General features: G+C 40.9%; 4 protein-coding genes across 8 annotated transcripts; 1 reads left to right on the top strand and 3 right to left on the bottom strand.

The window, feature by feature from the left end:
* Positions 1–7,372: 7,372 nt before the first annotated feature.
* LOC139630215 (cell division control protein 42 homolog) lies at positions 7,373–22,000 on the bottom strand. The gene is made up of 6 exons (XM_071493419.1): positions 21,857–22,000; positions 15,981–16,121; positions 15,534–15,606; positions 15,062–15,171; positions 13,052–13,249; positions 7,373–9,212 (listed from the first exon to the last, which is right to left on the bottom strand). Exons 2-6 carry the CDS (start codon positions 16,083–16,085, stop codon positions 9,123–9,125), a joined length of 576 nt encoding a protein of 191 aa, XP_071349520.1. The 5' UTR covers positions 16,086–16,121; positions 21,857–22,000; the 3' UTR covers positions 7,373–9,122.
* A 614-nt stretch (positions 22,001–22,614) lies between these two features.
* On the bottom strand, positions 22,615–27,799 carry snrpe (small nuclear ribonucleoprotein polypeptide E). Its single transcript, XM_071493421.1, has 5 exons — positions 27,616–27,799; positions 26,532–26,558; positions 26,367–26,429; positions 23,862–23,940; positions 22,615–22,842 (listed from the first exon to the last, which is right to left on the bottom strand). The coding sequence occupies exons 1-5, from the start codon at positions 27,667–27,669 to the stop codon at positions 22,787–22,789; spliced, it is 279 nt and encodes a 92-aa protein (XP_071349522.1). The 5' UTR covers positions 27,670–27,799; the 3' UTR covers positions 22,615–22,786.
* A 38,334-nt stretch (positions 27,800–66,133) lies between these two features.
* sox13 (SRY-box transcription factor 13) lies at positions 66,134–110,278 on the top strand. Of its 5 annotated transcripts, none has more exons than XM_071493252.1 (14): positions 66,134–66,447; positions 90,842–91,058; positions 91,227–91,329; positions 93,831–93,917; positions 94,554–94,726; positions 95,974–96,042; positions 96,181–96,295; positions 99,916–99,992; positions 100,628–100,793; positions 102,088–102,218; positions 104,754–104,859; positions 105,260–105,430; positions 107,975–108,191; positions 109,764–110,278. In XM_071493252.1, the coding sequence occupies exons 2-14, from the start codon at positions 90,843–90,845 to the stop codon at positions 110,047–110,049; spliced, it is 1,917 nt and encodes a 638-aa protein (XP_071349353.1). In that variant the 5' UTR covers positions 66,134–66,447; position 90,842; the 3' UTR covers positions 110,050–110,278. The 5 variants fall into 5 exon arrangements, with proteins under 5 accessions (XP_071349353.1, XP_071349354.1, XP_071349352.1 ...); XM_071493253.1 differs by having other exon boundaries at positions 66,172–66,447; positions 96,184–96,295; XM_071493251.1 differs by lacking the exon at positions 66,134–66,447 and adding an exon at positions 71,076–71,221 and having other exon boundaries at positions 96,184–96,295.
* Positions 110,279–120,368: 10,090 nt separating this feature from the next.
* Positions 120,369–137,213, bottom strand: etnk2 (ethanolamine kinase 2). Its single transcript, XM_071493254.1, has 9 exons — positions 136,795–137,213; positions 130,778–130,915; positions 130,544–130,665; positions 129,863–130,003; positions 125,975–126,117; positions 123,908–123,991; positions 123,651–123,811; positions 123,472–123,545; positions 120,369–121,587 (listed from the first exon to the last, which is right to left on the bottom strand). Exons 1-9 carry the CDS (start codon positions 136,939–136,941, stop codon positions 121,515–121,517), a joined length of 1,083 nt encoding a protein of 360 aa, XP_071349355.1. The 5' UTR covers positions 136,942–137,213; the 3' UTR covers positions 120,369–121,514.
* Positions 137,214–137,845: the final 632 nt, after the last annotated feature.

Raw genomic sequence — 137,845 nt, 5'->3', positions numbered from 1 at the left:
TGTGTTCAAACTTACCTCATTGAAATTCACGAGGGGACTAAAAGCAGGGGAACAGGCCAGCAGAGGAGGTAGAGACAGCTGATCAGTGAATGAATTTGAAATCACTGTGAAAGAAGGAGCGACACAAACACACAGAGGCGGCGGAAAACAGGAGGTCGACATTCCTCCACTCCACACTGATAAACCCCTGTGGGCTGTGACAGACAGACCGACACACACAGAAACAAAGAGCTGTGGCCTGGAACTTCCCTCACTCGCACCTCTTCCTCAGGTCACATCTCCCCCCAGCAGGGACGCAAGGTGCAAGGAAGGCGATTTTCACCATCATGCACCAGAGCATCATATAAAATAATATATATTTTATATATATAATATAACAGCAAACAACGATGAAGATATGTTCATCCCTGAAAGAACTGAAGGGACATAAGGGAGCAAGGTTCAACAGATCTCACATCCTCCTCAGGCTCAACCTGATATTATAGGACTAATATCAATGACTGCTGCTGTATAAAAGTGCATCAGAGGTATTGCAAGTGTGCCAACAAATTATTTGCAAAGTGGTACAATTTTGGTAAAAAAAAAAAGATGTAATTACATTTTTAAAAAATCAAAATATAATATTTTTAAATGTTTTAAAATTAATTAGATAAAATTAATCTTTAAAAACATTTTTTTTTAAAAAAGGATGGAGAACTACTTGCATTTTTTTTCTCATATTAAGCCAATCACTGCGTTGAGCCACTGATAGGAACTTTTATGTTGTTGCCACAAGACCACATTGTATACTTGTGTGTCTGATTGTGTGCTAAAAGAGTAAATCCATGGCAAAAGCATGAGTATGAAAATGGATGCTGGTTAGCAACAGGAAAATTTAAAGGATAGAGAGTCAAGAGACAGATGGTGAACTGACAAATGATATTTCTGCTCAATCTTGAATGATCTTTGTTTGTTACCAGTAAAAGAAAAAGTTCTCTGAGAAGGTATTATTTGGCCTCCAGGGTCAGATGTGGGCAGCCAACATTTCTGAGATCTTCAAGTGGGTCATGAGTTGGAAAAGGTTGGGAACCTCTGGCATAGAGGTATATTTTTCCTGAAGGAGCCAAGATGTGTTTGGGATGGAAAGAAAGAAGAGAAGAAGAAGTGATAGAGTGTTTTCATGATTCTTTCGTGCTTCAGATGCCACACAGCTAACGTTTTTATTTCATTAATAAATATGAATAATTATTATAGAGCTGCTGTTGGTGCTGTTATTCCTGTGTCGGCGGGCAGTTTGTGTACACAACCATCACATCAGCTGGCCAATCATTAGACAGAATCCGATCCACAGAGGACACACCCCTTACACATTTACTGAGACTCATTAAGACTCCAGGCTTGACTTGAACTTGTATCAAAAGAGCTAAAACAGCTCTGAGTGAAACAATGCACAGATAGACACGTTTTTTAAGACACTCCGAGTGAAACTGATCCAGGTGTGTTGTTCACATCTGCCCATACAAACTGAGTGAAAAACACTCATCTCACAGCATGGACAGATCAGATAAGGACGGATGAGAGAGAGAAGGAGGAACATTCAGGAGCTGTGAAAGTGACAACACACAACCCCTCACACACACACGCACACACACACGCACACTCACAGACGGTGGATCAGGCTGTTGATGGGGGCTTCAGCTGCCACAGCTTCATCTCTGGATGCTGGTATGAAAGATCACTGTGAGCTTACCTCTCCACACACACACACACACACACACACACACACACACACACACACACACACACACACACACATTCTCTATTGGTGCTTAGAGCCATGTGTCTGTCAATTGGGAGATTTCATCTGAACTGCAAAGAACTTTCCCTTCACACCTGGACACTGCACTCGCACACACCTGTGTGTTTGTGTATTTAGGTGTGTGTGTGTATATGTGGGTGAAAAGGGTTGGAGTGTGTGTGTTACATGTATCTATCGGCCAACAGCAACCTGCCATGTCAAAATAATCATTGCAGTGACCACTGGTACCATCAGACTACACACACACACACACAAAATACACAACCACCTCAGGTTATCTTGGGATACACACACTCACACACTCACACACACACACACACACACACACACACACGTACAGCTGTTTTAGAAAATGGAAAATCACATCATGATGTTTGGACCTGCTACTTTATAACAGTAGCAACACAATGCAACCACAATTAGGTAAAAATTTAAAGGTCCCATATTTTACAACTTTACCACTGTTTTATGTGAAGTTTCGATTTTGATAAAGAACAAAAAAAACATCTCCATCATATAGTCTTACACGGCTGTTAGTGCCAGTCTCCGAGCCTCTCTTCTGATTGGCTGACTGTTCTCTGAGTGATCCACGGCCAGGCCAACCACAGGTAACAGACTGTAGCCTCCTAATGTAGCTTGGTGAAACTCATGGGTAAATGGAAATGGCGTCAGTCAGTGCTGAAATGAGCCAAACAGACAAAGTCGGATTAAAATGTTTCAGCGTTTAAAAAAAAAAAAAAAAAAAAACTTAACCAACGGTGTCTATTATTACTTTCCTTGGGAAAGCTGTGCAGTGATAAACTGGCTTCATGATGTCCAATGACTGTGCAGTGTTTCCTCAACATCTGTCTGTTTTGTAGCTGCTAGCTCAGCGACAGAACCACAGCTTGGAGTTGTTAAGTTCCTGTTCCTGCTGCTACTCAGTTGTTAAATGGCAGATAGTCTTGTATTGTTGTCTGTAGATGGCTTTTTGCACAAACGGTTTATTTGACCTTTGCACTTTGTGTGTCTTTGTATATATGTTTTTTGAAAAGCCTGTCTGCAAATCAATTTCCCTTTATGGAACAATAATGAACTTAATAAGGTTAAAACAACATAAAAGTGGGTCTGTTTGGGCCATACTGGGGGCATAGCTTAAGGCAGTGACTGTATAGTTGTGATATCACAAAATTACAGAATAATTAAAAAAAAAACATGGACATCTACATTTATACAATATGGGACCTTTAAGAATTGAGACAATAAATGCACCGGATGCAAAACAACATCAGTTAAACATGAAAAAATAAATATAGTATTAGGCAAGTTTTCATGTGACACCCCTTGGAGTCTAACTGGCCATCAATGGTGCCACTCCATCAGATTGCTTTGTTTTCTTTAATCGAGGAAGAACATGCTGCCCAGTGAGAAAAGCCTCTGATTAAAGAGCTCGCAAAACTGAATCTAGTAAAGTTTTTATTTCTGTTCCATGCCAAAATCTGTCCCTCCCATATTATGAGGAATTATGAAGCATTAATCGTGGAGGAACCCTCCGGGCTTTCTCCAACTAACAAATTTGTGTATTTTGCATGTGAACAGCCACCTCAGTCTCATCCATGTTTAAAAAAAATTTATTTCTATTTTATCCTACTGGAGCTGATTTTCAGACCTGATCACAATCAGTATTGTGCCTCATCGTGTCAGTGGTTATTGAAGACTGAGTGATAATTTTAAAGGCAGCCAGGATTCAACTGGCTCACAAAACAAACTGAACCAATTCAATAACACTGGAGATGATAGTTTGCGCAACTCTGTGCTACATGGACGATGATGATCTCAGCCTCAGCTGCCTGACCGAATTATTCATCGAGCCAAAAACCCTTCACTGTTTGTCAGGTCATTAAGTGCACATTCAATAACAACTAACTCTAATAAACATACAAATAAATGTGATTTATTTACATCTGTCAATCTTCATTTATGTTGTGTATTGATTGATTTCTGACACAATCCATTCACCTGTCAGTCACCAATCATTTTCACTCATGAAACAATGTCACCCATTCATATACTGTCAATATACAGTACTGTGCAGAAGCTTTAGATTCTTTTCTATCACATTACACATCTGAGAGGTGTTTTTCAGTATGACAACAGCCCCAAACATGAAGAAATATATTCAGCCACAAGAAGAACAGGGAGTCCTGCAACAGACATTATTACACAGATAATATGGGGAATACAAATCTTAATTTTCAACATTTTACAAAGACTAAATCTGCTGGAGTGCAGGTTTATATAATGTTTTTGTCATTGCTGGATTCTTATACATTTCAGTTTTTCATTTTGAAAGATCATTTCATTTAAGTCAAAGTTATCCTTCTCTTCCCCAATGATTTACAATATGGCCTAGTTAAAAGTAAAGATGGCCCCTGACCCTTTTCTCTTTCCCTGGCCCCTCCTCCTACCTGCTGGAGAGCATTTAGACCAGGCAGAGCAGGCCAGACCTGCACCTCCACACCACAGCCAACATCTACATGAAAACCACATTGTGTTCCATGTGTTGGCAGGAGCTTTGGACACTGGAACAGCAGAGACTGTCAAAGGTTCAATACCGGCACGGCTAAGCAGGCTGTGTCCCAGCTTCAGCCAGCGATGATTTACTCTCATGCACACGCACATACACACAGCAGGCATGCCCTCACACTGTATATAGCTGAGATGTCTGAACACTGATTTACTGCTGAGCTCTGGTAAACTGCTAAAATCCTCAGCGTGCTTTTCATCACAAGTCAGTATCTGTGCAGATAATCATAAAATCATCTCATAAAAATGGGTGCAGCACACATACAAGCAGCTCCCCGCCAGCATTGTGTGTATGTCTGTGTATGTGTGTGTGTGTGTGTGTGTGTGTGTTTGCAGGTTTCTCAAGTGTCCTGGTGTGTTGCCTGGTCATTACATCCCCACCTCTGCCTGCTCGATCCACCCAGAGGAGACGCTCGACGCGCGGTGATTGGACGACCCCGGAGGACAAAACATTTAGACTCATTTGTCAAACATGATGAAGACCAATGGAGGCCAGGTGGTGTCTCTCTGCATGTGTGTGTGTTCTGCGTGTGTGTGTGTGGATGTAGTGGGCTAAGGAGCATCTGGGTGCGTGTGAGTGTGTACACCAATATTTCAGCAGAGAGGAATGCCCTTGGTTCAGCCTGTGTGATAATTAATGGCTGTCAGCGTGTCTTTAGCAGAAGAAGGCGCTGACAGACAGCACTCCAGAAAAGCGGGGAATGTGTGAACGCCTCACAGGGGTGGATGAGGGTGGAGGAGGGAGTTGGGGGTGGGTGGGCGGCTGGGAGGGTGTGGGGGGTGGGGTGGGGGGGGGGGCAGCCGTCTGCAGCAGATGATCCAGGTCACCAAACCTGGGATATCACCCTCATTTGCTGCTGTTTGAGGAATTCCTGGACATCTGTGCAGGTTGTGTGAAAGTGATACTGATCTCTCAACACCAACATTACAGCAGCAACACACTGCTCTGTATGTTCCTCTGCATGCATGCGTGTGTGTGTGTGTGTGTGAATGACAGTGGATAAGTGCAGCTTGAATGACTAATCTTGTAAAAACGAAATAATCTTATTTTAAACTAATGGAAGAACCTATTCTCAGTGCTGTGTATTAGTTGTACCTCTACTATTAAAATCTCCCTTTCAATTGTACAAGACAAAAAGATGGAAAATGTCTTTGATTAGCTCACAATCACATTACATATAGAGATTAAACATATCTGATTAAAAATAAAAGATGAATATGGCAAAGTTTTTCATCAGTTTTTCATTTTACATCATCTGTAAAATGTGTCCAATACTAATCAGGTTTGGACCTTGATGATGGCATTCCAGTGAATTAATGTTGCACTTGAAGCTTGCAATGTTGGCCAAAATCAGCAGCCTAAATTTGTCACTAACATGTTATTGCTTCCGTCAATCAGAAACAATGTAATCCAACTGAATTTGTTGGCTTGCTGATAACTGAACATCTGATGTCCGAAACACCACAAAAGGTGTACCACCAGGCTCTTTACTAGCACCTGTTCTATTTTCTATTTTTATAAACAATATGCATAACCAACCAGTGTAGATTCATTTGCACATGGACGATGTTGTCACCTATTGTTTCCAATTGTCCAAATCAACCTGTTACTGACCCACAAACTCATTTTCACCCACTCCGTTTATCAGTTCAATAATTAAAATTAACCCTGAATGCACAGAAAACTAAATGTGCCCATTCTGTGCAGACGGTAGATAACATTAGTCTTCAAAAACATGGTCAGAATATGTCTGAATGAGAAATTAACCCTTCATATTTTACACTAATAATTATGTAAAGAAACTTAAACTTAAGTTTTTTTTCTGTTTTAAGAAAAGCTTTCTCTGCAGCCAGAAAAAAAATGGATTATGGCGGCATCACGTAAACTGATGCATCCGTTAATCTGATGTTTAATGCTGGTTTACAAACTCATCACTGTAATTTATGCATGAACTCAATGGACCTCACTTAAGTTATGGAGGAAGATTCAAATGTACCTTTTCATTTTTTAAGGCCATTCTTTGTGAATCCTATTCCAGCCTACTGTGAAATGTTTTCGCCTATTTCAAAATGCAACAAGTTCATCCTCACGGATAACAGGTTAAGCTTCATGAATGTTTGATCCCACGGTTCCCTCGAAATCCCATCATCGTCAGAGACTCCTCTGCCACTGAGGACATTACACAACTGTTTTCACAGGCTGGGTAGATCAGATGTTTAAAATTACTGGACTTTTACTGTTAATGAAGCCATTGATTACCTCCCAGGAGTTGTCTGGACCAGGACCGCAGTCTTCAAATGTGGCTTAACTACTTCAGGGTAACATGTTGTAATCAGGGTAGATTCATTCTGTTTATTCTCAGCTGGTTTATTTGGTTCTTTGAACACAGTTTGAGGATTGATTTGTTAATGAAGTTAAAATGAAGTTATCTTGAATAACAATGGGCTCTTATTTTGAAATCAAGGCAAAATAAGTATTGAATTAAAACCAGGAGCAGCACTTACATGATTTTTCACGTTATGCATCTTTGTGTGATATTTATGTTGTTATACCATCAGTTTCATTATATTTTCATGTATCTGCTTCATTGTGACCCAGAGGTGGACCAACAGCTGTGATGGTTAGGTGAGCAGCACCTCCTACAGGCTGCACATGACATGACAACATCCAGCTGTGATGCCCCATCATTTGGACATGTAATGGGATTCATGCCACTTACATTACTAATAGAAAGAATATATATGTACACATGGCATGTTAGCTGCTTTGAATTATAGATCCATTTATATAAACATTTTACATTTGATTTTGTTACACGCTCTGAGAGAGAATAACCTTCTCTGTTAGAGGAAAAAAATGACTTGTTCTTAGACAACACTGACATATCACAAGAAAGCCAACACACAGACAGAACTTTCCAGTCATGAAAACAATTGTTTGGAGATGAGTGGGTTATTCAACAGTTCATCAGTCACAATAAAAATAAAAAGAATGGCAAGGGAAAAGTGTTAAAGGCAATTAAGGTATAAGTTTAATATTTTTGAAAAGAATGCATATACAAAGAACAAAGACTTTAAACAAAGCATTTGGTTCTGCACCAAAACAACAACAGGTTATAATAATTATACTGACTTGGGCTGGACGTCAACCCAACTCTAAGCCACCAGTAAAGAAAAACAAGAACCAACCAATCACAAATAATCTTTACCAAACAGTCTCTCTGCCACTGGAGGTTTTTATTCAACTAAACCAATCAGAGGTTTTCTTGGTATAAACTGGCAGGTAAGAGTTCAGATGAGTTCCGACCCCTAAATGTAAAAGGAGTGAAAGTAACCTTTTTTATATATTTATATATATAAAATAAAAAAAACAGCACAAACAGAAATAATGAAGAAAAAAAAAAAGATTTTGGTAAAAACACCTGGAGCCTACATCAACATTGTGTGCCAGCTTACATTATAATTACATCTGTTAAACCTATCATTTAGAACAGAGACCAAGGTTCAGCTACATGCAGCACCGCACGGTTTGAACGGGTACAGACCGGACAGCCCCTCATACCTCAGACATACAGCCTGGATACAACTCACTTCAGGAAGGCACCAAATTCTGACCTGGCACAGAAATCTGGTGGAAAGTCATGTTCACTGATCAGTTGTTTAAATACGGAACTCCAGCCACAAAACTTTAGTTTTCCGTGGATGTCTCTGCTGTACCCGTCCCAAGTGTGAGGTGGTGACAATGTCAGAACAGTATCCTGCTTTACTCTCCCTTGGTCCCTGGCAACGCATGAAGAATACACCACTTGTTCTGCTAACACTGTTTAAGTTCCCTGCATCTAAAAGGCCAATTCCTGTGGTCGACTAGCAGACCCATTACTACTGGATGCCTTTAGCTCTTCAAGTGATTACCACACTCCAAAAGGACTGCGACTCTGCACTGTCAAAGTCTGCACTAAGAGGACTGGATAGTAGATGGCAATATTTACCAGTTCAATTTCTTCAAAGAGAGCTGCGTGGACTTTTAGCCTTATTGCCCTGAATGACTGAGTCCTGTCAGACCTACAGTTTCCTTAGTGGTTGAGAGTGCATCTATCTGGAACATGGAATAAATATCTCAGACTTGTCATATGTTTGAGGAGAAAAGGGGTTGTTGGCAAACAAAACTACTCTGTTAGCATTTCCTCTGGTAGTGCTGACAAAGAACATAGGGATCGGACGATGAGTGTGCTCATCAAGGGGGGGCGGGGCCAGCAGCATGAGCAGCCACCAATCAGGTGGCTGGGAGGGGCTGGGGCAGGGCTTATATCCATGAAACCTTTACAGTGGCTGAGGACAACTAAATGGCTGGGCTTCTAGAGGATGATTAGACCACAGCACTGACTGAATTGAAATCAATCTATCAAAAGCTCGACAGAATGAATTCTACTTGTGTGTAAGCTTGGTATCTGGATCAACGTCTGCCCGGAGCCCACAGCGCCCTGTTGGCCAGTTTAGGTTCATCTTCTGTCCCAAACTCAGACTTGGGGGTGAAGCTTCTTATTATTGCAGAGAATTATCTGAAACTTGGTCGGCTGTTTTCCTTCTAGTCTTCACTGTGGAAGACAATGCTGTCAACCAGCCTTAGCAGAGCAAGGGAAAGGGGTGTGAGGGCAGGGGGGGCATGTGTATGTGTGTGTGTGTGTGTGTGTGTGTGTATGTATTTAAATGTGTTGATGTGTTAAGTATGTATGTGTGCTTTGAAAAAGGGAGGAGCCTCTCATAGCAGCACACATTTGCGTTTCTTCTTGGGCTCTGGGGGCTCCAATGCAGCCAATATCGCCTCATCAAACACATTCTTTAGGCCTTTCTGTGAACACAAACACACAAACACACGGGCTCAATGAGGGGGCATCACAAACACACAGGTCAAATAAAAAAGGTCGCAGGGAAGGACAATATCAGCTTCAACAGAACTAAAACAAAAACTGTGGAAACAGAAGCAGCATGTGAGGGCTGTCAGGGACAAAATCATTCAACAAATATATAATTATTTCCAGATTAAAACAGATCTGCAACAAACAACTCAAGAGAATATTTTGTTTTCCTTTAAATGTGATTGTTTCAGTTAGTTGTGTGAGACAGGTTGGGGATAAAGTGTCAACAAATAAATCACATGCGTGTTTAAGTGCAGGTGAAATCAAAGGCAAGACAAACAAGAAAGTGGAGGAAAAACACAGCACAACCCCTGATGCTACAGCACAAAACAAAAAAGGGAAGACCAGTTTTATCCCACACATTGTATGCTTTTTTTTTTTTTCTTGACTTCAGATTTTAACTGCTGACTAACTCGCTGCAAGTGGGCATCCAGATTCAACACAGAAAGGACACATTTTAAAATAACAGTAATCACTAGGCTCAGCTCGAGAGGTGAACGTTGTTTGCCTCTGAGCGGAGCTGCTTACGCCATGAGGTCGGTCATGTGAAGTAACCAGAGCTGCTCTGATACAGAGCTGCTCTATGCAGTAAACCAGTAAGCCCCTCAGCGTTGCTTAACTCAGTCAACTAACCCCGCTAAATTCTTCTCTGACAAAGCACTGGAAAAAGAAGGGAGCCAGAGAGAGGAGAGCAAGTTCATTTGTCCTTTATTAATTCATTTAACAGGTCATTTCACACAATTATAGCTGTTTTATTATCTGGACTTCCAAGATAGAAGGATAAGCACCACAGTTAATGGCACCTTAGTGTCATATATAGAGAAGGTTGAGCCGAAACAAAGAAAGCATTTTTCTGAATACTACGACATAAAGAAACATCAGGTGTTGTTTAGCAATAAACTGAATCAATAAGACTGTATCATGATTCTACTAATCAGGAAAACCTTTATCTCATGGTTATGTAGACAAAATGGCCAAACATTCCCTATATATGACATTAGTATTTAGAAGTCTTTCATTCACAGAGTGTTCAGACCCCTTCTCTCAGACCCCTTTTTTCGCTTTTTGTTATGTTGCAGCCTCGTGCTCAAATCATTTCAATGTTGTTTTTTTTTTTGGACTGATTGCTCTGGACCAGGTTTTCATTAAGGACAGTAAAAGTGCTGCAGTGATGGTTGTCCTTCTGGAAGTTTCTCTCATCTCCACACAGGATCACAGAGACCACTGTGCTCCTGGGAACCTTCAATGCAGCAGAATTATTTTTTTCTTCCCCAGATCTGTGCCTCGACACAATACTGTCTCTGAACTCTACAAACAGCTCCTTCTTCCTCATGTCTTGGTTTTTGCTTTGATATGTATTGTCAGCTGTGAGACCTTATGTAGACAAGATGTGTGCCTTTCTACATCATGTCCAATCAGCTGCATTTTCTACAGATGGCCTCCAATCAAGGTGCAGAAACATCTGAGAGACAATCTCTCTGAGCTAAATTTCAAGTGTCACAGAATAGTGAGATTTCAGTTTGTCCTTTTTAATACATTTGAAAAAAAAAATCCACTGTTTTGACTTTGTTATTGTGGGATATTGAGTGTAGATTGAATGCAATTGAAACGATTTTAGCGTGAAGGCTACAACATGTTGAGAAAGGGGAAGGGTCTGAACACCTTTGAATGCGCTGTATATGTCAGACTCTAAGTTCTGTTTAATCAGACATCAACATTAGTACAAAAAATACATGAGCATTTGAAATGGAAGCTCTGTTTTAGTGCTGAGATCAACTCAGTGTGGAGCCATGTAAAGCCACCGCCCTCGCTGTAGTCCAGACCACCACCACCCCAACACCCCCTCCACATAAACCACTACTACAGGACAGAGGGGAAAAACTAACTGAAACAATGGCTACATCCCAAATTACATCCTACATCCTCTGGAAGATCCTGCTCTACTGTTGGCCTCATTAATGAGCACTGGGCCAAAGTAGGAAAACTAAAAATGTTATAGTGGTGACGTACAAACCCTATGATGTAAAACTGAGTGGACACAAACCACTCCAGAAATAAGATATGAAGTACATCACCACACCAAACAAAACAAATGTCAGCTGTTACAGGTTAGAAAAGGCAACAAGTCATTGAAGTGCAGTAAGGCCTTGAGTTAATCAGGCCAGAACACTGAGATTAGTTGAAGTGCACTCTCACTATAGAGTTAGACCGGTATCAGAGTGATGGCCTGGTTGGTTAGATGGCTGAGATTGAGAGTGGTCTAGATTTAAAAAGCAGCACATGTTAAGAGATAGAGAGGGGGGAGGAGAGGAAAGGAAAGGAAAGAGCTGGGGTAGAGGAATGAAAAATGCAGAGAATAATGGCAATCTGAGGAGGAAGAGGTGAGATGAGTGGCACAGAGAGTTTAAAATATACAGCATTTCCTCTTTCTTTGCGTCTCAGGTGGCTCTAGGGCAGCTAGGATAGCTTCGTCAAATACATTCTTCAGCCCTCGCTATAACAACAGGAGAAGGAAGAGAACAACAGCACAGTTAGCACAGCGAACACAGAAAGATGTAGATGGGAGAGGAGGATAAGAGGAACATGACAGGACAAGGAGAAAAGTGTGTGAAAGACAGAAGAAAATTTCTAAGAGTTACAGGACAACTGTGTGAAGATGATGCATGGTACAAAGATGAGGAGTGAAGTACAACAGTGTTGAGATGAACTCTACTGCAAAGAGAGAGAGCAGGCATTCGACAGTGGGCTAAAAGTGCTGAGATCCCTGACAGGAAACAGGAAATGACATCAGCAGCTATGCAACAGTAATGCCAAGAAGAGAGGGGGAGGAGGGAGGAAGGAAGGAGCAGAGCGGGGACCTGAGGGCTACACCTCAGCTCCATCAACACTATTGTTCTTTGTCTGAGTGAGGACTCACTCATATGTTCTCCTCTGAGTCATGTTCTATGAGTTTCTAACATCATTTCATCAATGCCAACACAAGTACTGAAGCAGATCAACTCATAACATCACTGACTGATTTACTACTCAGACAATCCAACACAAGTCCTGAGTCCTACAATAATAAATCCAATACTGAGAACAAAAAACCTGGATTAAAGTCATTTGTTCTGTTTTCTGTTTGTCCCATTTAAACTGTCCCAGTAAGAGCATATCATTTACTGGGTGTAATCTCACACTGACCATGACAATTCTATGCTATTAAATTAAATTAAAATAAATATCAAATTAAAAATATGAAAGTGAAATAGTGAAATGGAAATTAACTCAGGCATGCTGCTGAAGAGGACAGAAGTAGGTTTGCCTGTACGAACATGGCTCCTTTCCCAAAGAAATCAAAGTTATCACCTGAAGTTAACTTCACCAATAGCAGAATTTTCACGTCACAAGACATTTTTACCACCCAAAGGAAAATTGCAGTCATGAAGTTTTTGCTGTTTGAAGAGCAGTGTAGGCTCTCTTCACCAGCACTAATACAACTAAACGCAGACATCTTGCTGTAACCAGGATACACTATGACCTACAGCAGGGTTTTAAGCCATAAGAAAACATCTGATGATTTATAATTAGCAAGACCACTGAGTTCATGAGGCCACTCAAACCAAAGCAGCATGCAGAACAAAACTCAACCACAGCGTGCTCAGGCCAGGGGGACGTATGGACATGTTCCTCTTTCCTCCACCTTCTTTGTTCTTGCCATTATGGTGTGAACAGTGTGTATGTATGTTTGTGTGATTGAGACTTTAAATTGTGTATATATGCTGTGCATTACCTGTGTGAGGGCTGAGCACTCCACATATTTCACAGCCTTGAGGTCTCTCGCCAGCTTCTCAGCTGTCTCCGGAGTGATAGGCTTCTGCTTGTTCTTGGCCAGCTTCTCTATAGTTGAGGGGTCATCCCGCAAGTCAATCTGCGTCCCAACTAGGAGGAAGGGGGTCTTTGGACAGTGATGGGTGATCTCTGGAACCCACTGGATACACAAAACCAGGTTTTTGCAACAATCAACACACCCTGTCACATGCATTTAACATTTAACAGGAATGATTAGGACAGACACCCAAAGTTCTGCCCCTTTTCTACAAAGGTGTCCTCTGCCAGGTTTATGTCCATATTTCATGCTGAATGTGCATCTAGTACTGTGATGGACAGAAAAAGTAGAAATGATTATTTGTTAGCACTGAACATATCTCAATGTTCTGATCACATCCAGAGCCATACAGTGGCTGCAGGAAGTGTTCAGACCCCTTCACTTTTTGCCATTTTTGTCCATCAATCTAAACTGGGATTTCCCTTTATTTGACTGCATTCATCTTTCCTTCAAATTGTAAACAGTCTCCCTGTCCCTGCTCCTGAAAACACCTTCACAGCCTGATGAAGGTGTTGGGGATGGTGTTATCCAGGTGCCTGTGCCTGGCGTTCACCAAACAAAGTGTTTGGAGTTCTGGCCAAACGGTTCAAATTATATCTCAACAGACCAGAGAATCTTCAATGTCAAGTTCTTTAAATGCCACTTAACAAACTCCAAGCAGGCTGTCATATGCCTTTTACCCGAAGTGGCTTCTGTCTAGCTACTCTAAGATACAGGCCTGATTATTGGAGAGCTGCTGAGATGGTCATCCATTCAGCGGGTTCTCACAAGCCTTGTGAAGCTCTGGTAGAGCACCCATGGGGTTCTTGGTCACCTCCCTGGCCGAGGCCCTTCCTGCCCAGTTACTCAGTTTGGCTGGACCAACACTGGGGTCCCAGTGGTTCTAAACTGGGAACACTTAAAATTTTGGAAATGGTTTCATTCCCTTGCCTATGTCTATGCCTCGTGACAATTTTATCATGGAGGTCTACACAGAGTTCTTTGGACTTCACAGCTTGGTTTTTGTCCTTGATGTGCAGTGTGAATTATGTCCTTTATTATATATTCAGTTTTTGATTTTTAATAAATTTGCTATAATGTCTAAAAACCTATTTTCCCTTTGTCGTTTTGGGTTACAGGGTGCAGACTTATGGGCAAACAGGGAAATTCTTTTCCATTTAAAATTACATCTATCACACAAGAATGTAAAAAGTGATGTCTGAATGCTGGAACAGCTGTAACTGTTGAATGCTAACAAAATTATTGATTCACCTTACTTAGTGACAGATTTTGTAGTACAGTAGAGGGAACCCATTTATATTGGAACCCATTTATATTGGAATTTGGACTTGTTTACAGGAGCAATAATGATACTCTCTAATAGAAAAATCATTGGCAATCAAAAACAAGTACAACAGAGCTACTTGCAGCTAACTCAGACGTGGTTTGAGACTTTAGTTGTCAGCCAGTATTGGTCGTTCGTTTGCTCATGCTATCATGTAAACAGCTGTGGCAGAGACACATGGGATCTACTGATCCAACATTTCTGGGAAGTATGGCATGACAAAGTATTATAATTCTTTCTACAAAACTCTCTTTGTACTGCATATTCTTTTGAAAGTTTACAAAGTCACCCTTAAGTTTGATGAAAACATCTGTGATGTTACATTTAATTAAAAATATAATTAGATATACAAATACTGATTGGCCATGGACCAACTCCGACAAGCACTAATAAAAGCTGACAATGACAAATCAAATTCACATCACAATGTCAAACTGTGATTAATATGTTGAAATATTGTTAAGGGAGGGTTTAATAATTAGTGATAATAATGGATATTCACAAAAACAAAATAACAACAAAGCATTCATTATTCACAGTGTAGGAAAAAAGACAAGGGACAAGAAAAAAAAAAGAGGAACGACACTTGCCTTTTCTTTAACGTTTTCAAAGGAGGAGGGGGACACAACGGAGAAACAGACCAGGAAGACATCTGTCTGAGGATAACTCAGAGGTCGTAACCTGTCGTAGTCTTCCTGACCTGGAGAAACCACATGTAAACATGTTTCAATTGCACAGTCTGGCCATCAAGTTACTAGCCCTCACACATTGGACGAAGTGGGATATCTCTGTCACCAGAAAGAGGGAGAGCACCAAAAGCAAACGGAAGACTTCAATCTAAAATAAAACTGCCATTAACATACTCCACATGCACAAAGGTTAGTCTGTGGGTAGAATGTAAAGGACCACAACTCATAATTTTTCACATAATTTCCATTTTACTTCATAGTACAAAACATTTAGTATATAATGACAAGGGCTTAATGGGCAGTAGTTACATACACTGGATTCCCTGGATTAACAGATGTAAACACTTGTAAGCTGGGAAAAGGAAAGACATACCTGCTGTATCAAACAAGCCCAGAGTGTAGGGCTCGCCTCCAATCATTACAGTTACAGCATAGTTATCAAACACCTACAACACACAGACCAAAACACATGGTTAGTTATTAGAAATTAGTGATATACATTTTATTACCAGAATTTGACTTTTTTTTTTGTAAAATACTAGTTATCAATACTTAGTTGGGCCCTACATGAATATACTACAAGTGTTTTCCACACCGTGGCATCCCCAGTAAATTGTGCAGAAAGCTGGGACACAGGGAGTAGAATGATAGAAACACCAAGAAATCGACTAATTCTAACTTCATCCAAATTACAAATGTACCTACAAAGGTGGAATATCATCTGTCATCTGTGAGAGCGAGTAGTGACTAAAAGATGGATGATTTTTACATTTACATAAGTTGCAGTCATAACATCAACAACAGCTGTTCACACACTTACCGTAGGTACATATTCAGAGGGAAACTTGTTTGTGGTGTAAGAGATGAGCAGGCAGGTTTTACCCACGGCACCATCCCCAACTACAACACACTTGATGGTCTGCATAGCTGTGTTTTACAGTCTTCACTACTCATTCAAGATCTGGAACCAAAAAACAAAGAGAGGAAACTTCATTGGTTAATGGCACTGTAAAGTCACAGAGACACTTGCTGTAAGCAAAGGTTAAAACTACTGGCTACAGAGAACACACTGAAACAAGACAGAATCATAGTGCACATTTGAGGTTTTTTTTAATGTAAACATGAAACCAAAACTCCACAAATGTAACTAAATCAAATATGTAACAAATAAGTATTTCGCTGGCTGAGTTGCGTCTCCCTCAGGTCAATTTTTACTGTATTGTTTTGTCTGGACATTTTCTTTGAGCAGGACGCACAGAAGGAGGAAAAAGCATGGGGTAGTTAGTGACCAATCTACTGGGGGAGGCTTTGAGAAGCTCAACACCAGATGGCTCTTTCATTACTTGTCAATGACAAACTGTTGGTAAAAGCACTTTAACATAACTGTAAAATTGAATTACTCTGACCCACGGCCTGTGTAAAAATCTCATTATCTAGTTGACACTGGAACATTTATGGGGCGATAACCCCATCGAGTCAGCAAATAATAACTGGACCTCCCCAATAAACCATTGAGTCAAAGGACATGTCCAGATGTCCAGATGAGATTTTCTAATTTAAGGTATTAAGGGATAATACAGATCCACAGCTGGAGACTCATTTAGGCAATAGATGACAAAGTATCAATGTACTTCACTCAAAAGCACTGCACACTTCGTGGATGTGTGCACAGCATTTGGGTGGAGGAAACAAGCAAAGGAAAAAAACAACAGACTGGGGTTGTCTCCTTTCCACAAAATTCCTAAGATACTGACTGGAAATCAAATCAACAGTTGTGTCTGATTCAGTAACAACAGCATCCCAACATGTTAACATGTTAAGGACTGTCCTGCGACAATAAAGTTCAATGCTTTGGGAGGGAGCAAATGTTTTAAGAGCTCACAAAACTGAACAAAGTTTGCACAGCAGCAGAAAATCTGGCTGCCAGAATAAGGATAAAAGTGCCTACAACAACTACAACGGTGCCTCCCAGCAGACATTTTGACTCTTCATAGTAGCAAAAACACAGGTGTTAGTATTAACATTAATGATGGCTCTGTTCTGTTTAAGTGTCCTGGTAAGCCATGACAGTGTGACAGTGGCAGTAGGCACAATGCCACAACCCTGATACTGAAGCTTCTACATGGAATTCAGCTAGAGCTGAAAGGTATAGTCTACTAATAAATAAAAATCAACATCTATTTTAATCACCAATTTCTGTAATTTTTCTTGAAAAGATGCAAAACATTATATAGGTTTTACTTAGCAGATGAGAGGATCTGCTGCTTTTCCTTATCATGTATCACAGTAATTTGGGGCTGTAGACTCAACCCAAGCATGCCACCTTGGGTTGTGTGGAAATCTTGATTTTAAAATATTTTATTTTAATATATTTTACAGATCAAACAATTCATGATGAAAACGAGATTAATTAATAATTGCTGGTTGCAGCCATAAATTCAGCAATCATTACATTTATTATTTACACCTATGGTGTCTACTGTGTCAAAATATCACTGATGCAAAAGGCCTATAAAGATCATAGAGGTTCACGTTGAACCTGTCTGTAATAATAGTGCATCTTGATGCAGTGTGCATTTTGAGACAACACACTATATGTTGTATGTGGACCACAGTATTCCCCTGTTTCTCCTCCCACAAGTTACAGTATGTCAGCGCTAAGCCACTGCAGAGCTCTGCAGCACTGTGTGGGGGTGGGGGTGTCATTGAGAGAGTCAGGAGGGACAAAAATGCAGGCACCAAATGTTACAGCATGAACATGGTTTAACAAAGGAACATAACACAGATGAATGTCTTGCAGAAACACAAGGAATGCACTGATTTCTTTAACATATTACTTCCTTTGCAAAGTAGGCTGCTATGACATTAGATGGGCCTCTATATAATATTTTGTTGAATGTTTGGTGCTGCTAACCACAAAACAAACTTTTTTATATTAACTACAAGAAGAGTTTTCCTGCCCAAGAAGTTAGAAAAAAGTGATTAAAAAGTAGGTGTGATTCTGCGAATGACCAGCCAATACATTACACTCATGGAAGCAGCCCAGGCTGAGGCACAGACTAAACAGCTTTTACGCCTTTACCTCCAAAGCAGTTCCAGAGCGGGTTCAGAGCCAGTGCTTAATCTTAAACCAGTTCTCTGTGTTTTGACAGCCAAAGAACCGGCTCTTGTCCAAGACTGGATCGAGAGTGGTGCCAACACTTGGCTGGTCTAGAACCAAGAACCACTTATGTCAGAGGCTGGGGGCAAGATTATAGTGGCCAACAAGAGCAACTACAACTTTGTGACCAACATTTAAAAAAAAAAAACAGAGCCAGTGTAGCATGTAGTCTGCCTAATCCAAAGAAGAAGAAAAACCAGAGCTTCATTTTGGACGCAAAATCAAAGCAGAATAGCCTACTTGTAAAGAACAGATGTAGTCCGCCATTGTTGTTGTTGTACTGAACGCGAGCATTTCTAGCTGTATACAAGACCTATCTGACAAATGTCGAAGTTCTGTAGCCCATGGCTCTTAGAAGTTTCTAGAAGAAGCAGCAAATTGACCAAACTCAGAACTGGCACTAGCCCAGAACCAGCACTACGTTAATGTTGGTGCAGAGGGGATATTAAAGACTTCAGAAAGTTGACCCAGGCTAAAGACAAAACTGTGCAGCTAATGAGAAAAATACATATGTAAAAACATTAGGGCATTAGAGCATGCAGATGGATATATCTGTATTTGTCAAGTCAGTATCATTTAAAAACAGGGATAACTGGCCACATTCAGACAGTCTCTCCTGAAAGACATTCACAATGTTGCACTCAATTGCACACATGAAAACACAAATAGTTGTAAAAATAAAAACAGATATTTGATCCACAGCTCCTTTCCTCCAGCCATGCAACTTGCAAATCATTGTAGGATCAATGATTTTGAAAAGTTACAGAAATGGTACGTTAACTGGAAACATCCAACAAGCTGGACTGTACATTCCTGCTGCTGTAGAAGTGACTTCTATTGGTTTGTTGTGGAGCCTGAACGGAGATGAACCTGACAGTAAATTTCTTTCTCACAGGTGAAGCTTAGCAATGACAAGGACAGCATCCTGAGAGCAGGTGGCATGCAGGGTGGTTGAAAACTGTGTTGGCTGGATGGCAATTTGATAAATGGGGTTCTACAAAGGGAATTTCAGTTTGTTTCCCAAGACTGCGAAGAACACGACCATGACTTGCCAGAATGCTAGATTTTTAGGGTGAACTGCATAAAAATAAGACCTAAAGCCTGAACTCTGTACTACTGACTTTGTGTTTGCAGGTCGGTTAGGTGTTGTTTCCCTATACTTCACTGCATAATCTTAACTATGGTGACTCTGCTACCTGGACAGCTTAATAGTCCAATATTCCAAATGTGGAGCAACGTATATGTGTTGTACACATGCTTTTAATTACGTGTCATTTTGATCTCTAAAGTTCAGACAGGCGAATGCATGAGAGCTACAACCTTCTAGACACAACACCAGTGAAAGCTGTGCCTTGTGCAACAACTAAACCAACTATTAGACACGGGCTGCCATTGACTGGAAAAAACCTTTTACCACTTTGTGCAGTGAAAAACTGTTAGGCCCTGTTCAGACCTGGTTTTAAATGTGTCTCAGGTAAGCTGATCACATCAGTGGACAGCTCTAAGCATGTTAGTTCACACCTGGCATTAGAATCCATCTCCACATGTGCCTCTAGTGACCACGTCCCTGGATCTCACTTTCCCACTTATTATGCAAATAAATATGTATGTATTGTTGTTTTTAGCCAGTCCGACTATGACAGACGGGTCCATTGTCAATGTGTTTGTAAGAGAGCGGGAGAGAAGGGGAAGACGGCCATGAAGCGGTTGAGTAAATCCATTCACCACACACAGCTCTACAATGAAATAAGGTTTAAGCTATACAAAACAGTAAAATATTTTCTATTCATTATTAAGCTGTGGTGGGACTAATTAGACTGTGGCAGAGGACATCAGTTGAGCAGGTGTTTCATCACTGAGGCCCTGCGCATATCTGTGTACACCCTGCTGAAAAATTTTGGCCACATTTGGTTCAGACTACCTCCAAATATGGTCTGCGTGATCCAACCTGAAATTCATCCTTAATGCATCTTGTGTGCATTCACACCTGAACTTAGAGCTGTCCACTTGTGATCAGATCACCCGAGACGGATGTTAATGCCAGGTCTGACCATGGTTAGTTTTCCTGCATGTTGATTACTATAACTTCCATTTAAAAGTGTATGAACCAGAGTACATATTTTTCAAGAGAAAATCTTCTTTTAATGGGAGTAACTCTAAAAGATTTTACAAACTCTACATTCACACTTAAGTAAGCCGATGGCTGTGGACAACAGAGGGTGGCTACAGCTGCAATAATACCGCCAGACTTAATCCATGTATTTGTGTTTGTCGGCCAGCAAGCATTCTGAGAACAGGCCATCTTAAAGACTAGTAGTGAAAGCAGCTAAGATTCAGTTAGATGGGGCAGTTTCCCCATGACAAAGCTCCTAATTTGACATGAACTCTGTATGTTAAAATTTTGAAAGACAAAATAAACTCCAATAATAATAACTCCATCAAATGTGAGCAGTGTGAATTTCTGTAATAATGCAAATTCTTCTGTCAACCACAGAATCAAACATCACTGCATCATCAGTCTGCTGTGTTGCTACTGGCATTACATCGGATTTAACAACATTTTCTCAATGATTGGTCAAAGCTGCCTTCCAAGTTCATCTGAAATAAATACTAAGGGATGGTATCAAGGCTTGACAAGGAAAATCCTTGAACATCTGTCCATTAAAAACATGACACATGCAGAACTCAAGAGAGAACTCACAAGCATTAAGCATTTCCCGTGGGACATCAATCCAAAATATATTGAGAATTTACCAAAATTTGACTATGCTACATTAACGTACTCACAATTTACGACCATGAGTGATGTGAGAAACTGTTACCTGTTAGTCTGTGCGTTTGGTCATCATTAAATACATAACAAAAAAATTGTAACATCTCATCGTAGAGATGGCTACCAGTAAAAGCTAACGTTAGCTTGAATTGGATAGCTTTAGCTGCTGAATTTCGGCCACATCCCCGGCCTCAACCTGGCCTAATTTCCTGCCGGTTGTTTAAACTCTCGACAAACTTACTAGTTGTCCCTCTTTGTAACAAGCCAGCATTGTGAACCTACACTTTATCATTCAAATGTTACCTCGTACAAATATTTCCGTAACGCTGCTGAGATTAAAATAAAATATTAACCTAGCGTTTGTTACGCCTTTTTTATTCAGCTCGTTAAGCAGCTAACCACTAGCTAGCAACTACCTGCATCTTTTGCTGTTTACTGGCTTTGGTTAAAGGCAAAAAGATGAATAAATTCTCACTAAACCCACCAACAAATTCGACGTGACATATGGTTGCTCCATGGCACAACGAGGTTTATTTACTGAACAGTCCAACGTTACAGGTACTTAGTGCTGTCCTCCCCAATTGGCTTGCTAGCTAACTAGCTGAGCTAACCTTAGCGGATGCCGTTGCTGAATGACATATCTAAACTGACAATTACAACCAATGTACCACAGATGTACAACATAGATGATGTTGAAAACATTCACACTAAAAAGCAACCACAATTACATCCAAGTAAAATAAAAATAAAAATTTTCTCTTACCGTATCCTCTATTTGTGTCTTTACGCCGGGCGTTGGCAGCTCCGCGCTAGGGGCTTCCCAGTCAACAGAACAGGGACACGTTGCGTTGCGTACTGAAGCACTACGTAATTACGTCAATCGATTGTGTGATTATGTCCATATCTAAAGTATTTCTGCACGTTTCCCCCCCATCTTCTATGTAGCAAACACACTATTTTTCCTTGTGGTGAGCATAGACTGTATATAAAAAGGTGGTGAATGAATGGACAAGTGGATAATTTGAACATTGTAAATACGATATTTCATGCATGTTCCATCCACTTTGTAAAGAAATTTCACTCAAGGAATTTGTCCCTGTGTACATCCAGTCAGTATAAATGGATGTTAGGCTTTGTAAATGTAATATACATCTCAAGGTTTCCTATACAGAGCATTTACGATCTGAACATGCACCTGAAACCTGCTCCACACATTGTAGCATTTGACTAAACCTTCTTTCATGCAGTGATCAACTTTTTATCTGCATTGTACTAAATATAACATTATAGCAAAAAGGTCCAAAATCAAAACGCAAACATGTTCTTTAATTCTCTTTCAAGTAAATGTATGCATGTCCTGTTACAGTGTATTTAGATAGGAGTCTGACCTACATAAGTGCACTGCAATACCACTGTCTGCCAGTAGATGGCAGTGTAGTCCCATGACCTAAATACTCATGAATCAACTGAGATCTGGAGAGCACTCATTTACACTGGAATAAGTTAAAGTATGAACAACAGTTGTAAGAAAAACAAACTTTATTCTCAAAATGGATCCATGCGGTAGAAAGAAACAATTACAATATTCATGTCGTATTAACGCAAACATACTCAACACCTTTTGCAAAAACAAAACAAGACGGGAAAATATTTCTTTCTAGGAAAGGTATGATTCGTAGGCATCTCCATTGTCCTAGTTGGACACACTCTGCAGCAAGGTAATGTTGTCTCCTTTCAACATGATCCTCCCTGGGAGACAGAGATAGAGGAACAAAGAGTGAGAAAACCAAGTGGAGGTGGATCAGAAGAGGAAGATGATGGATGGAAAGAGATACAGAGTGTCAGATCACTCCCGGACAAAGCAGTAAGCATCCACCAAGTTGGCTAAAGATGAAAGGAAATCTAGTGTCACAGTATAGGAAGAATCAGTAGCATGTTTTGTCTCTCCACCAGCCGTTCCCCTCACAGCTCAGGTGTGTTCATTAGGTAGCGTACATGCCAAAAAAAACAAAAAAGGCTTTCTTAAAGAAATATAGCAGTCTCCAAACATTCACTAGGGTAGTTAATATAATATGTCCTGGGTTGTTTAAAGAAATGTTGGGAGGCAGGGTATTAACTGTGTTGGTATGAACTTCCTGATATTAAATTTATCTACAGTGGTTTTAATAAATCCAGTCACTTAAAGTACTTTCGTTTTGATAACTTTGAGAATAACCACAGAAAAAAACTCAGTATTGAAAGTGACCCACTTTAAGTGTCAGTCCTTTGTGTCCTTGCCTTTGTTCATTTTAAAAAGACACACAAATCATTTGTGGAAAAAGAAAAAATATTCAATGTGTAACTTAACCATTTATATTATTTATTTGTCAGTCACAACATCATGGCCTTTATTGGGCAAGTCTTACCACCCAAGCCTGATGTAAAACAAATATCGATGCAAATTGCTATTGAGGTTATTTTGCAAGACATTCTGAATGGTAAATACCTCATTTACAAGACATTTTGACTTGTCACAGAAGGAAAGACAAAAGGTGAAACTCATCTTGTTCCATTAAGTGTCTCAGTAAGCCCAAACAGTGTTAACAGTGGTTAACAGCATGCACGTTACCAGGACCCTTGAACTAGATGGAATGCACTCATTCATGTTATTAATTACACCTGTGCCTTTCCTGCTATGACAGGCCATGGTGTCTGCTGTGCAGTAACAGAACTGAGGTCAGTAATCAAAGCCACAAAAACAGGTATGAAACAGTAGGTCGGACTCTTACCGAGTGGCTTTCTGTTTTTAGTCTTCATGTGGACCTCCTCAGCATCGTCTAGGACCAGGTTCATGTACTCATCAAAACCCTGAGACAAGAGAGGGAACAGTGAGTCAAAAGTAGGTTCAATGGCCCACGCAAAGGAACATTTTCTCCCCCCCATCCCCCCATCCCCTATTTCTCTGTGAGACCTGCTCTTACAGCACAAACTTGGGAATTCCCAGTGTCAGCCTGATTAAAGCCACCTGTTCATGAGAAGGTGCGACTTAGTGAATTTGATTATCAGCACAATTAATGCCCTAAAACTGCTATATAAGGACACCTACTATGCTCCGTTTTTGGGCAAGTTTCATTTATAAACATCAGCAGATGATCAAATATATCAGTATAGTAAGTCATATTGGTGACTTGAAGCAACATTAATAGCACAGCTGCCAACAACATGGTATCAGAGCAACCAAGTACTGCTTCATTCAGACCCCTTCACCTTTTTCACATTAACAATCATAAATTGTTAACCCCCCCCCCCTTTTTTGGGTTCATCTGGTTTTATGATTTTCTGCCATTCTTCTCTGCACATCAGGTTGGGTGGAGACCATCAGTGGACAGACATTTTCAGGTCTCTGAGATGTTTGATTGGGTCCCAGTCAGGGCTCTGGCTGGGCCACATAAGTACATTCACCGAGCTGTCCGTAAGTCAGTCCTGTGTCTTGGCAATGCTTAGGGTCATTGTCCTGTTGGAAGGTGAACTTTGCCCAGTCTGAGGTTCTGAGGAAAAACGTGTGTTCACACCGTCTGCGTGTCTGCTGTGTGACTGCTATGGCTATTGCTGGTATGATGTCAAAATGACATCAATGCGAGCATCACTCATGAAAAACAGGCTTTCACTGAGGAAAGGCCTCGTCTGGCCGCTCTGCCGTAAAGCCCAGATCAGTGGAGTGCTGCAGTGATGGTTGTCCTTCTGGAAGTTTCTTCCATCTCCACAGAGGATCTCTGGAGCTCAGCCAGAGTGACCATCAGATCTTTAGTGCCCTCTGTTACCAAGGTCCCCTCCTCCCATTGCTCAGTTTTGCTAGGCAGCCATCTCTAGAGTCCTTGTTGTTCCAAACTTCTTCTTCTTTAGAAATTATGGAGGCCACTGGGCTCTTGCTCTTTTTTGTAGCCTTCACTAGATCTATGCATCGACACAATCCTGTCTCTGAGCTTGGCACTTCCTTTTTTCTCATGTCTTGGTTTTACTCTGTTATGCAGTCAGCTGTGAGAGCATATATAGAGAGGTGTGAGCCTTTCTAAATCATGTCCAATCAGCTGGATTTACCACAAGTGGACTCCAATCAAGGTGTAGAAACAAAGATGATCAAGAGAAACAGAAGGAACCTGAGTTACATTTCAAGTGCCACAGAAAATGTCTGAATATTTATGTCAATGTGACATTTCAGTTTTTCCTTTTTAAAAATTTTAAAAATGTGTAAACTAAAGGGGTCTGTATACTTTCCAAATGCAGAGTACGTACCCACACAATGAAATACATGACATTCACTGGGCTGTGTTGATTTCAGTGCCCATAACGTAAAGCTGGTCCCATTTCCTGTGCTCATCTTTTCCATTGCGTTTGACATTATACTACATTCATTTGAGTGCATTCGGTCTCCACAGGAACACTGACACTTCATTAAATAAGCGATTTAGTTGGCTTCAACACTGGGGCAACTCATTGGTCTTTGTTTATATTTGTGCATCTAAAAATAGTTTTTTTATGATCACAAGCATAAAAGAGCCATTTAATCACCTTGCAGTATTTTTTATTCACCTTTAGGGGTACAGCTCAAGTGGTTTTACTTCATTAGCAGTACTTTAGCATCTCAGTGTGAACAGATGAAAGACTGCTTCTCATTTACCAAATGTAAATATGCATGGTCAGATCTTCCATTTACATGTAGACATGGTCTCAGATCTCCTTCAGACCATTCAGCCTACTTTAAGGATGTGGGGATGCACATGCAGTTCCCTTCATACTACAATTGAGGTTCTGCATCATGCATGTCCATTTGCTGACCTATTCTCCATTCCAGTTTGTGGCAGTAATGTACAACAAATGTGTCTGACAAAAAATACCAACAACCAATAAGTACGAGAAGAAAACAAGGCGGCGGCAAAAAGAGTAAATATATAATGTACGACCACTTAATGGATCTCCTCGCACAACCTCTCTCCAAAACAAGAATCTATTTTGTTATCCTGAGCGTGCACAGTTGGTGTACACAGGTGTACACAGTCACAAAGTTTTGGGCTGCACATGGGTCCATGTGGATATGGGCAGATGACATCAGTTACTTCACATGGGCCAAAGCAAACTTCATGGACACAGAAGACATGAATTTGCCTTCACTTATTCACTGATTATCCTACTTTCTCCATTACTCATATGTTGATGAAATGAGTGTGAGAAATCAAATAATTCAATCAATTTTTACTCTGGCTCAATAAAATTAAACAGAAAAAAAATTTACTTACAATAATGCAGCCCTCTATCCGCATGTTGACCTGTTCATACAACCAGACCTGGATCCGTGAGCGCTGCGAATGAGAAGATCAAGCCATGAGAATTTCATTTTATTCCAGCAACAAATAAAACAAAATGAGAACAGACTACAGAATGAGATAGAATTGAATACTTACATTTTGCAGATACCTGAAAATTAGGTTCTGTTGCATGGCGTTAAGGAAATTCACAAGCACACTCACAAGCAAGCAAGCAAGCAAGCAAGCAAACACACAGATAGAAGCCACATGTGTTGACCGTGACATATTACTGCACATCACTGGTTACTGATATTAAAGCATCGCAGACTTTTCCATGTTGGAATTGAACTTGTTGGATCACAATAAGCTGCACAGCAGATAAATGTAAAAATCTACTTAGGTCACCCAGGTAACGCCTCCACTTAAATTCAAACTCATTATTCAGGCAGTAGTATAATTAACTCACTTATGTTTAGGCTGTCTTACGTTCTATGAAATCACAGACAGGCAAATGAAGCATGCTGCAGGACAGCTAACCAAATATACATATTTTCAGATGTGTTTTAGATCTTTTGTAATTAGAAGTGCCAGCAGCAGTAATTTTATAGTATGCATTTATCTGCAATTTATTGTCTTAATAAAGCTGTTTGTTCTGTTAAGTATCAGAAAATAGTTAAAAACGTCATCTGCAAATGGCCTGAACTTTGGAGACAGTCCGTCACCCAAAGACGTTGAATTTATAATAAAATAAAACAAGGCAAAGCGCCATATTCTCATTCGTATTTGAGAATCTAGGAATTGTTTACTTGTTCAATGATTACTCATTTTGTGTTGTTAGCTAAACACCTAACACATGAGCTATAACTACTTATTGCTATATTCTGGAGTCGTAGAAACAGAATTTCGGGTCCTTTACGTGTAAAGGACGCCACAATATAAAACACCAGGACACCTCTACGGCGTCCGGCGTGTTCATGTAACTGGTCTCAGCGGGGCTACTTGAAAGCATTACAATCATCCAAAACTGTTGACAAAAGTATTTAAAATCAATACGTAATCTCCTGCTTGAAATAAGTCTTAGCTGCACTCCACGGCTCTGTTAAAAGTGTGCCCCTGTTCACCAGTGGAAAATGAATGATCAGCTAGCTAACGAGAAAAAGCTAGCTGCTAAGCTTAGCTGCTAAGTTCTTCTAGCAACCAATTCAACCGCGCCCGTCGTTCACTGCAATACAAAGGATACAATGGGCTGCACCATAACCTTCTGGACCTTCTGTCCTTGTCCTCTGTACGCCATCCCTCCAACAAAATACCAGCGGTAGGTATAAGAAGAAAAAAATTGCACCTTTTGAACAGAGTGTGCTTCAACGAAACGCTCACGTTGAGACTTTGCTTCAATGGCGGGTTTCCTTCCGCGCACAGCGCCAGTGAGAGGAAGCGTCTGACGGTATGAAGCAGCGCCGCTGCAGGTGGGAGGTCTTTACTGCAGCTGCATGTTAACCCGCAAACTGTAATTGTACAGGCGCATACATTTCATATGACAAGCTAGTGTTGTTTATTAATAGCGATGATGTGAAGGTGATGAAGGAAACTCCGCTGACACCGTCTTGCTTGTATATAAAGAGGTTTATTACAGAGAAGTCCAGCATCAAATCAAGCACCATGGACTGAGAGAGGAGTCGAAGCCAATGTGAATCTCCTCTGAATAACTGCTCTAACTACCCGCTTATATAGGTTGGTTTTTGTCATGAAGCTGAGACAAGATATGTGGTCCATAAATGGACCTCATTTCCTAAGACAAAGAAGCACTCATCTCCCATGTCCTTTTGACCTAGGGCCCCTAATTGAATGTACCAGACCCAGGAAGTCACATGGCATATGGAACTTAGGACACTACACTAGTAAAAAAAAAAAAAAAAAAACGTTTAATGATAGTAAAAAAATAATAATACGAATAAAACTTTTTGCAAATCAGAGTAATTATACTACAACACCCAACCACAAAAACAGAATTCCTTTTAGGAGTCGTTTTGCATGACCTACTAATGCTGTCATGGTGCACTGTCTGTAAATGCCATGGGTGCAGCGTAGAAAGTTTCCAGACCGAATCCAGATCTACTACAGATCTGCCTGCAGGTTTTCACTGACGTTCAGGTCAGGGGACCGTGAGGGTCGTTCCAAAAGCTTCAGCTTGTGTTTCTTGACGCAGTTCATAGTGGATTCTGAGGTCTACTTTGGATCATTGTCCTGTTGTATAAAGCCACTCTCACTTTCTTGACTGACTGCAGAATTTACTGATATTTAGTGAAATCCATTCTTCCCTCTATCTGTCCAATATTTCCTGTGTCCCTGCCTGGCACAACCAAAGCAGAATGTTTCCACCTCCCTGATTAACAGCTGGTAAGGTCTTCTTTTCATCAAATGCTGCTCCCTTTGTCCTTCAAACACACTTTTGAGAGCTCAGATTTAACTTCATCTGCCCACAGCACTTGTTTCCAAAACCACTCTGGCTTATCCAGTTATTGATTTGCAGATTTCAGATAGATGCAGACTTTTGGGATGAGATTACAAATTCGGTTTCCTTCTGATGACTCTAGACCCTGTTTGTGCAGCAATGTTGCACACTGGAACGGAGCACCACCATTCCTGTGTCAGCTAAAACTTTCCACAAGTCCTTTGCTTTAAGGCCTAATAAGTTCTGACTGATTACAAGTAGAAGGAGCCCCAAAGTTTTCTGCATGTCACAATTAATGTTTAATGTGTTTCTGTTTTTTAAGTACATGAAATAAAAAGTAACAGTGCATTAACATATGAATAAAAGCTTGTTTGTAATGTTTCTTTCTTGAGGGTTGTATTTACTAATTTTCAAAAATCAACACAATCTACAATCTACACTATGGGTGCCCAAACTTCAATATACAGTATATTTTATTCAGCTTTTATTGTATTGAAAACTGACTTCAGCTGGACTTCAACATTAAGAAATTTCACAATTAGGTATTCAGGTGCTTTTAAGATTCCTATTCTTTTGGCCCTTTCTTGCTTCCATACTGCTCCAGGGATGTTGTTGATTTGCTGACCTTGATCTCTGACCCCTGTTTATACTGTGATAAAAGGAACACCTTTAACATTGCTACCATTATGGAGTGAGTTATAATTGAATAGCAAATTGACTTTTGATTGAATAAGCATAAACATTGTGCCGGGTTGAAGGCTGTGGTCGTGATGTCTTCACTGAAAGTGAATATAAAGACACATTCAGCAAGTGATGCTGGTTACTCCTACACACTTAGATTTTACTTAGTGATGTAATATTCTGCAAAATTGTGAGATTCATGTTTTAAAGTGTGTTTTATTGATGTGAAATCCTTATATCCCCACCAGCAATTGCTGTGTAAAATTAAGACCAATCTAATATATTTACAATACAAATGGCAATTGAATAGGACAAAATTGGTCGACATGGACACAAAAAGACACAGGAGCAAGAAACACTGTCACATGTATAAATCAGACAAATCATAGAGAATCAGCACCACATTGTCAAGTGCAAACAATGAATGCATGAATCCTGATGAATGCAGTTAAAAGAAACAGAGGCTGTTACATCCTATTAAATGTGCAAATAAAACTGCAAAAATGTTTTAAACTACTCTATTCTGAATTACACACATTGCTTCAGCTAACATATAATTATCATTACCAGTGCTATTTTGTACAATCACATAGTGTGAGCTCACCTCTGACTCTGTCTTGTCGTCATTTAGGATCTCTGGAGCGCTCAATGTTTTCAATTCATTACAAATGTGATGAATACATTTTAACATCACATTCTATTATAAGTTCGAAAATGGGGGAAAAATGAAGAATTTTTACTTTTATCTTTCACATAAGAACAAAGTGTCATATTTAGCTGTTGATAAATACAGGTCCAAGCCAGTTTCCATATTAGCCTCTAGAGTGTGCTGTGCCATATCAAATGTTTCAACAAACACTGGAGCAGGATTTTTGACAGAACGTCTGAACTGTTTGCTAAAGTTAACATCAGTTTCTTTGAACCATGGGAAAATTAATGGAAATCAGCTTTCACTCTTGATCCGGCCTTTGTCACCACTTGAATATTGGCTTATCATTTTCACATTAAGCCTCCAGAAATATAGAAAAAAAGCCTTCAGGTCTGTTGCCAGATGCATCATGACAATCAGCCTGTATCGGACCATAACTGGCCAAGGTATTCCCTCTGATATTTATAGATGGTATTATATAAAGCAGGATTGGCAATTTCTCTGTTGTGTACAATATACCTGTAACATGATGAGCTGAGTCAGGGAGGCCAGCCTTGAGTGTGCAGTTAACAATAGTATTAATAACACACAACACAGGCCTGTCCCCCTGCTCAGAGGAGAAAGTGTGACGGAAATTAGCAGCCGCGGACAGACAAGAGTCCGCGAGTGGGGGGAAAGAAAAGACGCAAGGAGCCTCGGTGGCGCAGGCTGGGGTGTCGCCTTTCAGGGCAGGGACCCCTCAGCCACATCTTAAAAGGCAGGGCTGCTGCGGCTTGTGGTGGCGTGCGTCGCTCATCGGGCATCGCTGTCAAGTGCCACATGCTTGTCTTTGTGCTATGAGAGCAGGAATGGGCTGCTGACTCTCAATGCCACACGCCTGCTCGCATTCTCAAGGAAGAATGGGAGAAGGGAGACTCTGCAGACACTGGTGCTGCAGCTGGCCACCACACTGTAAAGGGCCTGGAGTCAAAATAACAATGAGGAAGCTAGTTTTAACATGCACAGAGTGTGGTGCCTCAAACTGCTGTCATGGCCTTATTCACAGCCAAGGTCATGTGGGCATCTTCTGATATCTCTGTGGACTGTGTTTATAAAAGATAATTTGGAAAGATGAAAATATGAATACAGCAAAAAATAAATTAATAATACAGAGTAAGTATCGTAAGAGCTCCAGACTAATACCAAGAGTTAAAATGAAATCTTTCCCCATACTACATGATACTGTCCCTCCTTAACACCACAAACAACACTGTAAGACTCCACTGGAATATTCTATAAATAGGAAAGTCACACACACACACACACAGCCAAACAGGATACTCTGCCACCACTTGCCGTGTGTGTTTTCTATGATTTCTTAAGCCTGTCTTTCCTACCTTCTCTTTCCTCGTCTGACCCGGCCAAAGGAATTGCCCTGGTTAGATCAACCTCCTCTCTACATCACTTCCTGTTCCTGTTGGTGGTGATTGTTCTGAGGGGAAGGGAAGGCAGACGGGATAGGGAAAGAGGAGGAGGGAGGTCGGGGGTGGTGGTGGTGGTGGGGGGTTGTTGGTGGTTCTTTGTTCCCCTGTCTGCCTCACCTGCCTGGCCCCCACCTGACAGGCTTGACCCCTGCAGGCCTGGTAGAGCCAGCCAGACAACCCGCTGACTGCCTGTTTCCTGCCTCGCTGACTGACAGGATATTCATAGCGTGCTTGGGACACAGTCAGAGGTAGACTGCTAGTCCCAGCTCATATCGGCTTTTACTATAAATCTCCCACAGTTTAATTACTTATTATGTAACTAATTATTAGATACAAGAAAAAAATTCTGCTCTTATTTATCCATAAAATTTAAATGTTTTGCTGCATTGTAGGAACTTTTGAGAGCACTATGTAGTGCATAACAATTGACAGTAAATATTGCCATAGTGTCTATAGCTTGTACACTGCTTTCTGCTTTAAATCCCACAGTGTATTGCTTCAAATTTGATTCATGTTATTTAGAGCTATGCAAGTCACAGGCCAGTAATGGTGTTCTTCAACTCATCAGGATATGCCACTGTGACAGGAGCTATTTCTAAGTTTTGCTATTGCAACATAGCCAATGTTAACATTTACAGCTCTTTACTTACCAGTCTAGAGAAAACATCAAACGACATTCATTCACTCAACAAGAGCTGTCTCCAGTGGTGGAAAGCAGCCCTCTTGTTTTGCTTCTTTTTCTATCATTTTTCTATTTCCTCTGGCGTCAGCACACTAACCAGCTAGATCTGGCCCAGTCGGACTGTCTCATCACTTTCCGATACCGAGGCACTGTGGCGTGCAGTCTGCCCTGAGGAAGTAGCACTACTCAGAGGACATATTACAACCTCTTATATTGTAAACACAATGATGGCTGAAGCTCTTGACAGGACTGGTAAGTAAACAGCTGTTAATGTTAACAGTGGCTATGTAGCAATAGCAAAACTTACACATAGCTAAGATAAGATAAGATAAGATGTACCTGTAGTGGAAATTCAGTTTGACACATAGCAAAAGGGAGTGAAGTTAACAACTAAGAAAAAAAAATCCATTAACACCTATAAATAGGAATTAAGCGAAAATAAAGAAAAAAGAAGATAAAATAGGAATAATACACCTGTATGTATATCCATGTGTAATGTTCACATGTATATACTGTATGTCCAGACCAAAGAGCTGTGGTCCTGGCTGCAGTCCCTGATGCTCGTACTGGGTAGTAGAGATTGTCAGACTTGTCCTCATACAGTATCTGTTTGTTCTTTTTCTCAGCATCAGTGCACATCAACCCCTCAAAGAAGACACTGTTCTGTTAACATTCACACAACCAGATCAACACATCTAATCTTCTTTGGTGTGTCTCTCTGCTATGGGGCCGATATATCCAAAATCTATTTTCTGCTCACTCTGAAGTAAAGTGAGTTTTTGTCGACAATGGTGAATGAGTGAAGAGTGATTTGCAGAACAGCCTTGCTTTCAGTCAGGGCACCCAATGATGATGTCTGTATACATGTGGGATTATAAACAAATGGAAATTGTCTCACTTTAAACATGATGGATATTGACACAAAATATCTATAAAAACGTCCATATCCACATGTCACTTGAGAGCCACAGCTCCCATTTTGACTCCAGATTTGCTGATATGTATAAACTGCCAGCATCAGTGACTTTGAGTCACAGCCAGTGGTTTGGTGAGTATTGTGATGGCAAGTTGTTATAACCTGTTGGTGAACCCCCTACCTATTCATACACCCATTCATGCTCAGTGCGACACACAGGTCAGTGTTTCTGCTGCTGTTCTCTCCAGCCGATGCTATCACTCACGGAGGTGATAGCATCTTTATCAAACCAGCGTAATTACTGACATGTTTATTCCCTTTATTCAAACGAGACAATCAGTTTGCTTCTGTGCAGGGTGGAGGGACATTATTGCTCTAACCTGTGATGTAGGACACAAACCAATTATAGGAGCATGTCTAATCATGTTTTTATTTTCTGACATCTAACTTTACCAAATATGGAGTTCACTAATATGAATTACTGAATAATTATCTCACTGTACTACTTCAACTTACTGCCTTTTTTGAGTCAGTAGAGGCTGCGAAACCAGGTTATGGTTTGTGGTGTTGTATCTCAAAGCATACACCCATATTTGCGTATTAATAACTCTGTTTATTCTCATAACACATCCATTTGTTCTCATTTGATAACCCTGACATCACAATGTGGAGGATGTCAACAGGATGTTTTAATTTGATATGATTCTTTACAAATCGCTGAAACCTAGTGGGAAAAACAGAAAAACACACTATAAATGAATCAAGCTGAAAAGTAATGCTGCTATTTTTCTCGATATAAGGTGGCTTTACTTGTCAGGAACTGACGTGAATAGAGAGGTGAAGTCCTTTGTGGCAGCAGGTGCAAAAACCTTGACAGCTGCTGAAAATATGACAAAGTTCTCTATGTAAATAAAAGAAATATAAACTCCTTATCATTCAAATATATCTGAACAGTGTGCTCTTCTCCATATCAGCAGAAGTTCACTGTAATGTTCACTGTAACTTTGGAAATGCAAATGTTCATTACTGCGGTTGCTGTGGGGAATACACGCAAATTTACATCCATGTCCTGGGTGGTTGAGTTATCAGACCTGTTTGTTTTGGGTGGCGATTGTGCATGTTAGTAGTTTAGACGTGCCTAGACATGTTCGACCTCCGGCCTCTGTTGCTTGAATGGGTAAAGCCAAAATCAGTGACAATCAATAAATGACATCTAGAGGGGGATTACCAGACTGGTCACATCAGTCACACCAAGCCTCAGTACAGCAGAAAGAGGAAAAAAAACACTTTCCAACTTGTTCACACTTTCTCTATTAAACAATTCATTCAATAGCCACTGCCTCAGACTTGCTCATGTGGTTCTTATCTTGTTTTAACAGCACCGTCGAGATGCACAATACATTTATTTTCCCTCCAATTAACACGGTGAATAATACGCAGGTCCGATAAGGGCTTTTTGTTCCAAACAGTGTTTGTGAAACCGAGGAAATGTGGAGGCATTTTTCATTGTGAGGTTGTTTGGCTGTAACACTGGGGATCTGATGAACATGTCGGCCAAAGCTGCTCCAGAAGTGGCAGGGGTCAGTGAGCAGAGGCACTGAGGGGGGAAGAGAGGAGGAGGAAGCTTCAGCAATCTCTCAGACATTGGTCATCTCACTGCTCCCAGATATTAATCAACCATTATTCCACAACACTATTTTAACACCCTCTTGAGTGTTAGCGTGTTGTTCAAAGCAAGAAAGCAGGAGCCGTACCCTTTATTTAATAATCTGTTAAATGTTCCGTTAACACGACTGAATACACCCCTGTGCAATATCAAATGAATGTAACCCTTAATTTCCAGTTAAGGCTGAATGCACGAGGAAGGTAAGAAACACAGCTTTCTCGGTTTTCATAAGGAACTGCCTGAAGTAGGAAACCAGATTGTGAGACTTCATGAAGATGGGAGAGGGCAGAGCATTGGTGAAAGCTGAAACACAGCTGCAGTGAAGAGGTACAGGTAGAGTCATACGACCAATCACAGAAGCTGCAGTGGCCATCCTTTAAAAATGACTCCACGCAAAATTCACTGTTTATGCAGCCTCTTAGTGAAAAACAGACAGGAAAGTGCTTCCGACACGGCAGGATAATCTGAGTGTTTCAAAGTAGCGTTTCAGTGATCAGACAGTGTGAAGGACATTGCATGAGGTCAACCTCTACACACGGTGTCAAAGGAGAAAATCATTACTCACATAACAGCAGAAACTGCAAGATGAAACTTTGCTGTGAAAAGAAGCCTGTTGAATGTTGGCAGCACATTCCTTGGTCAGATGAAACCAAGAGGAATTTGTTTGGATGAGCATGTCTGGTATGGACCTGGTCAGGACTACCACAATGAGCGCACAGTGCCGATCATGAAACATGGAGGTGGGAATGTGCTGATATGGGCCTGCATGAGTGCAAAAGGTGTCGGAGAGATGACATTTATAGATGACGCTATGAATGCGAGTGTGTGTGTGTGTGTGTGTGTGCACACTATGGCTCCCACTGTCAGGAAAAAAAAGAGAACTATGACCTGGCCAAGTATGCCCCCTGACTTGAATCCAATAGAAATCCCTCCAGCAAAAAGCAGGTGAAAAGAATCATTTGTGACGAGTGGCAGAACATCTATCCACAGATCTGTGCTAGACTGATACCATCCAAACCTAGGAAGATCAAATCTGTCATCAGAAATATATATTGCTCAAATGACTATGAATAATGTGAATGGGGTCACTCAGAGTGACAAACTTACATAAACTCATCACCCAACTCCCAACCAAGTAGCCTCAGCCTCAGAGTATTTTTTTAGCATCTTTAGAGTCATTGTTTTTATTTTCAGGTCCCTCAACTTCACTGTTTCGGATCACTCTAATCACTGTCATCAACCTGTTCCAGAAATAGTATGCAGTTCTTGGCAAAGAGACTGTTAAAGCCTATCAGCCCAGCACCAAACGACACTGACAGTGTTTGTAAGTAATGATGACCACAGAGGGATCTCTAACAGTTAATGAGCTAAATACTGTGGAGACCAAAACAGAGCAAATAGAGAGTGAATAATGGGCTTACGTTTAACAGGAGGACACGTGAACGCTAATTTTTCTCTGAATCTGCAGGATGTGGAAATAAGCCACTGTTTGCCAACCTGTCGGTGTAAGGCCAGGAATACTCTGGATGCATCGTACGGCGGCTGCAGAATGTCTTGTCTTTTATTTCAGCGCCCATGTTAACGGATTAGAGTGAGACACATGTTACACGCCTCACGGCTGCGTCGTGTGGTCTAGAAGTTTGATGTCTCGCCTATTTTTTAGATGGAGAAAAGTGACAGTTATATTGACATCATACCAGCAACATTACACAAAACCGGCACCCTCCACTATAGTCATCTATGTCTAAAATGAATCTGTATATGTCACAGACATGAAATATAAATATATAGATTTTAACCATTTTAGCAGCTGCATGTGGAGACAGTGGTGTTGTAGAGCCATTTTCTGTCAAAAATAAATCAGAATTAATTTAAAACAAAGAGAAATCCAACATACAAGTATCCTGCAATCTCCATGTAAACAGATAGAGCTGCAGTAGCAGCGAAGCAGCAGACATGCAGCCGGTGTAAACACACATGCGTGTTTTTTAATGGCTGATCAGCAACAGCCGCCATGACACACACGCCAAGAATCCAGTGTGTTCCCAGGATAAGTGACAATAAATCAGTGTTGTGTTTTCTGCTTGTTCCACTGCGAACTAGTGGCCAAACAAAATCAATGCTGTTAAAAATAGATAAAAACAGAAGGCTTCTACTTCTTAACTATGAATTTTTTTTTTTTTTTAAATAAGCACATTTTTTTAAACTGGTTAAATTTCAGCAATTTTAAAATCCCTTCAGGCATTGGAGGTTTCATGTACAGGGCATTAACAGCAAATAGTTTGGATAATAAATTTAACGTTCACTTTCATTTTCACCTCTGAAAATTGATTTGATTTGAAGCCTTGATAAAAATGTTTTAGTCACCTCTTTGTGGTTTTCTGTTGTAAAGCTCTGTCCCCACATCCTGGTAATGAAGCTAGAGAGTGAAAAGGAGGAGACAGCAATGGAAAGTTGTTTATGTCACAGGCTACTTCTACTTTTAAAATTGTAAAGGTTTCTGTGTTTTCAGAGGGGGTGTGGCAGTGTTTTGTTATGTGGGAGACTGGGCTCGTAGCTACTGTACAGAATCTGTACTTATGTCTCCCCCTGGAAGATCAACAGAGGCTTATCTTATCTAATGAAAGAAATAGTCAGTTGTATTTATGGTAGATTTTTATTGGCTGTCGTCCATGTTCACAATTTTGATTTCATTATGTGGACCAATAGATGTCATTACATCAGCAGTAAAAAAATAACATTTGTACTGAACAGTTACAGTAAACTAAAGTTTTTTTTGTCTTTTTAATGTGATTTTTATGTCTATGCATTTCTATGAAATATTTTTTTGGGGAAAATGTATTATCTTAGTACTGGTAATGTAGCTGGGCCAAACAAAAGAAAATCCATTCCACTGAAAAAACATTCCACTGAGAACTTATCTCAAGTACAGAGGTTCACCGTCAGGAGACTCAAACCAGGCAAATGCTTGAGGCCTCCAAAGGGGAAAAGGGGCCCCCGATGGCTCCTCATATTGGCACTTTTTTCTTTCCTGGTCCATGTATTTTACTAATGCTATGTATAATTATGAAAATTATGTGCAAAAACACAACATTGCCTTTAGTGACTTGGGAAAATCTCAAAGAAGTCCTTCCTCAAAAAAGAAAGAGAAGATGAAACAGAACAAAAATCCAAATGTTTTTCTGGATGAACTATTCACCATCATATTTTATTGCTGTCAGTTATTATTACTTGGAAGTATTGTGCTTTATTGGAACATTTTTATTAGTCTGTATTGGTTGTAGCTTTGACAATACAGGTCTTACCACAGGTTCAGCCTCCACTAATTTTTCATTATACTTTCACATAGACATCACACAGACCCGCTCATTCTTCATCTCTTCCCACTTTTCCCCTATCACCTTGTCCTGATTGTCAACCGTGTTCTCCCTTTCTGCCCGTCTGTCTGTTTTATGCCCTGACCTGTACCCTGCTTGTGTTTTTGCCTGGTCCCTCTGCCTCCCTGGTTGCCTACCTGTTGCCTTTTTGACCAAGTAAACTGCCTTCCATCTAACCTGGTGTGTGTGTGTGTGTGTGTGTTCCAGTTCCTGGTGTCCATATAGACACATTACAACTCTTATGATGTGTGAGCTTGAAATACCCACCAGATGCTTCTGATTCCAGCCTGCAGAGGTGTGAATGTCAGCGGAGATGTGTTATGCAGCGTCCATCAGCTCCGTTAATCTGCTGTTACACCTCTAGTCCATTTGTGCCTGAGTAAAACAGCTGTGAATTATGGAGATGCACTATTTTGACATGAGCAATGTATTAAAACAACAATTTAAAAAGTTACGTTTCCCACAAATGAAAGCAGGATGACACACACAGACTCACTATCAACTAGTACAACTTTACTGAAACTGGAGTAAAAGTAAAGAATGTTGAAGACCAGGTCAAAACTGCTTCATGTGTCAGAACTGGAGTTCACTCAGACTGAGTCTTGAAGTTATGCACAGAATCTAAAGACTGCAGCTTTAATGGGATTACAAATCAGTTGGTTATCTTCCAAAAACCTTTTCAGGTGTGTCTTTCTGTCTATGGAGCTTTAAATACAACACAATTTCTTATCAAATCAAACATTATTCTTCAAATGCTGAGACTGTCCTGTAAAAAATGAATCTAATGGTCATCTTTGCAGCAGGTTATTATGACCTGTAGTTACGTTTTGTTGCTAGACAACATCTAGTGGTCGTAGTAATTATGACAGGAGAGAAGGGAAAAGTGCAGTGACGTAGTTTATAGCGCGACAAAGTCCATCAGGAGGTTGAGGTGGATGGATGCATGAAAACACAGGAATACGTTCGGTGTTCGATTCCCATGTGAAAGTCGCAGTTCACGTTTCTATTATGATCATACCATAGGGCGTTTCAGGAAACACTCACATGGGTCGTATCAGAGGGTTGAAAAAAAATGACCTGTGTGTTCAGGTTGGAGGAGTTGGAGGAGTTGGTGCATATTAAATGTAGGTGCTACCAAAGTAAGTAACTAACAACATGAGTATGAGTACCTATTCACTTAGCTATTAACATATCTCCACCTCCTTCATAAAACTAAGAGCAACACTTTAGATTACATCCACAACTCATAGTGAGTATTTTATATATAGTGTGTTCAGACCCCTTCACTTTTTTTTTACTTTTTCTATGTTGCAGCCTTATTCTAAAATCAAAACCTTATCAATCTACAATACCCCCAAATGAAACTGTCACAAGTATTCAGACCCTTCCCTATGACACTTAAAATTTAGCTCAGGTTCCTCCCAATTCTCTTGATCTTTTCTACACTTTGATTGGAGTCCACCTGTGGTAAATTCAACTGATTGGACATTATTTGGAAAGACATACACCTGTTTATATAAAGTCTCACAGCTGACAATGCATAACAGAGCAAAAAACAATTTCTGCTGCTTTCAAGGTTCCCAAGAGCACAGTGGCCTTGTGGTATGTTTTACCTAGATGTACGGAAAGAGTTGGGCCTATACCCCATTTAGTGCATTGAGAGTTAACCAGATCAATCTTAAATTGGGTTAGCGCAATTTCGCGTGAGACAGGAAGCTGTTGTTACTAGAGTGTGCATTGTCAAATCTGCAAGCTTCACATGGTTGGTCCTGGTGTGGAGACATTCACATGCCAATATTCAGTATAGCCATAGTGCCAGTACTACTGGTGATTTTTAGCTTCTCCATGTAATCATACAGAAGGTTCATGTATCGTGTGTTAGCAAGTTATATAATATTACTGTCATATCTTTATTTTCTCTAGAAATAAATGTGTAAAAGTCTTTCTGCCAGAGAAGCTTTAGGAAGTCAGGTGAAATAGTATAGAGAGCTACAGGTGATAAACAGGTCACAGTGGGTATAAGTCTTACACACTTTCACCTGGGAGACTATAGGGTTTGAATTATCATTACTTTATACATGGGTAAACTGGGGTAAGACACACCCTGCCTTTCTTTCAAACATATCTTCTATGTTTATTTAAGGATATACATGGGGGAAAATGCTCTATCAGGGAAAGAAACCCCTGGGGGGGTATTTTATGAGTCATTTTGATCTATACAGACTTGATATTTAGAATTATCATCATTAACTTTAATTTCAATGTTTGATGTTGCCCTTTAACGGCAACATAAATGTCATATGATTCATATAGAAATATAACAGTGTCATGTATAAAGCAAGAAAAAAATGTTAATAATTGTTTTTAATTGTAATCAATTAATTGTGATTTACTTTATCTACCGCACTACATGTCTTTTATCTTCTTTTTTTTTAAACCTTCCACTATTTTGTGTTTGCCATTGGTTTTGAATATTTTAGCATTTTGGGAAAGTTTTTTTCACTTTGTTATAGAGAATTATTTAAGATGATCGATACCACACTTACCACGCTGACCAAAGGTAACAAAATCTGCCTACCCACACTTCTAAAGCTCATGAATTAACGCAATATATTTCATTTGTTTGACAAAGAGATCTGTCAGCTCTGGCTTGCTAGCACGACAATCAGTGCCACATGGCACCTAGCAGCAATGGTTTGTGGTGCTAACATAAACCACACAGAGTTAACTCTACAGGTAGTGTCCTAAAATCTCAACTAGCAGCACAAGTTAAATGCACACATACCCCCTTCACAACCCTCTCAATAAGTAAAAATAATGTTAGCATGAAATTCCTGCTGCACAAGAGCAGCACAAAGGCACAGCTAGTATTTTACTAATATTAGCATGTATAAAAATCCTGTTATTTCCTCAAAATATACCAGCAACTCCTTATATCAGATATATTAGAGCAAAAATTTCCATTTGATGCATATACAGACAAAGAATCAGTCACAGTTCACTGTTTCAAAGATTTAAGAATCATTCATATTTATTTTATTTCTGAAAAGATGAAGAAAAGGTCTGTGGAGATTGGTTAGGTCAGAAATGTTCATTCAGCCTCCATGTCTGCAGGTCAGTGTACGTGGTTGATTGACATCTGAGACAATGCCCACTGTAAACACATATAATGTGCTGCTAACTGTAGCTACAGACAGGTAGTTCTTTGTTAGCAGAGGCACTGAACAGTCTGAACCACAACATATATATGGGCTCAAATTTGCGTCAAAAAGATTTCCAGTTTGTACAGTGATGTTCACAAATAATTACAAAAGTTGTAGTTGTAAATCAACATTTGTAAATCTGTAAAAAAAAATCTGCATAAGGAAGTTTGAAGGAAGGAAGGAAGGAAGGAAGGGTATTCTTTTTTAAGAGACTGTGAATAAAACTGGTGAAGTTAATCTTAGACATATGAATAAAGAAATACTTTTGTGACCATCTGTGTAGAGATATGTTTGTTTGCAGCAATCACACAAATATAAATAAACTCAATAATGAACAATTAGCAAAAGTAGAAAGGGTTAGAGCTTGGAAAAAGTAAAACTGGTATTGGCTTTCATGAAGAGATCATCCACATCTGGGTACGTGGTTTATGTAGTTTTATTATTATTATTATTATTATTTGTACAGCATATGTTAACACTTAATGCAACATTTTGTTCCTGCCGTTACTGTGAAAACAGCCTGATATGCAGCCAACTACTGAGCCTTCCCTCAGGTCGATCAGTCTTGTCAGGCCTACGATTCGTGATCCATGTTTCCCTTCATGTCTGCCAGATATGTGTGTCATTAGGTGATAGGTTGTCCATAGTTTGTGAACATGGGCAGGCTGCTCCAATGTCAACAAAAGGCTTCTTCTGCACAGACTGTAATTCACTCAGGACAATGCCTGTTGTCCTCATAACCGCTCGTCTCGGCGGACAACAAAACACAAGGGCCATGTTTCATATTACCAGAATCAAGAGCTGCACATGGATAAAACCAATCTCCCCCTCTGTGATGCCTGCAAGGGCTTTATTTCATCTCAGAGAACTATTTTATCTTGCTTCCTGTTTTTATGTCCTCTTGAAACTGACACCTGCTCACACACACACACACACACATATGCGCATACACATTGGCAGCAGATCCCAATGAAGTGCCTAAATATGGTGAACAAAAGGTCTGCAGGGGAGTGAAAGGAGAAGCAGAACAAAAAACAAATAAGTAATGAAATTATAACAATACAGAGAGAGAGGGGGAGATAGAGAGACAGAGAAAGAGAGGGAGAGAGAGTAGGGTTGCCACAATGGTGAGGAACAATCGCGCCGCGTCAATGGAAAAAGAGAGGTGGGGGGGAGAGGGCTATCTGGACAATAGTGCCGGTGACAGGAGTACAATGGCTGCAGTGTTTTCAATTAGACATTATCTCATAGACAGAGTGGCAGGTCTCATTGTGTGAGGGGGCTATTTCAGGGCTGCCTTTGTGTGGGGCAGTGCCATACTCCCCCACCCCCCCACCCACCCACCCCCACACACACACACACGCAGACACACACACACACACCCACAAAGGCCCTGTAGACAGAGAACAGGCCTTTTATGCGGGTTGTTATGTGCTTTTCATCAGTGGAGGGCAAAGTGTGGCCGGCTCCCTAGGCCGGAGCTGCAGAGAGCTGGAGGGAGAGGGGAGAAATGGGAGATGAGGAGGCGATGGATGCTGGTTGGTGACCCCGTTTGGCTGACCTGTGTCAAGTCACGTTTGCCGACACTGATCCGAGCATCCTCTGTCCTCTGGAGACTTTGTGTAAAAAAAATAATAAAATATTGTGCACATCGCTATCGGCTTAATCGGGTCATTGTGGTCTCCATATCTCAATAGGGTAATGTTTTCGAAAAGCTGCTCTCGCCTTCAACAAGCTTCCGCTGCGTTGTTTTGCTGCATTCAGCGGATGAGGGGTCGGAAAAGCGGGTGCTTGGGTGTGCTGGCTTCTCAGAAATAATGCGAACTTCGCTTATCGGATAGGAGCATCTGTAACATGTTGACACGCTGAAAAAAAAGAGTTGCTTCGACAAGTCTCATTCTGCCACCTCTCTGCGGTTTGGTATATGTCAGTGTGTGTGTGTTTGTCAGTTTGGCTTTTTGCATGTTTGCAAACATGACACCTTGTTCTGGGTAAATGCACACTTAAGCAGATCTGCAGTGTCGCTGTGATATTGTGTCAGTTAAGCAGAATAATCTTATGAGGTTTTTCCACTGTTGGTGTTTATCTCAGGGTTGTCTGTCAGTCAGGGGCCCTCCATCCCTCCCTCCCTCCCCCTGGTGTGCATGGTACCATATTTAGGCTGGATGTCATGGGTCACATTGTTGCAGGTGATGAGTGTTGATATAAATCTGTACTAATAGCCTGAAGGTGAAAGGTTGAATCTCACTATCTGACACAATGTGTCTACATATTTACACACTTGCATTCATTAAGCTATTTCTTAAAATAAATACCTGAATTGCACTCAATCACAACCTTATACAACTCTAAGCTGATGATGAAGTGTAGCTAAAAACTAAATTAGACATTTTCATGCTGGGTACCTAGACATAAATGTAAATGTAATATATGACATGTATGTCCCTATATCAAGAGTGATGTTGCCATATGTCACATATAAGGAGATATATTATTATCACAAATGTACATCCTCTGGATATATGAAGATTTGATAAGTTTATAACATAAATGAAATACCTATAGTAAAATTTTATATGTAAATGCATTAAAAATATCTCTGATGAATTTTTTATGTGGTATAACATATGACCATATTTACAACTTACAACATATGTTAACAATAAATATTTCATTTATACATACATAGATATACATACATATACACATTCTAAATGCTTATTTATATGTGTATATATATATGTTATATATATATATGTTTAGATTGTACATTGATACTGTCTTGGTTGGTCTTGTGTCCATGTGGCATTGATCCACTAGAATAACATTCACATTTTAGGATCCACATTTTGACTTAACATCATTATATTCAAACAGTAGGCTACATGTGATGGTGCTCACTCACAAAAGAGCTCCCACGGTTTTAAAATAATAATCGCCACTCCATCATGGATATGGTGGAAATTGGTGGAAGGTGGAAATTGAGGTTTTTATCTCAAGATTTCCTCTGGAATTAGATGAGAAATTGGACAAGAAAACATTACTGAACTTGTAAATTCTACATTTCACATATTTTAATGGAGAGGTGATGATATTTATTTTCACTGAAAAACACAAAAGTCTGTGTGGCAATTTAAAGTCTGTGAAATATTCTGAAATCCTGTGAAAAAAACGTGACAAAAGGACTCAAACCTCATACTAACTAAAGACATTGACAAACAGAGTATCTTGAAAGAAAAGATTACCAATAATACTTATGATTCATTATTAATGCTCAGGTTGGTTTCATTTATTTTTTTATCTGTAAAACAAAAAATGAACAAATTGCATCCTTGAAAATGTTGATTTAGATTATTTAACACCTGTATGAAGATTGCTGAAGGCTGACAAAATATGTATTATGATAATGCTGCAAGAATATAACAGGAAAACATCAAAGATTTTACATAAACACATATTGATCTGACAAGCTGCATTATTACCAGTTATAATGATGTAAGTCTGTCTGTCTGACCACTGCTGCTGGAGACAGTGACCCAGAACCTCCCTCGAGCGAGGGCTGTGGGCCGACTCCTCTCTTTGGTCCAGTGTTTCTCGTGTCTATTTCCGTGCTCTGAACCACTTCTGTGACCCAACAAACTCAAGATTGTCTTTGTGAGGGTCTTTTTTTTTTTGGGCGGGATGACAAGACTCTCCGTGGTCTCCAGTCATGAAGAGCGTGGAATTTTTTCTCCAAAATAGTGCAACAGCAGCTCAGTGATTATCTACTTTAGTCTGGTTGACTCAGTGTTAATCAGCTGATGCAGTGTTTGTATGGAGGGAGGCCCGGACAGACACACAACGCTGAAGGTGACACTTGTCCTGCATTTGACAGAGAATTGCAGGATGTTGCAAAGTTCCTCATCAATTCAAACAAGAAGTACATTTATTTTAATCATGTGATACTGACAGTGTATTTGAACTGGTGCGTGATCCCTGCTTTCATAAAGGCAGACAGACTGAAATTACAGATGGCCACACGTGCTTATATTTAAGCACAATATTTGCATAGGTTTTCATTGTTGGTGCAGCATCTATTTAACATTTAAATATTTGCTGGATATCGTCCTGGACGTGCCTGGTTGTTCGCTGTGTGTATGTGTGTGTGAGTGCAGCTGCAGGTAGGCTGTGCAGTCAGCAGCCCTCAGATAGAGCAGATATCTATCTAATGGAGTGGAGATGCAGCAGCCGAGTGACCTGATTCCAATCTCTACCATCAGGGTGTGACAACCCCAGAAAAGAGGGGCAAACTGGGACACAGGAAGGCAGTGTGGGTAATTGACTTCAGTTGAGGTTGGGGTTGTTATGACATGTTGCATGTAGATTACGTTGGGCTGCTCACACACGGTCTCCACAAGCTCCCAGCAACTGCCACTGCGGCAGGAGGGGTTTGTGTTGGTGTGCATATTAAAAGAAAAAAACACTTATTTGCTCTAATTACGGTTTTTCTGTTATTTGTCTTATACATGGTGATATTTCTGATAAATTGTTGAACATTGTGAACAAATTCTAATAAATCTGAAAAACTCTCCTCACTTTACTGATATCCTGCATTGAACTCCTAATATCTTTTGCTCAATTAGTGCATTTAGTCTGATGCATTTAATGCATTTATGATGCCTTTTACAGGAGTGTTTGATGAACATTTTGCACGTGACCTGCAGACAACAAAAACTCACCCATTATTGATCATGATAATCAAATATCATCTTCTGAGATGCGTACAGTACGTGTGACACATTTCAGCTTCAGTGCTCCTTATTGCAGATTTTGCTAAGAGGCAGTAGACAGCGCCGTCTAAAATATCACGCCATAGATTCAAAGATGATCAACTGGGTTCAGATCTGGTGAGTGTGAAGACCGTAGTAAATAACCGTAGTGAAATATCTGAAAATGACAAGTGCCTAGATGTGACTTTTTTTCTTTTTGTAATATGTCACTTCTGCTGAAAGTTGACAAATCCTTCATGATGGATATGTCATTTTGTCTAATTGATGTAGATATGTCGCTCATTTATATTTGATATGTGACTCATTGATTTCGTCTGTTTTTGAAGGGAATGAAATTCAGCTGCTCAATCCATCACACTGAAACGACTCAGCACTGAAACGACTCAGCACCGAAATTCCTTGATTAGAGTTTTAATACTTCATGAGTAAAACTTAAAGCAGAGTAAAAAGGAGCAATGACAGTAAGAGGTTCAATCTGTTCGTGTTGTTTAAGATAAAATCAGTTGAACTGACAACAACAACGAGTGTGTGGACTGGCTACATATATAGACTAGCTAAAGGGCAACTGAGCTACAAATTCATGCATGTAACTTAAACCTTCCAGCTGATATACTTCTGCTGTGTTAATAAATGACAGCAGAAACAAAATCCCTCCTGGTTTAGGCTGGCTGTATGTTTTAACTGTTAAAAAAACACCCATGAAGAGACCGATACTGACCATGAATTACATCTGCTGTACTAACAAGTTTCATCAGATACATCATATTCCTGTTTGCCATAGAGCTCTATGGTCGTCCAACAAATGTGTATTAATTCACAGTGGAAAATAGTCCCCGGATAGAAAACCAAAACCATGAGCTGAAAGATGATGAAAAAGCTTGTCATTTGTTTTGAGTCATTTAATTTAATTTATAAAAAAATTAAGTAGAAATTTAAGTGATTTTTTTTTTCAAAATAATTGATTGGTGCAGTTTTACTGACTATGCTTCTGAAATGTGATTAAACAGTAAGAATAGTGACTAAACATCCACAGGTGCCTCCTTACTACATAACCCTCAGTAATTACAGTAGTTTTGACATGAATTTCATTCATACATTTCTCTTAAACCTGGTCACTACAAGCTGCTATTATCGGCTGCTACTCAATGCCCCTATTTACTCTATACCTGTTTCTCATTTTCTCTGCTGTATCACATTATTTGTTGTTGCGACAGCTCAATATCCTCATGGGTATCATTAAAGTTTCATCCTCTAAACAACCTGGCACACTGCTATGGAAACTCTGCTTCCGAGAGTACAAATAGAGGCTGAGGCTGTATAGTACAGAACATGGTAATACAAGAATACACTAGAAACTACAGCTGACAGTGGCTGAAGGTGCTGTAGCATGGTCCAGCCTGGCAGAACAAACAGAGCGGGCTGGCACCGCTCGGTAAGCCTTGGCCGGCTTCATCAGCACAGACAAAGGTAGACGACCTGAAAAGTTGGAGAGAGAATAAAGCTACGAGACTATTAAGGCTGGCACTGAGCTTCACACTTAGACAAAAACTCTGTGGTTTGTATGCACAAAATGACACTTTTGTGGGGATACAGAAGCATCATTGTTTTTGGTTTCTCCACCGTGAACATTTGACGACTGAACAGGTGCAGTTGAGCTCCCATCATGTGTATTTAGGTGTTCTGCCTAATCTTATTCAGGACCTGCTGTTGCACTGTGTGAACTAACTCGAGAGAAGGGGTTTTTAAAGTCTGACACAAACTGAGAAAAATGTTTTTGACTGACTTTTATTTGCTTTAATTTCAGGAACTACAGTTCAGGCAGACACATGTTGGGGGCTGTAAACAGGAAGTGTCACGTTGCCATGGAGTCAGTTAGTAACCAGTATTTCCACCTGTATTTGTTTACATTTTTAGAAAAAATGCACCACAAAAATATGCCGAATTAGCTGTTAGCAGTTCCTGTTTGGAGCGCACTCATGAATGTGCAAACAAGTATCACTCGATTACTGTGACACTGAAGAAAAGTAAAAACATGATAATTCTCAGGCAAGTTCTGGAGCGTCTTTTTTTCTAAGCTGGATTTATAGATGTATATTCACAATAGACATCAGAGAGAATGACATCATCGCAACGTGTAACTCACACTGAGTCAAAATATATGTGTATCATATGACTAAATGAGTTATGAATTTGAGTTCTCATTTGAATTGAGATGCAAATCCCAGTAAGTGTTCTTTCTGTGTCTGCATGGGTTCCCCCCGGGTTGTCTGGCTTCCTCCCACAGTCCAAAGGCAAGCACATTAAGTTAATTGGTGATTTTAAATTCCCCGTAGGTGTGAATGTGAGTGTGAATGGTTGTTTGTCTCCATGTGTCAGCCCTGTGATAGACTGGTGTCCTGTCCAGGGTGTACCCTGCCCTCACCCAACGTCAGCTGAGATTGGCTGCAGCCCCTCATGACTCTATAAGGATAAGCAGAATAGGTGGAATGGATGGATTGGAGTGTTTAAAAGCACCTCTAGAGTAAAAGTATTATGAGCTTGAAAGTTCATTTTTGACCTTGTAAACTGTGTTTGACAAAATCATTTTTATTATTATTATAATATTTATATACTTTTTTGCAGAGTTCATCAGATGATGAAGAATGTGAGATGTAGCTGAAGGCTCATGAAAAAGCAAAAGTATGTGTAAAAGTTATTTTGTCAAAGAACAGGGAAAATTATGTTAAAAAATGAATCTGCCCATGCTTTTGGATCTATGCGTGTGTTGTTTCCCTGCCCCTGACAACAGTCCTAGATCTTCAGAGTGAGAACATTATTGTGAAATAATTGTTATATAGAAACAGTTACGTCAGTCACCCACGCTTATATTTGGTACTGGAATCAGAGTTGGAGTCAAGTCTAGGTTAAGGTTAGACATGAAGTGGCCTGAAGTTTCATCATGTAGCAACCAGTTAAAAAAACATCATAACTTTGGAAAACTGGGTGGATTTTGACAGAAAGTAGGCTCTTAGTGTACATTAACATATGAAGGCATATGAAGGTCTTTATAATGTCATCATTTCAGTGAATCTCCATCTATCAGTTATTATCAGTGATTTAACTAAAAATAACTTCAACTAAAATTTGGCTGAGAGCAAAAAAGAAAAACAAAACTAATCCAACACTTTCTGAAGACGAAGATGAAAATGTTCATATGGCTGTTGATTCAAAAGAAAATGTAATAATCCTGTTGTCAAAGTCCTACTCATTAGCTGATATTTTAGTTCTGGAGGCCAGTAAAAATAAATGTAGTACTACCAGCAGCATTTACATGACCTCTGTCCAAATAACAACATCTGGGTGATCTTTAAAATACTAGTGTTAATAAATGTCTCAAAATTAGTCTGTTTCATGTTTTGTCAATTTCTTAGACATTGAAAAGGGAACAGCATCAATTTTACACGTCTAAGTGTTTTCAGGTGCTGGTGAGGACCACTGTACATTTGCTCCTGACTTTGTCCAACTCCAAAAATGGGCAAAGAGGTGGGGCGTGTGTGGAGCTGAGACTTCGGTGCATGCAGGTTTGTCGGAAGCACGCTCTCACCCAGCTGTCACTCAAAGTGGCCAGGCCCTCAATTCTGCAGATCTTTAAGCCTTCATAAAATTTAAATGGGTGAGTTAAATAAAATTTCCCCTGTACAGTTTTCATGAACCATTTTATTTTTGTACCAGGCTGTAAACATGTTTATTTCTGCTGTAAAGTTGAACATTTGAACATGGGAGTCTGTGGGGACTGATCCACTGTTGGAGCCGGACTCAAGTGGTCATTCGAGGAACTGCAGTTTTTGGCACTTTGTCTTGGCTTAATTTTTCTCAGTTGGATCTGAAGATTACAAGTTTGAAAATGAATAAAATCTGGGGCAGAGGCAGACCACCAGGCAAATGCATCGGTGGTGCTTTGTCAAGGGCCTCCTTTGTGCGGGGCCCCCCGGAGTCTAGTGTCATCACTGATCTGGAGGTGTAGAGTCAGAGTCAAGAAAGCTGGAGTCTTACTAGCTGGAGGAATACATCAGCCATGTTTCCATTTACCTGCTTAATGGACAATTTGAAATTGCAAAATAAAACTATTAATTTCGAAAAAATCTCACAAATATAGCAAGAAGAATTTCACGCTCACATGAGATGGTTTTTCAGACTATATGACAAAGTAATATTTTGCAATCGTGAAATGGGAAGACTTTTTCTATGTTTAAATCATGTGGTGGTCATCATGGTGCGAAAATACAGCAAACAACAAAGAAGCACTATTATTTATAAGGATCTTGATAAGGATTGGAGACTATTATCTCTCAAAAATCCCTGATACATGACCACTGCCAGATAGAAGGGGTTTGCCTTTCTGTCATTACATGCATCAGATGCCCTTGTCGCCTTCGATTAAATACTACAACAGCTATTGCAGTGGATGCAGTCAAAATCAATGTCCCAACACTTACCAGATGCTGGAAATCCGTCATCGTGTTTAATTTGAATGACATCATGAGAGGAGAGGAGGAGAACACCCAGCTGTGTTCGCATAACTTTACTCACAGGCCATTCATTATTATGTTTTTGTCGACTTTTCTGTTCTATTTTTCTATTTTTCGCAAAACTGTAATGGAACCACAGATATTATCAGTAGATGTGACTTAATTTGTGATAAACAAAATTCCCTCTTTCCCACTGTGTTGTGTCAGCTCTCTGCTCTGGTGTTAGCAAATGATCCCGGTAATAACTGACATGAAAATTGCACTTCACAGCTTGATTGTTCCTGGAACTGCACCTCTGCTTCACTGTCTGTTACCAAAACACCGAACAGATGCAAGTGAATAATAAACCTGGTTATGAAAATACTTTCTAAGTCCCACCATGCACCATGAGGTGTGATGAAAACAGAGCCTATAATGTTTCGGCCTGTGCAACACATGGCCATATCAGATTTCAAAATTTTTTTTTTTTTTGATGTGATGTGATTTGAGATGATATCTAAGATGCTTTTTTTCCCCTGTCTTTGACAGGAGGCCATATTCTGATTATGACAAGTAGATGAAGGTCATTTCAAATTTCATCATGTGTCATTTCTGCCAGCCTGTGCAAACTAGTGACCACGATTTTATGAATACTGATTGTTTTGCAAGTATTAATATACTTTTGTGGGGAGTGTAAAACTTTATTATTGCCTTTGTTTTTTTCATTTTCCTTTTCAAATAAAATCAGCTCCACTATTTTAGATGTTTTTAATATGAATACTACAAATATAACGGTAATATTAGCGCACTAGCAGACTATAAATGGCCGTCAAAATACAGAGGATAGTTAAACAGTAATATACTGAAACCTATATTCAGGTCTGAAAAATAAGGTAATGTTTACAACCACAAATGTATATCATGGTGTGACTGCCTTCTGATAACAGTCACACATTGTCTGGTATCTGGAAACATAAATATCATGATAGTGGGATAGCCCACTGTATGTCTTAGCAATAATTTGTAAAAATATATCACGTACTGACATAACTACGTAATGTCAGCTACATTAGAATATCAGTCCGGAGTTGGAGACAAATTGTTGCTGTAATTTGCTGTTGCTGTAATTTCAAAACCGGATTACTTGAGAAGGCAAAAGGCACAGATGAACTTCATACCATTTGAAACTGTAGGGACTGCTGTTTATTTTGGTTTGTTGTGTGAACTCAGGAGTTAGTAGCGTATTGCACCGCCAAGAATAGGTGTTGGAGATAGACGTAGAGCTGTATGCAGAATATGATTAAACTTAAATTTGATGTGAATTCAGTGATGTTAATTTTATCGCAAACCAGTTATCACAGCAACTAGTGGGTAGAACCGTTGGGAAGCTCAAGTCGTGTGGTTTCACATCTGTATGTTAATTGTGTGATGAGTGTTCTGCCAGCAATTTAAGAGAGACGAATGGGTGCGATTTGGACGCATCGGTCATATACGGTTATTCCGCAGTACCAAAGGTATTAGTGTTTCTAAAATGTGATCAGGAAATTTTACGAATGGGTCTTCTGCCACAAAGACAATGAATTTCAAAGCATGGCTAACTAACAAAGATTAAGGTTCATTTGGTCAAATCTTTATAATTTTCAGGTAGATGGAAAATATTTAAATCCAGGGATGTGCATCAGATGTGGCCAAGAAGGCAGCATCAAAAAGTGCAGACAAAAAAATAACAGAACAGAAGAGAGGTAAAACAGTGCCTTTAACAGTGTATTTATCAGGGACATGGAAGGACAATGGCACTTCAAAACACTAAATGACTATACATTAAACTGATAGTTTGGAGTATTTGATGTGGGTTTGGATTTGTTGTGGTGTTAGTGTGTAATCATAAAATATAGTTCAGTAGTTCATAAACTGTAGTTCCAAAGAGGCTGAAACATGTTTCTGTGAAAGGCCCCGTCCACAGCAGCACATCACTCAGCTTCTGCTGAATCACGCTTCTACAAACTGGCAGCGCACTGATCTGAATCTACAGCAGGTAACACACTGACAAAATATAAGTATCTCATACAACCCCACGTCAAATAAACTGCACTTTAAGCTATTCTTCTAGCTACGGCACATTACCATTTTGGTCCTATGAAATTGACTGAAAAATGCTACACTTTGGCAACACCAGCTGACTGTTTTCTGGGTGATCAAATAAAAATAGAGCAGATTTCATGTAAACACAGAAAGCAAACCCTGTAAGGTTGGATGGTGGGTCCATGTGGGCGGGGCTTGGGGCTTGGGGCGTAGCTGAGGGCAGTGACTGCTTTGTTGTGACATCACAAAGTTACTGAAGTCCTGACGGCTGGTTTTAAGGCTCAGTTTCTGAATACAGGCTGTGTGCATTTCTCTTTGGACTGAGGCTTTGATACTTTCACAGTATTAATATAGAACCTAGACCTGCTTTATAATCACAAACACATGGACATCTACCTTTATACAATATGTGACCTTTAAGATATTAAAGAGACTGTAAAAATTAAAAAAGATATCAAGGGCCATGATAAAATGGATAAAATAAATAAAAAATATTGGAATTTAAAAGAAATACTTTACAGGCCTTTTGTTTTGAGACCCAAACAGACCAAATCAGAGACCGTGTTGTAACGATTTTCCTTGATTCTGTCTGGTTTGATTTGAAATATCTCACTGCAAACAAATCTCGGTAATATTCCTGACACCACAATCATGAGTGAAGTTTGGAGAGACTGAATGAGTCAGTATCAGTCATTCATCCTGTCCTCCCTCTGCTGTTGATGTGATTCACTGCCTGCAGCTAGTGTGCAGTTCTTATGTAAAACAGCAGCTGTGGATGAGCGACTGCGCACAGAGCTTCTATGTCACTAATATGTTTGCGCTTGTTGAACAGGTGTATAGATAAAGTATTAAAGATTTTGTTGCACTTACACTGTGGCCTCACTGCTCACACACACTGCTGGCACTGTGTGTGTGTGTATGTGTGTGAGGAGGTAATCAGCCCGGACCCACAGAGCAGAGGAGATGCTGCAGCTTCATAATATAACACAACAAAACGTTAAAAAAAGTATCAATAACAGAACCAATAACGTTGTCTCTTATCAGCATGGTCTTAATTGATGAATTTAACCCTGTGGATCGTTTAATAAGTGGTTTTGGTAGCTATCCCAGCAGGGGTCTGTTTAATACCTGGTTACCGGGGTCTTTATTATATCTTGGAGCTGGTTTCCTGATCCCCAGATGTGAGCTCCTCCACAGGAATCCCTGAAACCAGCTGTTGCTTGAAACACCATCTTTTGGCTGCCTTGCATCTGTAAGGGAAAACCCTGTCTCCCAAGGACTATGATCATGTCTGCCAGCTCTTCCTTCAGTGAAAGAAATTATTGGATTCCTCCCAGTCATGTGCTTGTGATTGCCTGCTCCTTTTACCCCGCGCTTAAGTGTCGACTTAGTGTCCAGGCCCTGGCTAACAGCCTCAGTATAGGGACCCCATCCTCAACAATTTACCTGCATTAAGATATTGCTCCTTTCATCATGTTCTCATTCCTGTGTTGCTACTTTCTTGTGTCCTCTCTCCTTCGTCTCTTGCTGTCGCCATCTCCCTTCCTGCTCTCTCCACTTTACCACATCTGTAATGCATTGTATTTAGGAATTGATTTAGTTAATAGATGGAGAAGAAAATATATTTGTTCTATGCATGGAATTAACTGGTATGTAAATAAATATGCCACTAAAAGCTAATTCTTTGACTTTCTTAGGTCATTAGTTAGCTTAATAGTAAGTTAATACAGCTAGCTGACCGGCAAATCATGACAAGGTTTTGAATCCAAATCTGAAAACAAACACAACAGCTGGATTACAAAGCCAAACACTGAACAGGACTGAATCTGTGAACCCCTCGCACTACCTCAGATAATCTGGGTCGAACATCAGTAATGAGCAACATCCAAAACCAGATTTCTCCTCAGATTGAATCAGGGTCAAATCAGCCTCAAACTCCTGCAGTCTGAGTCTGACTAAAGTCTTTTTTGTCGAACTGTGTTTATTGGAGAAGTAATAATCACAATGACATGTAGTTCCCCCGTGCCATAAAGTAACAAAGATACAAGGATTTCCTGGTCTTCCGTGAAATACATCTGTTTGAAGGTAGACGATACCACTTTTATAGAATTGGCTTATTTTAGTTTATAACGGAAGATGAATGACTATTAAACATATGTTAATAACTGTATGAGACTGCATCGTATCACAGCAAATTATTCATATCAGATCATCTTATGCTCAACCTGACTTTGTTGGGTTACAGTGAAAGCACCTAACCGGTGACGAAGTGGAGGAAAGAAGTCGGATACTGTACACCAGGTGTGTTTTGTTAGGGTCTGTGGAAATCTCATACACCACTGTTTGTCCCTGTGATGCTGCTAAGTGGCACACTCTCTCTCCAAACACAGGGTTAGGGTTGACAACATGTGGCTGTAATTACTCACAACACAACCAAATACAGAAACACGCTGCAAGTAGCACAGACGACAATGGATGTGTTTCCAGGGGACACCCAAAAAGTGATGAACCCAGTGGTGTAGTTTCAGTAGTTATACTGTAGATTGACTAATGAGCCCAAATAGTGCAGTGTCATATTGATAATGTAGAATCTATCATATTTATACAAATGAATAACTAGCTTAACCTTCAGCCCCAAATCTTAGTGAATGGATGGAACATTAGCATGATCAATTTGATTACTGCCTTGTTACCTACAGTGGTTATTGTATAATATAGGCTCACATGGACTATAATATAGGCTGCAGGTGGTAACATACAGCTAATTAAACAATAGGCTATACTTTATCTGCCTCAGGGAAGTCTGGGTATAAGGAGGTGAGCCATTCCACTCTGTGCCGTCTGTTCTTTAGCTGCTCGGGCATGGATAACATCTGCAGCTGCTGTTTAAGATCAGACATCCTCCATGGGCGACTGAAAAAGCTGTACGTGTCGCCATGAACAGGGCATGGACAGAGCTGAGTCACAGATATTCAGCCCTGTACCTCCCCAGCCTGTTTCAGGAAAGTCAGGGAGAGAGAGGGGGGATGACCTGCAGCAAAAGGCCACGACGGTGAGGTTAGAACAGAGCTCCACCTCTACCTGGCGAGCCACCGCGACATTGTCCTGTAATCCATATGTGTAAAAGGCAACCACTGATGTTGACTTGTATTTTCTCACAGCACACAGAGCTTGTCAGTCCACTGCTAATGGATAAACTTCCCCACTCCGCTTGTGGAAGTTCTGTCACAAAACTATGTTGTTGCATATCCTTGGGTGTTTTTAAGTGGTTGTACGGAAATTCTGGAGCTTTCTTAGTGGGTGTATGGCGTACACCTGTGAATCAGGTGGACTGCACCACTGGATGATCCCCACTGCGATGCACTTGTTGTTCAATGATTTGTGACTTTTGAAGTTAAAAGCATTGAACAATAAGTGTGTCCTAGTCGGGACAGTCAGAGAGAAGCGTGAGAGAGGAGATGTAAAACTGCACTGAGATAGTTTTTGGTTCTTAAAACCACAAATATATCTTCTTATGGATTTCAACACTTAATAAAACACTGGAAAAGTGTAAAATATGCAAAATATACATTTTGTTGACAATGGGCAGATAAAATCATATAATGTGTGATATGTAAAGATTTTAATCTGAAGTCTTTAGATCCAGGGACTGGCAACCAGTGACATCACTTGTGTATCTTCCAAGAGAGACATACCAGCTTTACCTGAAGTTAACTTTTAATCCCCTCACCTCTGTGGGCTGTACAGTCCTTCACACCACCTCCAATCCTTCTTTTCTGGCTAAGTGTGAACAGTGAATGCTGCTGGTGTCTGTCCATGTTTGTCTTGGTCCAACAACATGCGACTATCAGTGTTTTTGTGGGAATTGCAGGGTCATCCAACTCCAGCGGTTCCTGAGCGGCCTTCATTGTGTTGTGTATAAGCTCGGTCATGAGGTTCAAGCTTTTTTTCTGACTATTCAAAACTAAAGTGTGTGCAAGTCGGTGGAAATAATCTGTATGTATGGTTTTGTCTAGTCTTTGTATGTTTCAGCAAGTCCTCAGGTTGGTCCCAAGCTTTGGACAAATCAAGAGCTTGTCAGAAGTTTTAATATGAGGGTATTAAAGGCACTGAATGAAAGTCTCATTTATCTGTGCCTGAAGTTCACATTTTGCTATGAAAAGTCTCAAAGAGCCTCTTGGTGCCACAGAAATAACAGATGGAAGTTAAGCCCATGCGAAAAAAAACCAAAATAATCATCAAAACATTGTGTTGCTGCAGGCGGGCTGAAGATTCATTCAGCAACAGACAGTTTCCTTCTATTGTTCCCATGCTTTGTCAGAAACAATAGTGTATGCTTTTCAGAACAGGTGACACAGACAACACAACTTTCAAAAGGCCCACTGGCAATGTTGTTGTGTTCTGAAACTCTTCATACTACTATCATCAAATTACTACCCCAAAAAGAAAAGAACTACAGCAAAACATCTTCACTGAAGATAGAAAACAAACTTCTGTATTGAAACAATTCACACCTGCAGTCATGTGACACAAGAAAATAAAAATAAATGACACATTAAAAATATATTTAGGCCACATGTGTATCCTGTAGCGAGCAGCAGGAGGGGAGGGGGCTGAGGGTGCAGCTTATGAAGGACAAACAAAAGTACAAATAAATAAATAAATGTAAATAACTAAATTTCTGCATTTATATATTTATTTATTCAGTTATCTCTACTCCTACATGTGTTTAATTATTTATTTCTGCATTTCTACATTTATTTATATATTTGTTTGTGTATTTCTACATTCATTCATTTCCATATTACTATGTCTGTATGTTAAAAAGGTAGGTGGTCCTACCTAGTTTGATCAAGTGGATGGATCTACCACGACTGACGGGGCCTGGGGCTCCAGCCCCAGATAAAATAAATGTAATTCAAAGCGAATTTTAAAGTCAAGAAGTCAAGAAACTGCCCCCTGCACTAGTTTAGATGAGTTAGACTGAGGTGCTGTGAAAACCAAGAATGCATCAAGAACAGTTTATGACTGGGTGGATCAGGACAGGAAATGAATGTCATATTTGAAATCATATTTATAAAAACATTATGTTGCCTGAAATGGTCGTAGGCCTGCAGGCCTCTTCAAAGTCGTACAAGGACAAACAATTTATATAAATGAAAAAGCCTTACAACACATCACAATGTGATCTGGTTAATTAACCATAAACAATGTTAAACCTGAGGGATGCTATTCTCAAAACTCACAGGGCCAATTGAAACAAAGTACAAACAATCTGGATGAATGAAGCAGCCTGACAACAACAACAACATCCTCTAATTCCAGCATCACATGTTTATTTTACACACAGTTTCTATCCTCATAGCAACAGTAGCTGGTGAAGTTATAATGTTATAAAGGAATGAATAATCATAACTTCACCAGCAGATCTGTTAAACCTACATTATATCCAATCAAGGACTACTGTAATAACACAACTCGGTTTTGAATTGTTTCTTTAGCTTTGTCGTATTTTTCTCATTGATTCTGTAACAGGTGCTTTCACACACATTTGCTGAGAAGATTACAAAGGTAACTCGTCTTCCGACACGTTGGTGACTAAATGAAGCTGTTAGACATGGTTCTGTGATACATGAGAGGTGAGCGCCTGGTGACGATTTGAAAAAAAACAACCCCCCCCCCCCCCCCCCCAAAAAAAACCCTGATGTTCAGACGTCCTGTGTTCACAGAAAGCCTATTTAACATACATATCACTCAGTTCAGTATTTCAGCGACAGTACAACGCTGCCTTTAGCTAATCTAAAGTTTGGCTGTAGTCAGTGGGCCAAGCAGGTTCCTTCAGCCTGTCTTTTCCTGTGACCTGTTTCTACCTCTACGACTGTGACCTCTGTCAGTGATCACAGTTAAGCTGAATGGTATGTTTCTCACCTTTGTAAAACAGATTGAAACTAAAACTCAGACTAAAACTCTGAAACGATCAGCTACAGGATGGACTGAACCGACTGAGAGGGTGCTCCAAAAATGTGTGATTTTTTTCTTGTGCTGATCATTGATGTAAGCTGCTCAGATATAATCGCCTGATTGTAGCGATGATTTTTAGAAAGACAAAAAGTGGAGAAGCAAAACCTCAACCTCAAATTGAATAAGTGGGATGAATTTGCTCCACTTGCTCCACTTCTCAGGTGCCCCCCAAGCTTCAACCGGTGCTGCTGTGGCAGCTGAAGGGGTCAGGAAGGGACAGCTGCAGCTAATGAAGAGAGAGATGTAGGAGAGGAGGAGGGGGACGGCAGCCAACATGCTGCTGTGGGAGAGCCAACTGGAGCAGAAGCAACAGGTGAGACTGACAGCAAACACACAGACAGAGCTGTGGATATTATTCATTTGGCACAAAGTACCTGGCAATTAAGGTCTTTGCAGCTGAGAACCTTATATATGGTATCATTTAATAATTAATTTAAGAAGCCCTCGCCACTGCCAAGGGCTTCTCATCTCTTGTGCAGCAAACAACACCAGCGGGGACACTGTGGCCTGTTTGTATTTTCGTTGATTCCACCAACCCCCCCAACCCCCCCCCCCCCCCCCCCCTTACAGGGCCCCCGCCGCTCTGTCGATTGGGCTGCCAAGTGTTGTGCCAGACTGTCGGCTCTTTCCCTGATCATTGTTTTTTATTTTAAAAAAAAAAGGTGTTTCTCAGTTTAAAATTAAGATCAGAAGTGACACGTACATGTCTGATGTCAGCCGCTCGTCTCCACACAGCCTATAATAAGCTGTGTAAGGGCCCAGCACAGGTGCTCGCCCTCTCTGCAACATGCCATTGAGCTTGTGTAGCAGGGTATGGCACATGTCTCAGTTAGAAGGTCGTGGGTTTGAACCTGCCGAACAGGTTTAGAACGCTGATGATGGGAGAATTTAAGACAATTACTGCTACATATCTTGCCTGTGGTTTGTTGCTGCCCTGATTTAATTTGATCTTTTCTTTGAAGGCCTCCTCCAGTGCAGCCCTGTGTCTCACAGCTTCACTTCCTACTCCCTCCGCTTCCACTTTTTGACACACCACAGTTTGTTCCCATTGTTCAGATGCATTGTTGGAGACAAAAGGCTCGCTTTTGAAGACAGATGACAGAAACAAGACCAAAAAAAACTGTGTTGAGGTTTCAAAACTCCTCATACATCAGTTCACATCTGCAGCCAGGAAAATAAAATTATAGTCCTGTTTAGTACCATTAGTTATAAGCTCTGTGTGACTAATCTAACTTTGGCATGAATACAGTGATGTCATCACATGTCAAGTTCATGATGTGTGCCATCTTTCTCTCACATCCCTTCATCTCACAGCCTTGCGCTCCCTCTTTGCTTCCATTTTTGACTAGTATTATATATTTTTTTGTCTCATTTATTTAAGCCTCGAAGATCATTGAGGTTTCCCTCATCTGAAGTGAGTCTGAGTCAGAACGGAGGGGAGGTGAGGTGATTTGAGATCATCCTCTTGAATTGTCCAGCGGCAGTGAGCGTGTCGATCAGGTGAAATCTGCCTGGACTCGAAGGCCTCGTCTACACTGTTCATTTCATGTGTCTCATAAAATGGAGAAAAAGATTTAAGTCATTTGCACTTAGCCACATAGACTGTTTGCATCTCTGCTGCCCAAAATGGGCGACATAGTGTCACCCTCTTTTGACGTGGAGACTGGAGGGTGACACTGGATTGGATTTTCCCTCCTGTCCCATCACAATCCTGGAAAAGTTGTGCTTTTTTTTTAGTGTACTCCAATGTTGGCAGTGTTTCCCACAGTTTGAGAATTTATTTGTGGTGGTGGATGGTTTGGTGTGCGACTGATGTGCATGTGGAGACTCAGATGAGAGGGGGAGAGTGTAACCCTCTAAGGTTTTTTTTCTCTAGCTGCAGTTTACAGATATCCCTTAAATGCCTCACATGCAGGCATTCCATAGATGGTGCACTTTACCAATGTTCCGTAAACGCCTCACATGTAGGGGATTGGTGGACACTGTCTGGCAGCTGCTCAGTGAGAGGTTAGGGTTAGGGTTACTGCAGCACAGCAGCTCAGACAGGTGTACGGCCAAAACTTACTTAGTTTAAAAAGAATGAAATAATTTCTTAATGTCCGATTTCTTGGCTCTGCAGTGAGCAACCACAGGGGAGAATAAAAAAAGAACAAAAAAAAAACTAAACAAAAAAAAAACGGAGCGGCTAGCATAGAGTGCTGCGGGGATGACATATTTTTTGTGGGCTAACCCAGATGTTAGCGTCACCCTGGTTCCCTCAACAAAAAGCCAGTGAGATTTTTACATGAGCTTTTGGATTCCTGCAGAAAATATGATCTGTGACAAACAAAAGTTTGTGATACTTTATGATACACATTTTGTTCAGAGGGATCGTCTTCAGAAATGAACACCAGTTTTTGATATTTGAAGCCTAAATACACCAGAAGCTAATGTTAGGCTATAAATGAACTACACTACGGTCACATGACTTCAGCAGCACCACGATAAACTTCCAGCTTGTCGTTTGAGCATCTACCTCTTCTACAAAAGCCTTCCCTCTTACAAAGTCAGTAATAGTTTGCAAAAGCACGAGTGTAAACACAACGAGGCTGTAAAGGTGAACTGGTGAGTAGATCATTCTTGTGTTTGCCGTGATGATGTTTAACATCCCTGACAGCCTCTGTGGTCTCATTTAACCACTTGTTACCAACTGCCTTTTTTAAGAAATGTAAAAGCTTAAAGAAATCATGATTGGGGTATTTACTGGTGTATTTTATGATGCAGAATAAATTGTGAAAATGTCTTGAGCTTTTGTTAAACACAGACCTTATTTCAGCCATTGAAGCAAAAGCCCATTCAAGAAACCCAGACAAAGACAGAACGAGGGAACTGGAAGTGCTAAAATGCTAACTAATTTCCAGATTACAGGATTAATTCCTGTGGCACTCCTATGTTCAAAATAAAGTCAGAGAGGTTGCAGTAAGATGCTTCTAGCACTTGCATCTCCAGATTGTTTATCATCCCTCAGAAGCCTGAACATCACCACACAGAGACAGTATGTCCCCACAGCCACCACATGTATAGCAGCACATATGAGCCTGTTTACTGTGTCAGAGAGAAAAAGACTGAAGAGATGGACTGAGGAGAAAAAGGAAAGCGTTAATTTGAAAGTGGGAGAGAAGAGAAAAGTGGAATAAAAGTGAAAGGGTAAAAGAGAAAAGGGTAGATGGAGAGAGAAAAAAAAGGAGAAGTGTAGAAAAGGGTTTTGTAATCTCGGTATAGTGGTGTTGTGCCGTCTCCATGGTGACAGGCACAAAGGCCCGTGGTTGGCCATTGATGGCTAATTGTATTCTTCACAGCTCTTTTGTTAATTGTTGTCTGCCCAGCTCCCACTTCCTGCTGGGCCACGGCACAAAGCCACGAACAGGAGGGATTAGAAATGGCACATCATCTCCCCCAATGCACAGCCAACCTCTCTCTACCTCATTCTCTCCCTCTCTTTCATTCTCTCTCCTCCTCTCTTTGTCCCCCTCTTTCTTTCTCTATCTCTCCCTGTCCCCATAGAGCCGCGCCTCCTTTTATCTCGCCGTCTACACTCCCATGACCTCGCCGATTCTTTCTTTCTTTCTTTCTTTCTTTCTTGATATAAGGTCTTCACTTCTTCAGTCACATTTCTGTGACATTGTGTCCGCTTGTTGTTGTTCTTTGCCTTTTGCCTTTGCCTTTTCTTTGCCTTTTTCACTGTGATTGTTATTCACACAGATGCAGACAGGACAAGGCTGCTGTATAGGTTGTCCACATTGAAGCAGATGCATCATTTAGTTACAGTTTTATCTGTTTCTAATTGAGTCTGTCCTCCTATAAAAAAAAACAGTCGTCTGTGCAGCAGGTTATTATGACCCATAGTTACGTTTTGTTGTTAGACAACATCTAGTGGTCGTAGTAATTATGACAGGAGCAAAGGGAAAAGTCTGGTGATGTAGTTTATAGAGCGTGGATGGATGAATATGACTCAGGAGAGCGGTGTTCGATTCCCATGTGAAAGTAGCAGTTTATGTTGTTTCGATTATCCATGAACGTTCAACAAAGTTAACCACTTTGTTATTATTGTAACCATGACAACAAAGATTGTCTAATGTTGAGGAAGTACTTATTTTAACCCAAATCACCATCTTTTCCTAAACCTAACTGGTAGTTTTAGCACCTAAACATAACCACTGTTATTATAGTAGCCATGGTAACAATGGTAGGTGTGCCGCTCTCCGTACAGTTATATTGTAAACATGACAACCAAGGGGTGCTATTTCTATGGGTCATATCAGAGGGTACCAGTCGGGTTACCTGGTAGGATGCGTACCATTTAGGTTAAGTCCTAACTGCAGCGGTCAGGGTTTGAATCCGCCTCAGGCCCTTTGCTGCATGTCCTCCCCTCTTTCTTCTCCCTACCTTTCCTATCGTCCCTGACTGTCCTTATCTTGATAAAGCCGGAAAATGGCCAAAATATAATTTGAGAAAAAAAAATAATAAATCACTCAACCAACGTTCCCACTGCTGAGCACATTGCATCACTGTTAAGAAAGTGTTTAGCAACAAGGTGATGTTATTGATATACTGTATTTTTATCTTTTTGTCAGATGAGTGTTTTCTTACAAGAGAGAAATCTGAGGAACAGTGGATCAAACTTTGATGAAACAGTGCTCTACAAATCAAGTCCTTTGACAGCAGAGACAGAAAGACATCCATGACAGCTACGGTGTGATCCAATATACTGAAACACAAGTGATTAGAGAGTCAGAGGAGACAGAACCAAACAGAGTAACTGGTCCATCAATTCAACCTCAGGAGAGCTGCAGTAACACTGTGTTTACCATGTTGTGGTAAATACAATGAGCAGGAAGAAGAAGAGATTTAAAGATCCCATGAAAGAAGCATACAGAAACAGAAGCTTCCTGTGAAGCAGTGCGTCTTCAGTAGTGACCTCATGGTGCACTGGTAGGTGCACTGGTACAGTCATATTACGCTCACATCCTGCAAATATCCGCTCAGTCTCCCATTCACTTTAACCATTAAATGGATAGATGCAGTACCTGTTAGACTTGTTCCCGTTTTAGTAGAAACACTGATGCACACTGATGTGTTTTAAAGTGGGAAAAAAGGTTGTACAATTTGTACAGACATTGATGGTCCCCAGGGGGATGAGTCCTAAAGACTTTCCATCTACTGCCTCCTTGAGATTCACATTTGTGTTAATGTGAAATGTTTCAGCAACAATCAGATGGATTGTGCATGGCATTTGGTACACACATTCATGTTCACCTGAGGATGGACAGGAATCACATTGGTGATCCCTTAATGTTTCCTCCGGCCCCATCATCAGGTCAAACTTTTAATTTGTCCAGTACTTTGGTTTATAACCAAACACCTGCAAACCAGTGACAGTCACGTCAGCCTCAGCTGCATTTTGTGTTTAGTGCTAATTAGCAAATGTTAGCATGCAAAACTGAGATGATGAACATGGTAAACATTATAGCTGCTTAACAACAGCATCGTCAGTATAAGAATGTTAGCGCGCTAACATTAGCACTGCTGGGCTAACAGCCTCTGCAAAGTTTTCACACGTCTGCCTGTTCTATCAGAAGAAAGAAAACTCCTCAAGGAGAAGAACACTATCAAATGTTTTGTATTACTTTGGCAAACAACTGCGTGGACAGAAAATGCACAGAAACTCCCATCGCACTGGCTGAGGTTTAGAAACAGCTGTTTATAACTTTATTTGACAAATGCTCTGCCACTGCTCCAAACATGCTATTGTTTGAAATTAATAGTTATTAAAATATATGAATAGTTTATTTTTTGATGTAATAGTGCAGCTGTAAAATAAATAAATAAATACATACTTACATAAATGAAACAGAATATATACATAAGATAATTTCTTTTCCTAAATTTATAAGAAATGTAAATGTTTGGGGAGTAAAAAAAAAAGACCCTGAATAAAACTTTTGTTAGATATGTTTATGTTAAGAAAACAGAGGTGACAAAATAATTTAATGTTTGGTGATTATGGAACATAATGACACACTGCTGTTGAGTTTATCAAATGAAAGTCTTCGTATCTCTGTAGTACTGGGGTGGTGGCAGATATTTCCGTGCTGGGGGGGGGGGGGGGTGAACTTCCCAACTTTAATATTTTCTTTGGACTACATCTTACATCTACAACTTAAAAAACTGCACCCTGCTCCTAATATCTTAAAATAATACAACAGTTTCCAAATGATATAACTCCTGTAATAATAAATAGCTAAAAGAGGACAAACATAAAGAATAAAAGGTAATAATGACAAATTATGCATCATACTAACCAAATATTACAGCCATCTGAGCTTTGTTCTTCCTGGCTTTCTTTTTTATTATATTAAAAAAAAATTTAAATAAATTTATTAATAAAACATTATGAATCATAGTCAGGTATTAGTTATACATTATACATTATTATAGTTAGGCATTAGTCAGGTAGTCTTTATTTTAATTTATATAAATATGTAAATGATGCTTTAAGTGTCTTGATTACAGTTCAGTTAACTGTGGAAGAATGAGCAATTAAGTGTGTGAGTTTAAATCACATGTGGAGTGAAGACATTTGTGCAGAACTGGTGATATGGGTAACTTTCCATGTTTCATGTCATTACACTAGTTAGTAGAACAACTGTGTGTAATACTGAACCTGCATTATATACGGACTTAACTTTAACTTTACTACAATTCTGATTTCTGTTATGATGGAGAAAAAAACTACTGCTGACAATTAACTTCATTGATTGTACTGTGTTTTGATTGACACAATAGGCTATATTAGCTATTTAATTGATTATTATGGGGAGAAAAGCCCACGACACATAAGAAAACCATCTTTATGATGCAACTACAAGGGACGGCTGAGCTAAAATCCAAGTACAGGGAAAGAAAAAATTACAAAACCCTTCTTATGACCACCTCTCCGCCTCCCTGTAATAATTTGTGAACAGTCCCTAAGACATTTGACGACTTCACCTTGGGAACTTGTGACTGTGGCATTTCTGGGTTGGATATTGATGTAATGGAAAAGACGAAGCTGCGAACTGATGCAAACTAACCCATTAATATATTCATCAATAGACTGGTCAGTTTGTGTGTAAATACGAGGAGGGAGCGAGTCACAGATAATCGACTCTCTCTCCCCTCCTTCATCCTCTCTCTCCCTCTCTCTCTCTCTCTCTCTCTCTCTGGCCCCACCGCCACCACCTGGAAATCAGTCCCTCTCCCTTTAAGTGGGAGGTGAGCGGCAGGGCGCTGCGGACGGTGACTGTTGGAAACCCGGAGCAGCAGACAGAAAGTCACCGGGAGTGAGTAAGTGAGAGCGGAGTTCCGCTCTCTGTCTCCACAGCACTCACACACCGCAGCAGTGTCTCTCTCTCTCTCTCTCTCTCTCTCTCTCCCTGCCGTCATCTCCTCCAGCAGCCGCTGTCTCCGCGCTGACGGACCCGCGCGGCGAGCAGCCCCTGTCCCAACCACCGCGCTTTGCATGCGGTGAGCAATTAAAGCGGGAGAGGAAGAGGGGGAGGACGGAAGTTTTCACTCGTGGAGAGCTCAGGGCGCCCGGGGACTGGTGAGTGGAGGCGAGATTTCACTTCAGTGTCATCACGCTTGAAACGCACTTCACGTTAAAACTGTGCTCTGTCACTGACGGAGCCTCTGGGTGTAAAGAACCTCTGCACAACTTAGGAGCCGCTGGGAGTCTGTGTCCTGCAGCATTTGCTTTGAAAACTTCCCAAACTCAGTGAAATGTGGTGTTACTGGATGGGCTCAGGCTGGCAGCTTTAAGGGGACGTTGTTTTGAAATCACACAACTTCCCAGAATTTCAAACTTCCGTTTTTAACTTTCCTGCATCATGATCCTAACGCATCAGCCACCTTACTCTGACTTGACCCAACTTCTCTCCTCAGTCCTCCACCAGCAGCTTCATCTCGCCACCCTCTTTTTTTTTTTTTACCTCTGAATGTGCCAGAAGCCAGAGGCTGGCAGCACCGCGCTGGACTGCACAGGCAGCTTACACAGTTATCCAGTGGGGGCAGATGATGATGATGATGATGATGATGATGATGTCAATTCTGTTGGCAAATGCAAATGAGGAGATATCAGCAGGTTCACCAAGAATAGGTGCAGGCTCCAACACTTTCAGTATGAAAGTTGTCCTAGAAATAACATCAAGGAAGCACCTGAATAACATGAAGTCAGGTGTGTTAAGGCTGGAGGGGGGGGGGGGGGGGGGGGGGGGGGGCTGACGCTGCACAGAAGTAGTTATTGACTACACACAGTACATGAAGCATGGGAGTTTTGTTGGTCAGTGGTGTCTGGGGTCCCACCCAAAGCTCCCGTATGAGCGTTCAGGGGCCCCCAGCAGGTGAAAAGGCAGAAGTTAGAGCCTGTGTGTGTGATGTGGATCAGCAGTGCGGCTGTGTTTGAGGATACCCTCGGTGTGAACTCCAGACAGACAGCAGGTCTGGGACCAGTTCAGAGGTGTCGTCTCAGCGCACAGTACAAACTATGTAAAAGCTTGTGGGCATTCTGCCACAGTGGGGGTCCTACTGAGCAGTGAAGTGTGTGTGTGTGTGTGTGTGTGTATTTGTGTGTGTGTGCGTGCTTGTTTTTACAGTGGCTGGCTGAATACAAAGCTGTCGTCAGTGGGGAGTCCCTGACCTTTCTCTCTGACAGTCTCCTTTCTTTCGTCATTCGCTCTTTGCTCCCATCTTCACACCCCCTACTGCTGCCACCGCTCCTTTTCTTTCTTTCTTTCTTTCTTTCTTTCTTTCTTTCTTTTTCTTTCTTTGGACTTGTTTCAAGCACTGTAATACTGCATCTCTATATCCAGCAACAACTCTCCACAGTGGTGAACAGGACTGAGCAGAGCAGATGTAAAGAATCTGTCAACCCCATTGTATAGTGTGTAGCATACACACACACACACACACACACACACACACATACACACATACAGAGAATAATCTAAAGGAGTAGTTTGGCATTTCACCTTTCACCTTTCACCCCCCCCCCCCTTCTCTTTCTCTCTCTCTCTCTCTCTGAGCTTTGTCTTTCCAGGTGAATGGGTTCATGTAGGAAAGGTGACTCTGTCTCTCTCCTTCTGTCGGTCAGGTCGAGTCCCATCATGTCTGACATCATAGCCAGAGGAGACACTGGTTTCTGATTGGCTGACAGGAGTACAACAGGGCACGTTGAACTGTGTATCCACAGTTTGAAATCATCATTAAGTTCATTAAATATTAAACTCCAGCACCAGGTGAGGTGGAGTCCATTAATGTCTATCCTGGAATACTGTGGCATGTATTAGTGAGATAATAGCACAGCTGCTTAGGAAAGAAAGAGAGAAAAGGGGACAATAAGAAGGAATGCAGAGACATGTCATCTAGTTTTTTTGTGAACTCTTGCCTGGGTTAGTTTATTTGAGCCCAGCTTCTGCCCTCACAGTTTTACCATTACACCAAGTCACAGTGTTAAGCATCAGATTTTCCTAAAAATGAACACCCAGTGAACACAGGAGGTTGTTTAACATCATGTACTGTCTGACCCTGCTGAATAAAAAAAGATTTTGCTGCATCAATATTTCCTAAACCAAGGTGATAAAAATTGTGCATCTTTTCATGCAACAAACATCAAGTTTTTGACTCCTTCAGAACCTTCAGAGCAGCAGTAGTGCTGATATACGACTGTCTGGGTTTTTCAAAGATTGGCAGGTAGGACACTTCACTGTGTGCCTGGAATGTAATGGTAACACTTGAGAAGCACAAACTGGGACCATAACAAACCAACCCGACCATGGGTTTACAAAAAAAACAAAAAAAACATTCAGAAAACCATGGAATGCATCAGACACTGTGTGGTGCATTATTTTTATTGTGTTTTTCATACTTGCATTAGACATCTGAATTTGTGTGCAATGAGAACACTATGTGTGTGTATGTGTGTGTGCATGTGTATGCACATGCACTATGTCCTATACATCCAACGTCTCCATAAGGGCAGCAGAGCAGACAAAGCTTTTCCCCCTCTCTCCTCCTGACCTCCTATATCCTCTGGACATTGTTCTCTGAATCCTATTGAACCAGGAGTCCACAGAGAAACACCACAATAGAGAATAATGGTGTGTCTGCATGTGTGTGTGTGTGTGTGTGTGTGTGCTCCTCAGCCTCTCCTTTAGCGCAGTGTGAGGCCAAGCCAATCACACAGAACAATGCTGGGTTCGGGGAAGCCGTGTGATCTCTTTAAATAAAACCCTGTGGTTGTTTGGATCCTGTGGAAGAATCAGCAGGGGTGAAAACTCTCAGCTGGTCGAGTGACACATCGACACGCTGACAGTCGACAGTTTTGTCCACATGTCAGACTTCAGCGTCAGTGAGCGCAGGTCTGAAGCAGATCACCATAATCTGATCAGATCATGTTGTTGCTGATCACTTTAGTGACTTTGATTGAGTGGTAAATTAACAAACTGACAAAATCTGATGTTTGTGTTTTACACATATGAAGAGAACAGTTCATGGCTTTGAACATCAGTTTGATTATTCTTCCTGAGATTAGTCAATAGTCTGATAGTCTGATAACTGATCCGTCGTTCACTGCAAATATTTCAGTGTCTTGTCTTCTCCAATCTGAAGATTTTCTGGACAGCTTTTACTATTTTCTGACATTTTTAGGTAAAAAACTAACTGATAAATATATCTATATATTTAGATGTTGCATGCAGTTGCAGTGTTCTATATTTCTATGAAGAGTTGAAACATATGATAATGAATTCCACCTTTTTTATCCTTTTACCTGCCTTTTCCTTTTATTTAACCATATAAAAAGTTTCATTGAGATCAGTACATGAATCTGAAGGCAGCATGGGAATATTTTTACAGAGGAGATGTAATACAGACTAAGACGACTGTTGAATGCTACAATAGAGCCTTAATAATATCCAGTTAAACAATGGATCAGAAGCAAATGCATTTGCAAAGATCTTGAGGAGTTTTATTTTGTAGATCCTTTAATTTATCAAAAGTCACAGCTTGAAGTTGTTCTGCGCATTGCTCCAAGCTTTCCGGCCCAGCTCCGTTCTTACCAACATCTGTCGGACCCTGTGAGAACACAGGCTCATTAAAAAGAGGGTCAGTGACCGACTGCAGAGATCTGTGCTCACAAGACTTTCATGTGTTTACAGTAACCTTACATGTTTTCCGGTGCTTGAAATCTGTTGCTGTTTCTTAAACTTGAATTCAAGTGATGTGACTTTGACTTTTTACATTTTTTTTTTAAATTTTGTCCAAATTTTAAGAAATGCAGAAAATAGAAGGAATCCTCTTGAGGAGACGACGTGCTGCACACCAGCAGTCTCTCCTTTCCTGCTTTGTGACTAGTTGGTTAATCGATCAGCAGAAAATAATCTGCAACAGTTTTGATCATCAGTTAACCATCATCGTTTTACGGGCGTAAATGTGAAAAATTCTGCACATGTGAGCATCTTGTGCTTTTCTCTATCTTACATGAGAGTAAACTGATCATCTTTGCATTTTGGACCGAGACTAAACCTAACTGCTTACAGTTGCAGTTGCAGCTGTATTTCAGAGCGATGAAGGTCTATTGCTTGGAGATGCTGTTGAGGTGGCGGTGTCAATTATAAATCCATGTTTCTCTTCAGGCTTGATAGCTGGTTAATGTGTTTGTGTTCTATTCTGTGCCATAAACGGTGGATAAAGTGAGATTATTCAGGTTAATTCTTCACTACCTGCCTGATAAGAGCGGGATATCACAGTCAGCTTGTGCGCTTCACATTGCCCTCTTTTGCATTATGTAACAGCCTGTTCCCCTCATGTTGAGCCGTTATGACCCGTACACATGTGGCCTTCAATGATCAGTGTCACAGAGACTAAATCCACCGCGTTTTGGTTGAAGTGCTGAGAAAATGGTGCTTTTGGCTGATGTGAGAACGTCTTGGTCATCCTTTAAATGTTAAGACGTCTTCAGTTTTTTTTGTGTGTTTTTTTTCTCGGGGTGAGAAAGAGCAGTAATTATAAGTGTAGATGTTAAATGTGTCAGGAGAAGCTGTAAGAGATCTTCTCTTTGTGAAGGAAACACAAAGGTGGAAGCGCTCTTTGAGTCCTGTCTCTTCAGCTGAACATCTCCTCACCACTCTTCATGGGACTTTTTTTTAAGAAGACAACTAGGAAGTTCATAGGAAACACACACACACACACACAGGGGACAGACAGGGGCTGACACTAGGCGGGTGATAAACTGCAAGTCTTGTACTAATGATGAGCCACTCTCAGAGACGCCTAGAGACGGCACACACACATCCCTGTAAGCATCTACACACACATTCAAGGTAAGACTCCTGCTTCCCACACAGCCACAATAACACCAGTGAGACTTGTTTGTTGTAGGATTTTCTTGTGTGTGTTTCTGAGGCAGATGTATTGTTGTTGTGATTTCCACATGTGCAGGTTTCTATTCACTAAAGCTGAAGATTAAACAAGGCTTTTTTTTTTTTTTTTTTTCATAGTGTAGTGCATTTACATTCTGCCAGCTGTGCCGTGTTTGTGCACTCACGGTCATAAGCTCATAATAACGTGTTAATAACGCAGCGGAGTGAAGCCAGTGCTCTCAGCTGTGGCAGGCTATTCATCAACAGCTGTAAATCAGTTTTGAGCGAGAAAAGAACGGAAGCATCCTTGAACGTTGCCCCTGCATTTCTCACGCCGCTTTTGAACAGTTTTTAATCCCTTAAAAAAAAAGAAAGGAAAAAAAAAAACTTGAATTTTCTGAACTTTCTCTACATGTGTGGACGCATGTGAGTTTGTTGAGCACGCAACGTCAGGATACAAGCTCCTACAGGACTAAGGTGTGTTTCATTAAATACAGAGTTGAGAGGGAAGCTTTTGTTGGGAAGTATGTGGTGTGTTTTAAGTTCTGATCTTTGTGAAAGGGCCATAACCACAGGTTGCTTTTGTTTCGCTGTTCCCATAATGCTTGTCACACAACAGCCCGGCATTGTTTGGCACACGGGACGTGAATAAGCAAGTTTATGTGTGTTTAATGCAACAATTAAAACACTGTAAAAGCTGCCTGTTACTTTCCAGAGCCGGCAGAGGTGTTGTGTTGCTGTGATGGTGACAAATGTTGAGCTTCAGTGGAAAAAAAAAAAGAAAAAAGAAGTGCTTGTGTTGGACATATGTAAAAGATGATCATAAATAATTGATTAAATAAGCAGCACTAAAACATAAATGTATCAAACTCACAGACAGTTGGATATTTTCCACTACCACAGTGACAATGAGCCTCTTTGTGCTCTTTGATATGTTTCAGCTCCTTTTACTACTTTTTCAGCTCTAACCTGCAGATTTGCATCAGCATCAGAGAAGTGCCAACAAACAGATGTTTTTTTGTTCACAAAGTCTGGGGATAAAGGTATAATCAGCCGGTTTCCATCCTCTTTCCAGCTGATTTGTTTATTTCTGCGTTGATCGAGAGAATTCACAAACACTCTATTGATGGATGAGCTCGGCGCGCACAAATGAAAACACACCAGTTTCCTGGTTCATTTACATGACTCAACAACGCTTCTCTGTTGTCATGTCATACCTTAAGTTGATATTTTCTCTCTGAAAACACAAGACTGATGCTCGACACCTGCTTGGTGTGTGTGTGTGTGTGTGTGTGTGTGTGTGTGTGTGTGTGTGGTCATTTGCAAATGACCAGAGACCGTTTTGTTTGCGCCCCAGTCGTCCAGTGGCATCATTTGCATTTCCGTTCAAAATCTGTGAAATCTAAAGCGACAGTGGGCCATTATATGCCTTGTGTAAGCTTTGTGTAAGTTGGTTGCTTGTTTGCACATTTGTGGTATGCGTGCTTGTGCGTGTGTGTGTGTGTGTGTGTGTGTGTGTGTGTGTGTGTGTGTGTGTGTGTAAAATACTTCTTTCCACTATGACTGTGACTTATCTTTAATGGTGCATTTGATACCTCTTTTAATATCAGAGAAGTAAAACAAGTGCATCCTCTGTAAACTTGTCTCTGTCAGCGAAGAACAGAACAGCAGCTTTTCAGCGTTTTATCACCATCTCAACATGCACGCTCACATCCTGTGCAGTGCGATACGTTATCTCTGTCCCTGTAGTGTTTTTCGCTGCCACTCTCAACATCTAGATGTGGTATAATGAGTGATCTGTAAAGTAACCAGGAAAATGAACAGCCAATGATGTGTGGTGTGTCTCGCTGAGGCTGTCTGAGCTCATGCACTGTCCTGCTGCTCAATGTCAGTTACAAAGCCTAAACTTTTGTCACTACACTTCCTCTATTTGCTGTTTCTCTGCAGGCAGATAAGGATTTCTTTCCATGTTTTAGTTCTGTTTCGTTTTGTCATTAACTCAATTGAAGAGGAGCCTGCCCAGATAAATTCCAGCATGTGGCGTTGAACCACTTTATCATCCTGTCACCTCCAAAAACAAAAACCCCTGCTGTGAAGAAATGGTGAACTTTCTCCTCAAATTTACAAAACTACATTTAGTTTCCCCTCTGTTTCAAAGAGTATTTCATAAGAAAGGCACTGACGGAAAAGCAGAAGTTGGTAAATAAAGATAAAATTTAAAACGGCTTTAAAAACAGCTCACAAATATGTAGTTTCAGCTAAAAGGCAGGTCAGTGTAGCTTCTGCAGCTTTACTCAAACAGGAGGAAATAGGGTGTTTGTTGGGGACTGTTTTCAGAGGTGGAGTAATCCACATTTGGTCTCTGGTAAGTGTTAACAGCAGCAGGAGTGGAGCAGCAGTGTGTGTGGGACTGTGTTAAAGTAAACTACATGATAAAGGAACGATAGAAAATCAGCAGCCTTATGCTTTGATGGTTCGCTGGGAGGCAAACAGTCACAATCACAGCATCAGCCGAGTCTTCACGAGCGCTTTAACCATTAGGTGTTCCCGCTCACATCAGGGACAAAGACAACAGTAAATACAGTTTTCTACAAGAGCTTGTCTTCCTTTGGTTTCTTTAAAGGTCCCATATTTTACACCTTTGCTGTGTTTTCTTTGAAGTGTTGATATCCTGTCATATTTGTGGTTTTAAGAACCAAAAACCATCTCAGTGTAGTTTTACATTGCCTCTCTCAGGCTTCTCTCTGGAGCTCTAGTAACAACAGGTCAGTGAGTCAATCAGAAGAGAGGATCTGAGTCTCTCTTCTGATTGGATGACTGATTTCTGAGTGATCAAATAAAAATATAACACATTTCAGATTAACAGTCAGAGAAAACACATCCTGTAAGGTTGGATGGTGGGTCCAGGTGGGCGGGGCTTGGGGCTTGGCTGAGAGCAGGCGACTCCTTTGTTGTGACATCACAAAGTTCCAGAAGTCCTGACGGCTGGTTTTAAGGCTCAATTTCTGAATACAGGCTGTGTGTATTTCTCTGAGGCTTTGATACTTTCACAGTATTAATATAGAACCAAGACCTGCTTTATAATCAAAAAAGACATGGACGTCTACCTTTATACAAATGGGACCTTTAAAAGAATAACTGGTTTTGTTGCATTGAGGAAGGTGTTGCAGCATGGGCCGACTGAACCGGCAGTCCGTCTCCGAGGAAAACGACAGCTTCAGTTGTTTCAGCAAAACAACATAAGTTAAGACTCAGTAATTATGACGAAGCGAAGAAAAAATGTCATGTGGCATTATAGAGAACTAAAGCCTGTGTAGAGAGGAAGTCAAGGTGGACAAACATGGTTATGATTGTAACCATGATGACAAAGCTCCACAAATTTTAACTCAAACCACAATCTATATCTAAGCAAACCTTAACCAAAGCATCATCATTTTTTTTTTTTTTTTTTTTAACAATTATGTGTATCATTTTTAGGAAGATGCAAACAAACAAGGTCAGGACAGGTAGGGGCAGGGGATTCAGATGAGAAAACACTTACAGAAGGCATGAACAAATCAGGTTTAGATCTGTTGAATTTGTCATCAGCTGCTGAATGCTCCACTGTGTCCACCAGCTGGGCTCTTAACTGTGTGTGTCTGCTGTTTGTTGCTGAGCAGGTAGCGTACGCTGAGAACAGCTGCCCGCTGCGGCCGAAAACGGCACTCTGAGGGCTGCGATAGTGAACCGAGACATTAAAGTTGTGGAGCGGACACTGAGACTCACTGTAAAGCTGAGTAGAGCCGAGGCGGTTTTCTGTCGGTTCGTTACTACGAGCAATGCCTCTCATTGTTCTCACGTTGTCATTTGATATATTAATATTATAAAAACAGTGGTTGTAGCTGCTTTTGACTTATTCCTTTGAGAATTACTGGTGCTGTTCTTCTTTCCTGTTCGTCTTTCTTTCTGCATCTTGAGTTAGCATTGCTGGTTGAGTGGATTTCTCTATGAGCCCTAACATAAGAGTTAATGGAGCATCTCTCAGCCTCGGCCTGTGTTTGAAGCCAGACGGCGTGTCATTACCGTGGTCAGCCAGCAACTTCAAGCATGATCTCCAGCTTATTGGAGCTGGTTAAGACCTATGGTACTAAGTTGTTTGTAGCATAAGTAGCCATACTTGTGAAACACACATCTGCACACACACACACACACACACACACACACACACACACACACACACACACACACACACACACACACACACACAGCAAAGACCCCCTGCAGTTTCCCAATGCTGAGATGAACAGGCCCTCAGCAGAATCACCTGTTGTGTTCCTTACTGCTCAAAGGCGTTTCCATAGTAACACCTCATAGCCCTGGCCCCTTGGTCCATAAGACCCTCAGCAAACATAGACCCCCACCACCACCACCACCATTACAAAGTCCATAAAAACACACACACACACACACACGCACACACACACACACACACACACACACATACACGTACATGCATTGTGCACACGTGGGTGCTCTCAAGAAGCAGCAGTGAATGGAGTAAGGATATAAAGTGTGCCGGGCTAAAGGAGAGAGCACATTGTGAGAGTCGGGCCTCCTTTGTCTGAGCTAGCCTGAAGGAGCAGGGGGTGGAAAGGGTGTGGGGGTGGGGGGGCTTTGTGAAGGAAGAGAAAAAAAGTGGCCTTCATACACATCCTTTCTTCCCTTTCTCTTGTTCTATCGCTTTATTGGGAGTGTGTTTTGTCTTCTCCCCCCCCCATCCTCCTCCTCCTCCTCTCTGATAAATGCCACAGTAGCCTTTCGCTAGCCGCCACAATAGACGACCTGTTTCAGAGAACGTGAGGGGGAGAGAGAGAGGGAGAGAGGGGGAGAGAAAGAGGGATGAGAGGGAGGGAGGCATGAAAAGAAAAATGGCTGCTTTTTAACCTGTGCTTCTGAAAAGCAGAAGAATAAAGGGGCTGTGACTAAAGCCAGAGTCCTGTTCTCCTCTCTTTTCTCTCTCCTCAGTGTCTTTGTGAAGGGCACAGTTGTGTCATCAGCCTATTTATACGTCTTATTTAGAGAGAGAGAGAGAGAGAGGACAGAGAGAGAGCGGCTTGTGGAGCGTATTGAGGCAGGATGGAAACACAGCAGACATGTTGGACTTGTTTAACGCTTCTTTTTGATCACTGTGAATACACACAAGACATAAAGTTGCATGAAGTCGGCAGAACTCTGCTTTGAAATGACGACTTAGTTTGTAATAATCTGAATGGAAAGAAAACTGATCAACCATCAGGGACTTGTGATGCTTTGTCTCCTTTTTGTTATTTTAATTGTAGGTCAGCTTCACAGATTTAGTGGAGGATTGACTTCAGTAAAGCAGACTTCAGCAGCATCATATACTGTAAAACACTCAATTACATTCTAACTTGAATTACAGTTTACCAAACCAAAACTATCAGAAAGTAAAATGCAGAATGGCACATGAACCACATGTTGTTACAGGACTGCATTGTAATTACTAATGCATTAACCTGTGTTCTACTGCTGGATATGGTCAATGTGGAGCCAGTTTAATTTAAAACGTGTACACCAGTGAGTGGATTCATCCATAGCAACAAATTAGATTTTATAAGATGAGTTTCTGTTGAGGATGGAAAAAAAAGTGTTGTTAAATGTAAAACTAGAGCAGTGGCTATCCTAGAGACTGTTTGGGCCCAAGGCAAAAAAGGCAGGGGGCCCCGCATCAGTGTTCATCAGAATTATGTAACAAATAATCTGACACCAACGAAAAATGTATGAAAGCTGAACATTTTTTTTGTTCACCATAGAAAAAAATTCAAAATATAGATATAAAGAACAATAAAAAACTAAATAAATAACTAAATAATGTTGTTACATGGTAAATAACTCACATTATAAGGCCAGATAATTACTGTGAGTTTATTTAAATGTAATTATCTTTACATAAAAAAAAAAAAAAAAAATCTTGTATGTGTGTAAGTGAAAATAGTTGGCAGCACTGCTTCTGAGATGTAGTTGCAAATCCTCCACTGGAGCGGCGGGGGGGGGGGGGGGGGGGGGGGGTAATTTTTCCCCCATGAAACAGCTCACTGTTCTTCCAGTTGATCTATAGTAAAATGTGTTGTCAGTCTCACAGCACGGGCGATGTGCTGTTACAAGGACAACAGTAACGGCTCTTTCTAACAGGCCACAGAGTTCCGATGTTCAGGCAGCTATGAGGAAAGCCACGAGCAGTAATAAAAGAATACTGAGCCGTGCACCTGTAACCAGTAAGACTTGTCCTGTCTTATTGTTTCTTTTCTTGCTGACACAGAAACACTAATTCTACTGAATTAGACAGCAGCTGCAGTCAAACTGTTGCACTGACCTCCATTTACATGCCTGTTGACTGGGAGGATTAATGACCGTAGCGATCAGAATCTGTTGGACATCACTCGAGATCCATGTTTTTTGCCATGCATTGATATTTCTGTGCCTGTAAAACCCTCACAAGCACACTTACTGTTTGTATAAGACGAGCATGTAAAAAATAAAGACAATGGCCCTTAAAACAGAAACATTTTGACCTGCATGTCCACAGGTAAGTAGCTTTATAAGCAGTGGATGCACGGTTTAAACTGTGAGTGTGTGTATCTTGAGTTGAATGTTCACCAGTGTGGGCTGGGAGTTGTGTTTAGTAGAAGCTAGAAACCAAAGCTGACACTACATGAAGCTGTTTCTTTTTGCCTTTTATCCGTTCTGTAGAAACTTGACCGCACCACACAGAGAGATGAATAAAACAGAAACCACATCCCTCAACTTTGACAGTCAGTGAAACACAGAGGAAAGTGCAGTCATATGCACAGCAGTGGTGCACACAACTGATCTCCTGACAACAGACGAAGGTTTTAGTGGTTTTATTTAAGAAAATTTGCTTATCTACGTGGTCAGGGTTGAGTCATATGTTCAGTTTGTTCAGTTTAAGGCCTTGTTAGAGACAGATTAGCTTTGCAACAGATAATATTGCAGATAATTAAAAAAAAAAAAAAAAAAAAGATGACTTGAGTCTGGGCAAACTTTTATTTAACCTTATTTAAATTTAGGATTGAGAACAACTGCAGATATTTAACTCAGACACATAACTTTGTTGTGCATGTTGCATGTTGTTAAGTTCTTGATCAGTTAAAACAATCTGGTGTCTATCAATCACTGATTAATCATAACCATCCCGAGCCCCAATGTAGATGAGTATTGTCAGTGTTTTCTTAAATGATCCTCAGTGACGTGTCATCTGTTCCTGAACAGAGGAGCTGGCTTTTACAACTTTTGTTGTGAGGGAAAAGAAAATATAATAAATATAATTTTTCAAAATATCAGTAAGTAGAATTACCGTAACATTTCAGTTTCAGATTACATCCCTGTTTATCCAGAGTCATATAAAATATGAACCATTTGTGTGAAATTTTGTCCCAGTTGCTGTATGAAGTCTTGAGTAATGGCTAAAAAAGTGTTTTGTGAGCTCACACTGACCTTGACCTTTGACCTTTGAGCACTAAAACCAGTTCTTTCTTGAGTCCAAGTGAATGTTTGTACCAATTTTAAAGATATTCCTTTCAGGTGTTATTGAGATATTGCATTCATAGGGCCAAAATCATGTTTTGTGAGGTCACCATGACCTTAACCTTTGACCTCTTTTGAGTCTAAGTGAACGTCTGTGCCAAATTTGAAGAAGTTCCTCAAGGTGTTACTGAGATATCGTGTCCACGAGAATGGAACAGTATGCCTCCAGCTTAGGCTGTCGCCGTGGCTTTGCTTTGCTAACTGTACATTGTACCTTGGCAAGTCACAAATAAAACTTTGAACTGCTGTGTAGTGGCAGCGTCGCTTATACCTGAAACATAATATACAATAATATTATGACATTATAACGTTACCTCCAGCTAGCCATAACCAATAGCTTCTGTAACTCAGTAACGCTTTGACTGTAAAACTGTAATTCAGTTTTATCTATATAGCACCAAATCACAACATACATTATCTCAAGGCACTTTACAGAATAAAGTCAAGACCTTAACCTGTTAAAGCAAAATGTGTTCATGGGTTTTACTGTGAATTTTTGAAGGTAACTACATGTCCACTACAGAAGCTAACATTAGAATCCAAATCATTTCTGATTAATCAGTTTGTAAATTAAACTGTTTAATTCGTTAGCATCCAAAAAGCCTAGCCCCCATTCAGCTTTATAAGCAGGGAATTCATCATCATAGCTGGATTCTTCCATATCTATGGTATCCATCCAAAAAAGTCCAAATCCTTTAGCTTTCATACCTCCACACATGTTTTAATTCTCTTTAAAGCCATGTCTGGAGAAGCCATGATGGCAGCCTCTCTTGAGCATGTTGTGTTCAGCCTGGGTTTGTGGGAAACGGTGTTCTTTAAAGTCTGATGAAAACAGAAAGATATTATTATGGTATTTAATTCTAATGGTATGTAGTATTATTTTTGCAAATCATTGACCACTTTTATCTTGACATACATAGTGAACCACACAACAAACACAAGTCAATTGATTCTTGATGTCACACTACAGGTCTGCAGATTTCCAGGTCTTCCTCCTCCATGTCCCACACATAAAACACTTTTTGTTTGCTTGTTTCACCGCTGGTCACGCATTAACCCGGGGTGGTGCGTGTGTGTCAGATGGAAGAGTGTGATCTTTCTTCATCCCAAACACACACAACGATTGCTACGAATTACCCCCCGACGTACAACTTTTGAAGTAACTAACTCAAATTTACAACAGCTTTTCATCAGAAGCCATAACAGTTAATTTACCACAGACATAATGAAAGTGTGAGTGAATCAGCATCACACTCTCCTTTCTTTGTTGACTCATTCTTTCATGTAACTTATTTATCTTATATGAGGGAAATGAGAGATAGAGATGTGTTGGAGCTGGCTGTGTGTGTGTGTGTGTGTGTGTGTGTGTGTGTGTGTGTGTGTGTGTGTGTGTGTGTGTATGTGTGTGTATGTGGGCGGGCCTCCATGGGGGCAGCCCCTGAACTCCAAGAGGAAAAGGGGAGTAAAATGTAGTCTTTGTGATGTCTCTATCAGTCAATCGCGGCACTGGAGTTCCCAACACTATCCGTTGTGTGATGAACTGACCAACGACTACAGAACAACAGCACCTTATCAGGGCTTGTATCTCTCATCTCTCTGTGTTCATACACACACACACACACACACACACACACACACACACACACACACACACACTCACACTCAGTACAAGATTAAAAAAAAAGAGGAAACTGAGTGTGTATTCTTGAAGAGCTTATTCTTTGGACTGTGTACTATGGTTCAGTACCCTTGACATCAAAAGGCCACGAGAACAGAGGAAGAGAGGGGAAGGAAAGGAGAAGAGAGCGCGGCTTTTGTGTCTCCAGTCCTGAGAGCTCATTCTCTAATGAGGCCCAGTCAGCAACGCAAGGAAGCTTTGTTCAAGGACTGTGTGTGTGTGTGTGTGTGTGTGTGTGTGTGTGTGTGTGTGTGTGTGTGTGTGGACGTGTTATCGACCTCTCCAATAAGAGAAATTCAAGACCCCAAAACATACGCGCTCAGTTCTTTGAGATCATCTGTCGGTGTGATCTTTGGTGCGTTTTTGTGTTGCGCTGTTTTTGAACTTTGATGTCAGTCAGATAGCAGTGAATAAAAGTGATGGAAAAGGAAGCAAATATAGAGTGGAAAGGTGTGTAAACCGAGCCGGTTAAAGTGTGAGGATGCTTTTGTTTTTGGAGGTCACCTGCACAGTGTCTCTCTGTCAGCTGTAATCAGACATTTTTATTTCTTTTGTCAGCTTATTTTGATCGTAATTGAGATTAATTTCCCCACCCTCGTCTGGCTGTATAGACTCTCAGCACATCACAGAGGCGACTTCCATCTGTATGTTTGATCTCAGACGACTCATGTTCACTGTGATTATTCCCTAATCACAATGCATACTCACATATGCACAGCAGATACCGGTAGAACCACACATACTAAGCATGTGGCATGTGGTCAGCAGGCTGCTCAGCCATCTGACTGGCGCCATCCTACGTCTCTATATCTCGCATCACTCCTGAATTCCCTACGTTTTCTTATGGCGTGCTCCTGATCGTGGCCTCGGCCGCACACAGCTCAATAACAGAGTGGATGCCAGCTAGAGGCTCAGAACAGTCACAGATGCAGCTCTGTTTATCCTATACTGGCTGTCACATATGCAACACATGCACGAGGAAGACATTTCTGTCTCGCTGACCATTGCCACGCAGACAATAATTTGAATAATCGGAGCCGTTTGAACTTTACAGGGCATAGGGTGCACAATGTAGAGCTGTTGCGTGTTTTAAAAATGTTGTTTTTTGTTTTGTTTTTTTGTTTGTTTGTTTTTTGGAGTAGGTTGTATTTTCATAACCTTCCCCCTTATTTCAATATTGAAATGCCATCGGACACAAGTCTTGGGGGGGTAAGTTCAGGGTCAGAGTTCAATTGGTGGTTGAACATTGGTCCTTTAAACCTGTGTCACTTGGGCTTTATATGTAAAACCCTGTGTAACACACCTCGACATCTGTTAATGCTCACCGTGTTGTTGAAATATGGCGGACATGAGACAGGGCTTTACAACGGTAGTACAATGTCATGACTGCACCGAGATAATATCATACAAGAGATGAGGTGCTGTACATTAGACTTGATTTTCTGCAGCTTTATGTATGTATGCCCTGTAGCATCTTTTTAATGCACTCAGTCGTAGCCGTGTTGCCAGAAGGGCCATGAGAGCAACCGCATCTAACTGAATTAAAAACAAAAGAGCCAACATTCAGCGTGTGAGTTGCAGGAATGAGGGTGTTCATATTGAAATGACTGATTTAAGGATCGGAGTATTGCGACATTTGACGGGTTTCTCTCTTCTCAATTACAAATGATAGTAAGCAGAATAATTCTCACTTTGTTGTCTGCATGTTGCCTCGTTCCCTGGCCTTTGTGCCGCGGCTCTGTCATTATTCTCACCTTGCTGTCTCCAGTCGGTCACATGTCCAGGAAATCATAACTGAGGATAAAGCCGACTTTGTTAGAAAGTGTTTGAACCTAACGAATGCTCTTTATATTACACTGTTATCGCACCTGTTGGTGGGTTGATGTTCGATCAGTATCAGGCACGTCGGGTCTGCAACGAGGTTTACCTGCAACAGCATGCTAATTATGCAAATGAAGCTCCTGTACGGAGGGATGAGAAGAGGCTCTTTGTACTTCCCCTCATGAGAAGAGAGGTGAGGGGGCAGGAGAAGGGAAGGGGAGGGAGGGCTGGGTCGGGGTAACAGAAGAGTAGAAAAGACAGGCGTTACTGGTTCGGGAGTCCCAGGCACTATGACTTGTGTCAGCAGCTCTGTCGCAGTCAGGGAGCGCTGTTGGATCTCCTCACATCCGTTCAGCTGTACCAGGTCAGTAACATGGTCTGATGCCAAGTACGTTCTTTTAAATTTAGCTTTTAGATGTAAAAGCAGATTTGTGTTCACTATAAATTGTATTTTTTTAAATAATTGTTTCTTCTGTTCTGTTCTTCTGCTCAAAGTTTAACTTTAATTTAACAAAACGTTCCGCTACTTACTTCTGATCCGCTGAATCCAAACAATCGCTGATTCTCAATCAGAGGTTCAGGTTAGGAGAAACCAGATGATTCACAAGCAGATTTTAAATAATAATAATAATAATAATTATAATAATTATAATAAAAAAAACATTTCCAGATAAGATTTGCTTTCTGTCAGTGATGTTTCAGTTTCCTAGAAGCTCTTGCTGTGATCAGTTTGAGGCAGGCCCTATGGGCAGACAGGCACCAGCTGGCACAGGTCACCGGATTGTTTTATCATCCCTAAGCAAATACTGCTAACTGTGAAACATTTCCCCAAACATTTGTTTATACATCGGATTGCACTTGTCTTAACACGACTGCACAGCAGGTAGGAAACTTACTGTAAGAGCTCTGTCACGAAACGCTGTCAACAATTGAACAATGTGTGAGGAAATTTGTTGCAAATGTTCAGGGACAGTGTGATGGAGCCGGCTGCGTAAATATGCAAAGATTTAGGTGTGAGATATTTTACATTTGCTTTCTTTTGTGTGATAGACTGTTGTGTTTGAGCCACAGTGAGACGTGCTGTGGTTTTCTGTCTTTGATTCGTTCCTGCAGGGAACCTTCTGCCATTACAGCTGTCAGTCTCAGGGATGACAATGAGAGAGTCTTTATTTGCTTATCACCATGTAAACCTCTTTAGATATCTAACACTTTATCCTGCTGCTCTCAACTGCTGAGACTGGCTCCCGGCACTCTCTCTCTGTCTATTGTGCACTCCCTGTTATTCAGCCTCAGGCACTAGTTGGAAAGCGACAAGGACGATATAAACCCAACAAGCTGCTCCCGTTGGGAGGGGGAAGACAAAAAAACACTGAGGAAGAATAAGGAAACAAAGGAAGAAGAGAAAAGAAAGAGAGAACAACAGAAAGGATTTGCGTTGCCAACCTCCCTGGGGGAAATGTTAGGTTTTACTTGTTACAACTTGTTGGGTAACTGAAGGTTTTGTGTGAAGTGATTCCTGCGTCGTGGGAAGTGTAAGGTTTCAGTGTTGTCATCGCTCAAAGGAGAGGAGCTGATTTTTATCTGAGGGCAGAGGCATGTTCCCTCCGTCCACCGTCATCCCCCCTCGCCTCCTTCTCTGCTGAGACGGGAGCATTCAGTTCACAGCGGGGGGGGGGGCAGGACAAGTGTAGTTCTGTAACAGCGCAGACATTACTACAGTTTTATTTTAAAGGGTTAGTTCACACAATTCACAAAAGAACTCTTACCTTCTTATTCTTTGGTTTTATTTTACAAATGTAAAAGTCATTGCTTTGTGCCCCCTCAGATAACACAGCAGAAAGTCTCATAAACACATACGCAGCATCGCAAACTGCTGAGTGTGGAAAAAAAGCTAAGAATCCTTTTGATCACTTCTACTCACTTCATTGATAATGTTTCAGTGATGAAACCATCATCAGAAAATAATCATGTTCATTGAGTAACAAAAAAAACTGAGCTGCATGTTGTGAGCGTTTCTGTTGCAGTTTTACTTGGTTTTCAGGAATGTCCAAGAAACAAGTCGGTATGTGAGGCTATAAACATCAGTGTAAATAGTGCTGAAACATGGCAAAATGATACAAATCATTGAGCCATATCAAACAAATAATGCTTGATTCTTCAGCTTTTTACTTTTTTAAAGCTACATTAATTCATAAGTTTTGCTATTGCTATATAGCTAACGTTAGCATTAGCAGCTTTTTACTTACCAGTCTAGAAGAAATGTTGTGAGTTCAGCATCAAACTTCATTCCTTTACTCACCAAGAGCTGTCTCCAGTGGTGGAAAGACACACCAATATTAACTCGTATCTCTACCACGTCTTTTTCTTCTACTGAAGTTAGCATGCTAACCAGCTAGCCCTGGCCCATCTCATCACTTTCTGATAGCAACTCCCTGCAGCTTCCAGTCTGCCCTGAAGACGTAGCGCTGCTCAGAGGGTGTATTGTAACCTCTTGTCTTATAAACAGAACAATGGTTGAAGCTCTTGTCAAGTGACAAGCACCACCACCTGCTACCAGCAAGAAACCACCTTTGGTGATTGAGAAAACTTATAAGTATAAAAAAGTACTGATTTGTGTTTATTTAGTTCAGCAACTGACTTGAGTTTACACTAAAATTGGGGATTTCATGACAAAAAGTGACATTATTTGTTTGTTTTTTAGGAATTTCCCAGAAACAGGTGTGAGTGTAAACATGGCCGAAGGATGTAGCTCACACACTTTAAAACAAACGAATAGATTAGCTATGGAAGCAAAACATAATCCTACCTGCCTGAGCTGAACTCAGCACGACAGTCAGTAATTTGTTCAGTTATATATATTTTAAATGTGAGGAAGTCGGTTGCAGAAGTCTCTAATAGTAGTTTTTGGTCACTTTGTTCTACTTTGTTTAGCTCAACAGCTGCTCTGAGGTCTGTTTTATTGTGATTTCTTAGCGGCATGTGGTGAGCGCCTATAAAAGCCGAACAACACTGTAGGTGGTCGGAAAACAGGCCTCAATCAGACAACCTCGTAAGAAGGCAATGCTATTCAAATCATGCAACGCACGCACACTGCATGCATACACACAAGGTCAGTTTCCACATGAGCGCTGTCAGCTGCAGATAGGCTAAGTGTGTGTTTAACTAGAAGAGAGTGATGTAGAGCGAAGCGGTAACCTTGACTGGTTTACATTGTTCAAGCGAAGACACTAAAGGCATTGTTTAAAAAAACCCTTTGTGCTTGTAAAACACACACACACACCTTGATGCATTCCTTGCTGTCAACAGCTCTGTGGGTTGCTGAGATTCTGTGCATACCTCTGCATTGGGTGACACACACACACACACACACACACACACACACACACACAGAGTCTGTGTGGAGGCGTGTGAAAGCCACCTGTGGCAGCTCTACAGTCCAGCCTCTGTGGAACGTAAAGGGGTGACCCAGGAATAACTCAGCGTGGGACAAAACTCAGTGTGCTGCTGCTGCCAGCCCGACCCCCCGCCATCACACAATCAACCCCTTGCCAGTACTGACGGCAGTCGCTGCTGTGTTGGCTAAATAGTTTGCCACCTCTCCCTCTTCATCCCTCTGTTCTTATTCCTTCTGAAATGCTCTGCAAAACCACACAGCTAGCCTGAAAATAGCAATCAGACGAGATGAGGGCTGATACGGATCCTTGTGGGCTTACAGCTGCTGATAGCTGATATTTTATTCCAGTGGTTACTACAGATGTCAAGTGCCAGTGTGTTGAAAAAAAAGCATCTCGATAATGGGACACAGTTCAAACCAAAAACATGTATTATGTCTCGCAAAATTTCAACGTTGGACCTTTAAAACAAGATCTAGGCCTAAACAGACACATCTGCACACACACGCACATGAATACACACACACGCACAAGCAACTTTGATATCACATTCAAAGTCAACAGTAGTCAAACAGGTGGCATCAAATGAGTTTGAGTGCTGTTGTTCCCCCCACTTGCAGCTGTATTTAATGTGCCACGGGGCAGCTGTGCGAAATGGATTTTTTATGATTCAAAGTTTGAACACACACACATACACACACACACACACACACAATTTGCACAGGTTTAGAGTCTTGGCAGACAGGTGGCTTTGTGTTGAAATGCAGTAACAACATTATTACTCATTTGGCAAAACGCTGGCAGTGTTTTCTTTCATGCTGCCTGTTGGAGGAGAGCACTGTGCCAACCTCCATGACACTGTTCAACTAATGTGGCTCCTCTTATTGGAAAAGGTGCACACCTGGTCTGACATGACTAAGGCTTTTCTGAATTGTCAGGATTTGATCGTCAGCCCAAACACCTGAACAAGGAAATATGAGTAGAAAAAGAAAGGATCATAATGTGAGATACTCAGCAACACTTGCAGCAGTAACTAAGGTCAGATATGGATGATATGGATAAAACTGGTATATGTCATACATACATATGTTTACACTGTGAGAGTGATATATATCATGCTATAGTTAAAAAATTATTTTGTAACTATTTATAGATAGGATAGGATAAACATGAGATTTTTTGATCAACTCAGCAAATGAAATACACAACTCTCTCCCGTGACTCCTAAAACAGAGGTAACACACAATCATCATCATCATCATCTTATGCCAGATGTTGTCATATCAGCCAAACCAGGTAGTAAGAGTCATACTTGTAACTCTGTAAGTTGCAGTTGGAGGATTAGTGGGTGGAGCAGGAGTTTGGTAGCAGAAGATGAAGCAAATCTGCACCAAAGTTCAGGTTTGTCAAATATTTCACCGCTTGATTCCATCAGGTCATCATCACCCCTCTAATCAGTTACAACAGGTTTATGTCAGTCAATTTTTAACTTATTTTCTGTGTTTGTGTTAAAAAGAAATATTTTACCAAGGAGGATGATCAAGCTCACCACCTGCGCCGCTGGGTTCAATTACAACTGCATGTCCAGTTCTGCCTTTATACTATATTTCATACACAATCTGCACATTGGACACCGCTCAAGACCATGTATATGTACATGTACAGTATATGTATATGTAGTACTTGTTTTTGTTTTAGCCAAAAGTCTGTAGTGAAATTTAAATGCTTCTATATTGGGGTCTATAGCTGATGAGTTTTTCATTTTATATATAGAAATCCACAGCAGAGGTACTGTGTGCCAACAATGTGATCACATTCATCCTGCATTTTGTGTGACCTTTCCAACAGGTCTTTATTCCTCTGGAAAAATACAAACACGTCATAGTAATACTAATACTTGAGATAATGTTTTTCAGTTGTTGTGTAGTTGTTTTAGTAGTAGTTGTTGAGGGAGTTTACTTAGGGGCCAACGTTTTAGTAGAACTTAAAGGTACCTGTGTGGAGCCTTTGACCACTAGTAGAGCTATGGACCTATCGATGAGCAGGTCACTGTTTTGCTTGTATCTTGTCTGCTATTAGCAGGTAAGTACCTGTACATGGGGATGATGTGATCCGCATTCCTGCTGACGTCGTCATGCTGTTTCACTCACTGACGGTTGACGGTGGCAGTTTGCCAAGAGATGTAGCATTGTGCCAGCTAGAGGTAAAAGCAAGAAGAAGAGCTCTAGCTAGCCACCATGGATGTGTAGGTTTCTAACAATGTAAACAATCAGCTTTGAATGAGCATGTTTGTCAGGCTTCAAGGACACAGACAGTGTACCTTTTAATCTTGAGAAGGTTTTTATTGTTGCAGAAGAACAACAGATTGATTGTGTTGAGCTGCTACACAAAATTGCACTTGTGTGACTCGCCACAGGTTGAGTGCAAATTTCTCTGCCAGAGGTCTTTGTCACTGTTGTTTTGAACAGACTTTTTTGTTGCACTACTTAAGTTTTGATTCATCACTTCCGGTGTGGAGGCTTCCAGCACTGACCACAAAGAGGTCGAGTTCATTGTATCTCAGTTTGTAAGAGATGACATGGCCCTCACTGTTTTTGCTTTCAAGTCATAGCTGTACTTGATTATGCAGCTTAAAACGCACACACACATGCATATACATCATTGAGGTTTGGAGCCTGAGACCCTGGCAGACAGGTGGCTTTGTTCACAAACACAGTATGCAGGCTGGGAGAGCTGGGTGAAGTGGGGGGGGGGGGGGGGGGGGGTCTAATCATTATTATGCTTTCCGCAGAACGGTGGCGCTCCGCATTTTTTGCCGTGTTCCCGAGTTGGTCGGCACATTCCGCTGGCATTGTTATCCGGCCTGTTTCCTGCGGCCGGCGGCTTTTGTCAGCCTCTCCCCCATTGTCCCAGCTTCCTTTGTTCCCCGGCTCCAACAATGGCTTTTTTTCTGCCTCTTTATATATATGTGCACTTTTTGCCCTTGTGTGTTCTGTTTGTTTTGTTCTGCTGTCTGCTGTGTTTTTCTTTCCTCCTGCTGCAGAGCTGGGAAATAACACTCGCGCATGCACACACACACACACACACACACACACACACACACACACACACACACACACACACACACACACACACACACACACAAGCCCGAGTTGATTTGTTCAAGTTCACTGTGGTTCAAGCCTCTTTCACTCAACCTGTCCTCTCCTCTTTTCTTTCTCTCTTTCTCCCTCATGTCTTTGTCTGTCCCCCTCCTCTATAGCCCCCTATTATTTACTGGCACACACACTCAGACAATATGTGTCCGTGACTTTAGGTGGTGGTCACACAACCAGCACCTAACCCTTTGCCATGACTTCATCAGTGACCTAAAACAGTGGCTCCTAATCTGAAAGACACGAGTCAGACACCACAGGAGTTTTTTGGCCAGTTTTTCATAAACTGAGCTACAGAAAAGTTAAATACAGTCTTCCCATTTTTAATTTGCTGTTAACGCACTCAAAACTCCGTGTAACTAGTTCCATCACTACATCTACTTCCAATCACAATCCACTTTGCACTTTTTTGATTGCTGTTTAGCTACCATCAATGAAACCCGACATTTCCTGCACAGATGTTTCACACTAAAAGCCTTCTTTTGACTGAAAGGCTGTAATTTATCATTTTCACTTAGTAATTAATTCCAGTGTTAAGTGGCAACTCTGCAGTACATTTGTGAGTATGACATGACTTATTTATGATTATTGTACAAATGGGAGTTAGAGATGTACATTGTGGAGGATTTACTTTTTAAATTTTCTTTGTTTTTAGCTTAACTAGCTGCTTCTACACCGCCGGCTCAAGACGAGAATGTTGTGCCTTTATCCCGTCTTGTCGTTCTGTACAGAAAGTACAAACACAAACTTTGGGGAGGGCATAGTTGTTCTGGCAATAAGCTGGCAGAGGAGGTAATCACAGAACCAGATCAGTGTCTGTGTTAAAGGGAGAGCTGGCATAGTGGGACAGACACCAACGTGTTATAAATCATGCCTCTGGAACACTGGCAGGCAATCTAAAATCAAACATGGTGGTGGCAACATGCCGGCTTTATTTGGTTCAGTGTTAACAAGCAAAGGTGGCATAATAAGGGATCTTCTTAATGGCAATATAGCAGGATCTCCCTTTTGAAATGGCGTCTCACCCCATTGCACTACTACCTTTGGTTTAACCCTTTAATTTACATTTCTGCACCTCTGTGTCTTTGGACCCAAGACACAGGCCTGAAGCCTTGATGAAGAGATGACTTGTGTGTTGGTTGTAACGAGGCTTAACGTACCGTTGGAAACGATGCCAGAAGGAGAGCCTCTACTCGCTCTCTCCATGTGCACATGTGGTACTGACATTGATTTTCCCATAATAAATCCAGTGACTTTGGGTATGCTCTGATGTTTTAATTTATCCAGGGAAATATATCTACATCTACCAGTAAGAAAAAAATCTGAATTTTGTACGGGGGATGTATCCTAATCATTTTGGTGATCCACTGACTTGTCATGGAGCGTCACCATGTGGTTCACATTTTTACTTTTTTGGTGTGGACTGAAACGTCTCAAACTGTGTTGTAGTTTATGACCAAACAGCTACAAAATGAATTGCATTCCCATCAGCTTCAGCTGTACAGCTGTACTCTACTAAGATGGTGATGTTGGTAAACATTATACCTACCATTTAGCTTAGCATTTAGCATAAAGCCAGCTGTGCCTAAGGACAGCCTTACAGAGCTGTTAGCATGGCTGCTACTACCCAGTCAACCAGCTGTTCTCCAAAAGTTGTTTTAACTTGTTCATCTTGCAGAATTCCTCATTTCACACAAAGTAGGCGACAGATAATAACATTTTGTCAGTGTGGTAAATGATTAGATAAAAAGTTCTCCATACTGTTCCCTCATGTAATAATTATTTGTTGATTTTTAAACATTTACTGGTGTTGAACTCTGCTCTTTGCTGTAATGATACCAACTACCAAATCAGATTTTGGCATGGCAAGTGCCCAAACTTCACCACAGCCAAATGACACCTAGTATTGTGTGTTGTGCTCATCTTTCAACAGAATGGTTGAGCCCAGCCCTCCAGCGCTGCACCTCCTCTCCAGTGGGGATGTCAGCATGGCAGGTGTTGGTGTCAAAGTAGAGCAGGAGGAGTCCAGCGAAGGAGGCGGAGTCATTACCAATGCTGAACCTCTTAAGACATCTCCCTTGCGTGATTGGTCTGGACATCAGCCAGTGGAGGCACGGCAACTGACCCCGCCGCTGTCCCGCTCCCCTTCGGTAAGGATATCACAAAGGGTGTGAAAGAACGAGGACGGTTGTTGACAGGTGTTTAAGAAAAATGGGAAACATCGCAGATTAAAATGTCAAAGTAGAAAGTGTGCTTTTCCTTATCCTGGACTGATGCTTTGTCGGCTGATTTTTCTCTTTTTTTCTGTGCCCTGACAGGAGGGCTCTCCAGGTAAGGAGCTGCCTCACAGGCAAAGCCCCATGGGACTGAAGGAGGACAGGACACATGATCGACCAGAAGGGCAATCCAACTTCAAGGAAGGTGTGTCTCTTGACATGGTCTCTTAGCCAGTTTCTGCTCTGCAGTGTCAGGACTAGTGTTGACAGAGCTGCCAAGTAATTGTACCCAGACCTGAGAGAGAAGCTGTCCTCTTATTGCCTCTATAATGACATGCACTTTGGTGCCATGTGAAACTGGAAAAATATCTCCTGTTTGTGAAGTTGAAGGCAACTCCTGTTATTTAGAAGAGGAACCATGTCTGTGAGGACTAAGTGTTCATTCTGTTTTGTTTGGCTCAAACTACCACACTGTTGATATCCTGTTTTGAATATTTTGACAAAATAATCTTAACAGAGGGTCCACTTACCAGCTTTTCTGGAAATGTTTTGCTGTTAAACAATGAGCTCAGTAAGAACTCAGTAAGAAGGTATTTAATCCAACTTTTTAATTTATCATTAATTTGAATTTAATTAGTTTTTTAGGTTTTTTTTGGAAATATTAAAGGATCATTATGGTTTATTAAACATTGGGTCTTATTTTAGCACTACCAGTAGCAGTCACTTGGTCCAGGACTTTTGAATGAAATAACTTAAAGGTCCCATATTGTATAAAGGTAGATGTCCATGTGTTTTCGGATTATAAAGCAGGTCTAGGTTCCATATTGATACTGTGAAAGTATCAAAGCCTCAGTCCACAGAGAAATGCACACAGCCTGTATTCAGACACTGAGCCTTAAAACCAGCCGTCACGACTTCAGTAACTTTGTGATGTCACAACAAAGCAGTCACTGCTCTGACCTCGCCCCAAGCCCCGCCCGCCTGGACCCACCATCCAACCTTACAGGATTTGGTTTACCTGAAATCTGCTGTATTTTTATTGGATCCCTCAGAAAACAGTCAGCCAATCAGAAGAGAGACTCAGATTCTCTCTTCTGATTGGCTGATTGACCTGTTGTTGCTAAAGCTCCAGAGAGAAGCCTGAGAGAGGAGATATCTGGGATATTGTAGATGATTTGCGGGCATCAGAGAGCTGGCATCAATGTATAGGAGACTCCTGGAAGAGGTGGGATGTCTGTGCTCTGAACAGCAGCAGCTGGAGGTTGGGTGAATAGCTGGTTGTCATAGAGACAATTGAAATACTGTATCTGTTACAATATGAAGATAATGCCACACATTTTCAGACAGTCTCTCCTTTCGTGTTGCACTCAGTTGTTCACATGAAAAGCAACAGAAATAGTTGTGTCAAGAATGAGAAAAGAGAGCTAGAGCCAGAAGTTCAAACCCCACCATAGTCTGTTGGAAAGGTGTCGTGGAGAGGGAGTTTCCATCCAACAAGCACTTCTGATGGAGTACACTGGTGCCTTAAGAGACTGGTAATCATCACCTTCTAAAAATCAGTTAGCATGCTGAAGTTAGCATTTAGCATACGCCGCTGTCTTACCGGACAAGACACATTAGCAGCACATCAGCGATCCAGTTTGTCATAAAACATAACTATGCTTTGTGTAGAAGATTCATGTGATAGTAAGAGCTTTCAAAGTATTCTGATAGTGTACGTTTTAGTTTGCGATAACCTTGGTGAAATTTGGCACAGTCTATGTTTGTGTTACAGTCCTTTCTCTTGAGTGTTGTGTGGGCTCTATCAGTGAGTGCACTATCACTACGGGATGCTTTTCCAGTCTGCACATAGTGTCAACATTTAGCTGATGTTTGAGATCTGTGCAAACATTTAATCAAATTAATACAAACTGAAGTTCATAAATTCATTAATGTTGTAGACCAGGTTGTTTCGACAGCACTCTGCAGCAGCAGCTGTGAAGTGACATGTATTTGGATCTACACTTAATTTATGTCAACAAGTACTCACCATTTGAAACACTGAATCAGTGCAACTCCTCAGTCTGTTTCCTTTCTGCACCTCAGCTTTCTTTGCTTCTATGGGAGTCTTTCTCTCCATCTCTTAGACACGTCCATACAATTTTCTCACCGACCATACTTTGACGACTCCATATCTTATGTGTTTAAGTGCACTACATTCTGCTGCTATTCAGCATTAAACAATGCAGCCTGCTGAAAATCGATGTGCAGAAGTGACGATTTGTCTAGCGAAGTGAGAGTGTTGTATGGCTCCTGAATAGTTTGGGGGGGGATTTTTTTTTTGTCTGATTTTGTTCAGTTCCTCATATGTGGAGTAAAAGGCTGCTCTTCGAGCCGCTCCTGAGGCTCTGCCTGCCCTCAAGTCTTTCACCAGCCTGCTCTCCTCGCCTTAAATCTTTCTCAAATTCTCCCTACTAGCTGACCTTGGATTGTTCTCTGTCCAAATATTGATCCACTCAAACACTCAACTTCTCCCAGATGCACAAACAACCTCTGCCCTCCGCCACCACAGAATACCTTCTTCAATCAGTGCCATTAGGAAGGCAGAGGAGAGGCTGAGAGAGTAGTTTGGTGTCAGATGGATTTTATTTGACAGAATATATTTTTCACGCCATCTAGTGCAGCTCTGTGCGGTTCTGCTGAGTACCTGTTGTGTCCTGTTAACAGTAATGCCTACCATTGAGAAGCTGCTGAATGCTGACTGGAAGGAGAAACTTCTGGATAAAAGCACAGTGGGAGCCGGACAACTGAAAGGTCAGACACCACCAACACCTCTGTACCATTTATATAGAATTATTTCCAACATGTTTCTATTAGATTGGGTAAATATCTGCTTTATTTTTTTTTCCCATTTGCTATGAACATCATCATTTGCTTTATTAATTGAAAAAAATGTTGCATAAGTTGTTATACGTTTCAAAAGCAAAGCCTGGCTGTGTGCAGTAATGTGGTGCACCGCTGGCTGGATGATTTTGCAGTGGAAATTGTTGGTTTCAACTAAAATCAGGGACAAAAATGTGGTAACAAACAAAAAGGTACATCTGGAGGAACAGGAGAAGGTGGGGAGGCTTGAAATAATATATATTGTCACCAGGCAACAGACATTCAGAGGAACCCAACCTCCATTACCTTATACGTGGTTTTGCTGTTATCTGAGCTCCTCTCAGTCTTTGTTAATTTCTCTTATTTCACTGTTTTCAGTTGTCGTCCTTTTGTAGTTTTGGCAAGTGATAAAAAATACGTCAAGACACTAAATAATCCAGGGTTGTCTTACTGAAAAAAATCAAGGGGGAACGTCTCAAACCTGAGAACCTCACCCACCATGTTTCATCTAAACTGTATTTGTACTATAAATGATGATAAGATATTATATATTAACCCCCCCTCCAGGTACCCCTGAATCTCTGGCGGAGAAGGAGCTCCAGTTGTTGATGATGATCAACCAGCTGAGTGGTTTGAGGGAGCAGCTGCTGGGAGCCCACTCGGAGCAGAGGAACATGGCCGCCCTGCTGCTGGAGAAGCAGCAGCAGCAGATGGAGCTGGCTCGACAACAGCAGGAGCAGGTGTCTGTCAGAATCCACGTATCTGCCCCCATTTTCATCAAAACACACACACGTCATCTCACTTCAAAACAAATGGCTGTTACCTTGATTAAAAACTGACGGGCCTTTCTGACCAAACAGACCCAGAGACTGAGGAAGCAGAGGAATGAAAGCAGGAACTGTGCATTCCTGTTTATTTTCAGCTTAGTTTGTAACTCAAACAAAGTCAAGTTTAGGTTCTTCTGCCCTGTCAATATCGCCTTTTCTTCTTTTAGGTAAAAGCTCAACATGATTTGACATTTTATGACATAACTTTCATTTTAAAATCAGTGACATTAGAGGTCTGAATGCATCCTGAAAGGTGCTGGACTCGTTGTAGCAGTTCGGAGGCCTGTGTTTGGCCAGTCGACTTGCTGAGCACTTAAAAGAGCATTTCACTCCCGTAACACTGTCCGACTCATGACTGGTACTTTAGAGAAAAGGTTCAAAATCGATGCAACACAGCCAGAGATATTGTCTGTTTTATTACATGCAGTCTTCTTCCTTGTCAAAATCTGGCACCTGCATTACCCACAATGCAATTTGACCACAAACAGTGCAGTTGGAGATTCAGGTGCATTATGCTGGTAGCAACTAATGGAGCTTGGAGCCTCAAACACAGTTGAGGAGTGGGCTACAGAGGTTTTTTTTCTTTCTAATCCTACAGCCAGATTTTTTTTTTCAATTTGTAGTCTTCAGCCTTAGTCAACTTTTTTTCACGTATGCAATAATATTCTCCAAAACTTGTAAAAAGACTTTGACAAAACGAGATTCACGGAGACTGCAGATCAGTCAGAGCTGAACAGAACGGACTTCAACTTTAGAAATCTCACAAAAACAGTTCAATAATGCTGTTTACATTTATAACACATTACTATCTGACTTCATTTAATAAACTAACATTTTTTTAAAAACTATATTTTTCCTTGAGTAATAAAAGAATATACACACATGTGTATTTATATATATATATATATATATATATATATATATACTTGTGTATATGTCAATTTTTCAGTATGAATACCTGTGTGTTCATTTGTAGAACTTCTGTACAAGTATGAAATCTAGGCAGGTGATAGGTTTCTTTTTTCTATACAAGCTGCAGTGAGTTTTATTTAGTTCCCGAATGAATTCCTGATCATGGTCCTGCCGACACCGTGTGCACTTGGGTGTGTGCGTGCCACTTCAATACATGTGTGTGAAGGTGAACATGTCTTGTCACTCAGATCGCCAAGCAGCAGCAGCAGCTGATCCAGCAGCAGCACAAGATCAACCTGCTTCAGCAGCAGATCCAGGTCAGTTCCTCCTCACATGTCGTCATGTGTCACAGCCAGCAGCACTGCCATCAGCTCATACTTCTAAATGAGAAGTTTCTGTTGCAGCTCTGAAACCCGTGCTTCACTGTAAGGTATATCCGTCGTGCCCTGTCCCAGCAGGTAAACATGCCCTACGTGATGATCCCGGCTTTCCACCCCAACGCCCAGCCCCTCGGGGTCACCTCTGACCCCCAGATGACCCTGCCACTGCAACCAATCCCCTGCAAGCCAGGTCAGTCATTCAGCTAGCAGAGGTTTAAATTATAGTGTAAATCCAATGTTGGATTGGCAACATAGGTTAAGGCATACAGATGAAAGCAGAGCAGTCCACAACTTGCACTATGAAATACAGTTCGTAGTTACGTCAGATGGTCACAAGTCATGTTTCTATCTAAATATTGCCCAAATTTCAACTCAGTATTCCAGAAAATCATGGGGCATTGAGATAAACAGTTTTTGGGGCAAATTCTTTTGCAGAGGAAGAGGATGCAACAAGAACATGTAATTAAGTGAGATGTCCATGTTTTTTTTTATTATGAAGCAGGTCTAGGTTCTATATTAATACTGTGAAAGTATCAAAGTGCTCCGTCCCCAGAGAAATGCACACAGCCTGTATCTATAACTTTGTGATGTCACAACAAAGCAATCACCTTGTCCACCTGGACCATCCAACAAGTGTTTACCTGAAATCTGCTATATTTTTATTCCATCACCCAGAAAACAGTCAGACTGACTGTGAACCACAAATATATCTTCTTGTGGATAGCAACACTTCACATAAAACACCAGACCTTTAAAATAGTCAAATCTCAAATGAACAAAAACAATGTGGAAACGTGACATTTCTGTCTCATTAGGAAATTTACAGAATCCTTATCACACAGATTTGATATTTTCGTGTACTGTAATTTTTAGTCTCCTCTGTGGTTGGCTCTTGTTAGTGCTGGAGCTCGGTGCTCCACTGCGCAACGAGAAGTTTTGTTGAAATACTTCACCTTGGTCTGAAAATGTGCTCAAATGCTTTTCTTCTTTAAAGGTGAATTCACGGTGTAGGGGGCTTCACTGTGCCCTTGCTACTTTGTCTTCCCTTTTATATTCTGTCATCATAACTTCATTAAAATAAATTTCAAACCATAGAAGAGAAGAACTGTGAATCTACAGCAGTAAAATTCTACAGTTTTAATGGAGATTGTTGAGATTGTTTGCTGGCATTAGCAAGTGGTGGTGATCTCACCTGCTATCATCTCACAAGGCTGGCCTGTAGAAAAAAATGGCAGAAGAAAAGAAGGTATGAAAACTGAATTGTTCAGACTTGAACACTGTTGACTGGGAAGATCCTGGAGAGTTATTCCGGCCGCTGAAAACTCTTCCAGGGATTTGTTCAACCTCTTCATTTACCATAAACTCAACCATGTTGTGGTTAAGATACAATCAGAAAAAAACTTAGGTACTTAAGCTACTTAAATTTTTTTCCTTAGTTTGGTCGCTAAGGTCTTTTATGTAACGGCTTAACTGACTTTAAGTGATTCCTTACGTATAAGACCAAGATGAGGAGAGAACCTTGAATACTTGAGTGAACATTTTAAGGAAACCTGAAGGAGAAGACTTAAGGGTGTTTTGTTTTTATCAATGCAGCATAATCCACTTCTGTATGCACCTAAAATCAGCCCAAGTAATTCTGATGAGTCTGATCAGTAATGTTCTGTATTCTTTTGAACCTGTTTTTAGTTTCCATTGTGATCTTTTAATAATCATCCAAGGTTTCTCTCCACTGGACCTTCAGGGCTGACAACACTGGGGTTTGTCAGTTCTTTCATAGCCTATTCTTACAAACCCTGTTACAGAGGAAGAATGAGCACTCAACTTACCTGACAATGAATGTGTTCTGTGAAGGCTGGAAACTTTGTGGTAAAAAGTTTTCAGCGTCAGAGCAGCCCCATGACTTGCCGTCCATGCTGGAACACTCGAGTGTTTTTGAAGCGTAATGTAGAAATATTTGTGCTCTTCAACTCAAGGCCTATTTTAGAGAAAATGGAAAGACGTCGGTGAGATACAAATGTAGACTTCAGCTGAACAATATGGTTGATAGCACCTTTCATACACATATTCTTGTACAGTTAGCAGGCTATAGAGGGCACAGCTTAAAAAGCCACAGTGCTATGCAGTCTTGCTTTCACAAGTCTTAAAAGCTGTGCCCGTGGGTGACCTTGCCTTCACCATCTTTTCAAACCTAACTGATACAAGGTCAGTCTTTAAAACACTGTTGGTGGAATTTGAGGATAGCCATTCATTTGCTTTGTGTGAGTGCTTCAAAATGTTTTGACAGATGATTGTAAAAAAAAGAAGGATTGTTGGGTTGTGTGGAAGAGATCAGCTGTGGCCAGAAATTTGAAGTCGTCTTTTCTTTGATGATTTGGACAGAGTGAAGCCCTGTGCTGTGTAATTTCATGTTGGTTGTGTGTTCTTTGTTTGCTCATTTGCATATCATCTTCACCATCAATTGGACGTTGTACTTTGGAGAGTTTTGCCGGAAGTCCAAACCAAATGCACCTAATTTTTACCTGTGCTGGGAATTATATTAACCCTATTGCTGATGCTCTCTGTTTTATAGGGCTTCCAGGTTGAAGCTATCGAGTGAATTAAAGAGAACAAACATTTAATTTGTTAAAATTTATCGTAACACATCCCATGTAGTTTAATCCTGAATCATTTGTAGAATTGGTATTGTTTCATTCATTTGCGATGCGCCCTGCCAAGATGACAAGCTAACACCAAAGTCCTTATAGGTGATTCTCACCTAGTGGTGGATGATGTGACATTCTTATATTGTGGACAATCTGACTATGGCATGTGATCTAATTTTCAGATTAATTGTAGAGATTGCATCATTAAAAGGTGCCATAGTTAGATATAGATATGCTAACCTGCCCATTGCTAACTTATAAACAGCTAACCCGCTATCTGCAGCTAGCGACGGCAGTCTTTGTTCTGCTCTGCAGGTTCTGCGAGCTTGGTATAGCACCACTTATACCAGTTCTCCACCTGACTCCACCAGTCCATCCATGGGACGATAGGCCTACCTGCAGAGAGGGAAACACAAGGCAGGACAAGAGCAGACACTGAACTTTCAAATCAAAACACAATATAGCACCTGATAAATAAATAAATGCGCTGTCCAAACAAATACTTCAAATTAACTAAGTGAGATTGGTTGTGACTGACGTGGTCAGTGTTAGTATTCAAAAGAAGCATCAGAGTGGCATAAAACACATCTTCCAGTTAGGACTCACAATAAAGCCACAATAAAATTGAATTGAATTGAATTAAAATTTGAGCGGACACAGTGTGATTAAGAGCGTGGATTGAAAAAACAAAACAAAAAAAATTGCCCCAGAAATAAGTTTTAAAATGCTTTTTCTCCACAGGTTATACTTCTACTACACGAGTACATGGTTTCGTTTGCATCAGTGCAACAACATGATTGGCTGGATATCTTTCCGTTCAGTTGTTAAAAAGCCAACAATTTGCTTATTGAGAGGAGGGGCGGGGCAAAAATTTACTATTTTAAAATGTCATTGTTATATGATTTATATGATTATTTATTTCATAATATCTTATTGATTTCTCTTGGGTCTCAATAGTTGTAGCAGTAGTTGGATGTAGCAGTTGCTGTTACAGCAACTTTCAATATTTTATCAGTTGTGGATCAAGCTGAGTAGAGGCATGCTCTCTCTGATAGTGCTGATGTTCAGAGTAACCATACATTCCCACATTATCTGAATCTGTGTTTGCAAGTCTGAGCTTCAGCCAGGGACAGTGTTTTTCATACAGAAAATTTTACATCTTCCACAGCCATGGACTATCCCATGCAGCTGCTACCGAACCCTCACCCCACCCCCGTCAAGAGGAGCAGTGGTTCCTTCCGACAGGTACAATGTCACTACAGTATATGAATTTTATGTCAGTCATGTAAATGTACGTCTCACTGTAACAAACTCATATCCCAAGTTCTTGAAACAAACATTAGTAATGTGTACACCCACATTAGACAGTTTATATCCAAAATGCAAACATAACTGAGGGAATTAAGACAGTGTGTTTGCTTACTGTGTAGTATGTGCATGTGTTGTATGTGTGTATGGTTGGAGTGGTGATAAAGAAAGTGAAGCTCTCCAGATTAAGCAGATAATGTACTTTCTTGGTATTTTGGAGGCTGAAAAGCTTTTAGAATACACAACACCCTGTGTTCAAAGATTTAATGCGTGTGGTATAGGTGTGTGTCAGTGTGTTCTTCCCTGTGTGTATGCAGCATGAACTGTATTTGCACGGCTTGTTCTCAAGCAGAGATAGAGCAGCACAGTTTAAATAAACAAAAGGGGAGAGAGGATGAGGTGAACGCAAAGACAAAAGACCAGAAACGCTACAAAGGTGTGACAGATGCGCTCCAACATGCCAAATCTGCCGTGCATAACCGGAATACATGCACAACCTCGCCCTTTGCAGTTACGCCTGAATGTGTGTAAGTGGCCCCACCCCTGCTCATCTGCTCTCACTGTGTGTTTAGGAAGCCAGTCAACCCTTGAACCTGACCTCCAAGACAAAGGGGCTGGAGCTGGGGAAAACACCCAGTCCACAGATCCTGGAGCTGGGATCGCAGGCACTGCAGGGGGCCTACAGACCCAGAGATCTTCAGAGAGAAGTGTCCCACAGTCCACCTCGATCTGCCCTCAGTGAGTTGCACTGAAGTGGGAATTCATTATCACAAAGCAGGAAAAAAAAACTGTTGTGCTCCCACAGCTTCTCTAAGATGCTCAAATCAAAGTTGTGGTATTAAATACCGCTGCATCTTTGAACTGCCTTCTCTTGGGCCAATGTTGTGTGTGCATGAGTCCTCCCCCATGCACACACAACATTTTCTTAAAGATACACTGTGGAGTTTGTTACCACTAGTAGTGCCGTGGAGCAATGCTTTTAAGAATGGGTCCCAGTTTTGTTTGTATCTTTGTGCATGCACACAGGTGATGTTTTCACACTATTCCACTTATTGACAGTTGATGGTTGCAATGCATAAAATAATGTACTAATACGTCAACAAAGGCAGGGAAGAGGAAGAAGACTATTAGCTAGCAAGCATGGGTGTAAATGATCTAAAACAATTTCTTATTCCTCAAAACCTGACTTTGAATTTCCTTCCTCATAAAGCATTCAGCAAGTTGAACTGACCTCACACACATGTGTTTTGATGAGTGACACTGCATGAAAACATAACTTTGTTTACCAAATAACACACATACAGGGTCACAAAGTCACTGTGTGTCATCCTTAAAATTATAAAAAAAAAATTTGATTATTTTTTTGTTTTATCAGCCACAGTGTCTTTGATTCCACCATGGGAAGGCATAAACTCAATCAGTTTAATCAGAATCCTACACATAGCAGCTTTAAATTTAAATTTAGAGTGACACTGTGAAAGAAAGATAAATTACACTTTTTCTAATTTTTTTTCATCACTAATTCATACCAAAGCCTTTATACTTGGTGTCTCCTGAGTCTTTCCTAAAAAAAATATAAAATTTAACATTAATAATAATATAAACAATAGGGACATTAGCACTAGCGCCAATAGCCAGTGTTAGTTAATAGACAAATTAGAAAGGGAAATTTACAGAAACTGAAACTCCATGAATGAAGGCATAGTACCACCCCCCAGTGTTTGATTGACTCCGTGCCAAGCACACATACCACAGTAATGATCGCTTGACAACAAACATGCAGTTAACATCAAAGCAGGAAATGTAGGCTATCATGCTCATAATGCTTAAGAAACAAGCACCTTTGCATGCATATGAAAAACTGAGCTGAGATGCCTAATCTCTGTTTTGTATTTTTAAAAAGCCCTTTGTCATTGGCATCATTTCATCACAGCTGTCACCTTCCTCTGTCTAGCATCATTTTTCATCATCATCATCTTGTTCCTCATTTTTTCTTCTTCTCCTCCTTCTCGTCCTGCATTTTTGTCTTCAGGTTTCCTCGGAGACGGTGATGTGGTCACCCAGGCCATCCATGATGCCCAGCAGCTGCTGAGGGGCCACAGCAGCGGAGGGCGAGAGAGGGAGCGAGACAGGGAGAGAGAGAGAGACACCAGTGGAAAGATGGTGAGTTGATCCTCAGTATTACAAAATTACTACAATGACACTTTCACATTAAAGCTGTGACGGCAATTTCACTAATTCACAACTAGTAACATTTCCATAACACTTCACTTGCTGACGTTTTTTGTCTCCTTTAACAAACCTGAGGCTTCTTCACATCTTTTTATGTTCTTTGTGGTTTTACCCATGATTCCTCTCTCCTTTTTGTAGCGTTTAAAAGTCGTCTCAGTTCTCCTCCTGGTACCGGCTGATACAGAAGTCCACATTCACACAAATATCACATGTTTGAAAGAAAATTTGAATCTGATTTAAATCCCATCCTTCTTTAGCTTATATCATGTTTACGCAGACAGCATTTCAGTTGCGTTTTTCAGTTGTCCCTCTCACACGAGTCAGTACATATACTGGTGAACAAGACCTGAACCATATTTTTATGCTCGATCTTCCTGTGTTTTACATGCATAACTACAGTAATTGTGTGTTGGGATGTGAGCACTTGACCTACACCCCAACACTGTGCCAAACACCAAGAGGCAACTTCCAAGGCTGAAAAATGAAGCTAAAAAAATGTAGTTCTTCAAATGGCCACTTGAGACTGGCTCCAAAAGTGAGTCAATCCCCATAGACTCTCATGTTAAAACGTCCAACTATACTGCAGAAATAAACATGTTTACAGCCTGCTACAAAAAATGGTTTTGGTATCTATAGTAAATTTCTTCCTTCATGACAACTGTACGGGGTAGAATTTTTATATAATTCACTTGTATAAATTTTATTAAGGCTCGAAGTTCTGTATAATCGAGGGTAACGCCACTTTGTGTGACGGAGTGAGCGTATGTTTGCCACAAACCAGCATGCACTTAAGCTTGCCTATTTTCGGGTAAGCTAGGAGTTAGGTGGAGTCAGACCTGCCGAGATGGTGACAGTGGGGCAGCCCACTCTGAGCTTCAAAACTGCTCTTCAGAAACAGCTCATTGATTCAGATCTTCAGACAAACACGTACAGCCTACAGCTGCACAACATTGACGGTATCACCTTTTAAGCTAATATGGCTAACATGTTAGCTTAAAATCACATGGCAGACAATTGCTTATTTACACATCCAGAAGATACAGCTCAACATTATCAATGATTCAAATTTGTGTTTGTGTTCACCTGATGAAATCAACCCCCAATATTCACTTTGTTTTAGCTTTGTTTTGGTCTCCACCAGCTGAGGGAAATATCTCTTTATCTGTGTGTTCAGCTGGTCAGTGCTCCACTATATTCACCTTACTTACTTAACCTCAATATGAGGACAGTCTCTCTCTCTCTGTCTGTCTGTCTCTCTCTCCCTCTCTCTGTCTCTCTCTAACTGGCTAACATGTGTGGGTCTAATTAGAGGTCAGAGTCAGGTTTAGAGTTACAGGGAGTCATGCTCCTCCTGAGGATTTAACTGACAGAAGATTGTCCCAGCTGTAATATACCCCCACACACACAAGCATATTGCTAGAGCACAGTATTTTGGTGTTGCCCGGTGGGAAGAGCTGATAAGGGAACAGACAAAGAAGTTATTTCTCTGTTGTTTCCATTATTAGTAATTGAAAACGAGCTGTAGGGTGTTCCCTACCAAAGATGGTATCAGCTGCTGTTTGTACTTTTTGTCGTGGTCATGTGCTGCTCTGAAAAAAGTACAAAACATTGTTTTAAACACACACACATTTAGTGGCACTCATAAATCTTAGTTTTCACTGTGCATCTATGTAGATTTACTTGGTTTTTATTGCTGTTACATAGCCTTGAAATTACATATTTCGTCTGGAAACCAGTTATAAAAATCCTGGTTGTTATTTTTTGTTTTGGTTCCTTTAAAAATTGTCTTCTATTCTAGTCTTGGTTTTCATTCTTTGAGGTGGCTGAAGCTTTGGTTGCAGCCTCATCCTGGAGCAACAGCTGCTGCAGCCTCACAATACCACAAAGGCCTCAGTGTGGCATTGACTGAGCCACCTGCCCTCTCTCTTTGTCCACAATAATACTGTACTCTGTGGCTCTCCTCCTCTACTCCATTATCCTGCTCCATCTCGCCTGCGCTGTTGCTTTAACCCTGATACTGTTGACTGACCTATTTTGGTATTCCACTCCACCGCACAGGGATAAATAATGTTTTACAGCACGGGAATGAATGATAGATAATACACTGATGGTGAGATAGTTTTGCAAATGCAGAAGTTGTTACATTCCCCTCTCTGCCTTCTCTCCTTCACCTTTCCTCCCTCAAACAATAAACACCATTCTTCCTCCTCCATAGTCTTGTAATTTCCTTTCTTTGCATTTACAGCTCTGTATTTAAACAGCAGCTGATATGGCGAGCGTGGCCTTTCTTTACCTTAAATAGCACTCTGTGTAACACATGTGTGTCTTGAACACACCCTCTGGACATCGGGTCATCTTTTTACTGCAGTCGAAATTCAAATCAACGCTTTGTGCTCGAGTGTGAATATTTGTGTGCCCTTGCTGCACGTCTGACTTCACCTGTCTTTGTTTTTTTTCTGTCTGCAGGAATACAAAGATTCTCCCCACAGCGAGAGAATCTCTCACTCCGAGCGCAGTGAAGACAGACATGTCCTGCCGTCCACTGAGGACCACCTCAGCAGCGACTCTGAGGGTAGGTGTCCCTGGAGGAGCCTGTGTGACATGTTAATGCTGATAGGTAATAAGCAGTGTAACTACTGGTGTTATTTCAAAGGCAGTAAACTGTACTGTTTTATTATTGCCCCCTCAGATTATCTCACTGACATTTAGGTGTCCTAAAATAACTCCCACCACCACCTCCAGATTCAAATGTTTCAAAAAACATCATCACCTTCTTGAAGTCTGGAAGCTTTAATGAGAAACTGGTACAAACATTAGGATGGTTAATGTAGGTGGGGAAATGAATCATAACTAAACAATAGGATGTTCGTGGGTGAACAATTACTTTTTATGAGTAATGGTTAATAAGCAGGTGCGCTTGAGGGTATCCACCAGTTTTAAGGGTGTAACACAAAAGCCCTTTTTCGCTGTAGGTGCCCTGCCCATCTCGGTCCCAGGCAGCTACGCTGAGGCCCGGCCCCCTCCCTCCTCAGGCCACATCAAGAGACCCATGAATGCCTTCATGGTGTGGGCCAAGGACGAGCGCAGGAGGATCCTGCAGGCCTTCCCTGACATGCACAACTCCTCCATCAGCAAGATCCTGGGTGAGCCCAGCACTGGGTAGGGGTGGGTTTCACTCTGTGTCTCTATTCTGAGACGCTGCCTGGAACATGTGAGGGCACAAATATCCACCCGCTTCTCCAACCACACACACACACAGACACACAGACACACACACACACACACACACACAGGCCTGACTCCCTTTCCTTGGACAAAACACTTACATTTGTAAGAGAGTTTGTGTGTTTATGTGCAGCCACATGGACACACACAGACATGCAGACGTGAATACACACATTATGCACATCAGTAATCTACTTGTGTGTTAAACATACAATCTTATCATTAACTACTTGTTGAATACTTCCCTCTCAGTATACAAAGCATTACTTGCTTTTTCCAATGCTCCCTGCTATTATCACACCTCTCTGTTTCTAACCACGCCCCTACCCAGAGAGCAGGAGCTTCTTTCTAATGAAATCATCTTTGCTTTGGTATAAATGAAAATGCGCATTCTTGTGTAGGTCAGATGTAATTATTCTCGTGTCTGAGGTTAAACCCAGTGTCAATTTTGTCAACAAAAATTATGATGCTACCTTTTAATCAGTGAGTAGACCATTAATGAAAATGCAGTGATCATTAAAGAAATCTGTGTATAATCCATTTTAAATGGTATTTTGTGTAACTTTAGAAAGAGACAATTATCTTCCTCTTACAAATCAAAAACTGAAAGTACTTAGAAGCTCATGTTGGCTAATGTTAGCGAACCTAAGCTAGGTATTGCTGTGTAACTAACTCACAAATGATCAGTTTGCTTCTGTTACACGACGTTTAAGATTGTCAAAGATTTAACTTCAGTGTTTCTATCACAATAGTTAAACTAGAAGCTATCATGTTGGCTCTCACCTGGCATTGAGGCTGCCCAAATAACTGAGATCGCAGTTTGGTCAAGTGCAATATCCTGCAAAAAATGGCAGGAGCTGCAATTTTTTTGGATAAAGGTACAAAGTGTCACAACAGTGTTGTGCATTGTTGGCACCACAGGCATTGTGATGCTACAGAGATTCCCCAGCCAACAGTCATATTCTCCAGACATAAGGGAACATGTTTGCCTGGTACAAGACCCAACAAAAATTACATCATCATCATCATTTAAAAATTTTCAGTGAAAATGAAATGCAAAAATTACCATCACAACTGAAATCGTGAATCATATTCTCTGCCCATTTTATCAAGCGCGCTCTGTGAGGTGACCCCTGTCGTCCTGTTTACACAGCAAACAGTTTGGATTTGAAGTGTGGTCAATTTGAAAAGTTTGCTCAACATTTTCTGAGATAAAGCTCTGGCCTCAGGCTCCAGCTCTAGCTCGACAGCTAGCAGGCGTCACCAACATGACAAGCAAGTGGAGGCGTGTGGTCGTCCCAATGGCTCCACAGTGTTTTAAACGTAAGATATGATTCTTTTCAGTGGATAAACTTCAGCCTCAGACTTAGATGTTTGTTGCTGACAACTCACAGTAAAAGTAAGGTTGATTTTTATATTTATCTTCAAAATTGCAAAATTACAAATACAACTAAAAAGTAAACAACTTGCAAAAAATGTACCAGCTGCAAACTGAGCACAAAATTCCTCCCTCTTCCCCTCTGCACTGAGAAAGCCCTCAGGAGACATATTTATTTTTGTTGTGTTTGTGGTGTGTAGTCACTTAATTTAGGCGTCTTGCCACAGCCAAAAAAAAAAAGAATTTCAGAAAAAAAAAGAAAAATTATACACTTGATGAGGGGGTTTGTTTTTTCAGACTATTTGACCTAGCAATATTTTGCAGAATTGAAATGGAAACACTCGTTTTGCATTCAAGTTGTGGTGCCTGCTGTATCGTGCCCCAAGGACCTGGTACCAACTGAGAGCCAGACTGAAGTCTGTCGTCATGTTTAATGCAAATGATATCACGAAAAAAAAAAAAAAAACTTTTTCGTATAACATCTCTCAATGGAAACACAAACCATTCAAGATTGTCTTTTGTCTGCTTTTCTAAAAAAATGCTTCTATATTGTGCAAAACTGCAAAAGAAACCTGACAAGGAAGTTTCAACTGTGATATCGAACGTGTCACAAATGAATTCAAATCCTGACTGAATTCTAACTAAAAGAAGGTTACATAAAAGGACTAAATATTTTCCTTTTGGCATTTTGCCTTTACTGGACACAGACAGAAAAGAGACACAGGGACATAACATGAAACTAATGTCCCCACTTGGACTCAAATTGAGGACCTTATCATTATATTGTATGTGTCTTCACACAGGACTTCATTTGAACTAAAAAGAAGAACAATGTCATTGAAAGATAAACTTTAGTTTTTGAATGGTACATTGTAATTCAAATTAATGATGAGAGGCTTAAATAGAATTAGCATAATCAGTGAATAACTCGTCTAAAGCTGACACATAAATCCCAGCCAAAACTAATGCACTAACTAATAAACAAATAAACATTTCAACCGTTCTCCCTTTAAAAACCTGACATTCAGCAGCAGGAGAAGTGTGTTAACTCACCGCCCCTGTGCTGATGTGTGTTTGTCCTCAGGTTCCAGGTGGAAGGCCATGTCCAACCAGGAGAAGCAGCCTTACTATGAGGAGCAGGCGAGGCTGAGCCGACAGCACCTGGAGCGATACCCCGACTACAAGTACAAGCCGCGGCCCAAAAGGACCTGCATCGTGGAGGGACGGAGGCTGAGGGTGGGCGAGTACAAGGCCATGATGAAGAACCGCCGGCAGGAACAGAGAGCGACCTACACACACAGGTAGAAACCAGTGCACGCACAGAGGCCGGCATGCTTCACACAACTTTGAAATACTGTGAGAGAATTTGTCCCTGGCAGACAATACTGACAATTCACTCAATTAACAGGAGTTTGCTCTGCACATCCACACATTGTACACAATGTCTGCAGCTCCCAGAGCTGTTTTTTTATTCTTCAAGACACAAATAAAAGTGGAGTATTGATACTGAAGTTGGGCTGTTTTCAGGCTGTCCTTGGCGATGAATAGCATCCCTCACCATTGTTCTCCAACTCCTCCAGCTTAACTCGCTGGAGGAGTTGGAGGCTGGCGCTGTTAACAGTGGTGGGTTTTTGAGTGTTTTTCTGTTTGTTTTGTTTTTCTTTGCGTCACAGATATACTCACCAAATGTTTTCTCTTTTGGACTCTTGTAACAGATAAAGCCTTGAAATCAGAATGACACAAATTCAGTTTTGGATTCAATTCTGATCATTTAATTCAAATCAGACCGTTTTTGAGACACTGTAGACGACAACATTTGCAGTTGTCATCTACAGTGTATTTTGGGTTCTGCCGTTGTGTTACTTTTGGACTGAAGCCACTGCTGGGTTGATATTTTGGAAATGGAACTGGAAATTAAAATGTGTTTTACTAAGAAGTCGTTATGTTGAGGTTCTATGACCACCAAGTGCTATTAGTTTTCACAGACTGGTCATTTGCCATCATCACGACCCTCGGAGGAGTCAGTTAGGACGACCCCTGCTTTGATATAATGTGGGGATGAAAAGTCACATGCACAGAGGATCGGTGCTAACGTCAGCAAGCAAGGCTAACTAGCTGTCAAACTTAGCAGCACAGTCTCCTCAGTGTTATTGAACACAGAAACACTCGACCCTCCCAGATAATGTAAATAAACGATAATGTAGATAAATGTTCATTAAGGTGTAGGTCAGATGTCATTATTTCATCTTTGTTTCTGAGACGCCATTTTGATGGATGTCTCTAAATATAAGTTATATTATAATAACCATGACCCTCAGCCTCAGTAGCTGTGGAGAAGCCAGACAGTGGTGTGAATTCAAAGCACTGAATTTGTAAATAGAACTCGGCACCTTAGTTGCTGAACAGAATTTCAAGCTCAGTTATTGGCCGTTGCATCTCAGTGATTGCAATTAAGTTTTTATGCACAGACCTGCACCGTCGAGTTTTCAATGAAACAATTCGATTCTTCGATCTTTTCTACTGATGATTTAAGCAGCAGAGGAGCCCTCCAAGTCAAAGAGATGCTTCACCCAACACTGTCTCTGGAGAAAATGAATGGGCATTCAGAATCAGAGACGCCATGCTACTGAATTACTGCCCTGGGAAACACGCACAATGTTTTTGTCTTCTTTTGAAAAGTTAAAAAATGGCTACTTTATCATTCGTGTATAGTTCCTTGCTTAAAAATAGGAATTACAGTTTAAGTTCATATTCATGAATACATGAATTTTATGAACTGAAAAACCAGTGTGTAGAAAACCCAAACTTCTCCACCTCCATCATATGAATGATAAATATCTCTGAGTTTGATTCATGTCATCGTGTCGTTCCAGTCAAACGGAGCCTCAGCAGATCCACTACTCCCACAGCGATGGCCAGTACCCAGGCAGCACTGGCTCAGTCTCCGTGGCAACCATGCCCTTTCACCCCGCACTGCTGGAGCATTACCTACCGCAGGTCCCGCCTGCCCCACGTCGAGTGGAGGGCCATGCCACGCCCACTTCCCTGTCCAGAGAGAGAGAGAGGGAACGAGAGAGGGAGCGGCCGCCCTACAGCGAAGGGGAGGAAAGCGACGGGGGAGAAAGGAGCGAAGGGGAACTGGTGCTCTTGACGGACTGAAGGGGGGGGCGGGAGAGTTCAAAAAAAAAAAGAAAAGAAAATGGAGGTGAGGGATGGGAGGGGCAGTGAGGAAGGGGTGCTCTTTGTTGACAGACAGTCAGAGAGAAAGAATGAAGGATGAAGTAAAGAAAACAGGCAGGGAGTGTCACAGTCAGTTAGCACAGTCTCCAACGAAACCCTGCCCCACACACACACACACACACACACACACACACAAAAGCACACAAACTCCTCTCTTACTAATATCCCTTAATAGACGTCATGTCATCAGCTGCTTTGTGTTCAAATACAGAAGTTGAAGTTTTAATGTACGAGGTTTATCGTTTAATCCCTCATGCTGCGCATTTTCCTTCCATGTTGAAAACAAATGGCCCACAGGGATTAGACTCACTGGAGGAAAGTGTATAAGCAACAATAAAAATTCAATAGAGTCACTTTTTTCACCTGTTCGGCCGCTGAAGGACCTCGGAGCGGCTGAGTAACGTCTCTGTGGTTGGAGCAACAGGCCTGTGACAGTGCTGCATGTCATCTGTGTGTCAGTGTTGCCCCCTGCTGGTAAAGGCTGGTTACTGCTACATGAAGAGACGGGAGCAGAGAAACCTGTCCGTGTCTCAATCATACACACATCACATAATCACTTTAATGCCTGCACATTAAATTCATTCAAAAAGATGACAGTGCAGTCTCATTCAGACCTTTGTCAGGCAAAAAAAAAAAAAAAGACTTGCTGAAGTTGGATCGCAACTGAATCAAAACATTGTCTTTTTGTGTGATTGTGTGTCTTGGAGTCAGTGTGCAGACAATAGTGGAAGTTATGATACAAATTAGATCTTGAAGAAAAAAATGGAGGGATTAAAGGTGTATTTCAGCGGCTCAGTACTTCACATGGTTGACATAGTTTCAAACTCCACACCCACAGTTTGTTACTCAGGCTTTGTTATAAATCTCGACAAGGTTATTTCCTCAGACTTTGGCAGAGAGCCACAGAGGTCATTATACAACTGAACTTAATGTGTAAAATGGGTGGTGTGCCCCTTTCATAAGCTGAATTAGGATTGCGTCACAGCAGCACACTGTTCACTGTTCATACAATATGTCTTTAACCCATCACGGCATAAGTCGCCCTCTAAAAAAAGTGACCTACAACCTAAAACCTGAGGGCTTTCTGAAAAACTTCAGTTCAACGTTCACTAAAACCTTCCCTATGTGTATTTCATCAAATCACATTTTAATTTATCGACCACGCGTCTTGAAAACGATGACATCATATAAAATATGCTTACATTGCATCTGGCTCTAAAGGGAGAAGCACACAAACATATCAGTCTCACTGGGGGGAAAAACATGGCGGCTATCAGTCATCGCTTTATGTAAAATTAGTGGAGAATGTGTTGACAGAGTAAATGGGGATCTCTCACTGGACCTACTGGTTTCCAGGCCAATACCTGAACACCTGTTGTGACCCAGACAGTACATCAACAATCAAACCCTCCTCTTCCTCGCCCTTCCACATCACACTGTCCACTTGAGCTGTGCTGTGTTATGCTGTATTTGTGTATCTATCAGTTCCCTCTTCATAGCACGGTGGGTTGACCTCAGCCTGACCTATTTTTTTATACCTCTGTGTTTGCTTCTTTGAGTGTTTATTGATTGTCGTGTTGAGCACCTCCTATCTGTGTATTCAAATGTCTGCTGTTTTGTTTTGTTTTTTTCTTTTCTTTTGGTATACAGCCTCCTGCACCACTGGAGAAAATATCCAATTTTTTTTTTTTTTTTAATCTTGAAAAAATGACTTTCAAGATTTTTCAGGAACTGTCATTTTCTTGGTACTAGTGCATCGGGCCTTGTTCCAAAGTGTTGACATTCTGACATTGTTCTCAAATTTCCTGAATGTCCTGCATAGGAATTAGTTTCAGATTTGAAGACTGAAAGTGAAACTAAATCACATTTAGCAGCAACAGATCAATTCAGTATGCTAATCTTCAGTGCAGCTGTCGTCTCATTTCATCTTTTACTTTCCTGTTCCCACAAATATACACAGGCAAATCTGTGTTTCACTTTGGAGAGGGAGCTGTTGGTTGGTAGGATGTACTTGAACCAACCCCTCTCTGATGATGCATACAAAAATGAGAAAATGTCAAGTGATGGTTACAGGCTGCTGATGTGACAACATTTTCCAAAGTGAAAGGAAAACGTTTAGTTTTTCTGAGACTGAGCCACTCGTCACATCATGAGAACACAGACACCTGAAATATTCACAGGGCCTCAGTATATCATTGGCTATAATTATATTATGTTATACTATGATCTATGTAAGCACTTAGGAAATGCCTATACTTTGTTCTTTGAGGTTAAGGCGGCCTTCACGGATGGATGTAATTCCTCTATGCTGGTTGATTTAAAAAATGTATGCTGAAAACCCAATTTTTTAAAGCTGTACAGTTAGCTGTGTGGACAGACATGTTTGTTTCTTGCTGCAAACCGTGTTTATGAAAACTCAAGTAAGAATATCACCTTGAGAGTGATTTAATTTTGTTTTTCTTCAAAGGAAAAAATAGAATAAAGGGACATACCAGTGAAATAGCATAAAATATATAAATAAATAGATAACAAATAAACGAGAGAAATAATAAATAGATAAAATTCAATTAAAAGCCAGACTAAAAAGGTAGATCTTGGTAAGTGGAGTCTACTTTTGAACATTTGTTCATCATCTGGGAAATACTAATAATACTAATGCTAACACACGGTAACCTCAATGCTACTGATGCTAATGGTTTAGCATACGCTGTGTTAAGTGCCTGTAAGTTCACCAAATAACTTACAAGCTTTAAGGTCAATGAACTGTAGCTTCATTTGTAGTTTTATTACACAAATAGCTACAGTTTAAACAACATGTAAGATAAAACAGTGTTTACAATTAGCTACTTTACCTCTTTCCAGTTTAAGTTGAGCTGGACACGTAAAATACTGACCAGAAATAAACTTGCTACATCCTCCTCAGTATGATTAGCTAGTAGCATGTTGCCGTTAGCCTGCGGCTAACACTTTGGGGCACATGGGTAGTTTTGGTGTCTTTGTTCTCATCACACTGCGCTTGTTGACCAACAGGACAACCTAACGAAAACTTCATGTACCTAAATTACACTGGGGTCAATCCACCTCTAGCTAACTGCAAGGTTGACAAGTCAAAATGGCGGGAAAAGACCTATTTCGGACCTCGTCGGATGGGGCTGTGTAGAGTAAAGACGTTGGCTTGTGTGTACAGAGACGAATATCAGAGGAAAATGTTTATCTTATTTTGGTGGAGACATGCTGATGAGTCTCCCGTCGTTACCCCTGCTGATGTAAATATAGAAAGAGACTATTTTGTTTATAAGAGCTTGTGTAATTTAAAGGTGTACATTTCTCTATGTTTTCAGAGTTGTGTGTGTGTGTGTTTTTTTTCCCCCTTGAAAGACAATAAATTGGTTGTGTTAATTGTGTTTGGTATCATTTTTTTTAGCAAGTATGCGTGTCAGGGTTGTGTGAATCTCATCTCTCCCCTCAGGGTCTGGTTGGTTCAGTAATCACTTCGCTTCATAATTCAGGTCTCCCAGAGGACATTCCCAGGGTAACACGGCTCCGTTCAGCTCCTGCCAACATTCACACATTATGTCAGCATGACAGCATATTCTTCATACGGTATTTTTCCCTGTGATACAGTTTGTCAGCTGATAAGCAGCAGGAGACCTCGTAAAGTGGATATTTGAGCTCAAATACAGCTGTAACTAATGACACTAATTACGACTGCACCACAATCAGACGTCATGTCGTCCCACTGGAACAGACGCACCTCAGTGGAGTGCAGCCGTCATTGGTGTGAGTAGTTAGACCTGTGATTTTCATGCTGTGACAAGTTCAACTATCCACTGTGAAAAAATGGAAGTGGTTCAAGGAAGTGAGTGATGCTCGAGAGTTGAAAATACTGTGAGAACACTGTGAAGGGATTTGGTAGTTCAGTACTGAAGCGCAATGAGAGATGTACCATTCAAATCAATTCAAATTTGAAACCTGAAAGTGAGACGGCCCAAAGAGCCAGGATGAGCTGCAGGGCTGCTGTAGTGGACTGAACATATCAAGATACCACTTTCTGATAGGGCACCAAAAGAGTTTATAAGCTGTAATTAATATCTTTACTAATGGTTCATGAATTAATTATCTATTAGATCAATTAAAACTTTTGGGTTGCCAGGTTGTGTTGTTGTTGAGTCCTGTTTGTCCGCACTGCTGTTGTTGTGTTTTTCTAATTTATTTTTTGACTGATAAATAAGGCATTAGTAAAAGATGTGCTAATGATTAATAAATCCATTAATCCCAGTTTTTAAACCCTTTATAAATGGTGCCTTACGTGGAAGTGGTATCTATATCACTGTATATCCCATATTGTCTCTCCCTTATAGGAGCTATGACTTGTTAACACTTACTTTATTGCAGTTTTATTTTTATTTGACCTCTCACCTTTCTGCCAATCACGTACCTCCTCCCTCTCTTAAGCTTTCAGGCTAAACAGCTGCAATTAGATGTCCAGATAGCAACAAGAAAAATATCAAAGTGATTGTGAATGAACAACGTAGTAGATGCTGTTAATAATCACACTACAGCGACACAGAAACTATCATCTCCTTTTAATCAATTCAGCTTAACAAGGCTGCGATGCTACTAACTTAGCTGCATAACCAGCTAGGTTGGGTTGTGAACCTTTATAATAACTCAGAATGAAAGTGAAGAGTCAGCTTCATTATGACTGTGTGGGTGTGGTTTGTTTAGATTTGACTGACATTAGCCTGGCAACACATGCAATAGCCCACAACTATCAAATACAGCTGCTAACTCCTGACTGGTGCATGGAAATACATGACATCTCTGGTAAAATGACCAAAACTGTGAGTTAACTGTAATAGTTTGTTCACGGATTATCCCATTGTTAATAGTAAGAAGCTCATTTTCTTCATTGGTGTTAATCTGCTGTGTAATGCAGATCTCACATGTATAAAAGTGTCACATTTTAAAATTGTTGTCATCTGCACTGGTAGTTTGATTCCTGATTCTTCAGCTAACGCAGTTTAGTTTTTATTTATTTGTGAGGTGAATGTGGGTAGGAAAAGGCAGAGACATGAACAGTTGTGTGCCGAGCATGTTGGAAGCGATCACCACAGTGTGTGTCAGCCTGTGTGTTTGTGTTCACTTTGGCAGGACGTCCTCCAGCAGGTTTCTGCCTTCCTTCCTCCTGTCGGGGCCAAGCACAGGGTCAGCTGGCACAAACAGCGGAGAAAACTGGAGGGTCAACAGAGGAAAAATTATATATTGGTAGTTTCATGAATTCTCAGCCCTCCTGAGACCCAAAAAATCAAAAGGAGACAGTTTTTTTTTGTGTTTTATTGTTTTATACATTTTTATGGAAATATTTACTGACGACTGTTAAATAACTTTTCTTGCCACTCCTACAGAGGTGTGAAGGATCACTGTACAGTAAGCTTTTCACAGTATTTCTTACAGTATTTACATCCTCCATCTCCGCTGGCCGCACACATTGACGCAGCATCTCCTTTAGCAGTGGATGAGTACATTTACAAAGTCACATCTACAAGCCAAACGCTGGCTCCCTTTACACAACGTCCTACATTTCAAGTCAAAGCATTTTTACAAAAAGTAAATATCAGCATACAAAGGAAAAAAATAATCAGTTATCTGTACAGTGTTTCTTAAAATTAAGTTAGTACATTCACACACAAAAATAGTTATTCTCAATTGAACTGCAATGCAAACTCTCTGAAGCTAACCATTTTGGTATGATTAGAAAACAACAAAAGAAAATGTGTAAAATGCAATGTTAAATTCACTCAATAAATAAACCCTGTTTAAAACTGCTTCCAAATCTAAAAGGCCTAAAACAAAGAGGGAAATCTTTGATAGCCAGCATGGAAGAGGAAATTCAGACAGCCTGTCTGAGATAAGAGTGGTCGCCACAGAAACAGATAAATGTACTGGTCTATAAATAGGCAACGTTTTCAGGAACTTCACTAAATATTCACACTAATTCCTTGTTTGGCTCATTGTCACTTTACCCAGTGTTATGAAATATTTAAATATGAAATGACACTTGCGTACATGCATTTAAACTTCCAATTTTCAGTCTATCTAGTGTAGATCTGTTACTGCTGAAAAAAATAGTCAAACTTTATTGTCAGTGCAGTCAACAGTGCAATTCCTTTAGCTAACTTTAGCTAACTCTGTAGTAAACAAAAGAAGCAAGAGATAACTCATCACTTAAGATCAATCGCCTACTAGTGCTTAAAGGCCCAATCATTTTAATGTACCTAACAGAAGAATTTGTAGATTAAGAAAAATAACACTTCTAACATTACTGATGTAAGAAAATAAATGTTTAATGTTGTGCCAAAAAAAAAAAAAAATCCACAACTTAAGCATCAGGGTTCATTCTTGTCTTGGACACAGTAGTTTGACAAAACCATCCTAACTCAAGGTCCACTTACTAGCTTTCAGGCATCTTATGGCAACAGATCCATCACAGTGAGACCTGAGAAACCTCTGAGAAACCACCGAAGACAATGTGATGCAGTTAAACGCTCCTGAAAAAGCTAGTAAGTGGATCTTGACTTGAAATTGTGATGTCTTATTAGTATTCTATTTGTTGTACAGTGCCAGTTAGTGTTTAAAGAGTAACTTAATACCTGCTGAAAAGTGGTTTTAATTTCCTTGCTGCAGTGATGTGTCCGTACACTGTGACATCACTGTTTGGCGTGGTCACTGATATAACAGACTTGAAGCTTTCAGTTAAAATGCTGCCTTTTCAGCCTGCTGTTAGTGACTCTTTAAAGACCTGTCAATCATTTTGAGAGTGGAAGTAGGTCTCAGGCTTTTATTTTGATTTTTAGGGGCCATGTTGGATCACACTTTGTGATACTTTATGCATATTGGATTGAACCATTTCAGTCACACAAAGAATATTTTGGTGCTAAACAATACAGTGGGTAAGGTGACCAATGGGCACACCTGCTAAAATATGAGCGTATTCCTGCGTGAGTGTAACCTCAGTTCTGTGTGGAATGTGTTTTCAGTTCGACATTTAACTCTATCCTTGAACATTAGTGTCTGCTACAGTGTTCGATGTCATTTCAGAAGAAATAAAATAAACCTGCTCTAAACTGTCTCTTCAAAAATCCCAAACTGTGGCGACAGATGAGGTCCACTCGGGGTCAGTGTCCTCCATTAAGTGAATGAAGAAATTCATTCAGTGCTCTTGGGTGCAAATGCCCTTTTCATCTAGGCTAAATTCCTACCACGGTATTAGGATTGTGCGTTCAAGCAGCAAGCTCACTAATTTGGCCTTTGTCTGCAAATCTATTAAGCAGATTACTCCACTATTAGTCCCCTAAAATAAGGGCCTCTTAATTAAATTAAAATGCACTACTGTTGTGGGTCCATTGGTTGCTTTTTGCCCCCAAATATGTGCCATCATATGAGTACATCTTTCACTAAGTGACTCTTAAACCCATTTAGCCTCACACAGCCCTAAAGTGATCTGTAGTTCACATTCATAAATGTGAGCTAAAACTCTTCTGCAGAAGGCTATAATCATGACTTCAAGGATAAGAACCACCGACACATTTCAGACGTAAAAGTGATCCCGCTCAAAACATCACAATTTTCATGTTAACTATCCCGACTGCAAACCATCATCATCAGTAACTCTCTGTCTGCTGTGCTGCTCAGGATGGCTGCCGCTCTCCTGGGAAACTATTCTGCCCGCCAGTTACATGAGACCTAGTGTGGAGGACAAAGGTCAGAGGTCAGTGTCACCCCCCCCCCCCCCCCCCCCCCCCCCCCCCCCCCCCCCGCTTGGTCAGTGAGGGGTTAAATAACCTTAAGAGTGTGTGTGGGTGAGAGAGAAGGCACATCCCTTTTCTAGAGCCCAGCAGCATGAATGAACAGCTTCATAAGATTCATGTACATGTTCATCAGTCCAGTCGATCAGATCAGTGATCGATCACTGCTTCAGTGACAGGGAGGAGGCGTGAATTCTGTGCTTAGGTTCACTGCTTGTGTAGTATTAAGGTTCTTCTGAGAGACGGGTCAGTATCAGGGTGTCAGCTGGACTGAAAAAGGAATATTTAAGTCCTCTTTTTCTAATGTCCAGAATTTAATTTCCAATCAATTGAATACAAGAAGGAAAGAAGCTGCCAACATCTGATTAAATCTGAGTTGATTTTGAAGGCTCTTAAACTATTAGTGGCCAGAATTTAAAAAAAGGATAAGAAATGAATGAGCAAGGACACTCCTACTCCTGATTTTACACATGAAGACTGTTTAATGGTCGTGGCAAGTGAAAACAGTTGAACGATGTCTTTGGAGGAACTTTGTCAAGTCTGACACAATTACTTAGAGAAGCTGAAACAATAAGTCAACTGGTGGATTGAAAGAAAAATAAACAGCAATTATTCTGACCACTGTTTATTCGTTCCTGTCATTTCTCAAGCAAAAATAGTGAAAAATATTCATCTCTGTTTGCAGGTTTCAGAATGTGCAGATATGTTGCTCTTATTTTTTTTTTAAACCATTGGTCAGACAAAAACTTTTAAAGAGGCCACCATGCACCCAGGGACGTTTGGATGAGCATTTTTTTCAAACTATTGTTTGACATTTTGTTGACTAAACAATCAAAACAATAACTGTCAGATTATTCAATAATGGAAATACTCCTTAGGTGCAGCAAGTGGCATCATTTGAGCTTGAGATTGGAGACAACAAACTCTCAAGGGAAACCCTGCACTCCAAACTAAAAGCAGGGAATCTCTGCCTCTGCTGCTTCAAATGTTATTTTATTTCATTTTAAATCTGTCTCTTGTAAGTCCCTCCTTTAAGTAAGTGCAATCCTAACTGGCCAGGGTACCTCTTTAGGACAGACAAGACCAGACACTAAGTCTAGTGTAGTAACTCAAGAGTGCAAAGTCTCCTGTCAGAACCAGAAGTCATAGCCTCAGGCAGAGCTGAGGAGTGAGCTACTTGGACTGTCACTTGTTCAAAAAGTCAAGTTTTAACAAATCTGAACTGACACATTAAAACAAATTTGAATGTATAAACACTGAATCAATTCATACTGCAGTTGCAAGTACCACTTAGTACAAGCCCTCAGATTTGTTGCTTTTGTTGTAAAGTGACTGCTTTTTACAGTGTTGAAAAACAGCCTCATCTTTGGTGTTGAAACAAATCTACTGCCACAAACTCATTATCCAATTAGCGCGGGCTTGCTCGTTAGTATCCTCCTTTTTAATAATCAGCTTAGTTCACTGAAGTGTCATAGGGTCGAGCAATAGGTCAAGCTGAACTTTAAGAATGCCCTCTGCTGGACCACAAGATAAACTACCTCAGCCAGTCTGATGCACTGATGGACTGTAGACTTTGAATTACAACAATTCAGTGCAGTTCAAATATTTAGTTTTTTCCCCCACAGTGAAAGGAACGTTTGAATTTCAAATGAAAAGCCACAGCACTTTGAGCCAAAGAGGTCTGGTAAGCTCACTTCTTTCTAACTCTAAACCTCCAGATTTCTTTTATTATCAAACTCATGGTCTTCAGCCCCAACCGACGCTGACTCAAGTAACATCACTTGAGGAAATTCATCAGGTTTCTTACTGTTTAAAAGCTTTTATTCATTTGTTTTCACATTGGCAAATAGCCTCTGATGTGTAAAATCAGTGAGGTCCTGCTTTAAAGGTTCTAGCATTTTCACTGAGAGTTGAAAGAGGATTTCCTCCCTACAGGAAATGACAACGTTTCACATGACTAAGAGTCAGAAAACGTCTTTTTTCCGTCCAAATAAGAGGTGATGTCATGATGGACACAGAGCCCCAGATAGACTTGATATGCCCCCAGATTTAATTTATGTAATGTCTGATTATATAACAAAATTTGTCGGACAATCTGTGATGTGAAGAGGAATGGATTACAATGTGGGGCTGAGAGCAGCCCCTGATGTTCAGATGGTCAGTGGAGCAGGTGTTACAGCCTCAATCTCCACCAACAAAGGAGAGATGAAACAAAACAGGGATGGGAGGAGATCAAAGATAGTAATGCGAGTAGGGATCAGACACAGGCAAGCGTTAGAGACAAGGGGAGGGGAGGGGGGGATTTTTCCAAGAGGTCTGGAAAGTTTAACAGAGCGGGTCACTTTCACCATAAAAGTCAAGAAGGTGGAAAAACGGTTTGAGGACAGAAACGCACACAGAGTTCAGAGTGACATTTACACAGGTCTGCTGTTTTTTTTGTTTTTTTTTTTTTTAAACCTATCTCCCCTCCTCCCTCAGTTCCACTTCCCATTTCAACACAAAGCAACACTTACTAAAGCAACCCAGACTGAAGAGTTGTTGACCTGAGATGAATAATCCACATAAATAAATAAATGCACCTTTAGCCGCTCTCTGTCACTGATTGCTATAACACAATAGTGATTCAACCCACAGCCAGGCCATGAAAAGCTTTTCTATCTGCTGTTCCACACACTCAGTGTCTGGTAGGTCCTTCCAGGGGAGAAGTCCACTAGCATAAAAGTATGTTTCATATTTCAGCAGCAGCAAAAGCTAGGGGAGGAACCGACAGAAGCTCAACCTGTATCGATCTGAGGAGAGAGGACGACACAGTGCTGCCCACAGCGTGTGATGCACAGGTGATCTCTGGGAAGTACGGTGCAGAAATACCGCGGCTTCAAGCACGTAGCACCATAAATGCAGAAATGCCAGGAAGGGTCAAACAGATTAGAAGTCAAACTGTTAAAATAATTTAAAGACAGAAGGAGGAATGGTCTCACCACACACCACATGCAAAATGTGGGGAATCCCAGGTGAAACGCCACTGGAGTCAGTTTCTAACTGCAATGAGGCCGTGGCATTGAGCAACAGATACACAGAGAACAGAACAAACTGTCAACGTCAGTATCAAACCCTCCATCACAGTCTCATCCCTCTTTTGACCTTCATTACCGGCACTGTGGAACATTTTGACGCCAGTGTGACAGATAATGAAGCAGATTTTAACCCAGTGAACTCTACCCCAGACCCAGACTGCTGTGCTCACTATGCCTGGTTCAGGGGCAGAAGGAAAGCGGGACGTCAGGTTTATCCAGATAAATTAGGGACATACACGAGCACACACTCACATACACACAGCGGACTCACAGAAGTTTTATAATTCTTGAGCTAAGGTTGTGACAGAGGTGGAGCTAAGTTTGGAGGAATGAAAGAGTAACTGCGCTTGTGTCAGAAAAGGATGCCAGGTAGACCAAGAAGTGGTCCGTCAGTAGCTGGCTCACAGAGAAGCATTCCCACCCTACAGGACGTCCCAGCACGAATCCTGTCAACTACCCCCCGCCTTTCTTCTCGCCTCATCCCGTCCTCCTCTGCCTCCTCTCATTCTGGGATCTGCATGGCCATCACTGCAGGCTTGGTCTTAAAGTACTGGTTGAAACGAAGCACAGCGTACCTGCAACAAACAAGAGGAAGGATGTGGTGAGGGTTAGGAAGGAGCTGTCCAAACTAAAGTTTAAATTCTCTGACCTTTTAAAGTTAAAAATATATATATTGTACCATTTTCCAGAACAGGTTATCATATGTTAAAGTTACAGCCTATATAGATTTTTATTTCCTTTTGGTTCTGTACCATTTGAGATGTATTTTTATTTCCGTCAGCATTTGGGAGGAGCCACTGTGCTGTTAAATATCTATTCCACTCAGAATGTGAAAACTAGCAAGTCAGGCTAATAAGAATCTACTTGAAAACAAAAAAGAAGATCGTTAGCTTATCTTGCTAACGGTAACACTGATTAGAAACTAGACGTTACTTTTAGCTCATGTCATTTCAACATCTGCTGAGTCAGTGGTTGCTCTCACGCATTCATTTTTGTGTTTGTCCTATATGATAAAAGGAGGGCGTCTATCTGGTCCCTCCTTCATGGGTCCAGTTGAGGAGACAGCAGATGGCCAGACTGTTGAAACCATTCGCAGTTGGACGTAGTTGGAATGTAATAATTTAATCGTTAGCTTTGCCACACAAAGGGGAAGTAATTTCTTCACACACCCAGATCCAGGGGAGAAAGAGTGAGCTGTTAGCCACCGTGCAGACTGGTAAAATGGGCCTGTCTCATCTGCGGGTTGCTGCTCCTGTCAATGTCGGAGCGTCTGTGTAAGACACATTTGATCAGTGTTTGTGTGTTTCTAAAACTGATTTTGGGGCTGTGCTCACTCTTTCATACTCGAGTGCAGTGTGGCGTTTCTGGTTTGACGCCACCATGCTGGACAGGCGACAGGTCTGTTTACAGTGTTTGTGCTCTGAAGGACGTCACAACACGGAAAAGCAGCAAACATTTGCATGTGTTTACTCCAAGCCGATAAATACCTGCGTCATTTGACCCAGGAGTGAATACTGATTGTACCTTTTCCCATTGCCAACAAAAGCCAGATGTTAGCTGGTCTTAGTGGGTTTTTTGACCAGTGGAAAAGGGGCTTAAGAATTAGAACAAAAATGAATCATAGGGTTCCTATTATCCTAAAGATTTTTTGGTTATTGTGATTTTGGTTATTGTGATTTTGACTAAATAAGTACGCAATTCAAACTGAACGCTAAGTAAGTGTTGAAGTGAAAGGAAAATTGGTCTCAGTCTTTTGGACCTCACTGTCTATATGTTCATTTCTTAGTAAAAAAAACAAAACAAGTTTTAGTTTCAGTTCAATTTTCATATTCAATATTTCCGTGCAGGAGTCAAATTAGCAGACAAGCTCTTTTGAAAGTCCAGTATGCAAAGTAGGAGAGCCATTCACTGCAGCACTGCCTTTCTCTGTTAGCAACATGGGAGTGATTGGGTTGCAACCCTCCTCTCTGTGAACCACTAGGGGAGGCAGACCTGGTGTGTGTTTGTGTTACAGGTGTGTGGTCATAGAGTGTTAAGTGGTGTAGAAGCTCACAAAAGAAATAAGAGACATGTTGGCTTCAGGGTTTTTAGTTTCACTCTTTCATAATGCTCTGTTTAACCTGCACTGACAGATTATTTTCAAACACACAGTCCAACTTATCACTAATGTAATATTCTACACAGAGGGGGGCACCACACACAGCTCTAACTCTCTCTTTCTCACACACACGTCCCCTTGTTTTTCTATATTGATGGGGACCTGTCATTGACTTAATGCCCCTAACCTTAACCATCACAACTGACTGCCTAAACCTAAAACCAGGTCTTGTCTCTCAGTCATTTAAACTCATGGGATCCAGCACTTAGGTCCCCACAAAGCTGTCCAACCCCACAGGTATAGCTGGCTCCTGGTTTTCCCACCCCACAATTAAAACAAGCCCACACACACACAAACTTACCCGAGGAAGTCAAAATCGATGGAGGAGTATTTGGCCTGGATGAGTGCCCAGAAGCCCCAGAAGAAGTGAGAAGCCTTGAGAGAGACAAGTCAGGTGTTAGATGAGGTGAAGTAATGTGAGACACAATGGGTGTGGGTGTGTAAGAGCTTGTGTGTGTTTGACAACATATTCTCCCTCACCAGAGCAAACTTGTTGACTTGTACATAAAGTGTCTCCAGCTCTCGTGGGCTGACCTCCTCGGTTTTCTTTGTGAAGAGCTTGTAAGCCTGCAGGTACACTTTGAGCCACTCCATCTGCATCTCCCGACTAGGGTATAGCCCATAGTCCAGCTCAGCCATACCTGATCACACACAGACACACACAGTTGTACAATAAGCCATACTACATGGATGTAAGATTTACCCTCACATACAAATTGCACTGTGGTTCAACAAACCTGCAAATTCGTTGAAGTGGTTGCCGATGTCGAAGGCTTGGTAGTTGTAGCTGGAGTATTCATAGTCTATGAACCGAACGTGACCTGAAAACACATCACATGCACAGTGTGTCAAGGAGTGTGCAGCCTGTTGTAGCTTTTACCCGAGCTGGCAAACGTGGAAAATCAAACTGCTCGTTCTGAAGACCTTGACTGGGGTGGGGTTCAGGGGAGGGCAGAGTGGCACCCTGTGGAGCTAGAGGTTGCAACGTCATCTGACAAAATGAACATGAATACAGGCTAAAGACGAGAACTGTGTTCCTGTGCTGCAAGTCTCTCTCCTGCATCTTCTGCTCTCTGCCTGAACATCTTCACCTTTCTCCTTCCTGGCTGAACAAGGTGTAGGATTATTCTTCTGAACTGACACTAAAAATATCAAACGTGCAGTATAGAGGAAAAATATCTAAAAACCACATCTATGGTGTTCTTCAACATATTCATATTAACTGACAACGACACACTCCTGTGACGATGCAGAATCCTGTATTTTCTGCCTCAATATTGTTCATAAAATATTGGCTCATTGTCCAGGCTGAAGTTGAAGCACAGAAGAGACAGGGGAACTTGTCTTGGGTCTTGAGGAGTCGTGGCTTTTATTTACTGACAAACAGCAGCTATACTGCTAACTTCTTGCTAACTCTCTGCGCAGGTTGCCAGCCTCACTGCTCTCTCTCTCTTGCCCACAATACAACCTACGTACTGATCTATTTGTGAAAGGAGCGGCTTTACTCCTGTAACAATATTCTGTCTCTAACTTCTCAAACTTCCTGCAGATCTTGCACAGAGATTAGGTCGACGCTTGGGAGGAAAAGACTGTGGAAGTAATTTTCTAACGTGCAAGTTAAATTCCACACACATCTGTGCTGTGTAATGTATAATCTGTATAATATCATAACTGATCTCAAAGCGATAGAAGCTGAGTCAAGGACAGCTCGACAAGCACGCTTTAGCTATAGCTAGTTCTCCATCCAAATCCCAGGATTATCCTCAACGTGCAAACGTCCAAAAAATGCCGCTTGACAAGCCCCAGCCTCTGTTGATGGGACACGGTCACACACACACAAAAATGACAGAAACAATAGATACAACAGCTGGAAGTTCAGCTAGCTTCCACAGACTGCTGCCACAAGAGGGCAGTAGTGACTCTGCCAGAGTTTGGGCCACAAACAGGTATCAGGACCACTGCACCAGAACTTCACATTCACACTTGTTATTAATAAATGTTCTTGTCATCATATTATCAAGACAAGTGCCCTGGCTAAGGTCAAATAAAATATAAGGTAAAATGTGTTCAGCTGATAAAATATGGCTGAACTGCACAGACGTCATTTACACCTGCCTGAGATCTGATCACAGAGGAGTCAGATCAATCAGAAGTGGTTTGGCTCGGGGGCGCCTCGGTGGCTCACCTGGTAGAGCGCATACCATTAAGGCTTTGTCCTGGCCCGGGGGTTCCAATCCCACCCGTGGCCCTTTGCTGCATATCATCCCCTCTCTCCCTCTCCCCAACTTTCCTTTCTCTCTCTCACTATACCTATCTAATAAAGGCATTAAAAGCCCAAAAAATAATTTGAAAAAAAAAAGAAAAAAGAAGTGGTTTAGCTAAAGCAGTATATCACGTTTGTAATTACACATGCATTAATGTGATACGATATTTAGATACAGAACATATGTTGACACCAGTTGTAAATAAGGTCTAAAATAGACCTGAAACAATTCAGCCAATCAGCAGAAAATTAATTGCCAACAATTTTGATGCCTGATAAATTGTAGGAATTATATATTTTTTAATAATGACAACAATTGTGATAGTGATAGTTTAGTCGTCTTTCATGGTCAAGTCAATATTCCTGGGTTTTGGTCTACTCTGGGGAACTGCGTTGAGTATTTTTTATACTACTTTCTGGCATTTTATAGACCAGACCATCTATCAAGACAAAACAGATTAATGGATAGTGAAAATAAGTAATAAGAATTCAGAGTAATAATACTGATTCTTCTGTGTGTGGGAGAGCAGAGGCCACCTACCCTCTTTGCTGTTGTGGATGATGTTCTTGCAGAGCAGGTCGTTGTGGCAGAGCACCACGGGGGAGCCCAGCGTGGAGAGATGCTCCTTCATCCACACCATCTCCTGCTCCAGCACCGCCTTGCTGGGAACCTCCTGCTGGATCCTGCACAGGGAGCACAGAGACAGGGAAAGAGAGAGAAAAGGTCAGCATCTGCAAATGCAACATGTGCCATGTGCACGGTAGAGGAAAGTGACGGGAACCATGTTACTAGTTGTTATGGACCAAAATAAATCACCTCTCATTATTTTGGTATCATTATTAAGTGGGAACATGTTGTATGTGATGTGAAAACAGCTGAGACCAACATGTACAAACAGCACACAGGCTCAGTGGGGCACTGCCTGACTGGCTCCAGGGATTGCAGCTACAGAGAAACAAGTTCTCAGAGGATACTCATGGTGCAGCAGAGTGCCCCTGAATCACTATGGATACACTGCTGTCTCCTGTGGAAATGAGCTGTGAGACCTGGTTATACAGGCTAGATTTGGGATTTATTTTATATATTCTGCTTGAAAATGGCATTCATGCATCACCTGCAGCTGCATAAAATACCTGACCTTTTCCACCTGTGTGCATACGACACAGGCCTGCTGAACCTTCATGCACACAACCAATGCTCAGCCCTGGTCAGTTGACTCACACTGACCCATTCAGATTAACAGTGGGCGCAGCTTCAACCTGTGTCGGTCTGAAAGTGGTATTATTGGCTAGTGGAGAAAGGGTTAAGACGCTGAGTTAGTGTCTCAGCCAACCAGACCAGTGTGTGCTGAGCAGAGACCCCAGTGCTAACTGTAATGGGCTTATGGGGCTTAATCCTCAGTTAGCCTGATAGCAGGAGATGAGAGAAAGCAGGGAGTGAGGCTAAACACACACACACACACACACACACACACACACACACACACAGGAGATTTGTACCTGGCTTGCTGCCTCTCCGTCACCTGTGGCCTCTCCCAGAGTCTCAGCTGTTCAATCCCTGCCTGGCATATAGCACAGATATCACACTGTTGATCTATGGGAGGTGGCCACAGTATTTTTTGTCATCACCACTGAAATCACTCAGTATAACACTAAAATGTTAGACATGACACAGATCTCGGCCAGTTCTCTGGGGCCTTCCACACAGACTGCTTCAGACTGCAGTGTAACCAGGGCACTCTGGCTGTCTACGTTACCAAGGAAGAGAGTAAAGTGACCTGATGCACAGAGCTAAGCAAACATCTGTTGGCCCACTGCATGCCTCAGACTCCCTAATCCAGTCGGCTATTATTGTTGCAGTTATGTAAGCCACATGGTGGATTTAATCTAATAGCCATCAGAACAAAGATACCAGCTGTGACTGGGCAGCTGGCCAGGTTATGAAACAGTCTACCTTTGTCGGCGCCACAGGTCCAGTGCCAAGACGCAGAGCGAGCCATCTTCAGCATGAACTCCCCTGAGCTATTCATCCTTCCTCTTTCCCAGAGATGACTATACAATTGCCTAAAAAAATTATTTTTCAATACCAAATGCATCAACCATTTGTGTGTGTCAGTGCAGGGGTCAAAAGTTGTTCAGATAAGTTCTGGGGAGTTTTAAACTCTCTGGTGTAAAAACCAGAGACCAGTTAATTATGTGCTGACAACATCAGATATTATTTTTTATTGGAAGAAGTGTAACACCAACTCTCACAGAGTGTTTTATCTTGTGCAGCCTTAATTTTACTAAGCTTGAAGCAATTGTCTTCAAGTCCATTTATACTCAGTCTTTCAGTTTTGCTGTGATGGAGGAAATAAATTATTAACATGAAAATGAGCCCAAAGTGTCACCTGACATCTTTCCTGCAGAAAGAGATGGCAGTGAATCAGCTGTCAAGTGTTTGACTGTCGATATCAGAGATGATGAGCCCGAAAAGACACATGGATAAGTCTGAAAAATGCTAACTGCTAAAACTAATAATGCTAACTGCTACAGAGGCTGAAAAGAGACTGTGTGAATATCTGACTGACAGACAAGCTACATGAATGTGAGACTTACATCCTGTTTTAATGGTATTATTTCATGTTTCAGATGTGATATAAAAGGGTTCAGGGACGGAGACCATCCTCTGCTTTGATTTTAAGTATATCAAGCACATTTTGAGCCAATCTATTTCACAGATGTTGAGATATATCACAGGATATGTAAAGATTTTGACCCACTGTGATGGGAGGAAAAGTCAGAGGATCACAACAGTCAGTACCATTCATGTCTTTCTGAAAATGCACGAAAATGTGTAAAGATTTCATGACGACCCTTCAACAGCTGATGAGATGGTTCACTCTGGTTCAAAGTAGTGGACTGTTTGACCATCATTACCATCTCTAAAGCCTCACCACAAAATGGCTAATGGTGCTATTTACTAATAAGGGCTGGGCAATAAAAAGATCCTGACAACTATTACAAAAAAAAAAAAAAAAACACACATTATTGGAAAGATAAAACAATAAGCAACCATGAGGAGAGTCAAACAGCTGCACAGGATGGTCAAATGGTGGAAACATCATCATTCTGGCAATAGTTCATATTTCTGAAGCTGCATGAATAGTGAAGTGATATCTGGTGCAAAATGTAACGAAAGACATGAGAAACATAGGAAACTTAGCGTATCAGAGGTAGCACCCAAGTTCAAAAACGCTCATTTGTAAAGTACGAGTTATCAATACTTATTCAGAAGCTGCACTTATAAACTGAAAGTGTCTGCTCCGTGCAGCAGCAGCAGAGTCACATCACAGAGTAGTGGAGTCTTATCTCGTGACAAGAGGAGAATTGATCAACAAGACAATGATGAAGGATTTGGTGTCAAAGCAAAAAGCAACAGCACCTGTTCTGCAATATTTCAGATTTAAAGCCAAAGAGGAACCTGAATACATGAACGAGGTAATCTGCAAACGTAGTCTGATGAAGGTGGCAGCATCTGGAGGCAACACTTCTAATCTACAGATACTGAGCAGACACACGTCTTTTCTTTCTCTTTATGTCCAGCGTAATCCATAACATCAGTGTTGTCACAAGTTTATTACCCAGTGGGAAAATTTCCACACTGTGACTTCTCAAACAAGCCTCTCATGGTAACAGCAGTTGCTCCTGTCTGTCTATTCAGTCATTGGCTGATATGATAAGACCTCAAAAAGAGGCAAGGAAACAGCAAGTGCAACTTTTATACTTCATAGTGAACATAGTGGACATGATGCCAGTTAGAACAGTCTGAAAAGCAGCTTTAAAATGTTAATGAAAGATGCTGACCCAGGATGGAAACAGGGCTGCCTCAGCTTTATGCAGAGCACAAGGGAAAAGTGGGAAAAGAGCAGCTTTACACACTCTGCCACATGTATTTAGGCCGTACGGCAAAGCCTCACAGATGTTTGTACCAATTAAAAAATAAATGATCATTTAGAATCCTGTGATTTATATAAGATTCAAAGCTAAACTGAATATAACATTAGGGTTTTCTCGTTTAGTGTGGATACACCATAACACATTGTGTGTATCATTGAGGTCTAACAAAGACACACTGTTAATGTGTTTTCTTCCTCACTAATAGTGTTAAATGTATATATCAACGACGACTGATAAAAATCAATATGAAATGTGAAATACTATGATAGTATTTTTGATTATATCATCAACAGATGTGCTACTCAGAAAATTAAACAGGTTAACTTGGCGGTGATCAAACCACTTCACCGAGTGTCCTCAGATGACACCACGCCACGGCCCTCTTAGCTAATGCTACAGGCAAATCAGGCCGAGCTTCATGAGCCACTGTATTTGCACACAGAGCCACAGACAGCAGGACCAACTACGAACCACTGAATCCAGATCTCACCTGATGTTGGAGGCTTGATCGGTGAACTCTGTGGCCACGAGGGAGAAGTATTTTCTCATCTTGATCCAGAGGTTCGGTTTGGGGATGCAGCCGTTGTGTGCATGGATGGCATGGATACGAGCCATCTCCCTGGCTATCAGTCTGAGAGGACACACACACACACACACACACACACACACACACACACACACAAAAGTATGGTTACCATCATGATTAGATTTTCAACATGAAATGATAACAGATCCAAGGACCCACTGACTGACATCCCTGCTAGAGATAATTTTATCTGCAAGGTTAGATCAGGGGTATCTCTCACAGAGTTCTGGTAACAAGTCAAATGAAAACTACTAAAGACATCATGTAACACATATTAAGTAAATAACAATGTGCAGTACCAGATGAAGCATTAGCATGGACTGCTTTGGCACACTAATGTAATCGTACAGTCACATGAGCAACTTGTGATCAGCTTTGTTTCTTTGTTTCACTTGTTTTTATTGAATCATTTGCATGTGACTAACATGTGCACGATTCATTTGCCTCTGTGATGCTCAGCTTGGAGGAATCTCTGCATTTTAAAATAGTCTGTGTCTCAGCTTCTATGTAGAAACCGCAAAGGATTCTGAGCAGGATGCTGCCTCGCACTGTTTTATAACTGCACCATCTCCACTGTGCCCACACCTGAGTAGGGAGGGATCCCTGACATCCTGCGTCCCAAGAGCATCCCCCTGCATGAACTCATAGCAGATGCCGTTCTGAAAGGTGCAGTAGAGGCGGGGAGCGCAACCATTAGCATGTAGCACCTAAAGGTGAGACACAAAAACACGGCAGGTAACAATTAGGTGGGAGAAACAAATCTTTGGCAAATTCAGAAGAGAGCACACACCCATTAAACTGCCTCTGTTTTTACTCTACCTGAAAGCTCTTGAGCTCATTGTCTCTGTCCACAATCAACTCTGTCTTGTTTCCATAGACTCGGACCAGCACCACATCTTCTGGACTGTCCTCCACGTAGCAGCCTACCAGCTTGTTGGTGGTTCCATCAGTGAAGAGCTAGAAGAAGAAGAAGATAAGTCATATGACGGGTCACAGAGATGCAGAGGCAAAACCCTCAGCACCACAGTTGCTCCCACACAAAAGCTTAAATTTCTATCTTCTCTACAGTCATTTCACAATGCTATCAGTGTTCCCTGGGCCAGGATCAACAGTGCAGACACCATGCAGCTCTGACCCACAAGATCAGAGCAGAGTATCATGAAGCAACATTCTGAACTGAATCAGTATCACTTTCAGCCCACAGATAGCTGCATCAGTGCCAGTGGGTATTTAGGCCTCAGGCTGGGGAAAAATAAGATGCAGAACATCATGTTTTTTCAAAATGTAAAACATACTTGAAACTTTCATATTAAATTCATACCATACATAAAGTATAAATTCTATATTAATGACTTATCAATGCAGCTCTTGACAATAGATTAATGAACTGTACTGCTTTGTGCAACCAGGATATGACACATAGCTTCAGGCTGCACCAGCAGAACTATCTCAAAATTCATCCAATAATTTCACTCAGCTTATGTTTCATTGTCTCAGCTGCCATCTGACTAATTACACCACTGACATGTTTTAAACTGTGCTGATGCACAGCTGGAGAACCTGGAGGCAACCCACGCAGCACAGCACAGGTTAGAACCCAGAACCTTGTTGCTGTGAGGTGCATGTGCTAACCAGTGCACCACCATTTTTTTATTTTATTTTTTTTTAAATAAAAATGTTAAGTATAAAAACAAAAACTTCACCCCACAGAGTTTCAAGTCCTGTGGTTGGAAATCAGCCGTCAAAAACAGAGCAAATTTAGCAAATTCAATATCGGTAGCTTGGGCACAGTGAAACAGCACAGTGTCAGAAGTAAAGAGAATGATACAAAACATAAACGAAAAATAAAAATGCTAAAATAACATCTGTAAAATTTAAATGGGAGGCCGTCAGGGGAAGGTTACAGTCACAGATATATGGAGACTTTCATTACACTGCTGGACACAACAGACGATGTTCCCCTGGACAGTGACATATACAGACATGTGACATTCATACAGACCCTGAGGTAACTGACTGATAATTGTCCTGGTAACTAATGAACTGTATATGCTGTCATGTCAAAATATGACAATAAAATATAAGACAAAAGAAATTCCTGTATATATATATACATATATATATATATATATATAGTATATTGGTAAGCAATTATGACTATGAATATCAATTTCTACTAAGTTCATTTTAGTTATGCATTTATTTTAGTGTAGAGAAAGGCGTGACTCAGACAGTCCGCCTAAACAATTGGTGAATTTTTGTTTGTCGTTCAAAGAGAAAACTGGCAAATGAGACAATGTCTCCAGAATAAATCACATGTGCTGCTTAAAAAGGACATGTTGGTACCAGTGATCTTACAAGAGGCACACCGACTCTTCTGCAAGGTGGTGCTGCATCAGTTGGTCAACAAGTGGAGCCCAACACCCCCTCTAAAATAAAGAACATGCAAAAAGACCCCTGTGTCTGAAGCTGGGCCTTAAATATCTGAATGGCAGCATCACTCCAGTGGAAACCAGTGGGCCAGTCTGTCCCACTGCAGCAAACACAATAACAACATACACATCTCCCCCAGCCCAGACGCTCACTCACGCATATCTGACATTCCACACGTGGCTGACCACAAAGATGGGTGCACAGGCATCCCTGTTATGACCGAACATACACAAGCATACACGCCTTTGCTACCACAACTGATCCCTTCTACCCGCCACACAATACGCCGCTAAGACCGGCGATCAATACGTTGACAGACAGCGATAAGCTTGGACCCAGACAGAGGTAAACATTCATGCATATACTGCCTGACGTTTTATTTTTCCCATCAGCGAGTCTACGTTCGGTGGTCTGACTGCCCGGCCTGAAACCGGCTCCTTTTGGCAAAGCTGAGTCGCTCTGTCTGCAGCCTGAGAAAGTTGTAAGAGGAGACTGTTGCTCTGTTGCTATTGGCACAATCTGCTGTTTTCAGGAACTCAATGTGTGTGAGATGTTTGGAAATGGTCAGCGTGTATTTACAGTAAAAGTCTTCCTGTCCAGGTGGCGGGAGTAAGCAGGTGTTTCTGTCAACACGGCGGCCCTGCTGCTCCTCACCACATTTAGCGCTTCCCGCTCTCATCAAAACAATGGTCCCGCTGCTCCTGAACATCCTTCCCAGCTCAACCAAAATAACCACCACTTTTTTTTTCTTTTTTTTTTTTTTTTTTTTTAATACTTAATCTCACATTTTCCTCAGTCCATCATCATATGCTGCGACTTGGCTCATGAATATGCTGCCAGTCGTTCAACTGTAGCGCTCCTTACGGGGACAAAAGCAGCCAGTGGGACAAAGCCTGTTTGGGTGAGGGTCACTGAGAAAAGCACTGCTCGTCTGGCCTTCAGCGAGCGAGGTAAACACTGTCACCTCCTGAGCTGCAGGTGTGTGAGTGGGTGGGGTGTCCATTCCAGAGAGCCAGCAGGATGTAAACACACGGTTGCCGTGGCTGAGCTCAGACCATGGCACCATGAGAATAATAGCAGTAAATGGTGTCACTCCACAGACTTTGACCTGGCAGTGACACATCGGTCACTTGATCCTTTTACGAGGAATCAATTATGCATTTTGCTTTCCCTGACGAGCTGAGGCTCTAAAATGGATTGTTCTACAGGGCATGTGTGTTTTTGTAGTTCTAATAAATCCAACAGAGTGAGCTGTCTTCTCTGAAGTGGACCGCGTCATTTCAATTTCAGGAGTCAGAACTTCACAATTAAACTTTGATTCATGTTATATATTTAATTTAAGCCTAACAGCTTCACCAACTTCAGTATTTGGATCAAGTAGCTCATGAAAAATAAGGTGTGCCGACGTCATTGGGCTACATCTGCTATTTCATTGTGTCAGCATATCTTCTGATGCTATGTTAATGTAAGAGATTCAGACTCTGTGGCAGATATACTTTTCCAAACGATCAGGATCAGGGCTCACACATCCCTATAATATGATAAATGTATGTAAGACTGCATATAAATAATCAAAACTGGCATTTTAATGTCTATGATACTTTTTAACCTCATCTTTCTCCTGAAATATTTTATTTTGGTTAGAGCGTTTACAAAATTCATAATGAATTTTTTTTTTTTTTTTTAGTGCAATTGCCAAAAAAAGACATTAAATACCTGACCCCATCTTGAAAAAACTTTGTGGAGCGTGAAAGCACCAGGAACAATGGTGGATATTATTTTAAGTTAAGTTTTTAGCATATTGTAATTTGTAATACACACACACACACTTTATATATATATATATATATATATATATATATATATATATATATATATATATATATATATATATATATATTAGAATGCTATCCCATTTCTAAATGACAATGATTCTGCTTAGGGCTGAATGATTAATCAAAATATTATCAAAATCAAAATACGGATATGTGCAATATCCTAACCGCAAGAGCTGCAATTTTTTGATACGATTTTTTTTGGTGAAATGACAACAGACCTCCAAATCATATTTTACAGACATAAAGGAAGCCACTTGTTAAGTACAAGACCCAGCAAAAAACCCATCATCATCATTTCTATTTTTTTTCTACTAAAAATGAAACGCAAAAATGACCATTCCAACTGAAAGTGTGACATCAATCACAATAATGTTTTTTTGGGTTTTTTTGCATTTTGTTTTTGCCCTAGTTCTGCTGCATTTTCATTAGGGACATCAGCTGCATCGAAGCACGCACTCCTACTTTCTCCCTCAATAAATGACAATGCAGCATTACCAGCGGCAAGGAAAATAAACCCACCACCTGTAAAGCAAGAACCTCAAATGGGTTCTTTAATATTAAACTGAATGTGAGAGTGAGTGGTTGTTTGTCTCTATATGTCAGCCCTGTGACAGACTGGCGACCTGTCTGTGTACCCCGCCCCCACCCAATGTCAGCTGGGATTGGCTCCAGCCTTCCACAGCCCTAAAAGGATAAGCACTGTGGCTAATTTATGAATGAATTAATTAATCAATCAATCAATGAATATTAAACTGTCAAAGTAAAATGTTCAACAGAAGTGGTGAAGGCTACAGATAGAAGAGTGCTAGCCCTGGATTAATATGCCATCATGAAAAAAATAAGACGTCCTTTAAATAGAGTTTTGAAGATTTTATTTTATTTGCTGTTTCAATATTTGAGGAATGAATTTCATCTTTTTTGTTGAATCTTACTTAAAAGGTTCTCCATACTTTATTCTTTTTCCACGTTATTTGTTAAATGGGCATTATATGCTTTATATTATGTGTGTGTGTGTATATATATATATATATATATATATATATATATATATATATAAAATATCCCAATTTTCTCTTCTTTAGGTCCCCCAAATGTGAAAACTGTGATTTTATACATTTTATCCATTATGAAAATTATCAGTAGCTGCAGCCCTACTTACATATTCTCAGTTGTAATTTATGTAATAAAGAAGCCATAAAAAAGTTTTTCAAAACATATTATTATTATCAGCAGCAGCAGCTGTTAAACCTTCAATGTCAATGACCCCAAACTAATTACATTAGACTACAAACTCTATTTGACACAATTTCATCATAGACATTGGGAGTGTAAGTCCATATTGTCTCGCAGTACTTTGCTATGCAAACTGGCGTCACTGATCTCTCTGACTCCAAGATAAAGCGCCATCCCACAGACAGAGCTTTCATTTAAAACATGAAGTGGATTTATGGCTCACTTTGACTGCAGAAATGGTTTTACAGTCTCTTTTACCCCGAATCAAGCAATAGATGACTTCCCCAAATGACCTTTGCAGGCAATTTACTGTGACAACAAGCACTGACTCTTACAGGATCTACAGTCTCTTATTGTATTCTAGACCGCCCAGTTTCTGCTCCTGTCACTGTGAATTCACGAATAATTTTACTACAAACTACAGCAGGTACAGATTTGTGTATTTGTCCTCATGTTAACTGTACACTTGCCTTCTGTTCTTGTCTTTCCATTGACATTATATATATATATATATATATATATATATATATATATATTCAGACGTTTGCTCTTTATCTTACTGACAGTTACAGTTTGAGCCTCTACACCAGGCAGAGGTGTTAGTGGTGGACTTCAGTATATTACTAACATTATCAAAACTGCCATCCTAAAAAGACTCTCACTCTGTTTTTTTTCCTGTGCAGTGCCCACAGCCACCACAACAGCTCACGTTTCTATTAGCATTAACATTCAGTCACACTGGATTCAGACAAAACAGCAAAGAGACATGGTAACAACAAGGCATAAATCAGCCTTCATGAGGTGCCTCTGCTTCCTGGTGCCATTAACAATCATCATGTTTCTCAGCCAAACTGACCATCACGTCACCACCAGCTGGCCGCTGACACTAAGATGACAGCATGACTTGGCTTTCATGCTATATTTGGCGCTTCATGTCGTGTACTTGGACACAGAAAAACTGTCTGAAAACGTTTATGACGTTAGCCTGATGTAATAGTTTACTAGTAGCTTCTGTGGTGATTTCCTGGCTGACACCAGTTTGCCACCTTAGTAAGAGTTCAGACTGAAAGCGTCTTGCTAGCTTAGCTAACTTTACCACATTATTTTACTATCAAAGCAAATACCAAACCATAAAACGTCCTCATTCATACAGTAGGAAGAGGATATAGCTGTGTAGTCGTGTGTCGTTTGTTAAGAAAACTACCCGGTAGACAGTGTGTCCAGGGCCCTCCTCCTGCCTGGCTGACACTGCCCGGTGATGCTGCAGAGCTGTCAGTCTTAGCCTAGCTAACCTAGCATACTTTGCGCAGCTAGCATAGCGGCTAACGTTACCTTGGTCTTGACATGGCTGGTGTCCCACGTCGGTCTCAGCTCTTTAATGAGCTTCATCGCCCCCTCCGTCACGTTGTGCTCGTCCACGAAAATGGGAATTTTTCTAATCACCGGCGACCCGACGGGCACATGTATCTGCGTCTCCATCCTGCAGCCGTTTATCTGAAACGTTAATCTCCGAGCCCTTCACAGATATCTCTAGAAATCGCAACATACAAGTGTTGCTTGGTTTATAAGTAGCTCAGTGTTGATGTGTTTTTGTGAATAGACTGAAGTCCTGCTTGAAAGATTGATCTTGCTTGTTGGCTGTTGCAATAACGATGAGTAAGACGCTGTGAAGATGAGCGGTGAAACTGCCGGGTAGGGGATGCTCGCCGCCGGTTTTCTTGGAAGCAGTCAGCCAACTATACCATTTCCTCCTACTTGGCTCCGCCCGCCCGGGATCATCCGATTGTACCGCGGGTTGAGACGCACCACAACCGAGCACGCCCATTTTCCCCCGAAAGTTTCCGAGTAGAACCCGAGATAAACCGAATTAAAACATACACTGACTTTATGAGAAAATTATAAGCCTACATCGATTAGAGTAAATGTTATCGCCTATAGGTCTGTCTCTAACTGTGCCAAACCAACAAATAATGTTGACAGGCTAGAATCTAAACTATTAAGCAATTCTATTTATTTATTTATTCATTTATTGGAGACCAATACTTGCAGAATAAGGGGTGCTGTAGATGCATAGACATGTTGTGTGTTTGTTTCAGTGTCTGCCTATGTGAAAGGTTGTGTTGGTGGGGTGCATTATGAATGAGGTGTGAACACCAAGGAATACATGATTTGTCAGTATAGGCTACTTAACAGCACTATGCAAGAAAACATAGGGTGTGTTGGTCAGGGACAAGCAGCAGAATGAGCACATTCTGCTAAACTGAGCTGAAACTTTAAGTTTTGACTGTTTGACTAACAAAAAAGTCACATTGTCCATCTGTGTTCTTTAGTCCATCCAACACACCCAACACACTGATAAATCCACACACACTGACATTCAGTG

The sequence above is a fragment of the Trachinotus anak genome, unplaced genomic scaffold, assembly GCF_046630095.1.
Source record: "Trachinotus anak isolate AG129_WGS33_773 ecotype Australia unplaced genomic scaffold, CSIRO_AGI_Tana_v1 ptg000013l, whole genome shotgun sequence".
NCBI lineage: Eukaryota > Metazoa > Chordata > Actinopteri > Carangiformes > Carangidae > Trachinotus > Trachinotus anak.
The sequence above is the reverse complement of the archived record's forward strand: the minus strand, read 5'-3'. Positions and strand labels throughout refer to the sequence as shown.

Coding starts and splice junctions, on each gene's coding strand:
- LOC139630215 (XM_071493419.1), bottom strand. CDS start 16,085: ATGCAGACCATCAAGTGTGTTGTAGTTGGGGATGGTGCCGTGGGTAAA. Junction 15,172..15,533: donor GGGCTTGTTTGATACAGCAG/GTATGTCTTTCC, acceptor TGGTTTCTCCAG/GTCAGGAAGACTACGACAGG. Junction 9,213..13,051: donor AGTGCTCAGCCCTCACACAG/GTAATGCACAGC, acceptor TTGTGTTCACAG/AAAGGCCTAAAGAATGTGTT.
- snrpe (XM_071493421.1), bottom strand. CDS start 27,669: ATGGCGTACAGAGGACAAGGACAGAAGGTCCAGAAGGTTATGGTGCAG. Junction 26,559..27,615: donor AGGTTATGGTGCAGCCCATT/GTATCCTTTGTA, acceptor GCCATGCAACAG/AACCTAATTTTCAGGTATCT. Junction 26,430..26,531: donor TTTTCAGGTATCTGCAAAAT/GTAAGTATTCAA, acceptor TCTCATTCGCAG/CGCTCACGGATCCAGGTCTG.
- sox13 (XM_071493249.1), top strand. CDS start 71,148: ATGATGAGCCACTCTCAGAGACGCCTAGAGACGGCACACACACATCCC. Junction 94,727..95,973: donor CTCGACAACAGCAGGAGCAG/GTGTCTGTCAGA, acceptor CTTGTCACTCAG/ATCGCCAAGCAGCAGCAGCA. Junction 104,860..105,259: donor CCTCAGCAGCGACTCTGAGG/GTAGGTGTCCCT, acceptor TTTTCGCTGTAG/GTGCCCTGCCCATCTCGGTC.
- etnk2 (XM_071493254.1), bottom strand. CDS start 136,941: ATGGAGACGCAGATACATGTGCCCGTCGGGTCGCCGGTGATTAGAAAA. Junction 126,118..129,862: donor GATCAAGCCTCCAACATCAG/GTGAGATCTGGA, acceptor CTCCCTGTGCAG/GATCCAGCAGGAGGTTCCCA. Junction 123,546..123,650: donor AAGTCAACAAGTTTGCTCTG/GTGAGGGAGAAT, acceptor GTCTCTCTCAAG/GCTTCTCACTTCTTCTGGGG.